This window comes from Alosa alosa, chromosome 11 (genome assembly GCF_017589495.1).
Source record: "Alosa alosa isolate M-15738 ecotype Scorff River chromosome 11, AALO_Geno_1.1, whole genome shotgun sequence".
NCBI lineage: Eukaryota > Metazoa > Chordata > Actinopteri > Clupeiformes > Clupeidae > Alosa > Alosa alosa.
Window position 1 is genome coordinate 10,590,332 of NC_063199.1, and position 144,179 is coordinate 10,734,510.

The window sequence follows — 144,179 nt, forward strand, 5'->3', positions numbered from 1 at the left end:
AACAACAAGGAAGGTGGCTATGGCGAACGAAGAGCGGTTGTTTGAATCGGCGTTGGCGTCAACTTTGGAGGAGTTGGACTTGTGCTTTTCTTTGAAAGTTGAGCAACACAATGCACTTAAGTCATTCCTTTCAAAGAAGGATGTATTTGCCGTTTTGCCGACCGGATACGGATATGGTCGTAGCGCTGGCCTATTGCATGCCTAGGCAGTTTGAAAGACAATTCTCTGCCCGCCCCTCGGATTAAGCGAGGTGAATGGGTCAATTCCAGACTATACATTTCAATGATATAGGATGGCCTGCCAGGCTACTAAATTGGTATGTTTGTCAAAATAATGTTTAAACATTAAAGTCATACGACAGTAGGCCTATACTAAAACTAAAGGTATATTTGTAGCCTTTTAAGCACTTTATAAAGTTGACTAAATTATTAGGCTACTCTTTAGCTATAAGAAACAGCTTCCTTGCACTTGTGTTTTCTGCTCAGGAGAAACATTTGGTAGGCTACAGTTTGGGACGATTTGGCCAGTGTGTGTGAGACTGATGTCATGCGCATAGCATATAGAACTTGGTAGGCTAATGTAAAAATATAGTTACAGAAAACACATTGATGGACTGGGCACCACGTGTAATAAACATAGGAGAAATGTCGGCTCAATCAGCACAAACGATTGGGTATAGGCCTAGGTTTGGACATTGATGGAGGGGCTGGGTGATGAGCCACAATTGCTGGACAAGGCCGCTGTACAATTTACATAGCCTACCCTACAAACGTTTAGGCTATTTAAATCACACAAATCACAAATCAGCACGCACGTAGCACAAATGATCGCGGCTATTTTGAGGAGATTTGGACACTGATGATGGGCTGAATGACGTCACACATGTAACAAAGCGTGTTAACTTAAACATAGCTGCAGAAATGTTATTTTTAACGGCACAAATCAGCACAAACATAGCAAAACTCACCATTTTGGTGAGTTTTGGACATTGATGGGGGGCTGGTGACGTCACGAGTAATAAATAAACCATAATAACTAAGAAAACATAGTAGCACAAATGTTTCTTTTAACGGCACAAATCAGCACAAACCTAGCACAAACATTGAGCTCATTTTGGGAAGATTTGGACATTGATGGGGGGGCTGAGTGACGTCACATGTGTAACAAATAACGTGGAATATCTTAAAAAGCATAGTAGTACAAATGTTACTTTTAACGGCACAAATGAGCACAAACGTATCACAAACGATTGAGACTATTTTAGGGAAATTTGGACAAGTGGGGGGGCTGAGTGATGTCACTGGCCAGAAAATGTAAAGTTTAATTACTTAAAACCCTTAACAGCACAAACGATCATTTTTACGGCACAAACCGGCTCAAACGTAGCACAAACGAATAGCAGTGTTTTTAATCATTTTTGAGTAACATGGGGGGCCAGCTTCACACAGGCCCCTACTCCCTACGGGATTTGGGAAAAGTTTGATTTGTATCGCGCAGTAGCCTTGATATTAAATTACAGCATGTGCGGCAGACCCGGTATGAATGAAGCTGCGTGTTTTTAATGATCACATCTAGCTTTGACAATTGTGATGATATTGTAGCGCCGAGGCTATTTGCCCCCATGTTGGCCTTTCCCGTGTTCCTATTGTCTTCTGTTTTCCCGACGTGTGCGCGTGTGTGCGAGTGTTTTGGTGAATTCATGGCACTTCGGAATGACAAGGACCGCCCCCGTGACTTTGTTTTTCCCACAGCAAGTGTTCATGTGCTTTGCCGTCGGAATGTGTGACAAACACGGATGCCACAACAAAGGTTAAAACATACTCACTAATCCTAAATAAACAACTACAACAAATTCCCAAGTTCACATTAAAACTGTTGGACACAAAAGGCCACATGGACTATAAACGAACTACAACGTGACGACAAAAGTAATGACGAGCCCCTAACTGAGCAACAGCAAAATCTAGCCCCAGTTTCCGACCTCTGACTCATACATTACGTGACGTGATTGATGCGGAATGATGATGTTTTCACTGGGAAAAAGGGTTTTCCGAAGCCCATGAACACTAAGATTGTGTCTCCGTCTCCCTCCTGTGTCATAGATTGTGTCAATGTGTTCTGATGTGTTTTGATTGGGGGAGGTGTCCGGGAGGGAATATTTAGGGGTTCAGATAGGTTAGCGATTGATAAAGGGAGGGAATAGAATAGGGGGTTCTAAGACGTCTAGTAAGTTTAGTCATGGTGCATTCATGGCACTTCGGAATGACAAGGACCGCCCCCGTGGCTACTTTGTTTTTCCCACAGCAAGTGTTCATGTGCTTTGCCATCGGAATGTGTGACAAACACGAATGCCACAACAAAGGTTAAAGCGATGGTTTGGAGTCATTTCACCCTAGGGTCCTTTGCACCATGACCCCGAGCCAAACACCTGCTATCTTCCTCCCTCTATGGCTACGTCTGAGCCCGCTAGCATAGCAACATGCTAACACATTAGCTCCGCGCACCAGAGCGTTTGAGTGCACGTACCGACACGGGAGAGGTATGACTGAACTCGTGAAAGTTAAGGTAAGAACATATATTACTACTGACATTGGGTGGCGTGTTCCTTTAAGGTCGAACTTTTGTATAATCGTTGGAGTAGGTCTGTCATCGTGTCATACGGAACTGATTTTGCCTAACGTGCCTGTGTGGGAGAGAGAGAGACTCGTCGTGGGGGTTGCCTGACAACAATAGTTAGCCTATGTTAGCTCGACCCAAAGGTTCAACCAAAAATAGGCGAGCATTATACTTTTAGCTCTCTGTCTGGTTTGACCATGGATTCAATAAGGCACCGGAGCTGTGCTGATTTGGAAGCGTCTTTCATGTTGAGGTTACAACACTCCATAATTTAGCTTTAGGCCTGTCACGTCCCACTATCTAGGGGTGTTGTGGGACATAGACAAATAATAGGAGACGGACAATAATGAAAGTATAATTCAACAATATTTATTTACAAAAAATTATAAGCCTAAGAAAAATACGGACGAACGAAAAATAAGGCTGCCCAAACGAAAGGCCTCCAAAAGTAGGCCCAGGTAATCCCCAGCCTTCTCCTCGACTCTCACTCGGGGACCAGGCAGGAGTGACAGCGACGGCCAAGAAACAGAGCGCGTGGCTTGCGCAGCGGAGCAGAGCGGTGTAGCGTGGCATTGTAGCGGCCAACCCAAATTCCTAGAACGCGCGCCCTGTGACGTAGGAGGCCCCCTTTTAAAGGGCGGAAACCCAATCACAGTTCACGGCAATTAGTAGTAGTTTGCCCACCGGATCGTCTGAAATTAACAGAACACAAGACACAAAGAGAACAAGCAGACAGAAACACAGAACACATGCAGACGTAACAAAGAGTACAAGCAGACAGAAACACAAAACACATACAGACGTAACAGGCCTTTTAGGCCTATTAGTTCCCAGCATGCATTGAAAGTCAGTTGCCGCATTTATTGTTTTGATTTTAAACTATGGTTGAAACAGTTTAGCCTTCTCTTGCTGGTGTTTTGAACAATAACATGACGGGATATGCCCATTGAAAATGGTTTAGTTAGGCTAGTTTATTGTGAAGAAAGACACCGTAAACGTGAAAGTAATAGGTATAACCTGGTATAAATATCCAGCTGATTCTTTGCCCTAATAACTTGGAGGGGATGCAGTTATCGCTATCGCTGGCATGAGGTAAGCATCTCAAGCACCTGTCACTCATAAATAGCTGGAAAAATAGTAATAATTAATGAGTGACAATTAGATTTCAGATATGCACTTTGTCTCTCTCCTATCCGAGGCTGATGTATCTCTCGAATGAAATCATGCTCAGTAGGCTTTGTTTTTTCTCTGCTCGAGTTTTAAAGATGGCTAAAGGAACGTTCCAGCGCTGTCAAGAAAACTTTCCTGAATGACCTTGAGGGAACGTTAGCAGCGAACGTTGCCGCATCCTTCAGCGAACGTCTGTGGAGCGTTCCCCGAGATGAAAATTGTTTGCTGGGAAGAGCCCATTACATTTTGGGGAAGTTCCACAAATTATTTTTCACTCTTGGCAAGTGCAGTGCAATTTTACATTAACATTGCGAGATGTAGAGGGAGAGCAGCTTCACAGAAGAGAACTTCTGACGGCAAATTTGAGGAAAAGTTGGTAAACCACCCTTCTTACCTAATTTGAGGGTGCTGATTCTGAATATTTTGTTTACCAAGCTCAATTCTGAGTTCTAAGCCGCATAATCAGCATTTTAACATAAATTAGCGATTATTTTTGCTTATTTTTCCCTAAATTGGGTTGAAAGTAATCACTAAAACCAAATAAAAGTGTTCTCTAAATACATGTTTGAGCATTAAAGAAGCCATACTATAGTTTATTAACTTATTTAATGGGAACATGATTACAGTTAACATGTAAAACATTCTAATCAAAACACAACCATATTTTTTATTGCTAACACATAGTGAGTCACTCGTGGTGTTTAATGCATTTCATCACAATAACAAATTGCACAGATAACCTTCAACTCAGAATATATCCTACAGTACATATGAACTTAGATAGCGGGAATAAGCCTAATGCAGAACTGCATCTACCGTCAGCAACAACCGACAAGTAAAAAACATTTTACTTCTAGTAACACTGGATTTGGTATGTGTGTTTGCCTCCATACTAGAGCTTGATAATGTGCTCTTCTAATATGCCATTGAGCAGCATCACTTGTGGTAGAGCCTCCGATTCTCGACATCTAGAAAACAGAGTGGCTCTGTCATAGTGTTGTCACCATACCAAAATTATGACTTCGATACAATACCTGCCATCTTGATACTCGATACTGAAACGATATCCAAATCCTAAAATATCTGGAAAAGAAAGGACGCAGGCCTCCTCCAAGTGTATTGAGTCATTTGTGTTAAATTTGTTGCACTTTTGGTCAATTCTGGGTTTTAAACTTCTAAACTTCCTACATAATTATTATTTTTGTAGTCAGTAAAATAGTAGTTTTGTGTGATTAAGTCCTTTATTGTTTGTTATAGCTCATTTATATTGTGTGATGTTTTGGGCAATAAATTACCTTTAAATAGCCAAAGTAGGCTAGATCAAGGTCAGTGTTCAAATTACTGCTTGCAAATCCTTAATGCTATGCAGAAGAGCCTAATCTTTAGGCCATCTGATGTAGGATACCCTAGGCCTTCCTGTGTTTATGGGATTTCTTTGACAGTTGCAAAGGGAAAAAAGTGAAGATAGTCTTCTTTGCTCCCAGTGTAATTTTATAAGTACGTTTCAGCCACTCTTTGGGTCTTATTCAGATAGGCCTACACCATTATTACATTACATTACATTACACTTGGCTGACACATTTTTAACCAAAGCAGCTAACAACATGGTAACAGGTAAGTTTTAAAGCAATTCTCTCAACAATTTTAGGACAATTTAGAAATGGTAGAGTACAGTAAGAATACTGTAAGTGCATCAGTGAGTGCTGTTTTTAAACAGTTGAGTGTCAGTTTAAGACGGGTGGTAAGTGCTAGGATCAGCAAGACTTGTTGTAAGTGGTGCTATGAAAGGAGATGTTCTCTAAAGAGCTGGGTCTTCAGTAGTTTTTTTAAAATGGAGAGGGATGACCCTGCCCTTGTAGGAACTGGCAGTGTTCCACCAACGAGGAACAACAGATGAGAAAAGTTTGGATTGGCCTGAGCATATCTGTTGCAAATATCTGTGTGCATTCCTACATTAGGTCTATTTCTTTGATAGTCAACATCATTTGCTACCACATAACAAATACCAAATAACAATACAAAAGTTTCTTACAAACTTTCCTGCATACTTCTTAAATGTGCTGCAGTCAGATGGGTGTCCTAAAGACATAACTAGATCTTGAGCATCTATTACCAGTGTTGAATGAGCAGTTTTTTCAGTGATCACTACTGGACATTCCACATTGCTAGACAGCACTTGAGTGAGGATGACTTATTTCCACTTCACAAATAACCATCGCTATCTGCAGTAGCTACAGTACAGGGACATTAATCAGTTCATAGCTGAGGATTTGTCCTAGGTCCACTTCCCTTTCAGCATCATATGCACTAATGATGCACTGGAGAATGTTTCTTTTTGTTGCACTATAAAGGATATCTTGTCTAAATTTTTTGCAAATAATGCAATCTCTATATCACTCTTCAGCAACCCTCAAACATGCACACTCTTACATTTTTTTTTCATGGGTGAAATTTGAATGATAGGAAAGAGCACCAGTGATATGTTTTAACTAGGCAAGCTCAGTCGCCTTTAAAGTAAAAAAAAATACAGTGTAAATCCTCTGTAAAGACTCACAACTGCAATAGTTAGTGACAAAGTACTTTCTACAGAAAAATGAGCAGTCACCTACTATTCTATCAATTTATTATCAAGGAATCTATTTTGCTTCTAAACGTCATACTGAATTTTAGCTATTACTTCAATTTATATTTTAATTTTAGCTTATTTTCATTTGCTACTTGAGGGTCATTTGGGTAATTCCTGTCCTGTCCTACAACATATCTGATACATAAAGAATTTATTAATGCCTTATTGTTTGCAATTCCTATGATATCTGATGGCAAAACCAAAAAGTATGTGAATTATGCTAATTAGCAAAAATTGAGCTTGGTAAACAAATTTTTTGAATTCAGCACCCTCAAATTGTGTGAAATAGCCCCTTTACTGACTTTTCCTCAAATTTGCCAACAGGACTTTTTCTGAACGTTCGTTAGCTATCTGCTCTCCCTCTAATGGGGAATTTGCCCCTTGGAGGTCTGCACTCACCCAGTGTCCTTTTAGCTGCATTTTGTTTTGAGTGCTTTATTACTAATCTATGCTTAGTCCTAGCTTGTTATGTACAGTCATAGTTTGAGAAACATGTAGCCAATTTTGAGCAGTTAATTTGTGAAATTGGGGCAGCTATGGAATAACGTTTCTCCCCCATGGTAACCACACGCAAATTGTCAACATTAAAATAGTCATAGCACATTAGAATGTAGTATTTGTTTTCTCTGCTAGTGTTAACTTTGCTGCTTACTGTGTGCTGATTACTTCCATATATGCCCCATTGGGAAAGTAAAACTAATTTGTCCCCCATGTTTTTGTAACTTTTATCTTTCTCCGAACACTGTCTCTTTCCATCAGGTGACCAGGCAGGATTGGGTATGATCAAGCTGGACACAGGAAAATTGACAGACCTGAGGGGAAGCATCAGTCAGAACATTCCATGAGTAGTCCCAGCACCATCTGAGAAAAGGTACTGTCAGAGAGCTTCCTATTCATCTGTCTGTGAATAGGTCCCTGATTTGAACACACACTGAAACTGAACCCTGGCCATTGTGCTCATGTTCTTAACCAGACAAAAGACAAAAGAAACCCAGATCACTATTTGGCTAAAAACAACTCTTCCATACATAATTAAAGCAGGGAGAGTCCAGTTACTCCGCTGCCGGCCATGCCAAGAATGACCTTGAGCCAGTCGTGAATTGAGGCTTGTGTATACAGTAATCAATGTATATAGTGCAGAGCCATGTAAAGGTACCTTTATATGGCTCTGATATAGTGTAGTTATGGGTTAAGTGCTATAACAACCGCCAAATATTTCAGAGATAAATGATAAAGGGTTAGACTTAATAGACTGGCTCTGTCCTTTTGTCAGTTCATTTTCTCACTGAGATCACAGTCTGGAACACCTATTCATAGTAGATAGATAGATAGATATATACTTTATGGATCCCCAAGGGGAAATTCAAGTCCTTTTTTTGGGCCTGAAACCGCTGATACATACATATGTGTTTACCACCTCCACATTGACCTCCTCAATGGTGACAGGCAGCAGAGCGGGCTTAGACCTCCGGAAATCCACCACCATCTCCTTGGTCTTAGAAGTGTTGAGCTGTAGGTGGTTGAGTTTGCACCATTGCCTCCACCATTGCCTGCACCATTGCCTCCACCAGGCTCCTGTATTCCTCCTCCTCCCCATCCCTGAAACACCCCACAATTGCAGTATTATCCGAAAACTTCTGCATGTGGCATGACTGTGTTGTAGCAGAAGTCTGATGTGTACAGAGTGAACAGGACTGGAGAGAGCACTGTTTCCTGTGGAGTCCATGCCCACTTTCTCCTGGTATGCAAACTGTAGCCGGTCTAGTGCATGGCGTACCTGTGGTCTGAGTATCCCCAAAACCAGTCACCCCATGGTCTTCATCACGTGTGATGTTAGAGCGACCGGCCTGAAGTCATTGAGCTCACTTGGGTGTGGCTTCTAGGGGACGGTGATGAGACATGATGTCTTCCACAGTGTTGGGACTCTTCCGAGACGGAGACACAGGTTAAAGATGTGCTTTAGTGGCTCCCCCAGTTCAGCAGCACAGACCCTAAGCAGCCTTGGACACAGTAGTAGCATACACACCGTCACAGTGACCGTGATTTGTTCAAGTAAGAGTTGTTCCTGGACCAACATTCTAAAGACGGTCCTGGACCAACAACTCTTTAACCAATCACAGCCTTGTGATGTCATCAATGTGAGCCTTCTGCTTCTCCCATTGCCATTTTGAAATTTCCCTCCAGAAACAACCAGTGGGTTACCATAACTTGTATCTCAATACAGGTAGGTCCTTTTTGTGTGTAAAATAATTCTGAGTTGAATCTATATGCACCTTAGATATTTTCGTTTTAGCCGACTTTGTTCCAAGTTTGTCTAATGTTAGCTGCCAGGCTAGGGACCATACATTTACTGTAATTCAGTGGCTATTAACATTGTAAACACGGTGCTGGACCAAAATTCTAAAGACGGTCCCTGACCAACATTGTAAAGACAACATTGTAAAGTCGGTCCTGGACCAACATTGTAATGACGGTCCTGGACAAACATGAAAATGTCGGTCCTGGACAAACATGACAATGTGGGTCCTGGACCAACATTGTAATGACGGTCCTGGACAAACATGACAATGTGGGTCCTGGACCAACATTGTAATGACAGTCCTGGACAAACATGACAATGTGGGTCCTGGACCAACATTGTAAAGATGGTCCTGGACAAACATGACAAAAAGACGGTCCTGGTCAAACATGACAATGTGGGTCCTGGACCAACATTGTAAAGCCGGTCTTGGACCAACATTGTAATGACGGTCCTGGACTAACATGACAATGTGGGTCCTGGACCAACATTGTAAAGACGGTCCTGGACCAACATTCTAAAGTCGGTCCTGGAACAAGGCCAACATGGCAACGTCGCTCCAGGACCACGTACAAACAAAAGCTACTGCTTTACCAAGCTACATTAGTAGTCCAAAAGTGTGCTCCTTAGCAAGTGAACTAACATAACACCGGCTTGGCACTTCACATAAGTGCATGTTGCACTTATTAGCAAGCTAATTTGGTAGCATACATTTATTTTCCCTAGCCTAGCCTCTAACATAATAACAGCTGCACCAAGATTGCTAAATGAGCTTCAAAGCTACTTTAACTACTGTATCCCTTCGAAATACATTAACCCTCTAGGCGCCACGGTCGAGTTTACTCGACAAGATGCGGTACTGAATAAAACGGCCGATTTAGTCAAATAGGGTGTCATATTTCGTTCGACCTCCACTCCACTAGATGGCAGACATGTCATACGTCATCCCCGAGTCCGAAAAAGGTCATGCTTTAAACAAAACTTTTGAGCCACAGCGCATTGAATCAGTGCGTGAATCAGTAATGTCCATGTAGCTGACCGTGTGCCTCTCCGCAATCGCGGCGACAGTAACGTGGTGGAGCCTTTGTCTAATGCCACTGGGTATGTTAGACGATGTCGAAGTGCTCATAGGACAGTTAGGGGGAACGTAGAGGCAGTGTGGGGAGTCGCAATGAGAATGACAGTAGGCCTAGTCCGAGCTGCGCAAATTCTCTCCATTCAGCGCGTGCGAGGCAGATCTGGCCATGCTGCTTGCATGGTGGAGGTGGTGACACGGGGCAGGGGAGCCATTAGGTCATGCATAGTCTATCACAAGATGATGGGAATGCCGGCCCTGTATGGATAGGGATAGGGAGTCATTATCGCTACAGCAAAAGGCCTGCTACATAAAAAAAAAAAAAAATGTCAGCCATTTATTAGTAATGATTTACACTGTTGATTTGCTATCTATTTCCCTGATCATTTAGGACATACACTATGTGTTCCTTTTTGTGTGTTCATGTCCTTGTGATCTGTGTGTCTTTGTCAGCTAAGAAAAAAAACAAAAAAACATCAACAAAAACAACAACAAAAAGAAAAAAAATACTGTAGCGTCGGCGCAAAAAGACAGTGTTAGCGTTCTCCCACGAAAGGCATGCTGGGATACGAGAGCGAACATTTGGGGGGTTTATGTCGTTATTCTCTTAAGTTATAGGTGTAAAGTTAGTGTCTTTAGTGTAACATGTTTCCCTTTTAGTTCTCCCTCGTGTGTGATCCTTTTTGTGTGGGGGGCTGCGTCCTCCCCTGTATGTGTAGTGTGTGTGTCTGCTTGACCTGCCCCGTGTGTATTGTGTTCTGTGTCTTGGTCTGTGTGCCTGCTCTTGTTCTCAGCTAATAAACCTTTTGATTGGACAACTGTGTGTGTCGCTATCAAATCGTTACAATACTAACATTGTCTCTTGTCTTGTCATCTCACTCCTGATCTGTGCCTTGCTGTGGCAAATCAAATGAGCTTTTGAACTAAACAGGTCTTGTCTACTTGTGTTTGTGTGTCATCTGAATAATATATATGTGCCCCATACATGGAATCAGAGTGCCTACTGTATGTAGTAAATGGAAAATCTCTACAGCAAAAGGCCAGTCTACCGCTACATGCATTTGGTTTGTTTCTGCCATTTATTAGTAATGATTTACACAGTTTGTTCACTACTTTCTATTTACCTGAGCATTCAGTATTGTGCAATATAGCATACAGAAGGTGAGGGACATTTTGGGGGGAAAGAAGTGGTGCATTTTATCATTCAAACATGCGACTTTTCATGAAAATTCTATAATCCAAGATGGCCGCCACCATATGACGTCATAATATGCAAATTAGATATAAACATTTAATCTCTACATAAACTTTGGGTCATCCTTAATATTTCTCTAATTTACAGAAAGTCTCTATCTCTTATCACTTTTAAGATATAGCCTTTTGAAATGAAGATGTCAAAATTGATCGTTTCGAGAAAAAAAAACCTCTGGCGCCTAAAGGGTTAAGATGCATAGCCACTGAATTACCTATTAGGAAGCTAATGTATTACAGTAAATGTATGGTCCCTAGCCTGGCAGCTAACATTAGACAAACATAAAACCAAGTCAGCTAAAACGAAAATAAAAAAAAATCTAATCTATATTCAGATTCAACTCAGAATTACTTTATTTTACAACTATTTTACACACAAATATGCAAGGACCTACCTGTATTGAGATACAAGTTGGTGATCCACTGGATGTTTCTGGAGGGAAATTTCAAAATGGCAATGGGAGAAGCATAAGGCTCACATTGATGACATCACAAGGCTGTGATTGGTTAAAGAGTTGTTGGTCCAGGACCGTCATTAGAAAGTTGGTCCAGGAACAACTCTTACTTGAACAAATCACGGTCACCACTCAGTCACCAGGATGGACCAATCAGCGACCAGTGAGGATGCCATTGCAGTGAACAGTTCACACATTCAAATCAGTGGCGGCAGTGTTAGAGCTAGACAGATCAATATAACAGTAATAGAAAGGCCAGCAAACATCAAATAACAAGAATGTGTGTAAATGTATACATTAAAAGTTAAATACATTGTTTCCTTATTGCCAATGTGGGTTATCATCAGCTTGCAAGGTTAAGTAAGAAGGAACATTTGACTGAATCCCAGACTGATCAATTTGTTTGGTTAGGCTGGTCCAATGATTTCAAACACAACTTCTTTTTCTTGCAATAAAGTAAGCAAATCATAAATGTTATTTCTTTACACAGGTTTACCTTAAGACCTCTGGCAGATGACCATAAAACATGTCTGTTATATCAGGTGATTCTACAGGTCTCTTCCCCAGACATATTTGCAGAGTGTGACAGACCCTATAAACTGGACAAAAATGGAGAACAGCCACTTCCCAAGGAACTTTTTGCAGCACAGATAGACAAAGTTGTTAAGTACTGAGTTGATGATCAAGTTTGCCAGCATGGTCTATCTTCAGTGTACATCTCAGTCTTAGTGGTATTTTAGGTAAGTGTGGCAGAGATGGATGTGTGTTGGTATTGCCTTTACCAAGACATAAATCATTAGAGCAGGTAGATTTTATTTAATTTAAAAATTTGGGAAAATACACATTTGTATAATACACAGGACTTGTTTGTTGAGGTATGCAGTAGACTATACTTCATTTTTGTTAGAAAAAACACATAACCATTGCTTTTGAGTTTGTTGGTCTGTTTATTTAACATTATTATTATTTATTTATTGTATTCAACAAATTAATTCATGTATTTTACAATATTGAATTAAGAAATAAAACCTTTGATACTTGCTGGCCACTCAGATATTTACAATATGATTTTCTTTGGAAGCCATTCTGTTCAATTCCACTGAAATTCATTGGCAATATGACCATCTTCACCAAACTAATGTAAAAGCTCTATTCAAATGTTTAATGCATTCTCCATGAATGATTTATGTAAAAATGAAGAGGACACTTAATTAGTGCAGAGTGATCGTTCTGTTAGTAAATCTCCACTGCTGATAGTTCTCAATCATGTTCTCAGCTCCTGGACACCAGCAAACTGCTGAAGATGGAAATGGCTTTCTGTGTGATGTACCATTTCTCGAAGGGCCACAAAACCTGACAGAGCCTGCACAGATAAAGGGCAAAAATAAATCAATTATCTTTTACATAAGAACATAATTATTGTTTTTTTTTCTGCATGAACACCATCAATCAAAAAAGTGAGTGAAATTATAACTTCTGAAAAAACTATCAACTTTTTGAAGAGTGAACTGACAAATCGCCTGTTACCTCTGTAAGAACGAACAAGGACAGCACTATATGGACTCCTCTTTCCAGTGGCTGAACAAGGATGGACTCATTAAAAAGTTGAAACAAAATGAGAGGGAACTGCAAAAGTAGACTCAATAACCAAAAGCCAGCCAGCTCTGATACCTGTAGAGGAAGCACCAGATGTTAAATGATTTGAGTTTTATTTCATTTCACGAACAATGTTTACTCTAGAGAAAGAAATGTACCTTCTCTTGTAGGTTTCCAACATAGCCAAGGTAAAGCCTAATTTCCTCAATAAGGGTCATCAATATTAGGACAGTCACCAGAATAAACTTGTAGTAGTCAGGAAGGGCTGGATACTGCATGGGAGAAACAAAGTTAGATGAAATTCAAGTAGGCCTAACATGAAGATACATTTTGTGCAGCAGGGTTCTCAACATGGGGGTTTGACCCACAGGGGGATCTCAGGTAGCTGCAAGGGAGGCCTTGATTTGAGATTATTAATTGTAGCACCAGATGCAGTCAAGCTGTAACACACGGAAGTAACAAATGAGACCCTTTTAGAAAATTTCAAGCAGGATAATACACATAATCATACAATAGACAATGTCGATGTGGAAATGATGTCGTGATATTTGAAGATTATTGGAACGGAGAAAGTTGGTTTTGAATGTTTAACTAACTATATTGGACTTCAGAGTGTGCACAGATGGAATATTTCGGTGGACACAGCTGGTGGTGGCCTTGGAAACAAAAAGGTTGTGAATCAACAGGACAGGACTAACAAACAGACAACTAGCCTATCAACACCTTTAGGTGGAGCATGATGACTTCACATACCCACCACATAGGGAAAAACCACAGGTTAAAGTAAAGGGACATCTGAAGAGGGAGACTGGAGATAACTTCATCGTCTAAGAAGTTCAGAACATGGGGAGTGCTTATTGTTAGGGATACCAATGAGCAATGTTTATCATGCTAACCAACTAGCACTAGTATAGCTTAGCTTGCCTGGTCCATAGGCATAGCTACTAGCCGGCTGACGCTACCCAACTTAAACGTTAACGTTCAAGAGCCACGACAAATAAATCAGCAAATGTGACCGGTCACTCTCAAGTTTTACACAAATCTGCCAGCTAGCAATTGCTATTTTGCTGCCGAGGCAGCCAATCCCCTCCAAGTACACCTCGCTGCAGCCTGCGGGAAGGCGAGGCTTGACATCAAGCCCCGCCCACATCCAACTCAGCCAGGTTTTCTTTGCTTTGCTTTGATTTCCGGTTTTTAAGCCATAGCCATAGCCTATGCACATTCAAAAAATGTAATTTTAAATATTGATGACAATGTGTTCAAACGGAAAACGAGCCAACATTCATTTAATTTAGCCCTCAAAAGTAGAATGGTGTGTTGTTTCATTATCATGGACTATCAGTTTAACAGCAAGAATTCTCCATTACAGCCAAATGTAGCCTACAAGGGGCGATTTTGCTTTATTAACAGGTGAACCAGAAGCATGCATTGTGTAACGTTAACCGGTTAGACCAAGATAGACATATCCTCATCTCAAATATAGGCTACTGCCCAGATAGCAAGCAGATATCGGACCACCGGTAGATAGGCTACTTGTCGGCCCAGCCCAGCGGACCGCGGTAGAATGTCTTGTCTTCACCGTGGGATAGTGAGAAACGTAATTTCGATCTCTTTGTATGTCTGGAACATGTGAAGAAATTGACAATAAAGCTGACTTTGACTTTGACTAGAACCGATGTGCAAAAACTCAGCGGTCCGCCGGCGGCAGCGAAACCTGTGGGCCGCCGGCAGCCTCTTGCCATCTGACGAACGAGTAGTGTGACAACGGCGTTCTTATGGAAACGTTGGTGCTGTTGCGAGTTATTGCACTGGTTTGAATCCACAGTTTACGTGTTGAATTACACAATAAAACGTGTTTTGCAGTAAGTTGCTGGTTTGTAGAATGTAGCAGCTCGCTCAGTCTCGTTGCGAGTCCTAGCTCTCTGCTGCTGACTGCCTCCCTCTCGCCGCCAGCAATTTTAAACTGCGTGACATAATACAAAAAACATGGCTGACTTGGATGTGGGCTGGGCTTGATGTCAAGCCCCGCCTTCCTGCAGGCTGCAGCAAGATGCTCCTCGCCTATCTGCCTAAGTTAAAGCGATTGTTCGGAGTAATTTCACCCTAGGGTCCTTTGCACCTAACCTGGCAATAGCCAGATGAATTTCGCTCCGCCTAGCTCCACTCATCCATCTGGAACCGATCCATTGAAGTGTTGCTTCAGAAGGCTGGGCCTAATCAAAAAATGCTTGCTACTTCAACCACTCACATCGAAGCCAACCCGTGACGCTAATAACAGACTCACAGTCGCTTCTACGCTATGTCACATCTATGAAACTCCCGCCCTGCGTCCTGATTGGCTAAACCATAAAGTTGGTTGGAGAAATCACTCTCAATGGAAGAGGTCCCAGATGGATGTGAGTGAAGCTAGGCGGAGCTAAGCGGAACGACATTCATCTGGCTTGGGTCAGGTTACTTTGCACCATGACCCCGAGCCAAACACCCTCCCAGAACCTTTTTTCCCTTGGTTAAACCCTGGTCGAGTAGCGCTGTCAGAAACTAATGATTTTCTGCAGTCGTAATGGTACCAACTTTTATCTCGTAAATTACCCCACTAATAATGCCCTGAATGGTACGAAACTTCTACAGTATGTTCTTTACTCATAAAACGAGGCATTGAAAAGTTTGTATATACACCAGGAGTTTATTTAAATAAGACTTGCCTGATGGATGCTACTATCTGCCATAGACGGATTATGAACTTTTGGGCCCCTGGGCCCAGATGTATTAAGGGCCCCCCACTAATTGTTGTATATGTGGGAGGGGGGGTTTGGGGGTCCTCCCCCAGAAAATGTTTAATTTGTTTGATGTGATTTCCTGTAGTCTGGTGCATTTTGGGGATGGCCAATACTAAATTCAATCAGATTCATAGCCTACATCCTGATTTGTTGATATTGATTCCGTGCAAAGGCTTGGACTTCAGGGCCCCCTGACCCCTTGGCCCCCTGGGCCTGGGCCCGGTAGGCCCGTGCAGTAATCCATCCAGGCTATCTGCTACTATACCGCTGCGTCGCCGTTACTTCCGTGATTTGGGAAAAGCCCGTAAAAGTCCTAGCACGGACTTCACGGAAGTAACGTCGACGCAGTGGTATAGTAGCAGATAGTAGCATCCATCAGGCAAGTCTTATTTAAATAAACTCCTTGTGTATTTACAAACTTCTATGAGTAAAGAACATACTGTAGAAGTTTCGTACCATTCAGGGCATTATTAGTGGGGTAATTTACGAGATAAAGGCTGGTACCATTACGACTGCAGAAACGTATTAGTTTCTGACAGCGGTACTCGACCAAGGGACAAAAGGTTCTGGGAGGGTGTTTGGCTCGGGGTCATGGTGCAAAGGACCCTAGGGTGAAATTACTCCGAACCATCGCTTTAACTTGCGCTCATTATGAGTCCCTCTGCTGGTGAGCTGCAGTTGACACTATGCTACTTTCTTTTTATCTTTATATCGAATTGCAGTTACCTTTACTCAGAAAAACACATTGATCTTCTGGCGTTGGTTGCGTACTATTCTGGTCAATAAACACGGTTCTTGTGAGTCCTCCCAGTCGTTGCCTTAACGGCTCAGGTAGATCCATGTTTCCATCCACAGAAACCGTGGAGACAAACTGCAGACAGTTTTGGTCCGTGTAATGCTTTGCAGCGCTTTGTTCTATTTGCTCCATCCATCTGATCCAAATAAAAAATGTGTTCATTTTCATTTTTTTAACTGGTCAGCAAAATAGATAATTCCTGCTATTTTCTACATTTGTCATTAGTCACACAAGATAAAGAAAAAAACAAAAACTGGATTGGAAACAAAAGTAAAATTCAGTTAATATTGGATTTTTGCCTTTTTTACCGTTTTTGTTGGGCTGAACCACAAGCGTGGGTGGGGGGGTGACCTGATAACAGAGCGTGCGGTGTTGGTGATCACATTTTATCAGTGGATGTAGAGATGGAAGGCTATCAAACACAGTTCAGCTTGCATCAAGGTGCCAAGCGATTGATAATGTCAGCTCGAGACCAGAACTTCAGATGCAGAGGGAGACATTGCTGCGTCCTGACACTTATGAGTAGGCTAGCCTACGTGTTCTACTCATGTCTCATATATAGCTGTTCTGGCAGGCTTTGGAGACCTACATGAGCATTACCAAGGACTTGAGCTGTAGTAGCCTACAGGCCAATGTAGGCTATTTGCTGTTGAAATTAATAAATGGATAAATTGATAAATTATTCACTGTTGTGTCTTCGTTTAATGAACCTAGTCTAGTGTAAAGTGTTAAATAAGCAAAAACGCCCCATGTCAAACAGTGCTTGGGGTAGCCTATAGGCCTGTATAGCCTAAACTGATGGATGGCAAAGCATTCTGCTTTGGGGAATTGTTTGCTATGGTAGGCTATGGCATGGCCATGGTATTCAAATATACTGTTCAACATAGGTTGAAAGTTATGTTTAACGTCCCATCTCCCAAAAATCGGCGAAGTTTTATTTATTAATCTCTAAAGTAATGAGTAAAAATCACGAACAACTTCAGGCGGCGCTTTCGTCTTAGATGGTGTTCTCCCCCCGGTGCTCGTGGTTCAGTCCAACCACAAGCGCAAAAAAGGAAAATTAGAAAATTGACGCATTATTTCAATTTTTAACTTTATAACAGATTTTAAAGCCTATTTTTATAATTTTTCATGTGAATTCTGAAAATAGAACACAGCACTGCAAAACGTTACACGGACCGGTTTTCCTTCGAGCGTAGTATGGATGATGATGGGGGCATGTAGGCAACAGACTCCAGTCAGCTAGACAGATTCTCACTTGGAATCAAAGTGCTGTTGCCCTACTGGACTGTAGCCTATCATGTAGGCTAGGCCTACATTTCCAAATGTTTAGAATAGGCCTACTGTAGCAGCTAGGCTATATCAGGGAAATAGGACGCTTAGATCTGTAAGCATTATAACAATTATATATTGTAATAGATTACCTAAGAAAAATACATTCAGAAAAAATATTTAATGGACTAATAATAACTTGTCCGTGTTTGGCTTGATGTCTCTGATTTTGTGAGTGCGTAACGCCAGCGTTACAGGGTCATCAGTCTCGAAACAGGTTTAAATTTCCACAGAGGGCAGAGTTCCAAAGTGCACTGTGTCATAGAACCGGAGGCACGCTTTGTACTGCAGCAGTTTTTCAGCAAGATGACTGCTCCTCACTCCTTTTCCCAACTCCACAGATAGGTCTGAGTACCTTGGTGATGAAGATAAGGCCATTACTGTCATAAAACTGGTGAAGGATATCAAAACAGATATAGGTCATGAGAAGATAGGGAACCTACCTGTGTGACAGTTTCCAAAAGACTACGGTGTTCATTGCCATCAGTATAGACAATAGAAAGAAAAAAACCTCCAGATTTCCATCACTCAGAATATTCGGGTAAAATCCACCTAAAAATAGTTTTTTAAAACCCACAATCAATAGTCTAACTTAACTGCACATTTAAAATAAGTATAGCCTAAAGTTATTAAAGCAACTGGATAAAATTCATAAAATGTAGGCCTACCACTTTTGAGATTTGTTTTTATAGGCAACTTATCATCTTCAAATTTATTTTAATGGTATGTGAAAGACAGATAAATTATGTTCCAACCAGCCACTGAGCCACTTTTTCAGCCACTTTTGCACTACATGGAGTTTTGTGGTCTGGGTTAGAAACACTGTCCAAATGACAGTGTCAGGTATAGCAGCCAGCAAGCATTTACCAGAAGCATTCATGACAAATATTTTAAGGTCTTCCCCAATTTGGCCAATACCCTTAAAATATAGGCTACAGGAAGCTTACCGCCAGATACTGAAAAGACCAGCTGGACAATTAAAGCACCCAAGAAACATCCTCCTCCATAGGATAGAGTCAGAAAGTGCAGAGCAATTCCACGCAAATGACTGGGAGTCAGACAGAAGGAAATGATAGAGCCTGGATGAAGTTTGACAGGGATACAATTGCAAACAGAGTTTCAGTGTTATTTGAGTGTCCATTTGGGCCTGTTTCTAAGATGACCTTTAGGGAAGGAGAGGACTTACATGCTGGAGTCACTAGGGCCTCTGCAACTCCCAGTAGAATATACTGGGGTGTGAGCTGGAAGCAGGCCATGGAGGACACCTGCAACACTTTCCCTGACAAGGTCTGTTCCACCAGGGGATATTCCTTCCTGTAGATCTCTGTGATGCCAGCCACCAGTGTAGAAAGAGTGGCACATGTATGACCCAGAGCTTAAGGCAAATAAACACAGTGACCATTGAAGTAAAACAACATCACTCATAGACACCGTATTTTGATATCCTCAGTCCCCATATTTGAGTCTATTATGACAGTGAATGCCTCTGTATGTTTATTTCACAGAATAACACTGTAAGCCTTACTTATTGCTGTGGCTGGAGAGAGGGGCTTTTTATGCATGGACAGGTGACAGGTGCTCACAAACTCAAGTAGGGGAGCAAGTAACAGTAGTGGTAAGATGCTAATCACTTTCATGGCGGCTACGGGCAGCAGAAAGCCATTCAAATTCAGATTGGAGTGCATGGTCTGGAGATAGTAGCCTGACGGAATCTGTACACACACAGTGCACACATTGGTTAAGATATTTCTTCAAGGGCATCAGCTAAACACCTTACTAACACTGTCTAAATGAATGATAACCTCTACACCTCTCTAGAATCTAGTCTTTGTAGATATTAAATGATGTGAGACGTGACTCATGACCTCTTAAAGGACTTGCCTGTGTTATTCAGGTACTTAAAGGACTTGCCTGTGTTATGCAGGTGCGGTAGAGGAGCTGGAGGACAAAAAGAGGAAACAATTTGGACAGGATCTTGACATTCTCAACATGTGTCTCACTGTATCGGCCACCATTGTTCTCCTTCGCCCGGTCCAACCAACTGGAGACGTCCCCACTCAAGTAACGGTAATGTAAACAACACATCTTTAGTGAGTTCAGGAAGACACCCATTGTGGTCAGTAAGGAGCTTCCTCCTAGAAAGAAGCAACAAATCCATTTGTTCTCTTCTAAATATTCTCTTACAGACCATTAAAACAAATTTAGATTTTAATAATCTTGTTTAAGTGAAGAGTCCAAGAGTAATTTAGCAGAAATATAGGGCTCATAACTACCTTTCTTTGGACGGAAGGTGAGTTTGCTTCGCACCATATGTATGGCAATAAGTGCAAGTAGAACCGATGTAAATGGAATAAGGAATCCTAGATTTTTGCCCACTGACTGCTGGATGTAGGCGATTCCCAAGAACACCACTGTAGAATTCAGATTGACCAGCCAATAGAACCTATAATGCAAGTGATGGTCTTACATTCTTCTATTTTAAATGTTCAGTTTTTGTATCCAGTCACTGGTGATTTTGTTGATCTAGAAGTATTTATTTGCCCTCAAAATCTATTTTCACAGCAACATTTTAAATTAGTTTGCAATGTATAATAATAAGAAAATCATAAACCCCCAGTAACATGCATTGATTGAATGTATACAGATTTTACCATTAAAAACTGCTGTTATGAAAAGCCTTGACCATTTCTACACAGCATATCAGATAGAGTAAAGGTGAAACCCACCAGTTGAAGAAGGATAGGAGCTGATGTTGGTCGTAGCCCTGCAGGTGGTAGGCACCCAGAGGACAGAGGATGGCACGAATGCCGCCTATTCCTAGAGCTGCAGCCAGGAGGCCAATGTAGAATAGAATCTGCTGCTCCCTGGGCTCTAGGTGGTGTATTATATTGTGAGTATCCATATAAAAGTCCTCAAAAGGGAATGCCACCACTGGAAGCATAGCAGTGCCTAAAAGTTTAGTTGAAAAAAAATGACTGATGAGATGTGGTGTTGCAGCAGCAAGTCTGAAATGGAGTCGAGATGTGAGCAATAACTAGAGCTGATCAGTCTTAAGACAGTCTAGGTGCTGGTGAAGCTTAAATTACCTTGCTTTTGTTGATGTTTGTCATTATAATAGTGCAAGAAAAATGTCTGAGAAGAATGCACTGTAGTTTGTAAATTCCTGTGTAAACTCAACCATGGCAAGAATACATTTTATTTAGACATGATACAGAAATGCTACCATCCTTTCTGAGCCTAAGCTCATTTAAAATTCACTGAGGTAAAGTGGAATGGTCATGTCGTTAGACCAATAAAAATGGTCAATTCTTTTTGGAAATTATGGACTCATCTGGGCTAAAGAGGAGAGGGACTATTCAACTATCCTACATATCCAATTTGCTTTAGTGCTCATTTCAAAACCCAGCATCCATGACAGTGTGGAGGTGCATTAGTGCCTGGGCATTTTACACATCTGGCGAAATAGCGACTGCCACTGTCTTACCTTCAGATAAAGACAACTTTGAAAAAAAAAACATTCTTACCAATGAAGTGCATGAGGGCGCACATATAGAGAACCTTGGTCCTTCCTAGGCATGTCTCTGCAAACCAGCCCACCAGGACTGGAGTGAGGGTGCTAGCTCCAACAAAGCACAAGTTGACAATGGCTGCCTGGTGGTTGTCATATCCCAGTTTGATTGTGCAGAAGAGGATCATATTACAGACTATACCAAAGAAGGTGAAGCGCTCGCACAGCTCCACCAAGAGCACACAGATAATGACCTGCAGTTTCTTGCGGGTGTGCCGGGGCTTGCTGCTGTGCGGCAGGGCCATCCCGCTTGGCCTCCGTGTGGTGGAGACCCGGCGGAGGAGGTGAGCCTCCGTGTTCTCAGCCACCATGCTGCTGCTGCAGTGCTCCCCTTCTGACTGCTGAGAAGGAGAGGTCATCCTCCCTTTGTAAAAACTCACAGCATGTGTGGTCATTCCACACTTAGCTGTTACATTTCAGGGACACTGATGACTAAAGGCTTTATCTTTACTTGGGTGTGAACCCATCTGTGACCATGTAATCAATTTCTTGAGGTGCCTCATCGTGATGGCACCAGAAGGCACTGAGATGCTGAAAATACACATGAAAATGATGTATGCATGGTTCAGCCCCCTTCAGACACTATCCAGAAATATTAACCTTTTGTCTGAGGAGACAGCTGTAAAGTCAAGTTTCTTCAGATCTCTTATGATTCTGTAAGTAAACTAGACATCAAAAAAAATCTTAACCAAACATTAGATAAGCACCAATATTAGGCTGGTAAACATTGTCATGTGCACTGGCAAGTTAATACGTTTAGTGTAGCATCTGGCACACACACTACATCCTAATGAGGATGACTCAATTGACAAGCTAGTATTAAAGAAACTCTGGCAATAAGCGCAAATAAAAATTAATTAAGTCTAGTACCAGAGAGTATATAAGAATGTCACACTCATCTGTTAAAGAGGCAGTCGGTGAGGACATAATTGTAGGCTTCTTTTAACCAACCATGTGAGTGTAGTGTGTCTCACAGCTATGACTATAGAGAATTTCAGCTCATTTCCCAGTAATGACACCTGGGAAATTCTGTTCTCACTCCCTTTGATTCAAATGAATTTGAATGTTTCTATATTCCTGAAACTGAATGTCTTATTTTCTTTTCACGGTAAGATACAAAAAGTTTGTCCTACATGTTGGTGTTCATACAGTAGGCTATGTGTTCAACAATTGCTCTCCATGGTCAAAATTAGGAAGACTATGTGTTGATATGTGAATATATGAAGAACATATGTGTCTAAAGTTGAAACGTATTTATCTCCTCTTTCAGGGAGAGATGAACACTGCATGATTGTGTGGTTATTCGCCTTTTACTGGCATCGAATTAAATTACATGGTTCTGTGACTCTGTGATGTCCACTCACTGCTCTGAATGGCTGCAGTGGTCATAGAATAGGCCACACAGGTGGTAGGCTATTGAACCGTCCTGAATGAAAGTCTATACAAGCTAAACTTGAGTGAGCAAAAAGCAAGAGCAAATGTGTTGATGGGAGGCCTGGCAACACCAACAGAAGGCTCAGCCTGTGTGGCATTCGATTTTGCCTTATTTAAGAAAATCGAAATTGCTCCTTTTGTTTCATAAACGAACTACAAAAGAATTCACGTGACTTTACCCTTCAACGTTACTCACGGTAGCATGGTTTGTTTATTAGCCTGGTTAGCATTGACACTTAACACTACAGCTAGCTCTTCATGTGAGTAGAAGCACAACACCAGTTATCCTGACATAAAGGTTATCACCACGCGGTTTACATCACGTTCCGTTATTACAAAACTATGTTAAGCCAGTTAAGCAAATTGTATATTGATCAGTTAGGGATTCAGCGCCCAAACATGTAAGGTCACATGCAGCGTAGTTCCTTATCACCGTTGGGGTATACTACGAAGCACGTTAGACATATCTAGGCTATGTAGACATAGCGAGGCTTGACAAAGCCTTGACTCAGGGGTATACGTTAAGTGATACTACGATAGCAGTTATGTGATATATTTGTCAAACTAGGCTTTCAGCTCAGATCTATGCGCGTTCTCGGTGTTGGGATGACGTTGGCCAATCGTGAAACGTGGAGACGCACAAGACCGCCTCTATTTAAAAATTACTTCCGCATTCATGAGTTGTAGCTTAATCTACACTGCGGTGATTTTTTGTGTCTAACCTATAACATCAAATAAATCAATTGTCATCAGTTGTTGTATGGTATTTGCACGCACCGCCCTATTAAAGCGCATTCGAGATCCAAAATGTTAGTAGAGGCGGAGCTCCACCTGTAAGATATATGACAGAATCCTACATGTGAGATAACTTCGTTTTTAAGACAATTGATTGGTCAGCGGGCGGTAGATTACATGATATGAGCTATAACTTAGCCCATAACCTCCTCCCGACCAGGTTTGGTTGACAGCATAAGATACCATGGTGATATAGTGACATTAAAACAGATCCACTTTCGTGTCACAGCATACCCTGGCTTTGAGCGCAACATACCTCGCTAACCCACTAATCGAGATTCGTAGTACACCCCACGTGTTACGACAAAAACTCAAAACAATTCAGCTGATCCTAAAAATAAGGTATGACCACTTGAAGCAATAGAGGTGACCCCAGTGCCTAACATATGGAAGGCATTACATTAAGATCCCAATGTGCACCGAGATATATTTTTTCTAAAAATAAAATCCCACCACTCCGCTAAACTCTAGGAACGCAACCATTAGATGGCGATGATATTACTTTCCCTCCCTATAGCTTTGTTTACATCCACCTGGGCTGTACTACGACTTTCTTAGAAGCTGTGAAATTTGGCCAGAAAGGAGTCATACATGTCTTCCCTCTGAAAGTTGACACAAAATTAAACAATATTTGATAATTTAACGTTAACTTTAACTGAACAGCGACAGGTTTTGTTAGGCAGTCAGCATTAGACAGCATCAGCAAATTACATTTGCTTCCAGGGCTAGTCTAGCAACTCTCCGTTGGCTTGTGAGCTCGAAAAATTAAACTTCTATCAGGCCAATCAAATCGTGTATAGAGTCGTTAGGCGGGCTTAACATAATGATTGATGGCAGAGTTGCAACGGTTTGGCTTGAATTCCCTGCTACTTGAAAACAAAGAAGATGGATGTTGCTGTTGGCCAACATTGTGACACGATTTTAGCTTGTTATAAGATGGCAAAAGTTTGAACTAGCCAACTAGCTCCGCTGGTGGGAAAACGCATGGGACTCAGCACTGTCCTATTGCGTGCAGAGGGAATTTGAAAGACAACTGATTATCCCGCCCCTCGGACTGAGCACTGTGAACGGTGAGTGCCCAGACCCTACATTTTAATGTGGGTCTGACTCGTCAGGCTATCAGTCAGCATCATGTAGCCTAACATTAACATTAATGGCGTTAAAGCCATGAATCCTGTAACATGTTATAACATATATCAACGATAGCGTATTCGAAGACGATCTGCATGGACCACCCAGAAAAACGCAGATTGTGTGATTGTTAAAGTTAATTAATTGTAGGCCAATTTTTTTCCAACAATGGCAGCTAAGCCTCAAATAGTTCCTGGAAGTTAACTATTAATAATAGTAGCAGTGCAGTTACAGCAGTATAGACTGTTTGTAGCCAACATTTCAGACTCAGATTTACATTCCTTTGCCTCATCCGAATAATAATAATAATAATAATAACAGTAATAATAGTAAAGTAATAGTAGGCTAATAGCCTAATTATAATAATAAACAATTTATGTATCGACTATGACTTTTCTGCTGCTCAGTCTTTGTCAGTTCCTCATCACAAAACAAATTAAAAGAGGCTAAAAGCCCAATAAATGTGCCACACGTAATAGCCGAATATAAGATAACCCTGCCTATCCCATTTCAATTAGGCAGCACTACACCACCACGAACAAGCTGTCAGTAAGATTTTTTTTTTTTTTTTTTTTTTTTGCAAACATCATTGACATTACAGAAAATGCAACACTACGACATGCACATGAATACTACATACGACAAACAGGCGTACATTACATAAACACATACTGTAACTTAACAAGACATCACATTGACTTGGCTTCCACAAACATAACACAACATAACATTAATAACAGAAAGGCTAAGGATGATTTGCGTCCAGGATGATTACAGATATGATTATCAGGGATGAAATTGATGACCGGAATGAAAAGAAGGGGGGATGGGGGGGGATGGTAGCTCTAAGAGTGTGAATGAGGTGGTGTTGGGATGGGGTGGGGATGGGGGTGAGGGGTAGTGAGTATGTGAGGATGTATGTGTGTGTGTGTGTGTGTGTGTGTGCGCATATGTATAAGGCTGGTTTGCTGTTGGGCCAGGAGGAGAGAAGCTGGAACATAGAGAGGGAGGGTTTCAGGAGAGGAGTTGTAATTATTCTATTAATGATAAGTATAATAATAGGAATAACTGATTGCCTGGTTGATTGCCTGACTGATTGCCAACCTGGGCACCCATTAATGGCCACAGTTTCACCCAGCCCCTGCAGTTATACTCGACGAGGCTGACAGAGGGAGGACCTGCGTGCCACCCATCGCCTCAGGCCCCCAGCATATGCACACATCCCCCACTACCACGACCAACCACACCTGCCCCCCAGACCTTCACCCAACACGCCACTCTTGACCTAAATATGTACAGTATATGAATGGCTAGGTTGAGGGGTCTATCTAGAATGTAGCATTAAAAGAAGTGGGCATGCATGGTGAATATCTGTCAGGATTTCCCCATGCACACCACACTTACCCTGTGTAAGATGTATGCCTCAACAATGTGTGCATTAAAATAAGTGAGGCATGCAGATAGACACCTGATGAGGCATCTACCTGCACTCCACTCTTACCCTAGCCTGTTTTGTAGTTTTTGTTTATGTATGTCACCTAACATGTAGTGCGATTAAAAGAGAGTAAAAGCGTGCTGTGTGCTTCCAGGACAAAGGCGTGTGCATGAGCGTATGAGGAGGGTGCACACCGGGGGCCCAGGGCCAATAGATAACCCACAGGACCCAACCAATGCCAAAACCACACAGCGACCCGCCAGGGATTTTGCGTTTAGTAGGCCTACAACTTTTATGACGTGACGTTTCTTGGGTATTTAGCTTCACCATCACGTCAAGTTGTAACGTATGTGCAATGCTCATCTAGGCTATGGATTTAAAGGAACAGTATGTAAGATTGTGGCCAAAACTGGTACTGCAATCACTTTCAAATTACTGTAGAGCGGTGTATCCCCCCTTTATTCCACACTTCATTGGTAGTAGCAGCAACTGGAATCCATGCATTTCCACGGAATTATTTTTGGAATCTGATCCCTTATCATACCTGTTCATTCTTACTCGTCGCTCGACTTATCGTGACTAAATTCAAGATGGCTGCAAACGCTAAACTTCGTGAAGATACTGTCTGGTATCTTTTTCAAAGTTCTCAATGTCTCGTTTTAAATGTCAGGGCCCTCGGAAGTCTACCAATGAAGTGTGGAGATACATTGAGCCTCGTAAATGGTGTAAAACAGTGATTTATTTGCATGGCTAGCCCGATCCCGAAGCACCACCATTGAAAAAGCTGTTGGTAGCATCGGCTAACTAGCGCCAGATTTTGGAGTGCAGGGGACAAGCCGAGATGGGCTATGAGGCATACGTTCACACTCGGTATCATGTTTCAACACACTTTAGGTCAATATCACACCGGAATTCTCCTTTAACTGATGTTGATGTTGTGTTTTGTCATGTCATGTTGTGCTTTGACCTGATGCGCCACCCTCCACCTATCTAATAATCACAAAGTCAGTACTGTTTCGGCATCTGGGTTGGCAACCTCGAGTAAGGGGGGAGGGGGAGGGGATACACCACTACAGTAATTTGAAAGTGATTGCAGTACCAGTTTTGGCCACAATCTTACATGGTTCCTTTAAGTTCAGTTGTGTGTGATCGCGAAACAATTCATAGAGTTAGCCTACTGTAACTGTACAGCACATAGGCTTATTCTGTTTTAATTTATTAGCATTTGTTGTGATTATATAATCAAATGACACTCATGATAACTTTAAATAGGACAGAAGGTAGGAATGTCATGTGATAGATGTCCACAAGCACGAATTTCACGAGACAAATTAGAACAAACTGTTCCGGTAAAAATATTTTTATGTTTAAATGCTGCAATATTTCCCTTAATAGCTATCTCTGGCAATTCATTTTTGGATGACTGTAGATAGTTATTTAGTCTAGCCTACGTCTTCATAGATAGGCTAGGCTAGATTATTAGGCCACAGAATAAAACACTTCACAGCTGCTAACGATCATCCTCCACAACCATGAGGATCTAATGGTAAACGGTTGTTCGTCGCCTTTTTGCTTCTTAACGTTATTGTAAAACCAACTGTTAGGGCCTACACAAGTAGTCAGCATATCTCGGCCAATATTTGATATTAAAATGTCAATTTTAAAGCTATTTGTAAGTATGTGTAGCCTATGCAACCCGACTGTTGTAGGCATGTTTGCCTACCACTCTGCAGTCCCTTGCCTACCATTCTGCCTACCACTCTAGTTGTAAACAAACTGTGACGTAACATTAGAACGGAGGTGCAAAACCTTAATTGTTGCAGTCACAGCCTGCACTTGTATCTGTTGAGTTGTTGTGTACTGTTTATTGTGTCGTGTTCTGATGACGTTCAGTGGTGTATCTTTAAACTGACATGCGAGCTAAGTTTACGGTGATTAAAGTTTCCCCGAGTTCGGGCTTTTAAACATATTCGCTGCGTGTCTCCTCATAGTGTCGACTCCTTTACAGTATACTTTATTGTCCCCAGAGGAAATTTGTCTTGGGCTTCACAATCACTGCATCACAGACATACACAGCTCATGCATAAGGCAATTAAAAAACAACAGTTAGACATACAGTCCCACACCACCACAGTTACAACAAAAGACAACTCAGTCAGAGCTGCACACTGGATAACATATAGACAGCTATCTATCATTGAGCATCTTTATGGCAGTTGGAATAAAGGAGTTTTTGTATTTATTTAATCTGATCTGCAGTTTAGTACTCTAAAGTGTCTACCTGAGGGTAGGAGGGCAAACTCCTCGTGCAGGATGTGTGTGGTGTCTTCTACAATTTTCAGTGCCTCCCTGAGGACTGACTTTTCATAGATGCTGTATGCAGCCCTGGTCTGGATGACCTACAATCTTCAGTGCAGTTTTGACCAAACGCCCTAACTTGGACTTTAACTGAACTGTCAGATTGCCATACTAGTTCTGCATGCCATACTGTATCACACTCTCTAAGATCATCTGTAAAAATAAAAACAAGAGCCCGCTACTGACACCATACAGTCTTAATTTTCTCAGAAAATACATCCTCTGCTGGAGCTTAGAGCAAAGACTTTCTATATGAACATGTATTTATATGAAGAGACCTGACGTATGGGAGTGTTATGGATGCACACTGGACTTGATTCAGAAACTGCTCTGGGGTCAAAGATCATTTCCTCAGTCTTCTTTACATTCACAACTAGATGGTGAGCATCACACCAATCTACAAACTGCTTGATTTCTGAATGGTAAGATGTTGTGTCTTGATCCCTATATAATAGGCTCAAGATGGCAGTGTCATCTGAAAATTTAACAATGAGTGGGTGTTTACTCACACAATCATTTGTGTAGATGGTAAAGAGGACTGGGGAACTCACACACCCCTGGGGGGTCCCTGTGCTTATAGGCTTTAGTTGTGAGACTTCTTTATGGACTCTTACATACTGCATCCATTTGTTAAGAATGAGTGTCGCCGGCCTCAACAAGGAGCCGGCCTAGTACCCAATGACGATCCCAGATACACACACACACACACACAGAGACGAAGTTTACAAAAATACAACTACAAGTTTATTTATCAGTTCTTCTAAAAACACACAAGGCAGCCTGCTGGGGCGAATATGGGCAGTAGATAGGGGCACTGCACTCCGGGTCAGTTACCACTACAAGTCACCCTGGTGAAGATGATAATCCCCCTAACTGGGGCACGTCAAGCCGTAATGCAACACACAAGATACGGATAATGTCTATGACACAGCACTCAATAAAAATCATGAATATCAATCACGTGGATCACACACTAAAACTAGACCCATATTGCACAATCCCCCCTATAACACCATTCCCCCTTCAACCCCATGGTTTTGCCCCTAAGTGCCTCAATACAGAGACTTAAATGCACAACAAATAGGACAATAGAAAAAAAAGAAAGAAAAATAATATTGTCCGTTGGCCGGAGCCCTACCCGGCCAAAAAACAAAAAAAACAAAGAATGGTCCCACTAGAAATGTTGATCGCAGGGCACTGGTGCTTTAAGGGTCAGTCTCAGCCTTCTGGGAAATGGAGTTCAGCCGCAGCGGCCTGGTGCTTGCAGTCGCGTCACAGCAAGGCAGACGGTGCGTGATGACGTCACCTCAGTCCCAGACACGGAAGTGCACGGCCGAGCTCCAGCTGGAAGTGGAGAACAACAACAACTGATCAAGACACAATAGGCTGCGATTTAACTCTCCACCCCTACGAGGATTAGAAGGCTGCTCACCGTCCCTTTGGCGCGATCCCAGGTGATCGTTGGATTGTGTTATGGATATCTTCTGACTTCTCCCCGTCTCCAGATGATCCAACGCGTCGTCGGCGCAGCCACCTGAGAGTCGGACAGCGAACACCACCGTAACTATAAATGAAGAATAGATAGAACGAGCAAACAAATGTCCTTCCCTGCTTAGTCTGGAACGGTTGGCGTGGCTCTTCCTCGGCGATCCCGGCGGCCTGCAGCAGCAGCAGCAGCAGCAGCAGCAGCAGCTCGAATGGCCGATCAGTCAGAGGTCCCGTCTCCCCCAGCTCCCCTCCCGTCGGATAGCTTGGACTTTTTATGCACCCCATTCGCGCTGCCATGGGAAGCATAGCCAACCAGTGGAAAACCAGCCGATTATCCCCAGCTGCCCTAGCTGATAGGCAATCATGCACAGCCCCAGTCCAGGTCTAAGGGCAAAACACTGTCCACTGTGCATGTTTACATACAGAACAATACATGTTAAGCTTCCTTTGGCTTCCACCGTGTCCATAAAATCATGAGTCCACATATTACCATAATGTCAATCACTCCCCCACAGGTAATAGTAATCTCTCTATATTAAGACCCCCCACCTCCAGTTACACAAGCAGTACACAGTCATGCCCACAACAGCACAAACCATAAACCCCCAGCCGACATGAGTAGTACCATATAATAACTAGATGTATCGCATAGCGGTACAAAATATGACCGCCGCTCAGTCCTGTACATCCGTTCCGCGAACATAAATCACACTAATCAATTTGTATCCATCTTCTACTCCATCCCCCACTGTTGAAACTTTTGTGTATGCTTGTTTGGCATGCATGTGTGTGTGCGGGCCGCACAGCAAGTAGCCTACTGGCGCTGCGAAGGTGAATTTGCTTAACAATAGTGTTGTGGAGTGGATGACACTCATTGTTAGCCTAGAAATCTAGACGCATGCAATTACATTTGCTGCCAGGGCTAATCTAGCAACTCTCCGTTGGCCTGTGAGCTCCAGAAATCGAAACTTAATCAGGCCAATGAAATTGTGTATACAGTCATGCAAGGTGGGCTTAACATAATGATTGATGGCAGAGTTGCAACGGTTTGGCTTGAATTCCCTGCTACTTGAAAACAAATAAGATGGATGTTGCTGCTGGCGAACAGTGTGACACGAGTTATTAAGTTGGCAAACGTTTAAACTAGCCAACTAGCTCCGCTGTTTGGAAACGCATGGGACTCATAGCGCTGCCGCTGTCCTATTGCGTGCAGAGGGAATTTGAAAGACAACTGATTATCCCGCCCCTCGGACTGAGCACTGCGAACGGTGAGTGCCCAGACCCTACATTTTAATGTGGGTCTGGCTCGTCAGGCTAACTCATTGTCCAAGATGTTGATCAGTTTGTTCAGGGTCCTTTTGTCAGATATTGAAGTGATGCACTCCAGGTCAGCTCCCACTACAGAGCCAGCTTTCCTTACCAGCCTGTCAAGTCGCCCCGCATCCTTCTTTGTGCTTCCTCCCCAACATACCACTGCATAGAAGAGGATGCTGGCAACAACAGACTGGTAGAACATCCTGAGGAGCTTGCTGCACACATTGAAGGAGCGCAGCCTCCTCAGGAAGTACAGCCTGCTCTGCCCTGCAGTTCATCACAGTTCATCCATTGCAACTGGACTGATGAAAGGTCATGTACACCTTTAGGCTACATTGTATTTGGGGAAAGCAGAAGGTTCAGTCAGTTTTACATTTATTTAGTTATTTATTTATTAACAAACAAATCAATCCCTGTCATTTCCATGCAGTTTTCAACAGTTATCAAGAGAGGTCATGCCATGGATTTTTGTGAATGTTTCTTCTTCTACATATGCAAGATTTTAGTCTTCTTTAGTTCATATGATATTCAACTTTATTGTCAATGCACAAATTAAATACCAATAGTCTAAAACGAAATGCAGTTTTACATCTAACTAGTGGTAGGCTACAAATAACTATGTCCAAAAGGGGCTTCATGAAATGCGTTGCTAGACTGTTCAAATTTTAACGGGCCAAGTTGAGAGCTGCGTCCGTTATTGTTTGTGGGGAAAATACTGATTCCCACATTGCAACTACTGAATCCATGGTCAGGGACCACCAGCAATGTCCTCACAGACCACAAGTGGGCCGCGGACCACTGGTTGAACCCCCTGGCTTACAGTATCAAGCGGACTTAAGCTGCCACCTCTTGGCGAAAAGTTGTAATACATTTCACACAGCTGCGTGAATCACAGAAAGCGCGAATTAAGTGGCCACTTCTAAATGGGACCCACTGTACAGTAGCTGAAGGTCTGTGGCAAAAGCAGCCATAATGAAAGTGTTATCATTGTTTGGATACTTAACACACACATGCTTTTTAATCGCATAGACTACAACTACCAAGCTGGAATCAAAGAACATCGATTCCCCTCTCACACCCTAAACACGCAAAACTGTATCAGACGTAACGTTGGTAAATCATCCATCGCACAGAATGATTTTTGTAGCACGTGCAACAGGTAGGCCTACAGCCCTGCCCTGGATACATCTCTCAAAGTGCGCTCTAAAACATTTGGTGGAGATGTAGATCATCACTGATGCGTTAATAAATCTACATTGTGACGAGTTGACACAAATTATTGACGAATTTATGTAGGCCTAGTCTAGTCAATTATGTCGTCTCAACCCTAGTTACTTTACATTGAGCCATGTTCTTCCTTACTTGAAACACCTGGGGATTGAAGGATTGAAGGAAGAGGATTGAAGTAGCGGTGTTTGGGAATGAACGTTGGCTCAGATGCTTTTTGAGACTTTTGGTCTTAATCAGACCTCTCAAGTCTCACGCATTGAGTGTGAGACACACGCATTTCAATGACTTCACACGCTCACACGCCACACATGGCATTTCTCACTCCGAGAAATTATTAAATTGCCCGCACAGAAATTTCTAAGGGCTATATTTTACAAACGTGTCACACAACGTTGCTGTCTGTGCGCTCATTCAGCTCAGAAAGCTGCTGTTCAGTTACTAACCTATCAGCCAATCAGAAAATAGGATTTCTCAACCAATCAGGAAATAGTTTTGTTTTGATGTGGGTCAGCAACGTGGAGACTGTTGGACCACGGAGTCGTGGAGTGAAATTAGGCCAGGTGCTTCGTCTGATAATTTGCTGCCAGTTGATCAAGATACCGCGGACCGACAAAAAAAGAAAACAAACGTTTCTGCTATCGATGTCATTAAACATGGAGCCATACAATAAAGTGGTGGTATGAGCGTTCATTCAATGCAGGCGTCTGCGCGAGAGAAACTGAAACTAATCGATAACGTTGGTATCAAAGCTCCGCTTCAACCTGTTGAATGCTATTTAATTGTTTAACGACACTTAAAACAACGTTGATTTTTGGAACTTCCATAGAAACAGAGCAGAGACTGTACACTGTATAGCACTTGTATTGTATTGTATAGTGAAATTTGAATATAACGAGACCAAAAGCTATTGTAGCCTTCTTTCTGTTAAAGATCAACAGATCAGTGATTTACGCCTATCTGCTCGCCAAAAAAGCTGGTATTGTGTTTCCTGAATCCTTACATTCAGGCATTCAAATTAAACTTCATTAAAAAACATGTTTTTTTTTTCTCCATTTTCTACCAATGTATGATGCTTGCATGAGGGAAACATCCCAAAACAATAGCACCCATTGTTGCTGTTTTGAGAAGCATCATGCAACCATACCCTGGAAATCCAGAGTTCTCGCGAGAGCACAATTTGAATTGTGCCCGCAAGATACTCTGGCCACGAGCAATGATCCAAATTTCTTCTATCTCTCGAGTGAGAGGGACCAATCAAATCGGTGTAGGCGGGACAAAGGCGAGCTACACTGATGACTGACACTGATGAATTGTTGTGATTGGTCGTAGCGTTATCCAACTGCGTGCAGTGAGAGTTTCAAATGCATGCTTGGTGCCGCCCCTCGAATTGGGCCATTTTCATTACTCGTGGCCAGACCCTTAATCTGAAAGATTCCAGGGTCTGGTTTACCAGGCTAATGCAACCATGCAAAAGCAATGCAACTTTGTTGGGTACGTGTAAATGAGCCCTATGACCCCAAAGTCTGCCATGACTGGGCCTCAGGTCAAAGAAGTTTGCGAAAGGCTGGTCTATATAACCTGCACCCCTGAAGGCACGGGTTGAGGACCCAGTCAGTTACGTCACAATATGCACATTTGTTTAATTTCATACCTACGTAATCACCATGACCAAAATTGTACTTTTTTTTTTTTACTTTGAATCTTGAAAAAAAAATATTGACCTACATGTACCTACCGACCCATTTTTTTTTTTTTTTTTGGCTGTTACTGCAAACAAGAATATTTTTTAAGGATGGCCTCATGACTGTGAAAATGGCTGACCCACTCTGGAGATCTGCTTGAGCCCTGCTTGTACTGCTGCCTGTGATTTGTCTGCCTACCTGTGTACCGAACTCTGCCTGTTTATGCCACTCTGGAGATCTGCTTGAACCCTGCCTGTACTGCTGCCTGTGATTTGTCTGCCTACCTGTGTACCGAACTCTGCCTGTTTATGCCACTCTGGAGATCTGCTTGAGCCCTGCTTGTACTGCTGCCTGTGATTTGTCTGCCTACCTGTGTACCGAACTCTGCCTGTTTTTGCCACTCTGGAGATCTGCTTGAGCCCTGCTTGTACTGCTGCCTGTGATTTGTCTGCCTACCTGTGTACCGAACTCTGCCTGTTTTTGCCACTCTGGAGATCTGCTTGAACCCTGCCTGTACTGCTGCCTGTGATTTGTCTGCCTACCTGTGTACCGAACTCTGCCTGTTTTTGCCACTCTGGAGATCTGCTTGAGCCCTGCTTGTACTGCTGCCTGTGATTTGTCTGCCTACCTGTGTACCGAACTCTGCCTGTTTTTGCCACTCTGGAGATCTGCTTGAGCCCTGCTTGTACTGCTGCCTGTGATTTGTCTGCCTACCTGTGTACCGAACTCTGCCTGTTTTTGCCACTCTGGAGATCTGCTTGAACCCTGCCTGTACTGCTGCCTGTGATTTGTCTGCCTACCTGTGTACCGAACTCTGCCTGTTTATGCCACTCTGGAGATCTGCTTGAACCCTGCCTGTACTGCTGCCTGTGATTTGTCTGCCTACCTGTGTACCGAACTCTGCCTGTTTATGCCACTCTGGAGATCTGCTTGAACCCTGCCTGTACTGCTGCCTGTGATTTGTCTGCCTACCTGTGTACCGAACTCTGCCTGTTTATGCCACTCTGGAGATCTGCTTGAGCCCTGCTTGTACTGCTGCCTGTGATTTGTCTGCCTACCTGTGTACCGAACTCTGCCTGTTTATGCCACTCTGGAGATCTGCTTGAGCCCTGCTTGTACTGCTGCCTGTGATTTGTCTGCCTACCTGTGTACCGAACTCTGCCTGTTTTTGCCACTCTGGAGATCTGCTTGAGCCCTGCTTGTACTGCTGCCTGTGATTTGTCTGCCTACCTGTGTACCGAACTCTGCCTGTTTATGCCACTCTGGAGATCTGCTTGAACCCTGCCTGTACTGCTGCCTGTGATTTGTCTGCCTACCTGTGTACCGAACTCTGCCTGTTTATGCCACTCTGGAGATCTGCTTGAGCCCTGCTTGTACTGCTGCCTGTGATTTGTCTGCCTACCTGTGTACCGAACTCTGCCTGTTTATGCCACTCTGGAGATCTGCTTGAGCCCTGCTTGTACTGCTGCCTGTGATTTGTCTGCCTACCTGTGTACCGAACTCTGCCTGTTTATGCCACTCTGGAGATCTGCTTGAACCCTGCCTGTACTGCTGCCTGTGATTTGTCTGCCTACCTGTGTACCGAACTCTGCCTGTTTATGCCACTCTGGAGATCTGCTTGAACCCTGCCTGTACTGCTGCCTGTGATTTGTCTGCCTACCTGTGTACCGAACTCTGCCTGTTTATGCCACTCTGGAGATCTGCTTGAGCCCTGCTTGTACTGCTGCCTGTGATTTGTCTGCCTACCTGTGTACCGAACTCTGCCTGTTTATGCCACTCTGGAGATCTGCTTGAACCCTGCCTGTACTGCTGCCTGTGATTTGTCTGCCTACCTGTGTACCGAACTCTGCCTGTTTTTGCCACTCTGGAGATCTGCTTGAGCCCTGCTTGTACTGCTGCCTGTGATTTGTCTGCCTACCTGTGTACCGAACTCTGCCTGTTTATGCCACTCTGGAGATCTGCTTGAACCCTGCCTGTACTGCTGCCTGTGATTTGTCTGCCTACCTGTGTACCGAACTCTGCCTGTTTATGCCACTCTGGAGATCTGCTTGAGCCCTGCTTGTACTGCTGCCTGTGATTTGTCTGCCTACCTGTGTACCGAACTCTGCCTGTTTTTGCCACTCTGGAGATCTGCTTGAACCCTGCCTGTACTGCTGCCTGTGATTTGTCTGCCTACCTGTGTACCGAACTCTGCCTGTTTTTGCCACTCTGGAGATCTGCTTGAACCCTGCCTGTACTGCTGCCTGTGATTTGTCTGCCTACCTGTGTACCGAACTCTGCCTGTTTTTGCCACTCTGGAGATCTGCTTGAACCCTGCCTGTACTGCTGCCTGTGATTTGTCTGCCTACCTGTGTACCGAACTCTGCCTGTTTATGCCACTCTGGAGATCTGCTTGAGCCCTGCTTGTACTGCTGCCTGTGATTTGTCTGCCTACCTGTGTACCGAACTCTGCCTGTTTATGCCACTCTGGAGATCTGCTTGAGCCCTGCTTGTACTGCTGCCTGTGATTTGTCTGCCTACCTGTGTACCGAACTCTGCCTGTTTATGCCACTCTGGAGATCTGCTTGAACCCTGCCTGTACTGCTGCCTGTGATTTGTCTGCCTACCTGTGTACCGAACTCTGCCTGTTTTTGCCACTCTACCTGTGTGCCGAACTCTGCCTGTTTTTGCCACTCTGGAGATCTGCTTGAGCCCTGCTTGTACTGCTGCCTGTGATTTGTCTGCCTACCTGTGTACCGAACTCTGCCTGTTTATGCCACTCTGGAGATCTGCTTGAACCCTGCCTGTACTGCTGCCTGTGCTTTTTTCGCCTACTAAGTTGACTCTGCCTACCAAGTGGTTTTGCCTGGCTGCCTATTTTTGTGTTCTTCAACATTAAAACCTAATTAACCTTTAATCAGCTTCTGAGTCTGCTTTTGGTTCCACAGTCCCTTACCTGGCCTCACCGGCCCTGACAGTACGATCTGGCCATCATGGAACCAGCAGAGATGGAACAGCTGAAGGTCGCTGTGGAGAAGTACGTAATTGTAATTGGGCGTTGTAATTGATGACCGACTTAACTTCTCTGAGCATATAGCTTCTATTGCAAAATCATGTCGGTTTATGCTTTACAACATTAGGAAGATCAGACCTTATCTGACACAAGATTCCACACAACTTCTTGTTCAGACCATGGTCATCTCTAAGCTGGACTATTGTAATTCACTATTAGCTGGCTTACCCGCTTGTGTAACAAGATCATTACAGCTGATTCAAAATGCTGGAGCACGCCTGGTCTTCAATCAGCCAAAGAGGACACATGTAACTCCTCTCCTAGTTACTCTCCATTGGCTCCCTATAGTAGCCAGAATTAAATTTAAATCTCTCACTTTGGCCTATAGGACACTAACTAGATCTGCTCCTAGTTATTTTAATTCAATAATCAAGCCTTACATCCCCAACCGCCCACTGCGGTCTTCTGGTGAGCGTATGTTGTGTCGACCAGTCATGAAAACTGGGTCTAATTCCAGACTCTTTTCTTCAGTGGTTCCATGTTGGTGGAATGAACTGCCCAGTGCTCTCCGTTCCTGTGGTAGTTTTGGGTCGTTTAAGAGGGGTCTAAAGACATTCCTATTCAACATATACTTAGTTGTTTAAAAGCTTATGTGTTATGGTTTATATAATGTTGTTTTATTTTAATTGGGCTGTTAATTAATTTGACATTATTGTTTATTATTGATATTCTCCTTAATGTAGTCTTAGCATGTCATTGTTTTTATATTATTGATTGAATTGACATTATTGTTTTATTATTGCCTTTCCCCTTTTTTACATTGCTTTTTATTAGGCTATTGCTTGAATTGATATTATTGTGTACTACAACTATTCTCCTTACTATATTTGACCTACATTTTAATCTGTTCCCTGTTCAATTTTAAATATTATTATGTTGTTTTGTATTTATGTGTCGCTTTGGACAAAGGCGTCTGCTAAATCCATAACCATAACCATAACCAAGAAGCACGGTGCGATGCTAGGCACTGATCAGCAGGAGCTCGTACAGGTGAATCAGAACCTTGTGACATTCCTCAAGAGATTCAACACCCTCTCTGGTCAAGTGCAGCAGCTGCTTAACCCTCCTCAGGCTCCAGTGCCACTTAGTCCTGCACCTCCAGCTCCTGGTCCAGCTCCCTCTCCATCACCTTTCAGAGAACCAAGGCTCCCTGCTGCCCAGCCATATGATGGAGATCCAGGTACCTGCTGTTCTTTCCTCTCACAATGTTCTCTCTCTCTTGAACTGCAGTCCCTAGCTTTTCCCACAGAACGGTCCTGTGTAGCTTACGTCATCACCCTCCTTACTGGAAAGGCTCGAGAGTGGGGGACAGCCCTGTGGGATTCCAAAGCTCCATTTTTTGAGAGTTTTTGACCGCTCTTTTTCCGGAAGAGAAGCAGCGAGAGAGATCATGGGACTCACGGTCAGTTTATGATTATGCCATAGAGTTCCGCACGTTGGCAGCGTCGTGCGGGTGGAATGATAATGCCCTGTTGGATGCTTTTTAAATGGCTTGTCTGATCCTGTCAAGGATGAACTGGTCTCAAGAGAATTGCCCTCAGATCTCTGTAGTCTAATGGATTTGGCTGGTCGAATCGATGCCCGCATCAGGCAGAGAGTGAGGGAAAGGACTCCCGCTCCTCTCCGGTTTCAACCTCCTGCCTCTCCTTCACTCACTGCTCCACCTGTGGAGCCCATGCAGGTTGACCGTGCCCGAATTACAGCAGAGGAGCGTCAACGCCGGCGGGACATGAAGGCATGCTTCTACTGTGGAAAGGTGGGCCATTTTTGTCAGGCATGTCCTTTAAAAGTAAATGCCCACCAGTGAGAGTAAGGGGCCTGGCGGGCACAGTCCAGCATCACTCCCCTATTAAGCGCTCCTATCTTCCAGTCACGCTCATTCATGAGAATCAGTCCCATGTCCTTCACGCCCTCATTGACTCAGATGCCGATAGGAATTTAATTTGTTCAGCTGCGACCTACCGTTTTTGGCATTCCTGTAGTTGCTCTTGATCAGCACCTCACTGTCCAGGCCCTTGATGGTAGCTGTTTTAGTTCGATCACCCACAGAACAGTTCCTGTTTTGTTGAGAATTTCAGGAAACCATTCTGAAATAATATTTTTTGATGTCATTGAGAAACCCCATGTCCCTATTCTTGGATTCCCCTGGCTGTCCTTGCATAATCCCCACATTAACTGGTCAGATAACACCATCTTGGGATGGAGCCCCTTCTGTCTGTCCTCCTGCCTCAAGTCTGCTTTCGCTCCTGTTTCTCCTACCCCAGCTATTGAGGAGTTCCCTGACCTGTCAAAGGTTCCCCACGAGTACTTGGACCTCAAGCCTGTATTCAGTAAATCACAGGCAGTCTCCCTGCCCCCCCATAGGCCATATGACTGTGCTATTGAGCTCCTTCCAGGCACCTCTACACCTAAGGGTAGACTCTACTCCCTTTCTCCCTCAGAAAGGGAGGCCATGAGCAAGTACATTTCAGAGTCACTGGTGGCTGGCATCATTCGTCCGTCATCATCCCCTGCTGGTGCTGGCTTCTTTTTTGTTGGGAAGAAGGATGGTTCCTTGCGCCCCTGCATCGACTACCTTGGACTAAATGACATCACTGTTAAGAACAGATATCCCCTACCTTTCATGTCAACGGCATTTGAGCTGCTCCAGGGGGCCCAGATGTTCACAAAGCTTGACTTAAGAAATGCCTACCACCTTGTGAGGATTAGGGAGGGGGATGAGTGGAAAACAGCCTTCAACACCCCGACAGGCCACTATGAGTATCTTGTGGTCCCTGTCGGATTAACAAACGCTCCAGCTGTTTTTCAGGCTCTGGTAAATGATGTATTGAGAGATTTCTTGAATATTTTTTTTTTGTGTACCTTGACAATATTTACATTTTTTCACGCTCTCTTGCTGACCATAGGATCCATGTTAGGCAGGTTCTCCAGCGGCTTCTGGAGAACAAACTTTTTGTCAAGGCAGAGAAGTGTGAATTCCACAAGGACTCAGTCTCTTTTTTGGGCTACATCATCTCTCCCACCCGGATCCAGATGGATCCCTTGAAACTGAAGGCAGTGGTTGACTGGTCCACTCCTTCCACACGGCGAGAACTCCAGCATTTCCTGGGTTTTGCTAATTTTTACAGGCGGTTTATCAGGAATTATAATTTGGTTGCTGGCCCTCTCACTGCTCTCACTTCCACCAAGACCCCTTTCCACTGGAATGAGAGGGCAGAGAAGGCTTTTCCTGATCTAAAGCGGAGATTTACTACGGCCCCTATTCTCGCTGTTCCCGATCCCACTCTCCAATTCGTGGTTGAGGTCGATGCCTCTGAGTCTGGGGTAGCGGGCATTCTGTCTCAGAGATCATCTAAGGACAACAAGCTTCACCCATGTTCTTTTTTTTCTCGCCGTCTTTCACCAGCAGAGAGAAACTACGACATAGGAGATCGGGAGCTGCTGGCTGTTAAACTGGCTCTAGAGGAATGGAGGCATTGGCTGGAGGGAGCTGACCCTCCTTTCCTGGTGTGGACTGACCACAAGAATCTTGTACCTGCCAACAGCCAAGTGCCTCAATGCGCGACAGGCCAGGTGGTCCTTGTTTTTTTCCCGTTTTAATTTCTCCCTCTCTTATCGTCCAGGATCCAGGAACACCAAGCCAGATGCTCTTTCTCGACAGTTCTCTGTTCAGGACACGCCCTCCTCGGGAACAATCCTTCCTTCCCATTGCCTGGTGGGAGCAGCCTTATTGGACATTGAGACCCTGGTCCAGGAGGCTCAGGATCAGGAACCAGGACCAGGTAAAGGACGAGATAACTGCCTGTTTGTACCTTTCTCTATTTGGTCTCAGGTGTTGGAATGGGGGCATAGCTCCAGAATTGCTTGCCATCCTGGGGCTTCTCGAACCCTGGCACTGGTCAGACAGCACTTCTGGTGGCCATCCATGAAGAGGGATGTCCAGAGTTTTGTGGCAGCCTGTGATGTCTGCACCAGGAACAAGACAGGTAACAGGCCTCTTCCCATCCCTCACCGTCCCTGGTCACATATTGCCATTGACTTTGTAACAGGGCTCCCTAGTTCTCATGGTAATACATGCATCTTGACTGTGGTGGACCGCTTTTCTAAAGCAGCTCACTTTGTCCCTTTGCCTAAGCTACACTCCGCTAAGCAGACAGCTGAGTTGCTGGCCCTTCATGTGTTCCGTCTGCATGGCCTTCCTGCATGGAAGATGGAAGTAGCTCTCAGGTGCATGACCTCAGGACCCTGCCTCTTGGAGCAAGACTCTTCCCTGGGTGGAATATGCACACAACTCTTTGCCCACGTCTGCCACTGGTCTCTCCCCATTCCACTGCTGTTTGGGTTATCAGTCTCCCCTGTTCCCCACCCAAGAGGAGGAAGTGGCAGTCCATTCAGCCCGGGATTTTGTACATTGATGCAAGAAGACTTGGTCTCGGGCCAGGACCCAGCTTTTGCGCTCAGTAGATGCCTTCAAGAAACAGGCAGACAGGCATCGTTCAGCAGCCCCGGTGTACAGAGTGGGTCAGAGGTTAATGCTCTCCACTCGTGATCTGCCTCTCAAGTCCACCTGCCGCAAGCTGAATCCCAGGTTTATTGGACCATTTTCCATCTCAAAGGTAATCAACCCCTACTCTGTTTGACTTACCTTGCCTCTGACTATGCGGCGTATTAACCCAACATTCCATGTCTCCCAAGTAAAACCCCTTGTGTCTAGCCCCCTATCCCCACCCTCCAGATGTCCTCCTCCTCACAGGGTTGTTGATGGTGGTGAGGTGTTCTCGGTGAGAAGGCTCCTGAATGTACGTCGTCGAGGCAGGGGCTTCCAGTACCTCGTTGACTGGGAGGGTTATGGTCCAGAGGAGCGCAGATGGGTTCCTGCCCGGTTCATCATAGACCGTACCCTGATCACCGAGTTCCACCAACAGCATCCAGAGGCTTTGACTGGGACACCTGGTGGCGTCCGTCGGAAGGGGGGTACTGTCACAACCCGTCCAGAAGCCTCGTTTCCTAGCCTGTGACTTGAGATGCCTTTGCTGCTCCAGTCCGGGTTTTCCTTCTGCCTTGGCTTTTGGTTGACTGACAAGGGAGGCGTCCAATCACCTGTGTTTGCTCTGCTACACCTGCTGCCACTTTCCTCGTTAGCCATGGCTTTTAAGCCATGCCATGTGGAACACTCTTTGCCAGATCGTCACGTCTTTCAGTGTGGATTCTTGCGTTGTCTCATGTTCTTGCTGGACTTACTGTTTTTTGACCAAGGATTGTTTTTGGACTTTGTGATTTTGCCTGAACCTTTTTGGAAACCTTTGCTTGGACTTTGCTTGCTCTTTGTTACCGACCTCTGCCTGTTCTGACACGTGAGTCTTGCCTAGCCTAACTGCCTGCGGCCTACCTGTTCTGCCTATTTTTTTTGCCACTAGAGATCTGCTTGAGCCCTTGTACTGCTGCCTGTGTTTTGTCTGCCTACCTGTGTACTGAACTCTGCCTGTTTTTTGCCAGTCTGGAATCTGCTTGTGTTCTTCAACATCATGAATGGCCTTTTGGTTCCACAGTTTTGGCCTCAATACATTGCCATCATGAATGGCCTCCTTTTCAATACCTCATAAAGCTTTTTTCTCGCTAGACATCACAGATCAACATAGAACTGTTCTGCTATGTGATACTAATCAGACACATGTCAATGTGAAATAATATTTTGCATGAACTATTATATTTAATTTTTTAAAGATCAAGATTGGGATCAATACAGAACTGTTCTGCTATGGGGTACTTCTCAGACACACCTCAATATGAAAAATGATTTGGCATCTACTATTATATGGAAGGTATGGAGAAAAAACAGTTTCCATAGGAAACAAATGGGTACTATAAAATAGTATGTGCAAAAATTATATTATTTTGAGGTGTGTCTGATTAGTCCCATAAAGGATATTCTGCACTGGTTTGGTGTCCCTACGTCACTTCCCTTGGGGGTTATAGGAATGGTTATAGGAAGAGGTGTGTCTGATGAGTCCCATATAGGATAACTATTCTGCATTGGTTTGGAGTCCCTAGGTCACATGGCTTGGGAGGTATTGAAAAAAGGAGACCATATGGGAAATAATGTATTTTCTTTAAAATATTCATATACAATACAGCGTGCAAACAGTGACTATAAAAAGAGGTGTGTCTGATGAGTCTCATAAAGGAGAACTATTCTGCATTTGTTTGGAGTCACTAGGTCACATGATGTCAAAGCTATTGACAAAAAAAACTATGAAGGTAATCGAGAAGGTACTTTATAGACGGTCCCTAAGTAGGTCGGCTGGGAGCAAGTAGACAGGTCATCTGTTTGTACATTGTCTGAAACCGGCTGCATTTAAAAAAATTGAATATCTGTCGAATATCCGAATATCAAATATCAAACTAACTTCACCTCGGTTTTTCTTTAAAAAATTCATATAAAATACAGCGTGCATACAGTGGCTATAAAAAAGGTGTGTCTGATGAGTCCCATATAGGATAACTATTTTGCATTGGTTTGGAGTCACTAGGTCATATGGCTTGGGAGGTTTCGAAAAAAGGAGTCTGTTTCTTATATGAAATAATGTATTTTCTTTAAAAAATTCATATGAAATACAGCGTGCATACAGTGGCTATAAAAAGAGGTGTGTCTGATGAGTCCCATATAGGATAACTATGTTGCATTGGTTTGGAGTCACTATGTCATATGGCTTGGGAGGTATTGGAAAAAAAGGAGACCATTCCTTATGGGAAATAATGTATTTTCTTTAACAAATTAATATAAAATAGAGCGTGCATACAGTCCCTATAAAGAGGTGTGTCTGATGAGTCCCATATAGGATAACTATTCTGCATTGTTTTGGAGTCACATGATGTCAAAGCTATTGACAAAAATGACTATGAAGGTAATTCAAAAGGTACTTTATAGACGGTCCCTAAGTAGGTTGGCTTGGAGCAAGTAGACAGGTCATCTGTTTGTACGTTGTCTGCAAACAAGGGGTGAAACCGGCCGCATTAAAAAAAATGTGAATATCTGTCGAATATCAAATATCAAACTAACTTCACCTCGGTATTCAATTTAATCATACATTCTACTGAAGGTTTTGCGTCCATGATCTCCCTACCCATTCATCTCGGTGGAATACTTCACGAACCCGTCTTTTAACACATGACAAACCATATATCAGAATAAACAGCAGACCTTACCGAACACAAAGATGTAAAGCAGTCCTCTTTATAGTTAGCCGTTCCAGATTAATCCGATTTTGAATTTGCAGCAAATTTCGACATGCATGGATGTCTCCAAATTTGGGCTCTAAGCTTTACAATGTGTTTAAATTGTTCTACATGATTTCATAACCGGCCAAATACAAAATAAATGTTACAAATATTGCCTAGATATTGGTAAATCAGAGGACAGCTGACTAAGAGTTTGTGAAAGTAGCCTTAAGGATCACAAAATGCTAAGCATGCATCTAGGATATTTGAGTTTCTTAAAGCTGAGCTGTGCTTAAATTGTTCAATACATGATTTCATAACAGGCCAAATATAAAAAAAATGTTAAATATAGCCTAGATATCTGTAAATATTAAATGATCAGATGAGTTCTATGTAATATGTCATGTTTCATGTTTGTTTGATGCAGGTCTACTGCTGTGAATAGGCTTAATACAACTTTGATCATTTATATAGCCTACTATTGTATAGTTAACTTTGGCCTTGGTGCCCTGACATGTGGCCTTTGTGCCCCCCACCAAATATGCCCAACTGAAGGCCAAGTGGCCTTGCCCCTAAAATTGTGAAATTCTGTGTCTCATTTCACATTGTTATTTGTACACATTGTAAATACAAATCACAGCATGTAAATAGGAAATGTTGGAATTCTTTTGTCACTATTAGGAGGTGTAGACTAATGAAGCCAGCCACTTCGAGGCACTTGTGATAAGCTAGACAAGCGGTGGGTGCGTCAGACCGAGTAGCCTAACTACACGCACAGAGATTTATCGCACGTTCGACTTATCGAACTCTGGGAAACACGGTGAATGAGTCCCAAAAAGTCGGTGTGTTCCTTTAAAGTTGCTTCATTAGCATGAAAGTCGGGACATAATATTACATAGTGAACTCATTAGAATCAAAAATCCTGTATTCACTGGTACTTTTCCTCAGTAAGAGAACAAAGGATACTTTGTCTTTGGGCTTGTACTTATAAGTGTTTTAAAACACTTCAATATGTCAAGTATTATATATTGATAAAAATGATATATATATAGAAAGCATGATTGATGACATATTAATATGCGGTAATATGATAGTGACTTGTTTAGGACTCGAAAAAATAAGGAGTTGGACTTGGACTCGACTTGGCCTTGGTAATACTTGACTTGGACTTGCTTGGGATATCTCTGTCTTGACTTGGGACTTGACTTGGACTTAAGCGTTAAGACTTGAGACTTACTTGTGACTTGCCAAACAGTGACTTAGTCCCACCTCTGGAAAAGACTATATATATATTAAGAAAAGGTATAAGTGTGGCCACAAGTTATGATTATTTAAGAACAATATCTGTTTAATAGCAAGCCTTGTTGACAATAACATACATGTAGAAGAAATGCTATGCTTCTACAACATGATTCATAGGGAGGTAAGTATTAGGGTTGCTAGCATGACTATGAAGTCCCTATCTGTTTTTCTTCTGTTAACATGACATTGAGTTGTGTTTCATCTAAAATATGAAATGTTTATTCATTGGTAGGCTGTAACAGTAATTTAAATCATTTTATTTAACTTCAGGTGGGGGTCTGAGAGGAAAGGAAAACTAAAAATATTCAGTAATCTCCAGATTTGATGTATTTCTGTGAGAAAAAGAAAACAAAATAATCCACAGAATTGACTTACTTTAAGGCAGTGGCTCAGTCTGCCTCATATGCAATAAATGAATAAATAAATTCCAACTTAATTAATCCACATATTTGAGATAAATTGTTTCCTAGACACAATTGTTGGCCAAGTTACCTTGCACTCCCCTGCTGTGTTTGTGTTTCAAATCTTAGAACATGCATCTGCTTGATGTGTGAGGTTGAAATTATGTCACTAGGGGGCACTGTTTGAAAATGAGTGTTAAAATAGCAAGATGGGAAAAAAAAGCACTAAATAGCCTCAGAGCAGTGCAACAGCAGTCTAACTTTGGACTTTGAAATATTTTTGTGATTTATCCATCAGGGATGAAAACTTTAACTGAAGATACTTTATCTCTGCCTGTCCACCTACACCCAGTGTGTATTTCAAGAACCATTTTCTCTCTTGCACAATGGATGTTTCATTGTAATGGCTATTGCTATGTTAATGTATTTAAGCAAGCAGAAAGTTGGATTCGAATCACATGCAATGAATATATCAATTGACTCAGCTGAGCAGGACATGGCATCCCTTTCTGTTCCAATATTGTGACAGTCTTACAGAGTTTTGGACCCCCTTTTGGAGTCAAGGTTCTTCCTTTCCATTGTCATCTCTATGCCTACTCTGTGGGGTTCAGGCCGTGGGCTCTATAAACCACCTTGAGACAACTTTGTTCATTTCCGAGCTATATTAATGAATGATATTGTGTATTATGCTTGCTGTCAATGTCATAAGTTAACTAAGGTTTAAGGTCTTGATTCTCGCCATGATGCCCTAATCAGAATGACTATTGCCATGAAGAGACTGATGCTGCCCCAGATAGATACACAGGAAGCTCTGACCCTCTCAAAATCAACAAACCCTATCAGGTATTGGTAAGACTGGAGGACTGGACTTAGCTACTTCTTCCAAAATCAGACATTATGAAAAGATGTACATTATGAACACAATGATGATCAGTACTAAATGGACAGCTACATTGTCAAATATTTGAAAGGCTGTTGCTATAAATGGAAGATGATTTGATTCAAACAATTCTTAAAGTACATCATGAGGTCCTGCTGGTACAGCCGCCAGATCATCCCACACTGATAAGTTAAGGGTGTTCAGTTGTGATGATGATTATCTTGACTTTGTCCCATAGAGCCCCACACTGCAGTACATTACTGAGTGATTGGACAAAATGTGATCTAGAGCAAAATAATGTCAATAAAAACAATTTTTTAAATATGTTTTATGTTCCCAGGTGGACAAAAGTGGATGGAGAATGGAGACTGATACGGACATGTTCCTCTTCTCAGAGCAGCAGTCTTATTTCTGAGGCAGACCATTGGTGAAAAGACTGGGGGTAATTGGCAAGGAGGCTTTTGATTTGTGGCGTAAAAACGGCCTGTGGAGATGTACAGGGCAAAAGGATTATGCCGTTCCTTCTGTTGCGTACAGCCAGGCGCTTTTTCTCTCATTGGAGCTCTTGCCATTGACGCCAGTTTGCCCCAGGGTGTTAAGCTGCTGGGGTGCCAAAGGCGCCGTTGTAGTTAGTGACAATAGGGCTCCCGCAGATCAGTCTGAGGATGTGATAGGAGAGCTAATGTACCCGGTCCCAAGGGCAGTGGGTGCACTGAGATGTTATTCTGATGATAACCACAAAGCCCTATTGGGACCTTTTTATAAAAGGGGTGTTCATTTGGACTAAGGCAATGCATGCTTTAAATTGCTTCAACTGTAACACCTGGGTGTTTTTGTACAACCACATAGTTTTATTGTTTCAAATGAAATTACACTGCCTTATTGTTCTGGAATAAAGTTTTGTCACTTAGACATGTTACTGCAGACATGGTCATTGGCCTATATGCATACTAAGGCATCTATCCATTAAGGCATCTTATCCATACTATAGCATATGTGTCATACTTCTGCAGTACATGTTTTTCCAAGGTTACCCTAAAATGTTGGTCCAGCTGCCCAGTTGAGTATGTGAGAAGGAAAGAGAGAGTATGCATTCTGGGTGTATTGTGAGCAGGAGGCGGGATAGGAATGCCATTGAATTTGGACTTTTTTATGCACATTCAGGCTCTTTTGTATGAGTGCTGAGGAAGTCCATTGTGAGGTGGGACCCTCAGAGAAAGGCGGGCTCTTAGGCCCATTGTCTCCCTGCGCTTCTTCTCCAGCTAGCCCAATAACTGGAGGCCGTCGGAAACAGTCCCCAAAGGGACACAAATATTAGCAGGCTTTGAAGATTGAGAACGGGACATTTACAAACACAAATGTATTAATTATGCATGCCAAATCTAGGGAATAATATCAGTGACTGAAATAGTTTTTCCACCTAATTATTGAAGTGGATAGCTATCACCACAGAGGTGCTATCAATATTCTTGTAATCCAGAGAAATGGTTGATATTGTGGGAATGTGAGTAAATGAAATTCATTTTGTAGATGGTTATTAAACTAAATGTTCTTGTGTAAACCATCTAATCAACTTTAAGGTATATGTATAGAGTAGCTTGTTAGATACTAAATGCCAACTTTTTGGGAATGAGGAAGGTACTGTAAACATCAGTTTTAATTCTCCATGTAATTCTCATTCAAACCTCACATTATATTTTTGTCAGGGTTAAGTCTGTGAGTTTTCCCAGTCTTAGAAACAGTAAGTGTGTGTGTGTGTGTGTGTGTGTGTGTGTGTGTGTGTGTGTGTGTGTGTGTGTGTGTGTGTGTGTGTGTGTGTGTGTGTGTGAGTCACCTCTTTATGGGCTCACTGGCCATGGCTGACACAGAAGTCTGGGCTGGGTTCTGATGAAAGAGCCTTCAATGCTGCCTCCCATCTTTTCTTCTGACACTCAGGGAACCTGATGTCATTTGTAAGCACTTTGATTTCAACTCCAAGTTTGGGGCTCTGGAGGGGTGTTTTGTTCTGGGACTGGTATGCTGAGAGCTCCACGCTGCAGTGGATACAGCTCTCAGAGCCCAGAAAATGAGTTTGGAGACAGGCTCACAATGCTCACAGAGGAGTGGTACATTGGAAGCCCACAATGACAGTTAATCTTCATAAAACATGAATGGTAACCAAGGCTCACAGACTGTTGGCCTCAACAATAGAGCAGCAGAGCTTTGAATATTGATGGGTCATCAAAAGTATGAGAGCCAAGTGCAGGGACTCTCAATATTGTTCTGAAAGCATTTCTTTTTCATATCTTATTCCATCAGTGATTCACTATGATTTGTAATTGCAATATTTATGAATACTTGGAGAAAGTAAAGGGAAAGAGTACAAATACACTCCTTTATAAGGTAAACAAATAACTTGATTCATATTCTGTTCATGCTGTAAAATAAATATCTATTCAGTTTTATGAAAGTTAGTACTATTAGTAAGGGAGTATTGCTGCCTTGTTTGTGTCCTCATGAAATATTGATGAGAGAACTTCACCTAGCGTTAAAATAGGAAGTGGGCCATTTAATTAATTATGCCGACACAATCTTAATTATGATGCTTTTCTTCAACATTCTAATCTAAAGTATTTTTCCATTAGTATTGCTGTCACATAACTAGTAAGTGATTTGTAGTGAATGACCAGATCTCAAAGCAGGGCATAGCAGGTGCGAGCGGTCACCATTATCACCCACAATGCACTTTGAGCCATTGATTTGGTCTACCACTAAATTGGGATTTGGGTGACATAGGTTGTTGTCAATAAAACTGGTGTAGCAAGCTACTGTAGATTGTAATGTGAAGTAAATAATTGAGCTAAGGCAGTGAACCAAAAACAGAGTTGATGCGGAGGCAGAGGGATCAATGTCATTTGTGAGGAAATGAGGTCATGACACAAATTGTTAGAACACTGAGATCTGACTGGTTGCTAATAACAATCTATATAAAGAACTGTGCATGTAGCCCATGCAGACTTTGAGGGAGAAATTTAAAAATGAAGTCCCTTTGGAACTATCATAAATGCACACTAAAGGATGGGTGGAAATATGTTTACTAATCTTCTATTCTGAGCAGTTCATCTTGAGACTTTGTTTCAGGTGTTCAAATTAATTTATTTGCTTGTCTATTGGCCAAAATGTGTTGCAAATAAGGCCCCCGATAAACCTGCATTTGAAAAGAGAAATTATGAAATTGTTTTACTGAAGGCTAATGATTCTTCTAAAAAAGGGAAAGGGGTTACTCTTAGACTTATTTTCATACTGTTGGCAATCTCTAGAAATGATACAGAGGGGTTGGTTGAAAGTGTTTTGGTTGAAAGCTACACACACACACACACACACACACAGTGTTTTGGTTGAAAGCTAGTAATCTAATAACTGAAAGACATGCACAAACCCTACAAACACAAATAACAGCCCAAGTGGAAGTAAGTTTGCACAGTAACTCATGTTTTGGTGATAAAGTTGGCAATGTAACCTTGTGACAACTTGAGGCAGTTCAGCCCAGACTACAGAGGTGAATGATGCTTATTTGCAGCCATTTGGAACAACAGATGTGTTTATCTGTCCTTCACATGACAATAGATCCATGAATCTAAGTGGTTGATTGAATACCATGTGAATCAATTGATTTGAAGATAGTATCAGAAGTAGCTGCACAACAATAGTCAAAAGAAGAAACAAAACTACAAAAAGTGTTTAAAAAAGTCGAAATAGAATATCTCCTTTCTTAAATGCATCCTGAAAGAACCAAACTATTTAAGTGTTCTCTCTCTCTCTCTCTCTCTCTCTCTCTCATCCACACACACACACACACACACACACAGATACACAATGCCTGTAATAGATGTAGATTCAGTTTTTCAGATTTAGATTCAGATTTTTTTTTCACTGCAGAAACATACAATTCAACAAGTGAGAAGCATGTGCATACATTACAGATAATCCAGTGATCCAGTGTAAAATATGCAAATGTATTCACAGGGGTGCAAACAGGGAGCATGGCAGAACATTATTAAAGTAGAAAAACGACCCCATCAGTGGACTGGCCATAAAGCTGTTTCACTTGTATCTACCTATATATAGGGAACAAATTAAATAAAATATGAAAATACATTTGGAAAATACAAAAAAAAGTTGTTGAATGCCAGAAATACTCTTACTCAACTGCCCGTTAAGAATAATAATCATATAGCCTAATGTACATAAAATCACTGCACTAAATAATTAAGGTATTCACTAGGCACCATTATTGTAATACTCTTATGGTTAGTGTGTTGTATTGTCTGTCAGAATGTATAGATGATCATCATTAAATGCAAGATTATTTATAAAAAAAAACATTTTGTTAAACTGAATGTCTGTGTGGTGCGTCTGCATGCACAAGTAGGATTATTTCTGCCCCTTTCCTGACACACTCACATACTGGCATTATCCCAATTAACCCACATTCCACAGCGACATTATTCTCGTATTGGACATCTCGTTACCTGTTAATGATAGTACTGAGCATGATTTTTTCCCCAGAGAGAAAGGCATTTTACTTTTCTCGTGTGAGCAACTTCACCTCTGTACAGAAAGTAGCGCCCAGATTGATGTGGTCTGTGGGCGGCGCACACCGTAAAGCGCAGCTCTCTGTCTTGTTAAGGCCGTGGGTTGCATTCGCAACGGGGCGAGAGTCGCCAGCGCAGTGTGGAGCGTGGTAACGTCAAAGGTTTATCGGAATGAGACAAATGTAAACTATTTCTCGCAGTGGGAGTGTTACCCCCTATAACTTAATTCAACCCATCACCCATTCTGCGAGTACAAAGTAGAGAGAACATGGAGGTTACCAGCTTAAGGAACGTTCTTTGGTTTGGTCAGCTCTTGCTTCTCTGTCAAATAGGTAAGGACTTTGGAAACCTGCTTCTTTGAGTAGTAGTTCAGCTGCAGTGTAGCAATAGGCTAGAATGTGATTTGTCTTAACTTTTCATTGGCTATACAGCCAATAAAACAAGATTTAAAATACTGAATTGAGGCTGTTGTTTTGCTGTTACGCAGTAACACCGAAGTTCAAGTACAAATAGGTTCGATGGTATCTATGTTGTACATCTTATTGAGGCCAATACACTGAACTGATTTTGAAACCTAGGCTGTTTGTTAAACTGACATGGCACTTGAAATTTAGTGTTCTGCAGGTCGCGCTACAAAGGAATAAACCTATTCCTATTCACTAAATACTACTGACCAGCATCCGTCTCAGGCAAGGACTTTGGTTTGGGCTTTCATTGAATCTCTACGTTCTGCTTGATCACATTTTCTGTTTTTAAATAAAGACAGCAAACACATACTCTCAAGAGACACCATACAATTACGCACTGGTTCAATTAAATCGTTCGCCGGCATCAGGCGTAAGCTATAGCATTTATTTAGTCCATCACCACAAAAAGGGACCTGTCACGCATGAAAAGGGGCTTTCGCTACGGTAGTCGGACTAGGTCTGTGTTATTATCAAGTCAAGCGCTATGTTTGTGCACCCAAACAAGAATTGATTGGTCAAAACTCGCTACTTAAATGAATAGTCTGGCAGCTGAGGTTCGTCTGTTGCTACTGATACCAAGAGGTCTTTTCATACCAACAACTCTTTGTGTGAGGGTGTGTGTTTGAGAAGGGGAGAGTGGGTGTAGGTCTATGTAGTAGATTTAGAGGTGGTGATACTGGGATTTGGCAACATTTTGTTGGTTCTAACATTTTTTGTGATCCTCACTGGTTAATGATGATGACTAGGCTACTTTTATTACTAATAGCATAAAATACCTGAAATTTAACAGCGTTTTTTTCTTTTAAAAGTTGACATCATTATTTGCCTGTGACTGGCCTTGGTATTCCCATTGAGTGAACAATCATTCTTTTTAATGTGGGAAGGCATATTGCAAGGAGAAGAATGAGATGAATGGAGAGAAAGTTTGGAATCTTATGAGAAATTGATTTCTAATAGGCCTAGTGCTAGCCTACCTGCTTCACAACATCATTTCAATTCCAGCAGGGCGTTCAATCGACAAAGGTGGCAGGCATCCCTGAACAGTTGAAAAGAGAGTGGTAAAGGCACACAGGAGTGAAAAAGTGAATGAATGAATGAATGAATCACCTGTGCACTGAAGTGCATCATTGCAAATCACTGTGTGGCTCAGTGTGTGTGCCCACCCTATCACAAATCTCCAGTGTTGTTTTCCTGTGGGCTGTTGCTGACAGATGGCACTTTTAGTGCATCCACCTGTCAGTCAGACGGTCACCCAGTCAACCGACTGCAGTCATTCATACTGACATTGTGTGTATTAATTTACACCTGCCTGACACTGTGGCTTCAGACATGCTATATTATTAAGTCTGATTTAAACAACATCTTGATTCATGAGGAAAGTTGACTACACTAATGTTCTATAGACTTACATTGGAGATTGTTTTTGAATTCCATGTTGATCAGTGTTAATGTGATTGTGTTACTTCTTGTAAAAAGCACATATAGCATATTTTAGTAGGGTTCCAGTTTGAGAATCATTTTAGTAGCTGGTTTGGTGAACTGAAACAGTTTTTAAAGACCTTAGCTAAACCCAGAGGGAGCTAATCACTTTTACGCTCTTTCTGTTTTCCACTGTGCCAGTCTCCCTCTTTTCACTTCCTGTCTTTCAGACTTTTCCTCAGTATTCCTCTCTTTGAGTGTGCTCAGAGTGGCTTGTGGGTGCCGACCCCCTGCTCACCATCCTCAGTACTCTCTGGATGGAGTGGGCTGATGGGGCAGTGGTGGGGAGGAGGGTCTGCTGGCGGGTCAGATTTTCAGTGCATGGCAGCAGGGCTACTTGATGACCAGATTAGTCGGTATTAGGCTCAAGCGCATTCATTCAGGCATAGAGAGGAACACACTGAGCTGGTGGGTCTGCTCCTGCCTCCTCCTGAGGGGAGCGGAGAGGAGACGAGGGGGGGGTGCAGTGGAGGGGGGCCATCCTCAATGGGCCAAGGGGAAGCCTTAAGCGGCGCGCCAGCTAAGGCCCCACTGTGAATTATGCTGTCAGCTGTGTGATTTGTTTTGTGCATTAGCTGGCTAGAGGGGGAGCAGCCAGTGTTGATGGGCTATTTGATGAGGACACATGGAGCTGGGAGTGGTGCTGGAGGATGGAGGTTGGTGGTGCTGGACTTTGGGGTGGTCACCTTTGTGCTGGGCCATGTGAGTTGGACGCACATATTATCTGCAATTTGTTCCTATGGTGCTGTAGCGGCCTGTATCTATAATAGGGGGACCTGCAGAGAAGTGAAAGTGTGTGTGTGTGTGTGTGTGTGAGAGAGAGAGAGAGAGAGAGAGAGAATGGTGTGTGCATTTGTGTGCTTGTTGATGTCTGTTACCATTTGTCAAGGGCCTTCACTTTTGTGTCCGTTCCCACCGGGGTTGGTTCCTTGTACGTAGCCCGTTCTCAGAGCTGACTCGTCCCACTCCCTTCAGTGTTGGTCCATCCTCTTTATTATCTTGCTCTCTTTCCCTCTCTTGCTTTCTCTCACATGCTCACATTTGTCACTCACTTTTTTCCTCCTTCATCACTGTCATGTTTAGTGTGATGGTCTCTGTGGGTGCCCCAGTGGCTCTGTGCCAGGAGGACCTTCGCCTCTGTGCTGCCACTTAATTAATGGCATCAGCTGACAGGAGTGGCATGTCTCATGCCAGAAAGGGCTGTTGCTGGTGAAAAAGAAAAGAGCAAGGTGATGTGTATGCATTACAGAGTTAAGTGCATCACAAAGGCTATATCTATGCGTCAGAAGTTTAGGGAATTGAGTAGGATCTAATGTATAGCCTAAGAATTTTATGTTAGTATTCTGGAATCCAATTTTAATTCACCTCAACAATAAAACATACTTTCAGAGGTTTTAAGCTTTACGAGATGGGCTGTGCTTTATCATCGCTGCCTTTGTCACTTTTGGAATATCATCTCAGTATGACTGTATATTGTATGGGAAGGAAGTTCCACGGCTGATATAGGTGCAATGTCCATTGGAACAGAAAGTATTTGAAAGGATGTTGATGTCCAATAAGTCAGCGAGGAGGGGCAGTGCAGTTGGGGGTGGCACACATATGTCAGTAGCTAAGTGCATAAGTACTATTTTGAATGTATGTATGTAAATAGTATTTTGAACTTTATTCTGGAGGCGCATATTGGATGAGAAAATGTGTAGCCTACTGTGGCTGGTTGATTTGGGACATCAATGATCCATGCTGCAGAGTTCTGGATGATTTCAAGCTAGTGAGGTTCTTTATGTACAGGATGGAATTGCAGTTGTCAGTGTGGACTGATTTCTTTAGAGGAGAATTATCTATACATACACCTCTTATATTAGTATTGACTACCTTCCACCATCTCTTTCTCGCCAGTTACTTTGACTACCATCAGCTGGTCCTGTGAACTCAAACTCAGTAATGAACCTAACTATGCCATCTTTAAATGGCACACTATGTGGGTGCACCTGCCCCCAGCTCTGCCAGTTTTGCCCATTTGCACACTGGCACCATTACACATCTGTGCTCTGGATTGGCAGCTGGCAGATGCCCTACATCTGGAGTGTTAAGACCCAGAGATCCATTTATCAAGCTTATCTATCTTGGTATGATCAGCCTGCACATAGACACACAGCATTGTCTTCTATTCTACTTCATTTTTTGTTTAGAATCTGAATACTACATAATTAACTATTAGTGGCATTATGGGCTTCTTGTGAGTGTGCTTTATGAGTGAAACAGTTATGTATGGCTTTTCCAGCATGGAGATGCACAGTTATGTAACTCTACTAAGTGTCAAATTGAAGTTGGTCAAGCTGTGTAAAGTGTGTTAGTGTAGAACATGCAACACTGGACACTTTAAATGCACTTTAGTTCAGTTTCCCAACTCTCTGACTCACTCTGGAGCGTGTTGGTCCTCTCGGACTAGTAGACAACATTTGGGACTTCATCTGAGGGTGAGTCAAGGACAAGTCGGCCTAAAGAGGTTAACCCACAACCCTATGGCATCCCTCCTGTGAGTATTCCCCCATCTGAAAATCTGTTCCCTTTTCAATTAGGTTATCACTTTAAATAGCTGCTCAAATGGGCCCCTGAGGCCGTCAAGGAAATAAAAGGAGATCTGGTGGGTCTTTAATTAGTCTGATGCAGCTTGTTAATCTCATCCACCCTTCCTGCTCCGTATGGTCCAGAGAAAATGGCTGTAGAGAAGTGGAGGTGAAAAGCAACTGGGATTTATGCAGGCTCTTTCAATTCACATTAACTTTGTCATTTGAGGATGAACACATTTCAGCAATGAATTAAATTCCATTTCTTAAAGAATGCATAAGAATGAGGTTTTAGTTTTTGTATTTATACATGTTTCGTAAAAGCCAGTAGGCCTACTCAATTTCTCTTACACATACATAATATCATATAAATGTAAATTTATTCTGTATTGAGTCTGAGCAGATTTTAAATACTGAGGGTAGGGAAAGGCGCTGGGGTGATGAAGGAAAAAGGTCGTATGGTAAGAGGATAAGGAAACCAGACTGGCTTGGGCTGAAGAGGATGAGTATAGGATAAAGAGGCATAAGGAAGCGTTTTAAATCCAAAGATAAAAAGGTGGCAGAAGGTCTCAATACCTGTTCCTTTCTGTTGTATGTTATTCAAGTCAAGTCAAGTTCATTTATATAGCGCATTTCATACACAGAGGTCATTCAATGTGACTTACAAAAACAAAAGCAAACAGCTATAATGAAAGCACAGAAGGGCAATAGTTAAAGAATAGTTTCAAAAGTAAAGAATAAGAAAGAAAACATAAAACACACAAGGTAGGTACATAAAAAGTAGTACATAATAATAGTACATAAAATTATGGATGCGGGCATACTGATTTCCGGTCGTCTGTCTTTATGTCTGTGCATATGTGTGTGTGTGCATCCGTGCATGTGTCCGTCCGTGCGTGTGTGGCTCTGTCCGGCATAGCACAGTGTTAGTGTGATATCGCCCATGAGGAGAGATGGGTCTTCATCAGTTTTGCACAGTTAATCACAATAAAAGCCACCATCTTGAATTTAGTCACGATAAGTCGAGCGACGAGTACGAATGAACAGGGATCAGATTCCAAAAATAACTCTGTGGAAATGCATGGATTCCAGTTACTGCTACTGGAAGCAACTGGAATCCATGCATTTCCACAGAATTATTTTTGGGATCTGATCCCTTATCATACCTGTTCATTTGTACTCGCCGCTCAACTTATCGTGACTGAATTCAAGATGCCGGTGAACGGTAAACTTCCTAAAGGTACTGTCTGTATAAATCGTCTTGTAAATAAACTACCAGTGCTTTTTCAAAGTTCTCAATGTCTCATTTTAAATGTCAAGGCCCTCAGAAGTCTACCAATGAAGTATAGAGCTACTTTGAGCCTCGTAAATGGTGTAAAACAGTGATTTATTTGCATGGCTAGGCCGATGCCCGAGGCACCCCCATCGAAAAACTGCGCCAGGGGACAAGCCGAGATGAGCTATGAGACATACATTCACACTCGGTATCATGTTTCAACACACTTTAGGTCAAAATCACACCGGAATTCTCCTTTAACCTAAACCCGCCTCAAAACCAACACTGATTAGCCGTTCGTTTGGGGAACGGCTCCAGATTTTCTATATCGCAAGAAGCCAGACTGATCTGCGAGTGGAAAAATGGAGCTGGCGAGATCAGGATGGTCTCACGAGGCTAACTGTGTGTAGATCATCAGTACAAACTCTACATGCACTGATTACTGCAATGGACTTTTCACCGGCCTTCCTAAAAAGACTATCAAACAGCTTCAGGTTCTCACAAAAACTAAAAGAACTGACCACATTACTCCAATTCTTAAGTCCCTGCACTGGCTTAAAGTCACAGAATTGACTTTAAAGCACTACTGCTTGTTTATAAATCACTTAATGGAGCAGGACCTTTTAGGAGCAGTGTCTTTTATTTTGTCTTTTTAATCATTCTCTATTTTTAAATGATTTTACCTTGTGTTTTATGTTTTCTTTTTATTATGATCTTTACCTTTTGAACTATTCTTTGACTATATTGTCCTTCTATGCTTTTATTTGTTATTATTATTTGGTTTTGTTTATGTAAAGCACATTGAATGACCTCTGTGTATGAAATTAAATATATAAATAAACTTGACTTGACTTGATTAGGTACTCATGGTTGTGAGGTCAAAGGTCATGTGATCAGAGGTCAAGGTTTAGTTCATTTTAGGGCACTGGAGGTCACAGCTGCCCGAGATACTCATCCACTTTGCGTTACATATGTTTTCAGACAGCAGAAATGTAGCTTTATTTTATGGTTCTGCTACAGTTAAATAGCCTGGGTGCCAGTCCGAACTTAGTCCCGCCCACAACATTTGAGGTAGGGAAGTTCGGTCTGGCATTGCTCCATTGTGGAGCAAGTATGCTCGCCCCAGATCTGGCGGACCAATCAAATCGGGCTTTACGATGATGGACAGGTGAGCAACAGCGCCTGGTCTATCACGTCATCTGAGCACGCTTAGATTAGGCTTACAAAAACGCTGTTGCTAGAAGGAGACATGGCTTTTAAGACCCCATATGAAAATGCATACTATTTAATGAGGTTTTATCACGATTATTTCTAAAAACTTTGGCCAAAGTTGAGATGTGGGAAAACTCGTGGTTTCACTTTCATCAAGGAAAACAGCGCTGTTGCATTGTGACATGTTGTTCCCTCGTTTGTTTGAAATCTCTGATTGACCACCTGTTCGAGGGATTTGCGACAGCCTTTCCCAGCTGTTTAACATGTTTGTAGCATATCAGTGTTCAACAGAATTATTTTTAAAAATGGAGGGGATATAGGCTATCAGTTTTTTCCTAATAGCCTACCCTACGCATCTCTTAGATTTCGCTAATGAGTGTTGTAGGAGTTATTGACGGCACTAACTTTTACAAAAGACCAGAAAACAATGTTAAGGCATTTGTGAAGAAGGATGGTTCGTGTGTTTTCTTCCTACACCTCATGGTAAGCTATTTCGTTGCTCTGATTGGTTAGGTCTATCCAATTGAGTGCAGAGGCAACTCTAAGTTCTACCATAATTGAAAAAACATCTCCTTGTTGCTATCACTCCCCACAACAGACTAGCAACAATACAGTAAACACACTTTATTCTGAATTTGTGAAGGTTGTCTTGAGAGAGGAATTTGGGTAGTAAAAAATATTAAAAGCATGATTTGTGACCCTGTTGAGATCTCTCCATTACTGTAAAATAAGAGGAGAAATTTGGTCTGCAGGTGGGTCTCAAAAAATTAGAATATTGTGGAAAAGTTTAATATGTTTTACAATCATTATATAGAGTGACATATTTCAAGCCATTTTTTGTTTAAGTGTCGATGATTATGGCGTACAGCTCATGAAGATCAAAAGTTTGTTTCTCAAGATATTAAAATAAAGAGGTTATAATACAGAAATGTTGGTTTCCTGAGCCTTTAATCTCTTAGTCTAGCTCAGTAAACACAACCACAATCATGGGAAAGACTGCAGACATGATAGTTTGTCCAGAAGACACTCATTGACACCCTCTACAAGGAAGGTAAGCCACAGACGGTCATTGCTGAAAGGCCAGGGTGTTTACAGGGTGCAATATCAAAGCATATTCATGGAAAGTTGACTGGAAGAGAGACAGTGTGGTGGGAAAAGGTGTGCAAGGAACAAGGATGACCGCTGCCTTGAGAGAATTATCAAGCAAAGCCGATTCAAGAACTTGGGGGAAGTTCACAAGGAGTGGACTGAGGCTGGAGTCTGCATCAAGAGCCACCATGCACAGATGTGTCCAGGAAATGGGCTACAAGTGGCACATTCCTAGTGTCAAGCCACTCCTGAATCAGAGACCAGGTTAGAGTGTCTTACCAGGGCTAAGGAGAGACAGAACTGGACCGTTGCTCAGGGTATAATCAATGTCCCAAGAGTCTGGAGGAAGGGAGAGGCACAGAATCCTAGTTGCTTGAAGTCCAGTTTGATGTTTCCACAGTCAGTGATGATTTTTGACATGAATTATAGACACCGTTGCTAATCTATCCATTATCGTATACAGCCCATCCAGATGATTTGATTGGTCCAGCCCATCCAGATGATTTGGAACCAGTGGTCCAATTTCACACCTCTAATTCTCCACTTTTCCAAAGATAATTAATGAGTCTGGGTCTCATGTCTATGAGGGCAAAGTGGAACCAGTCCCCGCCTGCACAGGGGCGTGACTGATGATGACCGTTTGAATTTCCCACTCCAGACCTCTAAAAACAAACTTGGTGTACACCTTCATTAATGTTGATTTTCTCCCGACTGGAGGGTATACTGTCAACATTCTCCTGAAATGGGGAGGAGGGTTTGGAGATCATGATACCATGTCCCAAATGTGCATCCACTGCTCAGAAAAATAAGGCTTTGGGGATTCTTGGATTCTGCCATAGACCTCAATGTTAAAAGGAGTCCGATCACTGCATAAATGGGGGATAGTGCCCCCCCTCGTGTGGGGCATGTACTACTGCTACCCTATTTGCATACATGTCTGGGTACAGGAAATGGCCTCTCAGGAAGTATATTCGTAATCAACCATCTTTGCTAGAACATTCTCTGCATTAAGTAAGAATGACTCATTTTTAGAAAATGCTCACGTTCAACACTAAACAAAAATAATTGGTAGTCAGTAAGTAAAAGGAAACATAATTCTGGCAGGTTATACATGTAATGTGATGTGGATTTAGTAATGCCATCAACTGTTAATACTTTGAAAGTTAGTGTGCTATGATTAACTACATGTTAATGTTCCGTGCTTTGAATGACTTGATTTTAAACCTGGTTTGTAGCCTGACGTCGTCTCAATTCTAGTCAGAATTAGAGTCTGATACTGCTCCATTGGGATGTGATCATGGAGCGTGTTTCAACTGATACAGGGGTTCTTCTTCTCCACAAATGCCTTAACATTGTTTTCTGGTTATTGCGCTGTCAATATCTTGTACATCTTACGTGATAGCGAAATCTAAATGTCTACCTTTTAGTCCTCTGTCAAACACAGTTGCATTTTCAGCTCTGAACAAAACCGTTGAGCACTTCTGGTCCGAACCATGACTCTGAACAGCTCTGGTTCAGGCATAGGTGCTCCACAACGGAATAAATCCAGACCGAACTTCCCGACTTCAAATGTTGTGGGCGGGGCTAAGTTCTGCTGGCATCCAGGCTACCAGGTTTGTTGTGTTTTGGTAGAATTGGTGTATGTGAGAAAGGGATTTAGCATTTTGAATGTTGTTTTGAAAACAAAACTAACTCTTTGGCTAGTTGTGTGATGTAGGTATATTGCAGTGTTAAGAGTTTAGAAAAAGTAGAAAGTATTGTTAGTGTTGTATTGTTGATTGTAAAAAACTGTAGTCTGCTAGCTCCACAATAAAAACATGTAGGCCTATATTGATTTAACTTGATAGATAACTTAACCCATGAGTCTATAGTAATTAGAGGCACATGACCTGAAGTTTGGGCTTTAATCGCTGCAGATATAATGCAGCATTTTCGAACAAACTCTAAAACAAGCAAAACCTAAACATTGGACCACAGGGAATTGCACACAGATGCGAGCAGATCTTGGTGACCATGACAGCTCCTCAGATGTGGTTTTGGTCATGAGCTATTTGTGCTGAGTGTTTGCCACATAGTGCTGTTGAGGCTCCATTTGTTAAATTAAATTAGGATCTGTCTAGACCAGCCCATACCAGTGCAGGCGACACGAGTCGCCATGTTTAGAGCAAATGTTGTATGTTAATGCCAGTCTGCTTAAAGCAATTAGCTACAGTTCAGAGAGCCACCTCTTTGTGGAGGACATCATCACATCAACACCTCCTCTCTATTGGTTTGGGTTGGACAAGCCAGACATGTGCTTGGGGCATCTGTCCAGCTACTAAAGCCTTTAGCATTCAATTCCTTTTCTGCATAAATCTAAATATATTTTTTTTTCTGACAACCTTATGGAACTCTGGTATTTTGGTTTTTTGACCTTAATTATAACACTTCCAAAATCATTTTGATGACACATAACCTCATAACATGATGAACGGCACTTCTGCCATTGTCTGAGTGATTAACGACTTAGCAACTTCCTAGATTCGGGTAGGAAAACTGCCTCCGAAATTGAAACACAAAAGAGCTGCTATGCTACAGGAGTTCGGAGATCTTTTTCTACAGACTGCTGTCAGTGCATTCCCTCTATGTTGTATCAGTTATGTTCATACTTTGTTGCAAAAGACACTTATTTAGTTTGTTTATTATTGCGCTTCTCAACTAGAGGGGGACCACGAGAGCCAATCTGGTTAATAAGGGTGCCTTTAAAGCACCAGTGTGCCACTTTTACAGGTATGCTTTTTAGTGTTGTTATCACCTTCAAATTAATTTTGATCGTCGTCTTTCATTCCACCATCTTAGTTCTGGTCCAAGATGGGCCATCCCATTAAAATGTAAGAAAATCTTCCACAGATAGACATGCCCAAATATTTCACCAATATTTCACTTATTCTAAGTAGTGAACAATATGGCTTGCTTACACTGTCTTGTTACCTCTTGATTCTTGACTCAATATGTATCTTAAAAGGAACACATACTTAATGTTCTTTTACCATAAAAATAATGATTTCACACTCATTCTGATGGTACACTGACTTGAAGTCTCTGACATTGCCAATGCACACCCAATGTTTGATATTGCATCATGTAACATGGTTGATTGGCTAGGATTGTGACCCTTTTTTAGTATTTCACTTTCACTTCCATAATAAAGTTTGTGAGAGATAAATTGTAAATGAAAGGCTGCAATATTTTTTTAATGGCTGAAAGATTTCCGTATTGGAAGCTTGGATACTACTGCATTTGTATTACATCTGCGGAAATTTCCTGAGTACAATACAAACACACTGAAGAGGAAAATCAGGACCCCATACTGGTGGTTTAGAAAAGTATAGTAAAATAGGACAGATCTCCTGAAATAGCTTGCTTCATCTAAACACTTGGCTCAAGTGAACTCCATGTTTAAACTCTCCTTTGAGTACACTGTAAATGTTTACTGATGTTTAACTGAGAGGGTCATGACTAAGCAAAAGAGTGGCATTGAAGTTGGACCTCAGTCACTGGCAATGGTGACTGTTGATTCCTTAAAACATTTTGTATTCATTGAAGTGCTGGGTTATGTTTAGCTGTTGCATGGTCAGAAAAAAGATGAAAGTGTGGATGAGAAACTAATGTAAGACTGTAGCAGCACTGTGAGAACAGACGGCCTGTAGCTGTGTCCATGGTAATGGCTGCTAGATGGGGAGAAGTCAGTATGGCTGGAGGCCACAAGGAGAGCTGCCTGTTTTCTGGGCTCTGATGCCTCCTGCATGCTGATTCGCTGTAGCAGGGTTCCTGTCTGGACTAAAGGCATGCCCACTGATGGCTAATTGAGCTGATGGGAGAGATAGGGCCCTCAGGTGTAGACCAGGTTAAGGAGGGGCTTCACTCTGACCACAAAGTCTTGACTGTGATTTCCCAAGCCTGTGTTATGAGGAAAGAACAAGCCTAGACAGCCTAGACTGCCTTTCATTCATGTCTGTTTGGATTTTGGATGAAAATGCATTATGTAATAGAAGAAGATGAATCTGTCTTTTGTACCAAACCAAACATTCATGAACAAAGTCTACCTATCACCTATCAAAATGCAAAGGTGTGTTATTACTGCAGCTCTTTGCTACCAAATGCACACATGCCCATACTCTTTCTCATATACATGTATATGTGTTTTCAACCAAACACTCATCGTCAAAGACAAACAATCTTGAGGCTTGTGTTTACTCAGGCATATTCAGAAACAGTGTCATGTGATGTTAAATAGGCTGCTTGCTGATTGGCCACTGTGGGAAATCCCATACCTACAGCACAATAAATGTAACATCATTCCTGTGTATATCTGAAATATGTTTTTATATGTATTCATTATTAAGACATATTTTATCAGGGTTGGTTTTATGTTCATCATAAGTTCAGCTTTAAGGACTAATTTATCTAATGTAATGCAATTCCCTGAAGCGTCTTTGTGATCCATATCCCAGAGGATTGAAGATCCCAGGCTTCTGGCCATGGGTGTGGTAATCTCTGTTGTGGCTGGCACAAATGATACATTAGTATATTAGTGTTAACAAAGACTCTCAACAAAGAACCTCTCTGGTGACCAATCACTTTCTCCCTCCTCCTCCCTAATTTCTAGGCCACTGGTAATACTTTGTCATAAGTGGATATTAAGAGTGGCAGATCACAATTCAGTGCAAAGAAGTCAAAGAAAGAGTACAAAATATGTCATCACAATAACTTTAACTCAACCTACCCGCCTCAGGACAATGTTCAAATCATATAGGCCATGTAGCTAAACACAGTATCATGAAGTAAAATATAATTTCCAGTTTCAGTGCTCAACAACTGGTGTGAAAGAAGACAATTACTGTGTTCATCTAGTAGAGCATCAAGGTTTTTTTTCCTGACCAGAGGCATACATCAATCAAATAGTTGACATGTGAAACTATGGTAAATTGGGTCACAATATCAGTAGAAAGAGAACAGCATTCCTGATGAGGAATTTTAGCAAGGATCATGAGATGAGGCATTACACTTGCCATTTCAGAGCTTCTCCATCACCCACTAAATCCCAGTTTAACCCTTTGGCTGTAACCCAGTTCCATAATAATAGCTCATCTGACACTTACTGTAGCAACTTGGTTTGAACCGTTGTTTGTTTGTTTGTTTGTTTGTTTGTTTGTTTCTTTCTTTCTTTCTTTTTTTCTTTCCATTTTGTTTCTTGTCATCAATTACAATGGGCTGATTCCTAACCCTTCAGAAGATCACCATTCAAGGTTAACCTGACTGCTCCTCTTCTGTTTGTGTGCTTGCACTGTCAGTGCGCTACCTCTCAGAAAGCCTGAGTAATCCTCTTACTCTGCCTGCAGTCTGTATGCCATACAGATGCAGGCTCCTTATTTATAAGACAAACAGATGTACAGTAAGCCTTATTGTATGTGTATAGACATGTTAACTGTATATCAGAATGTTTTTGACCAGTTCAGACAAAACAGACCCGTGACAGGAGACAATGTAAACAACAAAATAAACAGGAGAAAGTCATTGGAATGTATATTGAGTTTGTATAATTAGATTAGTTTGTAGCATTTTAGTAGTATCAGTTAGTGTAGCAACTGCCTGGTTAAGCCACAGAAAGGTGACAATTATATGTTAAGCTTTACAAACATGTCGGTGCCTTCAATATGTGTGTGTGTGTGTGTGTGTGTGTGTGTGTGTGTGTGTTGGTGCCTCTTTGATCACCTGGCATTACACAGGAAACCAGACCCCTTTCAGCAGCAGCGGTTCTAGCAGCACTGCAGGGCCAGCCTACTGATTGGATGAAACCCAATATCTTAGGTTTACATGAAAGAGGCCCAAGCAGCCTGTTCCTAAGATGGGCTGTGTTCTAGTGTTACCTAGTACTCCTCCTGGGTTAAGATCACTTCAGCTTGGTCCCTGCTACTGCTTAAAGAGGCACTAGAGATTGTTTAAAAACATAGTGAGACCTAATCTTGCATCAAAAACATGACAGTTAGCACTATTTGCGTTTGGTGATAAATTGAACCAAATCTTGTTGTAAATGCTTAGATTTTTTTAAAATCACAAAACAATGGTATAATGAAAGTGTTTAAATCACAGAACTAGGGTGTAATGAAAGTGTTTAAATCACAAAACTAGGGTGTAATGAAAGTGTTTAAATCACAGAACTAGGGTGTAATGAAAGTGTTTAAATCACAAAACTAGGGTGTAATGAAAGTGTTTAAATCACAAAACTAGGGTGTAATGAAAGGGGTTGGGTGGATGGAGCAGAGCCAGTGGCAGGTATGGAGCCCATTTCTCCCTCTCATGACCATATACTACCTTTCAGGTGAATTTGAGGAAGCTATCTTAAAGCATGTCTTTAAAAAACTCTTTAAAGAAAATTAAGGAAATTAAACGATCGGTGTTGCTGAGACTTCTTGAAACTTGAGCAAAATGTTCATCTTTTGGGATTCATCAGCATTTGTAACAGACACAGGGAGTAACAGACTTAGTTACAGCCTCTGCACATCTTTCTCCTAAGACTAGTTATAATCGCTAACTGAACAGTGTCTGCATCATTGTTTACGTGTACAAAAACTTCATGATGTTTGCTCAGGTGGGGTAGTCAATATGAGACTTCAAAGCTGAACTAACATGTTTCCCACCAGGTGCATTTCTGAAGATAATGTCATGTGATGTAGACAAAAGCCAGACAAAGCTATAGTAAGCTGACTCCAAGATGTAGTCCTCCATTGATACTGAATAGTGAAGAGCAGCTTTCTGTGTCCATCTCCCAGCAGGGAAACATATCCTCACCTCTTGAACTGGCATTGCAAATGGAAAAGGTTTTCATGTCATTGCTATTGTGCTTTACATCTTTCTCACTGATCCTAGAAGAGAAGAAACCCCATTTACCAATTGCACGTTAGTGTTGAAGGAAGCCAGATACAGTAGCATGGTACATAAATGAAGAAAAAAAAACAGGGATCCACATGGAAACAAATAAAAGTGAAGTGAACTTGAACTAACACTGATGTGTGTGATCTCTCAAGGAAGTAAGGCACAAAGATGTTTGGGCAGTAATGAATATGAACATTTGCAATCAGATGACTCAGATCATGTTTTTGTTTAATGATTATCATGGAGTAGGACAATAGGCTAGGTGATTCTACTATAATGCCACTTAAGACCTCTAAGAAGGTTATGATCCCCCTCACCCATGAGCCACCCTATCATAAAAGCTTGACAAAAATAGTGGTGTTTTGTTTTTGAAAAGAAGGGTTCAAGTTCATGTCTGAGTTTTCTTGGAACATTGGCCCATTAAAACAAGTGCATGATCAGTGCAGCTCCACACCCAGTTAAGTGGTTCGGTTAACCTCTCCCTGGGGCTATTTATTAAGGCAGTACGGCATTACCTCTATTCCCTATGTCTCCTTTGTCAGCTATTGTTGTACGTCAAGTCAAGTCAAGTTTATTTATATAGCGCATTTCATATACAGAGGTCATTCAATGTGCTTTACATAAACAAAAGCAAACAGTAATAGCAAATAAAAGCATTGAGAGGAAATAGTCATAGAATAGTTTAAAAGGTAAAGATCATGATAAAAAAGAAAACAACATTATTTAAAAATAAAGAATAATTAAAAAGACAAAATAAAAGACACAAGGTAGAATAATTTTAAAGGCATATTCAGAATTTTAACTCAGTGCAGTAGCAGAAAGCATCTGAGAACAGTTTGGTCTAGATTTAAAACTACAATTAGGGCATTTTTGATGTCATCCGAATGTTGGTTCCAGAGCAGAGCTGCATAGCAGCTAAAAGCTGCTTTACCATGTTTAGTTCTAACAGCAGGTTTTACTAACAGGTTTTTCTCCTGAGACCTGAGAGGATGAGAATTTGTGTACTACTGAAGCATGTCTGATAGGCATTTAGGACATGCTCCATTTACTGATTTATAAACAAGCAGTAGGCCTAGTGACAATTTTGTGACTTACTGGAAGCCAGTACAGGGACTAAGAATTGGAGTAATGTGGTCAGTTCTTTTTGAACCCCAGCTGCTGCATTTTGTATCACCTGAAGCTGTTTAATAGTCTTTTGAGGAAGGCCAGTAAAAAGCCCATTGCAGTAGTCAACCCTGCTGGAGATAAATGCATTATGAGTTTTTCTAAATCATGTTTTATGTAAAAAATGAAATTACCCACTTAATAAAACAGTTAAAAGAGTTCTTAATAATATTTATTATGTTTTCCAGCTGACCTGGTGCAAGGATATGGCTTTAGATCACAGAAAAAATTCACAGAGAACATAGACTGGTCTTATGCAGGTGAGTGTTTCATTTATATTCCATGCAAAGTGAAACTCTTTTTTACAGATATTTTGAATGAGCAAATATCTGTAAGTGTTGTGATATTGTAATTAAACCATACTTCAAATCACTCCAGTAAAGGTGGAGTATTATTATTAGAAATATGATCAGGAGTTAAATGCCTATCATTATATAGCACAGGTCCTGAATCCTCCCCTTCCCTGATATTTTATACCAGCATATTATGATAGGTTCTTTTAATGCACACCTCTAGATGATAGAAACAGCTGTAAAATTGTTAGGATAAGTCATTTGTCTTAAATGCCATTATGAACTCACAAATTATACTTTAATAGAAAAAAAGCAATGTATTTTAAAGTGTGCAGAGATACCATAGCATATTGTGTTTGACACAGATGTACAAACATTACAGTAAAAATGTCTTGATTGAGATAAGGGTTTTGAGTTTCAATTTGTTGTGATTATGTATCAAGCTCAGTGTCAGTATTTAAGAGTGAGTGCTAACAGCTTTATCTAGCAAAGGTGCTGAGTGGTGATGTGTTGGTAAAGAGTTATCCACATGCATCCATTCTGCGCTGAGAAGGTCTATCACTGAGGGAGTGTGTGTGTGTGTGTGTGTGTGTGTGTGTGTGTGTGTGTGTGTGTGTGTGTGTGCTGCACTGAGAGGGTCTATCACTGAGGGAGGGTGTGTGTGTGTGTGTGTGTGTGTGTGTGTGCGCTGAGAGGGTCTATCACTGAGGGAGGGTGTGTGGGTGGCGATGGAGGAACTGAAAGGACCTGAAAGTGTCTGTGTGAGCTGCACTCCATTAGTGGGAATATTTTCATCCAGTTGTGTCTCCATGTGCAATGTGTCCAGGGTGGGCTCACAGCAGAACGTTTTGTAGAGGTATGTGAGGTTGCTGGTATGATGTGTGCTTTGCTCAGTGCTACTTAGTTATTATGAGCGTCCTGTTATTGTGAGCATACCCCTCAGCCACTACGTTCCTCCAAAGAACGCCATCTGGCCACCTACACACACTGCAACGTAGGACATCTCAGCATCTCAACATCTCAGCATTTCAGCTCTCCACCAAACCTTCATCATTTAAATTGAGCTAATATCCACTCAGTGCAAAATCCTTGACTTGACTCATCTTGTCCTTGTGTGCCTTTGTGTCAGGTGGGATTGCTACTGTGGTGAATTAATAGCATACAGTACATACATTTAACGGCAATGTCTGTAATATGTGATGAGATAAAAACGGCTGAAGTTTGGATTGTTGTATTTTCTACTATGCCTAGTCATAGTAATCCTTTATAATACCCTAGTTATTTTATACGTCCCTCTGTAAATGAGTTTAAATGAGACGATGTTAGCAGTGCTCAAGAGAGTTGAGAGAGTTTTGAGGCTGGCTTTTCAGAGTGAAGGCTGTTGAGAGAGTTTTGAGGCTGGCTTTTCAGAGTGAAGGCTGTTGAGAGAGTTTTGAGGGGGTGGAGCCATGTCCAGCAGAGTAAAGTGTTTATTTACATTTTTATATACCCCCTCAGGAAATCAAAGTGCTATTATGGTCCAAACGGTGCTTGGTGGTGACATTCAAAAGCATTTTCTAAATATTTGCAGTTGCTAAACATATATCAGTCGCATAATATTAGCGAGATTAAATATTGGATAATTATTTACTGTGTTATGACGGTTTGTGACACACTCAATATGGTCACCACCAACCTCTGTCATTAAATGCAGAATCCATGACAATTATGCATCAGAAAATATCTGACACATTTTTCTTCTGTGTATTTCCCCAAAGTTCTGTAAGTACCATGGAGAATTTCCTGAGTCTTCAGGCAGCTCTTTTCAGAAAGTAGGCCAGATTCGGTGCTCGGCTCTTCGTTTGGCACACTGGTTAGTCACTGGTGTAATGCTTAGGGGTACCTTTTGCCAAGGCTGTTGCAAGAAATGTGCACATTAATAGAGGATGTGTTATTTAGTACTATTATACTAGTACTAGTAATGAAGGTGGAACATTCTAAAAACTACTTGATAAAGAAATAACTAGATGATAGGAGGTGAACTGCCCCTTTCTTTCTTTCTTTCTTTCTTTCTCACAGTCATTCATAAATTCCACTACTCCCTCCCTCCATGCCCCCCTCCTTCCCTCATTCAGTCTAACCTCCCTCAGCTTGCCTGCCCTTGCGTCACAACAAACCAAATCTGGGTGACACATGAGACTGGCAAAACAAAAGGGGCATTATAGGGCCAGGCTGCCTGCAGACGGGCGGGCACAGGGTGGCAGATGGGGCATTGTTCCTAACCTGTGCTTTGAATGCCAATTCCACCCCTGTTCCTCTCTACCCTGGCCCTTCTCAATGATATTGAATGAGTTCTGCAATGAAATATTGACTGGCGTTCCAGTGCTACTGTAACTCTGTTGGCTTTATTAGGATGAGTCATGTGAGGTCAACTCTGCTGTGCGTCTGAAATGGATGTGTGAGTCAAATGAAGCCAATGTAGCACGGAACATGAGTAACACCTCCTGGTCTTTAAGATATGTGAGATTTTTGTGGGGGTGGGGGATGATGGAGTGGCCATCAGAGCTCGGCCAGGGGCTTGAGGTGTTTGTGGGGCTTGTGGCGTGCTGTCAGTTTTCCCTTCTCTAATTGGGGAGGAAATGTGACATCTGGAAAGGGCTTGCTTGTCATATTCTGTTCATTGCTGTGTGTGTGTGTGTGTGTGTGTGTGTGTGTGTGTGTGTGTGTGTGTGTGTGTGTGAGAGAGAGAGAGAGAGAGAGAGAGAGAGAGTGTGTGTGTGTGTGTGTGTGTGTGTGTGTGTGTGTGTGTGTGTAAAAAAGGCAGTGAGGCATGAGTAACTGAATTTCCATGTGAAAGAACACACTTCAGCATGAGAGCTGAGAGCGGCTACTTTAAAAGCAGAGAGGAGGAGCAGGAGGACAGAGTGAGAGGAGAGGAGGAGGAGAGAGACAGATGAAGAGAGGCCTTCTCTACTGACACTACTTCTGCACTTGATGATTTGACCCCTGTTTTGTAGAATGGTCACAGGTTACTTTTTCACCAGGTCAGCCTCAAGCTTATAAGTACTTTTGCTTTTAAGAGATCTTTTAGTTCTTACAGCCTAAATAAAGAGATTTTCACACTGATTCTCTGAAGAGAAATTACACACTGTAAATGTAAATCTTATATATATATTATGAAGAATAAGATATATAATATATATAAATCTTTATTGTTCAATCACCATAATCGATTTATCAAATGGAGGATATCCATAAAGGGACTTTCATCAAATAGAAAATGATTAAATCATCTCATCAAATGGCTAACATCCATCAAGTCAAATCGAAAATGTGCAAAATAATCTCTTATGATGTTAAAAGGCTACGAAACTACTGAAGGTCACATGAGGACAGTCAGTTGGATTTGGTGTTATGCCTCTTATCTTAGCATTCCAGCTCCACCTGCTCTTTTACATAGATGTTATGGCTGTAAGTATGTAATTTCTGTTTTTCCTCAGCCAGAGACACAGTTTTCTTGTTTGCTATCCATTTGAGCACAAGTACAACACTTCCTCTATACTGATACATGGTGCATGGTGACTTAAAATACCTTTTCTCATTCAGTGCCATAATTTCAGTTATATGTGACATCATACATTATGTGTATGTTTAAATTCTACTTTGGTATAAATGCTCTGGACATTTAGCTGTCCCTGTTCACATAAGAGCTTACCTAGATGTTGTTGCTCATGCAGTATTCTAGGGTGGTTATGCCTACAGTGCTTATGCATTTCACTGATCCGGTGCATATCAGAGACAGAAACTAAAGACAGAGTTCTTTTTTTCAGTGAAATGTATTAGAACTTGGAATGCAGAACTTGTATTTGCTTTTAAATATCGTCATTAATATTTTAAATCAACATTTCTTGAGTGTTATGAATATGTGTGTGTCATTTGAAACTAATTAGAGATTTGATTATGTGGTGTACCATTTCATGTAGTATGCTGACAGATGTGTGTGTTGCTTGGTGCAATTGTGGTGCAATGTTGTCTGGTTTTAGATGTATTGCCAACGGTAAAAAATAATTTATGTTGAGTGTCTTTCTCTTTCTCTATCTATTTCCCTTCTACCCTCGTGCGCACGCACACACACACACACACACACACACACACACACACACACACACACACACACACACACACACACACACACACACATACACAGGTGTGCGTGCTCACGCACACTCACACGATACACACACACACACACACACACACACACACACACACACACACACACACACAAACAGTACATAGGCAAGGTCTCTCACATCACCCTGCTCTTCAGAGAGCAGCTGGCACAGTGGCAGATAATGTATGTGTAATATCTATGTAACATTACATCCCAGCCTCCTCTGCTTCACCCAACTGGAACTCTCTGAGGGCAATTGACATGCTAATGGCCTCGACCTAGAACTGAGAATGACCTCATTCATCTCAATTGTCTTTGGCTAAAGAAGCGTCCCTCGAGAGGACCCCCGGATTAAGCGTCCATTGTACCAGTAAATCTATCTAATAATGTACCTGTCATAGTGTGTGCGTTTGTTTGTGGATGTACAAGTGTGTATGTGAGTCTACGACTGTGTGTGGTTTAAGTACTTGAGGAACCAGATCTGTTGCTGCATTCAGTGTGTTGTTTTGTGATTTAAAGTAGTGGTGAGGTGACTCCTGTTACCCAGAACATTTATTTTGTTTGGGTTTTTACTTTTCCACTCTGCACTAACATCGCTTTCAACTTCTCTAAGTAGTTCATCGTGGCTCTCAGAACAAAACAGAAGTTACACTGAAGTTACAATGCAATGCACATTCTTATGTTCCAGGAACTCTGAACCAAAACAACTGGGCAAAGAAGTACCCATCATGCAACAATGCCAAGCAGTCACCCATTAACATCGATGAGAGCTTGGCACAGGTCAAAGTTCAGTTCCAAAAGCTAAACCTTCAGGATTGGGATCAGATGACGTCCAGCAGGACAACCGTTAAGAACGACGGGAAGACTGGTACTAGCTGTTCTCTATTCAGTGCTTCCTAACATCTTCCCACGGGAAGACTGGTACTAGCTGTTCTCTATTCAGTGCTTCCTCACCTCTTCCCACAAATCACTTGACAAAACAGATCCACAGAGGACCACATGGAGCCATTTGTCTAACATGTGAAGAGTGGTGTAGGGAGGGACAGTGTTACATAAGTCCTTGTTTACTAGTTCCAGTAAGATCCATCTACTCCCTTCCCATTCCTCCTTCTCTTAATCTCCTCTCCTCGTCTCTTCTGAATGAGGGCACAGACATGCCTGCTGTTTAGCCAGTCATCTGAAATGTGGCCACTGAAGAAATGTCTCCCCAGTCTCCATATTCCAATTACAGATGGTTTCATTTATTATTGTTCAAGCAGTTTTTCTCTGCTTGCCTTTCATATATTTGCCAAAATAGCTCAGCTGCACCATGCTCTCTCTATCCTTACAGTGGCCATAGAAGTTGATGGAAATTTCCTCATCAGTGGAGGAGGCCTGCGATCCACATTTAAAGTGGGGAGGATCACCTTCCACTGGGGCCGATGCAACGCCACCTCAGACGGCTCAGAGCACAGTCTAAATGGCATCAAGTTTCCCCTGGAGGTACAGTACGCACACCCCCAGCCATGCACTGTATGGCTGTCAGATTAGGTTTCATCAGAGCACAGAGGAGCTTTAATGTGCCAGGTGTGAGAGGTATTATACACTCTGCACTCCATGATTATGACATGAGTGATGTTGACTCAACTCCCTATTCTGCCATGTCATCACTGTTAATAAATAAAGGTGTTAAATCTGTCTGTCACCAACAATGAGCATCACTGACAAGGCAGTAGCCCTGATATGTCTGTCCAGATCCTAACAGCTTTGTGTGGGTGGTGCAGATGCAGATCTACAGCTATGAGGAGGGGAGCTATAAATCCTTGGACCAGGCCCTGAGGGAAGGAGGCAGAATCACCGCCTTGGCCGTCATGTTTGAGGTTAGTGAGGCTGGGCTCCGTCTCCCAAGTGTAGTTGCTCACTACCATGCATTTAACGTGGGAGCGCCACTGCCAAATGTGAGCCGACCGTATTTGAGTCACACCTACATGATGCAGAAATACGGTGTTGATATTCGGTAGTATTCCGGTCATATTTTAGTAAGAGCTAATAAATATGCTCTTATTTTTTAATTTTCCAAAATTACACTAGTGACACTACCAAGGTAGTTGCTATCATAGTTAGCAACTATGCTTTGGGGAAACGGACCCCAGATTAATGTGACTTCATTCATTCATTCATTCATTCATTCATTCATTCATTCATTCATTCATTCATTCATTCATGTCATGACTCATGGCCATGCTGATTTTTTATAGGCTAGTAATGTAAGACAAAAGAAATCCACCAATCCATTCAACAAATGCAAGAATGATAAATCCATCATTCTTCAGTCATTGAAAACAGTGTGTGTGTGTGTGTGTGTGTGTGTCGATGGTAGATGAGCTAATTAATGAAATCACCTGTGTTAAATGCACAGGTAACCAATGCATGGTAGGTCTGTTACTTTCTGAAGCCGTATTTGTACACCTCTGTGTGTGTGTGTGTGTGTGTATTTGTGAGAAAGAGCACAAATAGACTCCAGACCTGTCTGTACTAGCTCAGAGAGGGTGGCACACCCTGCTTTCATGATCAGTATAGTTACCGGAGGCTACTGCTTAGTAATGTGTCACAATCTACAGTTAGCTGACCTATGCTGACCATGCAAACCTCTGCTGATGTCTGTGAATGTCTGCATGTAGCGTTGTCTGCCTGTGTCATTGTACAGTAAATATTTCTTAGGTCACTCATGCCTATTGATTGCTTTACTATACTTTTACACATTTATTTGGAGCTGCCATTTCTGTAGTTTGTGGGTTCCAAGTTATATTGTAAGAACACCATTTGTGGACACAATGGCAAAGCATGTGTGTCCGGCTTTCTGAAACACTAATGATAATCTGAAAATGAAGAATGTGGACAAGAAGGATGACTTTTTAAGGTCAAAACTCAAGCTTAGTTATGTCTGGATTTGGAGGACATTTGGCCTCAGTCCCAGGTCTTTTGGCTGCCTCGGTAAGAAAGTGAGGGACATGCTTCTGCCTGTGACTGGGGGATTTGATGGAGTTAGACATGGATGAAGGCATGACTGCCCATACAAAAGAACTAACTTTACTGAGGTAGTTTCCCATATTTTCTGGGGTAGAATTCCTCTTTCATTGCAATTAAGTAAAACATCCTGCTGCCAGAAGCATTATGAAGCTTGGCATATTAACAACCTAAAATCACCATGCAGCATGCATTATAGTTTTGGACATTTAAAGAAACATTTTCTATTTGCTATGCTAATTACAACTTCGCAGCTGGAACAATAAGACATTCATAGTGTAGTGGCTTAACTTCAACCCAAACTTCAAACACCTCTCTCCTTTCAGTGGCCGGCCACTTGTGTTAACTGAAAAATGATCTGCTTATCCTCACAGACAAGTGTTGAAGACAACGACAACTATGTGGCTATAATAGAAGGTGTCAACAGTGTTAGTCGCTATGGTACGTGAAAATATGTTTGCACTCAGAATGCCTCTGTTTAATAAGAGATTAAAGTTAACTTAAATGTAATTAATTTATTTAATGTATTATGCATCTGTTTGTGGTTGGTGTTGTGATTCTCTTTTGGGTTTGCCTCCCCAGGTAAAAGTAGTGAGCTTAGCCCCTTCTCTCTGCTGGGCCTCCTGCCTAACTCCACAGAGAAGTACTTCATCTACAACGGCTCTCTCACTACACCACCCTGCTCAGAGACAGTGGAGTGGATTGTCTTTAAAAACACCGTCGCCATCTCTGACATACAGGTTCAACAATAACACTTGTTTTCACTCAAGCTGTCTGTCACTCTTCTCCTACTTTTTTCCGTGTGTGTGTTTCGTGTCACGTGTGTGTGTTTGTGTGTTTTTTGTGTGTATGACTACCTGTCTCTGTGTGGATCATTTATTTGTATGTGTGAAAAGGTTGTGATCTGACAGGTCTTACATTGTGTCTGTACAGGAGTCAGTGTTTGCATTATTCTTTGTGCTTGCACTGTCTGTCCTGGTCATGTTTGGGTATGGGATCTGTTTGTGTGAGGGGCCACCTGTGTTTGAGAGTCTTGTCAGGAGTATTTGTAGAATGTAATGACAACCTGTGGAGACTTGTCAGTCATCAGTGGAGAACTGTCCAAGGCCTGACGAATGAGCACACCCACTCACTCACTCATCTCTCCACAAAGCCATTTGCCAGTCACGTCCTATTGATGATAGTAACCGCAAGCTACCAGTCACGATAACATGTGTGCTAATGAGCAGGTGGTATGATACTCTCTCAGCCATTATTGTCAAAAAAGGCAATTCAAAAAGAGCTAGTTTCTGTAAGTGTACAGTATGCCTATATGTTGGGACTTGTTGTTGGGAAGCCAGTTGCACAATTGCTTGCTCTTATTTGAAAGTGCTCAAAGCACTCAGAGATTACGTCACATAACTTTACGTGTCATACTTCAAAGCAGACTAAACTCCTTAATTGTGTGAGTCAGAGGTAAACACACCACGTAACACTATGTCAGGCAGGTGAGGTTAGCCTGGGGTCCTTTTGGCATCTAAGCACTTAGGCAAAGAGTTTCATTAGTCACAGGCCGTCAGAGAGAGACAGGAAGAAGGGAAGGGTGTCAGGAGACACACTTGTCACCCAACCTCTCTCACATATTTGGGTGCATGCTAACGTGTGTTTGTTTCCAGTTCAGTTTGTTTCCTGATGTGTAAATGTTTAAGTAATAATTACAAAACTCTAGAGCAGTTATTAAGTCAGTGATGATAGATACATACTTGGCTAGCTCTGTATTGTTTCTCTGTGGAACTTGTTCCCCCAGTTCTCCCTGTACCAGTTCAGGTGTTCTGTGTTTCAACATGAGTTAGTCCCAGTTTGCATTTAGCCAACTTGTGTGTGTGTGTGTGTGTGTGTGTGTGTGTGTGTGTGTGCAGCTGGAGGCCTTCTGTGAGGTGATGACTATGCAACAGGCGGGGTATGTGATGCTGATGGACTACCTGCAAAACAACTTCAGAGAGCAGCAGGAGCAGTTCATGGGACAGGTGTTCTCTTCTTACACTGGCACAGAGGAGGTGCCCACGCCCAGTATGTACCGCAACTACACCCCCAGACACACACACACACACACACACACACACACACACACACACACACACATACACATGCACCACATCATGACATACAGCTCTGTGGACATGGTCACATTAGAAACTGACCGTATACTGAGTTGAATTGTGCGTGAAATGTGCCTTATTGTCCTCGTTCAACCTCACTCACGACTCTTTACAGTATGGAAGTCACATGAGCAAATCTTACCCATAATTGCCTTTGTCTACACAAATGCCCATGAAACCGTTTTTCTGTCTGTGCATTCATTATTCTGCAGCCCCCCTCTGGGCACTTTTGCAGTTTGTAAATAGCACAGGCTGTTTTGACCCACTTCCAGCATGCCACACGCAGAGTTGGGCTGGCCAGGCTACTCCCGCTGCACACGTCATGTTAAAGCTGCAGTGCAACATTGATAGGTCAATTTCAGTGCAGGTCAATATCATGTCATTACCCATCTGACGTAGCGGATTATGGGCATGTGTATCTATGGAGGGAACTAGTCCCTTGCCCTAAAGCTAGCTGTGTGCGTGCCTTACTAACCCTGCCACCTGATTGACTGTTTGGCTGGTGCTTAGACTGGAAACTGTCACTGTGAACTAGTTTACTTAGAGCTTTTCCACTCCACATCCACTAATTCAGAAGAAGTTCATGCTGTCCTTCCACCAAAAGGCAAATGCTACTTTTTCCTGGGCTCAGGTGTTCCCCTCTTTCAGATTGCCTTGTATTTGTTGCATTTTGTTGTTGTGCATATATTGGCCTACATTTGACAACTGCCTCTGTATTGGAGACTAGAGAAGTAGAGTAGTAGTAGTAAAGCACTTAAAACATGGCATATAAACATGGCATATACGTGTGACTTCTGTGATTCCTCATTGCTCTCCATTAGAGATGGCTGTTGGGAATCTTCAAAAAACGTCTACAGACTTATTATTCTGTTTAATTCTATTTGAACTGTTAATAATGTTGATATTTTTAGGCTGTTAATTTGAATGTTTATTCTATTAATTAAAATGTTATTGATATGAGTTGTGATGTGATGTCTGATTTAGTGCACTACTGTCTACACTTCCATGGCTAATATTTGTACACTTTGATTGCTTTATATCTCTTGAGATGACAACAGTTTATATTGCTGCCAATCGGCTCCTGTCCCATCAGTCATCACCCGGATGGACACGTACAGTATCTCTGACATGCAAGAAAGGGGATTTTCCATGTAGACTTTCTCGCTGCCCTATTTTCTCAGGGGTCATGTTGTTCTGCTCTGAGTTAGTGGAACACGCAAACACAGATCTGTGGAGCATGTATACACAAAGTCTGTTGGCTTTGAGCCTCCTGCATCCTCCTGTAGAATTGAAGTCTGATTTGTCGGAGTGCCTGTGTCAAGGCCACACCCTCTGGTGGCCTGCACTGCCCTCCTGTGTTGAAAGAGGGAGGGTCATGTAATGTGTGTTTTAGGACCATTTATCAAAATCATGACCATGTAATGAAAGGATCCCTCAACAAGTTGACACATTTTCTTTTGCTCTTATTCAAAAAGCACTCCACTTCACTCACGCTTACATTTGCCACTTACTCATTCACAGGGCTTTTGACCAATCGCCCCTGAAATGTAGTTGGTCAGAGACAGCAGACACACACAAAGTGAATTTCCTCTTGGGGATCAATAAAGCTATCTATCTATCTATCTATCTATCTATCTATCTATCTATCTATCTATCTATCTATCTATCTATCTGCTATGGAGCAGGAATTGAAGTGAGCTGATAATGTACCAACCTTTTGCAGTGTGAGTCAGATTTATGTTCCCTGAGTTATTAGTGACTCCCAAGTGTTTTTCTGACTCATAGTGACCAGCCAGAAAAATACAGGTTGTTTGCAGATTATTGATCTTTTACACATGAAAATTATCAATGGGATTTGAACACATTAATCTCTACCTGACATGCCCTGTAGCACAAACTTCATATCATAGAACTAGAGAAAACTCTTCCCCTGGTCTTACTCAAACACAACACCACTGAGTACTCTCCCCCTGGTCTTACTCAAACACAACCCCACTGAGTACTCTCCCCCTGGTCTTACTCAAACACAAGCCCACTGAGTACTCTGAGGTTCTAATGGCTCTTGCTCCTCTCCAGTCTGCAGCTCAGAGCCCGAGAACGTCCAGGCGGAACCGCACAACTACACCAGCCTGCTGGTGATCTGGGAGCGGCCGCGAGCTGTGTATGATGCCAACATTGAGAGGTACTCTGTCACCTACCGCATGACACAGAGGGATGACACACCCGGCATGGAGTACCTGACCGATGGAGACCAGGATGTGGTAAGCATGTTATCTCCGGCTCTCACAACTATTCACACTTATTCCATGGTTTATGTGCTTAGATATTGTAACAACAATTATTGTAACAACATTACAAACAACAACAAACTACAAGCACACTGGGTAGAGCTCTAGTCAGTAACTCAGAAGAGTCCACAAAAGTATATAGTATCACTTCACGTGACTACCAAATTGATAAGTCAATAATTAAAGCAGGCAGTCCATAAATGCAGCATGTACAATGTAGTGTACTTCATGTTCACATGCTGTCATACCTGTGGCATGTACTGTATTCATCAGACAGGAAACTGTAGATGTTTTTGGTGGGGTGCCCTCTGTAATGTAGATGTTTTTGGTGGGGTTTCCTCTCTAAACTTTCTTCCGAATGCCACTAGGGGGCGATTCTCCAGGACCTGATGGCCAACACCAGCTATGTGATACAGGTTGTGGCGGTGTGCACCAATGGTCTATACGGCCGCATGAGCGACCAGCTGATCGTGGACATGCCTGTGGATGACCCTGGTAAGACTGACTGAGCCCACCAATGCTGTCTCAGTGGAGACTGATTTCATAACCCCTGCCTCTTTCCCAAAACCTTTCTTTGTGTTCAACTCTAAAGCAATATCTTGCAGTTAAGCATCATTACTCATAGGATTATCTGTTGCAAACAGTCTCTGTACCTTAGATCATGACTCCTGAAACTGACGAGCCAATGGATTTTTTAAAGCAGTTCAATGAGTGCCTCAAAGTTGAAAGTTTCATAAATACTTTTCATATGATCAGAAAAGGTATATGGCCAGATGGCTTTGATCCTTTGACGCAAATGATATAATTGAAGACTACTAACTAGTTGGGGGGATCAAATTGAATGATGTGGTTCCCCGACTAGCACTAAGCATGTGAGATGTGCCCTGTGATTGCTGTCTCTAATTGAGCACAGACACCTCTTCTTTCACTCTCTTTTCTCCTCTGTTATCGAGTGCCACGTAGACTCACAGGTGCATGTGTACATTGCACTTGTTCTCGTACTGTATTCAGTCCTCCGTACTGTTTGCCTTTCAGTGTTGGTTTGCTCTGTAGTTCTTCCATGCGGGGCAGCACGCTTTCTGTAGCTTCTATGAAGAAAATATTGCATGCCCTTTTGTTAGTATTACTGCTTTTTAAGAAATAAGGTTATTTTGAGCTAATCATGCCAATGGCTGTTTGCTTATTGTTTGCTTATATGTAGCATCTGTTTAAGTTGGGATTTGGTAAAATATTCTGTAATTTCTGTCTATTGCTGATAATAAACTAATATGACTTGGTAAAACTGCTGTGCATCCTATTTCAGTGTCCATGTGCATGGGTGTGGTGTTTCTCACCAGATCTTGTGGAGCATATTTTCTTTCGGTTCTAAGAAAGTTTGGCAGATGGTGGATGGGGTAGGTGTGCCTCTTGTGCACTGATAGGTTCCCCTCAGGCGTTGAGAACGTGGTCGTGTGCCATGGCACCTCCCTCCCTCAGACAGATATCTCCTGGAACTCTCGTCAGTCCATTTTGAGCGTGTCCTCCAACCTGATGCCATTTCACGGTCTCAGTCCCTCTCGCCCCGTGCTTCATAAACTCATCCGTCCGTCCATCATGACCCCCATTCTGTGTAACCTCTGTCACCCGTCCAGCAGGTAAGCGCCGCTGAGTGGCCCTCAGCTCTCTGCGTGGTGTGTGTGGACAGCCGTGGGCTTGCATGAGGGTTTCCACGCTCCTCCTGTACTGCTCTTGTGTGACCTCAATCAAGCCTGCACTGACCCAGTCACACCTCCTTACTGTGTGTTTCACCCACTCACCCCGTGGGACCCCCACTCACAACATGCTGTGCAGAATGCCTCCCTGTCCAGATCTAAAGCTGTCTGTCAGAATATAGATCTCTCTCCCTCTCTCTCTCTCTCTCTCTCTCTCTCTCTCTCTCTCTCTCTCTCTCTCTGTCTCCTTTTTTCTGTTTCTCTTTCTTCCTTTCACCTGATGTTTGAACCAACAACATATTCCATATTCACAAAGACCTTTTCCATTTAAACACAAGTTGGAATATGACCTATATTAAGTCCCTCGAAACAAAAGTAATGTTAAATCATTGACCCTAATGATCAGTCTGTGAATAAAGAGCACTAAAATGACTCTAAGTGCTTTTGCACCTATTTAAATCTGTTCCTGACACAAGTGATTTCTCATAAACACAAAATGGTGGACTCTTCTCGGAGGTTTTGTTTGTATGTGTACGTGTGCAGCTCTGTGTGGATGCATACACACAGTTTTCCATGATCTCTCCCAAAATTCTGTTTCCATAAACTATCCTGCTGTTATAACATATAATTTGTGTTTGTAGTAATACTGTTTCCTTTTGTGTTAGGGTATGGTAATGGATATTAACATTAACATTAACTTTTTAGTTCTTATTAAATATTAATATATATTCATTAAATATTGTGTACTTGTTTTTCATAAAATAGTATGAGTATTTTAACAGTTCTACATTTTCTTTCAGAGACAGACCCTGATCCTGATGAATCATTTGACTTTGAAGAGGTAAACATGAAATTCTAAATTGGTTTGTAATGGTAGGTAGAACAGGTAGAAATTAGCAGAAATCAATTGTTTCATATGCAGCATATTCTGCACTGGTCTCTCTGCAAATCAGTCAAATTAGCATGAGTAACATGAAAGAATGAAGAGCATGAAGATTGATCAGATAGAGTTTAAACTGAAGAAGAAGTATAATAAAATATCAAGCCCATGTGCTTAAATCTCCATTATTCTATGAATACATATGATGTATATCTTCTCCTTTCTCCTCTGTCTATGTGTGTGTGTTCTCAAGGACTACCAGCCCAACCCATTTGGGGTCAAGCCCAGTGATGTGCCTGTCAGAATCATTACAACCTCTCCCTCACTGACCACAACACCCAGTCAGGCCACCACCCCACAGCTCACTGGACAAGGAGAGGGGCGCAGGGGCCAGAGCTCTCCAAAGCGACCCGACCTACAGCCCATCCTCACCACCGCCCCACCAGCAGAGGGCAGTAGCAGCCCTGGAGACCCAGAGGTCCCCGTCGTTGAGATCCTTAGTTCTAGCACGCGTGCTTACTCTCCAGTGACCACATCTACTTCCAACATGTTTGAAGTTACGACTACAACTGCCACTGTGGACGTGAAAGAAGCGGCTGTCCCGGTTACTGCTTCCGGAGGAGGCAGCGGTCAGCACACCACAGTGATTCCACTAGAGATTCCAATGGTGGTCACTCCCATGTCCTCGTACCCTGATGTCTCTCTCCGGCCCACTAGCCGTGGTGCATATCTCCCCACCACCACCACCACCACCACCACTGCTGCCTTCGGCCGCGTCCCCCTGAGGAGCACCCAGCCGGTGTTTAATGGTGAGAGCCCAGCTCCTGCACTGCCCTCTCTGTGTGGCCCCTCGGCCCCCTCCCCCTGTCTGCATGCCAGCCCTGTGTCTGCGCCGCCTCCCCCCAGTACTGTGCCAGTCTTGTCCAAGTCCCCTCCCAGTCAGGAGCTCCTGCATGACCTCTCTGTGCTGCTGTCCCGTGACGCCACTGTCCCCTCCACCTCCACCACTGCCCACCCCCTCCTACCCTCCAACCCCTCCCCCCCTCCTTCCTCCCCCCCCGTGTCTCTTGGGTCAACAGGCCTGATTTCCAGCTTTAGTTGTGGTGATGACAGAGGTGGTGCTGTTAAGGAAGGGGATGATGTTTGTGGTGAGGCCATGTCTCTGGGTTCCTCTACGCTGCTCCTGGGTGTTCCGCCGGTAACGTATCACGAGACTCTCCCACTCCACACGTCACTCGACCCCTCTGCCGTGGGGGCGCAGTGGCCTGACTCAGACAGGCTTTCTCTTCTTCCCTCTTCGCCTCTGGCCACTGCATTCGCACTGAGCTCTCTCACGTCCCTCCAGCCGTCCCTCCCACTGTCCAGTGACTCCCTGGCGGAGGCTGCGTCCCTCTCCGGCAGCCTGGGGGACTCGATGGCGGAGTGGGCGGACTCGTCCGTGCTAGCCCTGCATGCCCCCAGTGGGAGCCCTCTGCATGCATCCTCTCTCTTCCAGCTGCTCTCCAGCCTGCCTGCAGGCGGCGACTCGAGTGGCCCGCCGCTCTACTCCTCCACTAGTCTTCTAGAACCTTCTTCTCTGTCTTTCTCTTCGGCCTCCGGCGCTGAGCCCCAGCTGCTGTCTCTGTCCACTGCTGCTCCTCTCTGTGGCTCCCAGGCCTGTAGTGACCCGCTTGTTTCTGTTGCAGCCACCAGCCCTGTGTACAGCCAGACCCCCCCACCCCTGGGCGCCTCCTCCACACCTCCCACCCCCTCCGCCCCGCTCCCCCCCGCCTCGCCCTCTCAGGCTCTGGGCCCGGGGGCCCCGCTGGCCACGGAGGGGCCGCTGGAGAGCAGCGCTTCTGGCTGGGCCCCCGTGGACCAGGAGTGGGAGCGGGGCCAGGCCTCGGCCTCAGCCTCAGGTGAGGAGAGCACGCTTCCCTACCCCTTCCCCTCCGCACCTCCCTCCCCTGCCAGCGCCCACGAGGAGCCGGATGACAGCGACGACGGCCACTCCTCCTCGTTCTACTTCGAGAACGAGAGCGTGACCGAGAGTGCCATCACCACGGTGATGAGTGGGCAGGCTTGGGCCGCGGGGGTGGGGGACGAGGAGAGTGGCTCGGGGCAGGAGAGCCTGACCGACAGCGAGACGTCCTCGGATTTCAGCATTCCCGAGCGAATCGAGAGGGACTCAGAGGAGGAGGAGGAGCCAGTAGCAGGTAAAAATCATGCAGCTCTGACCAGCACAGGTCCTTATCTCATCAAGAGGGCCCCTGTGTCCGAGGGGCAGCGCAGATGACCAGGTGAAGACGTCAGCATCCTGGTCAGACTGCTTCCCTGTCCAGTGAACCACACAGAAATACTCAGGAGCTTTTGGGTAACAGAAAGCAACTAACCAATCATAAATGCCTATTCAACCAGCTTAATTTCAACTTTCTGCTAAAGCACGGTGGCCGTAGAGGAAGGTCAACTCATCTAAACATGGAGACCTGCAACAGGATCATTTTTGCTTTTTTAGTCCTCATACAAAAAAAGCACAACTTCTGTGAAGAAGCATTTTATCATAATCATCTTTCCTTGGTCTGTTTTTTTTTTTGTATTAACATTTTATATTACCATCAAACGCAATCTAATCCAGCATGTCTGTACCTTTGTCATCATGCAATCCTGGTTGCAAGATCAGGTATTCCGTTTTCCATCGTCCACTCATGCATCAGTGTTGATACAGCATTCTTTATACAGTCACTTTATTCATCTGCATCACTATGGTTTGGAATGCCAGTGATATGAATGAGCACTGACTAAACAAACAGCTTTTTCCATCATACTCATGGGTACATATGGGATAAAACGAGTTCATATTCATATTGTCTCATACTCATAAGGTTTGAGAAATGTGGTTATTACATATTATTTCAAATGACAGCATTGTATTGCAGTTATCAACCTTTCACATGGGCCCAAACAATTCTTTTCCTGCCCTAGTCTGCTAAAATTTTTAAAAGACAAAAAAAAAACATTGAAAATAAGCTCTGATTAAGTGGAACATCATTCAAATGAATGAAGTAGCTTTCTAAGATTTACCCTCATATTGTACTGTATGTTCTGGCATGCTCTGTGATGTGGTGAAACACATTTTTAAGAATGTCCAGCAGGTGGCAGGAGAACTCCATCTGTACACACGGAATAGAGCATTCAGTAACTCAGTGCCTAGATTTAGTTTGGTCATTAAGAGAACTAATGATTCACACTGGGAATAGAGGAACTTGATCAATTAGATGTTATCCTTGTTAGATTGTTTTTGCCTCCGCAATGAAGATTTTTTGAGTTTTGCTATGAGGGCTTAGGTAGACAGATCCTGTGATTTGATGTCAGAACGGGATGACAGCTGGTCGTGCTGTTTGTTGGTTGGTTTATGACAGATACAGTGTCTTAATCTGAGAAATGAAATCGCTGGGATGATTGATGACCTCTGCTCCATCTTATATCAGGCAGGGGCCACTAGCAGATGAGAGGTTAAACAAACAGATTACAATAACCTATTGGCAGCTTTTAACATCCTGTAGATAATGAGAAATGGCCTAAGAGTAGTGGTTTAGATTGATGCTGTATGTTCTATTTACAGTTGTAAACATATTCCCACTGGTGCCTGATGCCAGATTTATTTTTGAACTAAATGTAATTTTTCTAGAAGGAAAATCTTTTAATTGCAACGTCACAATACAGGCCAGTTAGAGTTCAAGTAGTTTTAATGTGCAATATTACTATTGTACAATGACAACATGGAAATGGGAAGGTTCAGCATGTGAAAAGTGCAGTTTGTTCAAATGAGTGCCTTAGTGATGGCAAATGCTCTGTTTTACACCTTCCGAGGAGTTCTCATGTTAAGTTAGTTATGACATAGGGATGGTCTTCCTGTCCCCCTCAAACAGTATCTCTGCACTACTACCAGTGGCGTGTACAGTAGGGGCTTGCATGTCTGATAGTGTGCACTGTCACAGGGGCAGTCAGGTGTAGTCTGTGTCTAAAGGCCCATTGGTAACTCAGGAGAGGATTGTTTCTGTGCTCCTATGTTCCCTCATACCCTCTATACCCCCCAGCATTTCCCCTCAGCCAGCTCGCTCCCTTTCCCCTATTCTCCCACCCCAGCATGTGTGACATGTCCAGCAAGGTCACTGTGGTAGAAACAGGGTCTCTAAAAGTTTCTGAATTTACTATAGCAACAGTTCGCTGAGCTTGTGAGGTGATATCTTGAATTTCCCCTTGGGGATCAATAAAGTATCTATCTATCTATCTATCTATCTATCTATCTATCTATCTATCTATCTATCTATAAGGCAGCATTGGAGACATTCAGATGTTCAAGCACCCTTGTTGTGAGATGTTCAAAAAAAATAGCCACATACTGCATAATTACCAAACTGAGTAGAAAAAACTATGATGAGACAATGATTTATAAAATACCCGGCATGCATTCTTATAGCAGTTATTTGAGTGAGATGCATATACACTGTGTCTGTTCACCAGACTACCATTGTTTTCCTTCTTGTTATACATTTCGTCTGAGTGAATAGCGTTACAAGAAATATAGTGTATAGTGTAATTACACTTTGTGTATTTAGTTACAAGGTGTCTCAGATGTAGTTAAGATGCAGTTATGTTTAAGATTAGTATTTTGAAATATCCTCTGTTCTCTATTGCTCTGAGCAACTGCATATGTGAGCTGTATTTTTGTCATGTCATAAGCTGTTTCAAGCACAACTGGCAATGCACTATGTACATAAGTTAACATAACATATGTGTATACTGGTAACACCAAGGGTAACAACTGATAAGATGAAGGGTGTCTACTTTACTTTTAAGTTGAGGTGGTTAGTGTATTGGCTAAGGGTAGAGGGGTCTAAATCATACTTAGAAATCACAGGGGTTAGAAAGACAAGGAGCTGACGGTAATCTATTTAGGGATGATCAACTTTCATTTGTAAAGAGTTCTCCTGTTTGGTAAATTGATAACATTTATGATTCTGTCTAATATTTTGCTTGCTGTTCTTTCCCTGTTTCAGTGTAGTGGTTAGGTAAACGGTACAGAAAGGGTTTGCATGTACCAACACCGCATATCTTACTGTACCTCCCTCTCTCTCTCCCTCCCTCTCTCTCTTTCTCTCTCTCTCTTTCTCTCTGCCTCTGTCTGTTTTAAGAGGCCAGTAACAGTAGCCATGAGTCTCGGGTGGCTTTGGCAGGCAGTTTGGATCGCCAAAGGAAAGCAGTGGTGCCATTGGCTGTGGTGTCCACCCTCACACTGGTTGGGTTAATTGTACTTGTGGGCATCCTCATCTACTGGAGGTGAGAACACACACACACACACACACACACACACACACACAATCACACTGTGGGTGGGGTGGGGGGTGGTGGTCGTGGTGGTGGTGGTGGTGGTGGTGAGGGGGGTTGAAGGGTCACCCAGCCTCTTAAAACACTGATATTTGTCTGTCTTCCTGGGATTCCTAATCTCTTAAATCCCAGGGCCAATCCACTCCTGTGGCCCCAAGTGAGGACACCAACAAAATCCTTGACAAACAACACCTACTGTACGCCTACCAGTAGAATGATGCTTCAGATCTCACAGTGTGGCAGAATAGCTTATGTCTAACATACAGGCTGTATAGCAGGGGACCACTTTTCAAACATGTACAAAACATTACGAGTAAAATTAATGTAGCAAAATCAACATGTAAACTTTTAGTGGTTAGAATAATAATATTGATGTGGTGTTTTTATCTTAACATTTATAGATGCATTTAAGCTGTTATTGACTGAAGCAGCCATGTTTTCCATGGTTGCTGGGCATATTCTCAAATCCAACTGTGAAATAAGCAACTTTGGAAATCCTATCAAAAGGCTAGTATTTAGAGTGTAAGTGAGCAAGCCCCACGGGATTGTACATTTTCATTCTGTCCTTACACGTTGAGCTTGGAAACATGTCTTGCCCTGTCTCACGTTTGTTGTTGAACTGTGAAGACTGTTAACGTTAAGCTGGTAATCTTGGAGCTGGGAGATTAAGACCCAGCTTGATTTGTTTGTGTCTTGGCGTTGGACTGAGGGAACTGAAGCGTGCGCTGAAAAAGGGGCCGCACTAGATTGCATCCGAGACATGTTGTAGCCATGTAAGATGCTGTGGATTTCAGTAATATGCTTCATGTTCTTGCCTTGTTCCTGACAGTAGACACGGTGCTCATTTGGGGACTCTGCAGCTGTGCTTTTGATGTGAGCTCCAGTTGTGTCTTAAAACGCCTACATTTAATCTGTGGGACAATTTTGTGGTGTTTAATCCTTAAGACGAAGTTGTTCACCAAAATATATTATGGTTGATGCTTTAAAAAAGCTATTGGGGATTTAATAAAAACATCTTTTTTGCATTTGTGTTTTTTCCTGATTAAAGCATACATATTGGGTGTATGCTTTTTAATTTCACAAAACAGTGATGTTTCACCTCAGTTTTCAAGGGCCCTCTGTCATGACTGTAAATAATGTCAAGATACAGTTCCATGCCAGGCTGAGAGAGGGGAAGGGAAAGGCAGAGACTGGATGGACATGTGTGGACACTAGCTCCCTCAGATCTTCTGAATGCTGCCGTTTCTCTTTGCAGGAAGTGTTTTCAGACCGCTCACTTTTACATAGAAGACAGCACATCACCAAGAGTTGTGTCCACACCACCTTCACCCTTAATGACCCCCACAGGTAAAACACAGACAGTGCTTTCAGGCACACAAATGCATCCCCGCGCAATACGAATGCAAACTACAGGAAGTATGTGTTGTATTGATGTCACTGATGTTTGCAGCTTTTAAAAACCTACCTTCTTATCAATCTCAGACATTTTTTGCTAGATGACTAAATGTATTTGTTCCTCAGATGAGCACCAGGCACTCTCAGTGAAGGATTTTGTCAAACATGTAGAAGAGCTTCACAATACAAATTCTTTTTCTCGTGAATTTGAGGTGGGTTCTCATTGTGGTTTATACACACACACACACACACACACACACACACACACTCTCTCTCTCTCTCTCTCTCTCTCTCTCTCTCACTCTCACACACACACACACACACACACACACACACACACACACACACACACACACACACAGTGGTTAATTATGTGTTAGGGCGTACTCACACTGGGCACGGTTCACTTGTACCATGGCAGACTACGGTTCTCTCCCGTTCTTGGTCTGCACTCACACTGCATACTATCAAACTGTACCCAGGAAAACGTACTTGGGTATGGCATAGTGTGAGTACGCCCTTACTGCATTCTCAACTTAAGTAAGAGTGTCTCACAATTATCTCATGTTGTGGGTCATAATGTTTGAGGTTGTATAGCTTCAACCTTTAAAGGACACTGTAACTAATAAGCTTTGAGTACATACAGTAGGGCACAGAGCTGTAGTGCAATATACACTTGAATTACTTTCCAACCATTTGAGGGGAAGCTTTTTGGAAGGAAATATATGTTACAGATCATCACATCAGTGTACCATTTTACTAGCCTGATGTAGCCATACTCAATTCTAGTCAGAGTATGAGTCTGATACTGCTCCATTGGGATGTAATTATGGGGCGTGTTTCAACCAATACAGGGGGGAAATGCCTCTGCACTCAATTGGATATACCTAACCAATCAGAGCAACGAAATAGCTTACCGTGAGATGTAGGAAGAAAACACAAACCATCCTTCTTCTCCACAAATGCCTTAACATTGTTTTCTGGTCTTTTGTAAAAGTTATTGTGTTGTCAATATCTCCTACAACACTCATTAGCGAAATCTAAGAGATACATAGTAGGGTAGGCTATTAGGAAAAAACTGATGGCCTATATCCCCTCCGTAAAAATAATTCTGTTGAACAGTGATATGCTACAAACATGTTATAAACAGCTGGGAAAGGCTGTCGCAAATCCCTCGAACAGGTGGTCAATCAGAGATTTCAAACAAAAGAGGGAACAACATGTCACAATGCAACAGCGCTGTTTTCCCTTGATGAAAGTGAAACCATGTTTAGACGAGGCGCTGTTGCTCACCTGTCCATCATCGTAAAGCCCGATTTGATTGGTCCACCAGATCTAGGGCGAGCATAGTTTCTCCACAACGGAGCAATGCCAGACCAAACTTCCCGACCTCAAATGTTGAGGGCGGGACTAAGTTTAGCTGGCACCCAAGCTACCATTTTACAAGAACTGATCTTTGATAAAAATAAATTAAAAAAAACTCATTGGTGTGAGGTTCATTACCCATTATTGGTCTATTTTTTGTTGACTCAAGCATGTTTAATAAACTACACAGCATGTAACCACACAACTTTCAATGTTAATTTCCTTCAGGTCCGACTTTGTTTTTGCTCATTATGTGTCCCATAAGTTGTATAATTATCAGTCTCTTTGTAAGTAGTGACTTGAACTTAAATTTTCATTCGTTTTAAAATGAACTAAATTGTCTTAAATAAGTCAAGTAACTACTTATGCTTAAGACTGGCCAGTGATATGATAGTTAAACATGTTGCATGAAATGATACAAGTTGCACGCACTGTATATTGCCATGTGGCACCCACTAAATGCATGATGTCATATTTATATGTGCTTGTGTGCTGATGCGTATGTATAATTTTGCACTCTGTTGTTGTGTGCCATGTATGTTCATCACTCTGCTTTCTGCATTCTCAACTCACCTCTTACCGGTAGATACTGAAAGAGTATTTTGAGGTAAGACAAAGTTCCCCCACCCCTTTCTTGTGTGTTTCTGCCTTGCACCCGACACCATGCTTTTATTTCTGAAATTTACTTTGAGGGATTTTCTAGGAAATCACAGCAAAATGACCAACTCAAACATTATATAAGCATGACAAAACCATATGTTATGTCATAAAGGAGGTATAACAGTAAAGAAGATGGTTGAACACCCCCTGTGTTGTGTGTGTCTTATTTGGTTGGTTAAAAGTTCAGTGAAGCGTTCAGAAGTGTGTTTTCTATTTAAGGTGATTTATGACCGACATGCTTTTTTACAGGAAGTCCAGGCATGCTGTGTAGATCTGGGAACAACGGCAGACAGCTCAACCCACCCAGACAACAGGAATAAGAATAGATACATCAACATCATAGCCTGTAAGAGACTAAACATCTTAATACAAGATACAGGAGGCATACACAGGCACGTGAAGATGACTGATCAATTTGTCATTGTTTCAGATGACCACAGCCGTGTCAGATTATCACCTCAACCTGATAAGGATGGGAAGACTGCTGGGGATTATATCAATGCTAATTTTGTGGATGTGAGTTACATTAATGTTTCACACTCTTGCTGACTATCTCGACAAGCTATGATACTTTATTTCTTGTGCCTTTACCCATCACAAAGAAAGCTGCTATATTCTAATGAAGGGCTCTTAACTACTCCGTTTTATAGGGGTTCAACAAGCCAAGAGTCTACATTGCTGCTCAAGGCCCACTAAAGTCCAGTACGGAGGACTTCTGGAGGATGGTATGGGAGCAGAATGTAGGGGTTATTGTCATGATTACCAATCTGGTGGAGAAGGGTCGGGTGAGTTTTCAATAACTATGAACAGTCTTTGAGAATAATTGTTTATTTATTGGTGTCTTTCTGTCTTCTGGATCAAAGCTAGCTCAAAAGAGTGCTATTGAGTGTGTTCTCAGAGTGTGGTATTTTGGTATCATTCATGTCAGTTGTGATATTTAGGTAAACTAAAAAGTAATGTAACTTAAGTAATTTTAAACCTAGGTCTCCATTTTGTTTAAATTGCAATCACTACTTCGGTACAAAGAGATCATAGAACCTTCTACAGTGTAGATAAATTTGGTTGTGTGCTGGACTATGGGTTACAGCAGGTGCATCTAGAGAACTCTTGTGAGGTGTAATAGAGGTCTGTCCATTTCAGAGGAAGTGTGATCAGTACTGGCCAGTGGAGAGTCAGGAGGAATATGGCTGTTTCTTGGTGACTGTGAAGAGCACCAAAGTCCTGGCCTACTACACAGTCAGAACCTTCACACTGAGGAACACAACCGTCAAGAAGGTCAGAACGAAATCATCAGGCAGTCATTGAACTCACTGACATACTGCAGACACTTATTCATTTGCACTAAACTCATCAGCCTTGATTACTGCCCTGTTTTAGATGTGATTCTTAGCTCTTCTTCTCCACAGGGTTCCCAGAGGGGCCGCTCCAATGAGAGGGTGGTAGTACAGTACCATTACACTCAGTGGCCTGACATGGGAGTCCCCGAATACTGCCTGCCTCTCCTCTCTTTTGTCCGAAGGTCTTCCCAGGCGTGGAGAAAGGACATGGGGCCTGTGCTGGTGCACTGTAGGTGGGTGGCATCTTTTTTAAATTATATTTTTGGGTCTTTTTTATGTCTTAAATCAGACAGGACAATGAAGAGAGAGACATGAAGTGAGTTGGAGAGAGAGATGGGGTGTGGAAGTGATGTGGGGGTGCAACAGCACTGAACAGTAGAGATGGCTAATAGCACTAATTCCATGTTTCTCTCGCTCTCTATCTGTGTCCTTTTGTTTGTGTGCAGTGCTGGGGTGGGAAGGACAGGAACGTACATAGTCCTGGACAGCATGCTGAAACAGATCAAAGAGCAGGGGACTGTCAATGTCATGGGATTCCTGAAACACATCCGAACCCAAAGGAACTACTTGGTGCAGACTGAGGTGATTCCTTGGAAAGTAGTCATACCCTTTAACAGCTGTGTGTCATTGATGAGGCACAAGGAGAGGTCCTCATGGCCACAGTTATTATGTTGATGGATGGATGCTTCTTTTACAGTGTGGCATTACTGATGATGGACAATAAGTCTTGAATGCGCTGTATTTTTCCCCACAGGAGCAGTACGTGTTTATTCATGATGCTCTGATGGAGGCCATCTGGAGCAAAGACACTGAGGTGCCCAGCAGCTGCATCCATAACTACGTCAACGAGCTCCTGACGCCCGGGCCCTCAGGCAAGACACAGCTCGAGAGGCAGTTTAAGGTGAAGCCTGATTACGTCTGAGCCAGCAGACAACAGTAGTTTTATATTTTTGTAATGTAATAATGTTGCGTATGCAGTTCCCATTAAGCATTTGTGGTAGTGTAAGACTATACAGATGGGGTGCATTTTTACACAGTATTGCTCTTTTATAGCTGGTGAGCCAGTCATGTGCCAAGCAGTGTGACTACATGACAGCCCTGAACCAGGGGAACAGGGAGAAAAACAGAAGCTCCTCTTTAATCCCCAGTGAGTGTTTGCATGCTCATATCTTTAATTAGAGTAGTACTGGATGAATGAACCTTTTTTGTTTTATGGATGTCCACTGAAAAGCACACTGTTGTCTAATTACACCACAATTGTTCCCTGTAGTTGAAAGATCCAGAGTGTGTCTCAGTACAGCAGCTGGAGAAACTTCAGAGTACATCAATGCCTCGTATATCATGGTAAGAGCAGAGTAGTGTTGCAATACAAACTTTTGATAGGCATGAAGGCTTTCAATTGCAAACACTGCTTCATTGTCTGTGCTATAAGAATTCTTCCAATAGTTACGAAGAGCTATACATTCTCAAATATAAATGGGCATGTAATGTAATGAAATAACAGTATATGTGGAAATGTAAATATCTACTCAGGCTGGACCTCACACCTTTAATTAAATATTTTAGGGGTATCGCCGGAGCAATGAATTCATTGTGACCCAGAATCCCCTGCCTGCTACCGTAAAGGACTTCTGGAAGATGATTTGGGATCATAATGCCCAGGTCATCGTTACACTGCCCAATATGGTGAGCTTTGTAAGTGCTCAGGATCCCCATGTCTCGCAGGGCTTGTCCATCTGCAGGCCACTGTGAGTGGACACCCTCTAACATGCCCCTCCTCTCTCACTTGCAGACACAAGAAGCTGAGCCGTTCATTTACTGGCCCCGCCGAGACCAACCAATCAGTTATGATACCTTCACGGTCACCTTCAGGGGGGAGAACCATGTCTGCTTGTCCAATGAGGAGATGCTTATAGTGCAGGAGTACAGCCTGGAGGCCACGCAGGTGATTCTCACAGTGTTCATATGTGCTCAGCTATCTCAGTTCACACAAACAGAGAGGCTGATGCTTCATATGAACACAAAGGCATGCTACGCACCGAAGAGCTTAGTTTCACAGCTCATATTGGTTTCCATCCCATGCATAGCTGTGAAGCCGTATTCTCTAGCAATCTACAGGCTTAGTCAGTAAAGTGTGCCTTCCCTCATTCCCTGCTTAGCACCTTTGTTGGGAGCCTGTAGTATTAGCATATCACTGACCAATAAACAAGAAATGATAACAGACTACATAGCGTTAAATAAATGGACCTCATCCTCATGCTCATTGTGAGAAACTGTATTTCAAGAAACAAAGAAGTGCTGAAAGCAGTGAAAATAGAACTCGGGAAATGCTTGGCACATTTTGCTGCAACACATCTGTTGGTCTTCACTCAGATGATGTGGTGCCATCTGTGCCAACAAGCAGCGTTAGTGTGGACACACATCCTTTCTTTCAGTCAGTGCATGTGTTGTGTTGTGTTGTGTCGGTAATCGCGGTCGTGGTCGTAATGGAATCGGGTCGTAGGTCGCGGTCGGCCCGCGGTCGGTAATGTCGTGTGTTGTGTGTCGTGTCGTGTGTGTAGGATGATTATGTGGTCGAGGTGAAGCACTACTGTTGTGTTGTGTTGTGTTGTGTTGTGTGTGTAGGATAATTCTGTGGTGGAGGTGAATCACTACTGTTGTGTTGTGTTGTGTTGTGTGTGTAGGATGATTATGTGGTGGAGGTGAAGCACTACAGTTGTCCTCACTGGCCCAACCCAGACAGCCCCATCAGCAACACGTTGGAGCTGATCAGCATCGTGAGAGAGGAGAGCAACTCCAAAGATGGCCCTGTGGTCGTGCATGATGAGTAGGTCTCACATCTGATCCTCTTGACAATGCCAGAGTTTGCCAATATCAGATTGTTCATTGTTCACATGAGATAAAATGCATGATGAACATCAATATACAATAGGTAGGTGTTTTTCACATGGTTCTCAATGTATCCTGCAGGTGTGGTGGTGTGACTGCCGGAACCTTCTGTGCACTGTCTTCTCTGGTGAGACAGCAGGAAGCAGAGGAGTCTGTGGATGTGTACCAGGTGGCCCGGATGACCAACCTCATGAGACCTGGTGTATTCACTGAGATTGTATGACTTCTCCTGTTTTTTTATAGTATATTTTTTTAGAGAATCACAACCTGAATATATTGCACTTTTAATGTTAGCAACATATACTTAAAATTAAAATGTATGTAGGAATTAAACTAGTTGTATAATGAAAAAGAAAAGTTTTGTTTTTAACATTTATGGACATGGATACTACTACAGGGGCATATTGTTGTTGACGGCCATGGTGGCATATGACTGACTGAGTGTTTCTCTGCCGACTGTCTGGTGTTTGGCAGGAGCAGTACCAGTTTCTGTACAAAGCCATCCTGAATCTGGTGAGCACCCAGGACGACGAGAAGATGCTCCAGTCTGCTGACAACAACGGGACAGTCCCAGGAGACTTGGCCTGTGCTGCCGAGAGTCTGGAGTCCCTTGTGTAACCATGGTAACCAGCCTACACTCCTGAGATAGATCTTTTTTTCTCCCCTCCCCCTGAAGCCCCCGTTCCTCAACCAACTTCCATGACTGTGCTCCACAGATGGATGGGAAGCAGTCTTGGAGTGTGTGCCTTGTATATTTACCTTGTGCTTGTAATGGCCGATTCATTTTTTTTTGTTACAAAAGACTAAACCCCCCAAAACGTGATGTTTTTCCTGTTAACTTCTTACTAACTATTTCTAGATTTTCACACTTACTGGCTTTCATCTTAATAAAAAAGGGAAAACAGGATTTTTACAGAGAATTATTTTGTTAGTCTATTTTGTAGTGACCACGGATGAGCCACAGCTTTTTCACACAAAAAATTGTAAATACAAAGTGGTTATGTTGCTTTATGTTTGAAAGTGGATTAAGATAAGGAGGAATAATGTTCTAATATGTAAATAGTACCATAGAAACCAATAAACGGACCAAATTTCTATTTATATGTTAGATTTTTATATTTTACGACTGTAAAACCTCTAGTGATTTGCCATATGGTGAAGTTCTAATACTTTAGTTGAAATCATTTGAACTATGTTGACATGTTTCTGACATTACAAGATTTTGTACTTTGTTTAAGACTTGACATGGTGTACTGACACTTAGTTCTATGTCAATACAATGGCACTGCCTATGAAATGTGGCAGATAGGTAGAATTAAACAAACAAAAAAAGAAAGAAAGAAAAATAAAAACAAAACCAGCTATGGCTTGGCTGTCTTTTTTATATATTTCTAACACACACAACAAATATGAAACATGAACAGCTATGGAAACATCGATGGTGAAAGTAATGAAAAATGTAACATTTTTGTAACGTAACATTTTGCATGTTTCAACCCCCCTCAAAAGAACCCTAAAATCATAATAAACAGACTTCCTTGCTTTGCATTCATCACTTTGTTTAATTGTAACAATTAAATAATGAAGCATGTATTCAATCCGTCTACTATTGTGCAGATGTAGCAGAAAGGGATGAATTTTTCCAATTAAGACCATCTCAATCATTTCTCTCTGTCCCCACCCCTAAGACGCCAAAGGCACGCTTGAGGAGAAAATGACTGACCTCATGTCTGACTGCAGGTCGCACTTGGCTATTGTTACACGGCTGGACTCAAGAAACTGACACAGGATTATGTCTTGGTGACAAAGATGACAGGTCCATGAAGTTGCGGTATAATCCCTCCCAAGACTGGTTATTGTAAATTATTTCCTAGTTTCTAATCCAGTCTAAGAAGCAAAAGGTTATGCTTTTTAGAAGAAAGTAGGTCAAATGTCCAGACACAGTTTGGACAGCAGGCATATCGTTAGCTTCATTTGCATTTTTGACTTTTCATAATTACAGGTCCAATTATCCTTGGCTTGGTGGCCTACTTACATCTTGGATCTTCCCTATGTCTGGAGCTAAAGCTTGTTATTCCAAGAGAGACAAGCAACAGAACTAAGACCAAATTAATATTACAAACTCACTCATGTATTAACGGTGTATATATTAGAAGAGCTCAAAATGCCACTTTGTAATGACTTTAACAAGGTACAACAGTGCTGGGATATATCCAAAACCATATATAAGAAATGCAATCCAAACACAAAGTCTATAATGATTTTCGATATGTAACCAAATATAAATACTTTATTTATACATTTCACTAAACAACACTTATGAGAGAGCAAATGATCGATTGTCAACACCTTGAATAACAGCAGTAGTAGTAGGATGGGGGATTATTGTACTTGTTGCAATAATTAACATAATGCCAGATGGCCACAGTGGCCTTGTGAAGGGAACTTTCAGTGTGATAAAGGAGGGACCCTCTGGTTCATTGTTCTCTTGGTAATGGCTATTTCATCTGTCCCATCACAGTCTAGTGGGACACACTGTATGGTTTACTTTTACAGTTGCATGCTTACTACCAGTCAAGTCTACATCCATTCACCCCCTGACAATACATACAACTCTGGAAAAAAATGAAGAGACCACTGCACATTTTTCTGATGTCATCCTATGGTTGCTGTATGCTGAGTAACATTCAAATGAGTTGATGGTCATATTCAACATTTAGACTACTGCAAATTTAAATATGACCGTCAACTCATTCAAATGTCAGTCAGCAACCGTAGGATGACTTCAGAAAAATGTGCAAATTGTGGCAATTTTTTCCAGCGCTGTAACCAGTAAATCAGTAACCAGTCTGTCATTTCCAGTGTCAAAATTCTGTGATTTTTGATTTCACATGCCTATGCGAACACATGGTTTTTCTGACCACCATTGTTGCATTAAGTGCTCAAAAACATTGAAAAGTTTAACAATGGCAGGATGCCAAGAAGAATGGCTGCTTATGCCACTAATTATCACCATATAACACAATCCAATTATATTTTACATTGTAAAAGGTTTAAAATGCTTGAATTTCATTTTAACTGTAAATTCAAATATGGTGTCAAAAATGCTTATTCTAAACTTACTTCAGATAAATGTAAAGAAGAGCCTTGATTTAAAATCTCTTTGCACAAACATTTTGAGCTTGAGTTTTTGACCTTCAACTTGGAAAATTCCCCCTGACAAAATACAAAGATACAGACATATCTGATCTGTAGAGGTTAAACTATTGGAGAGAAAATTTTAAATTAATGTCAAACTGAAACGCCTGCTCAACAGGGGCTTGGCATCTTACTAGCTTATGTTTAATCAGATCTGCTTGGTTAATAAAACAGGGCCACCAGTGTAAATCCTATTTAATGCAGAATTTAGTCTGTCTGATTAGAGGGATACAACCAGAAAACATTGATTTTGCTTTTCACTACAAGTACTGTATGTTTCCAGTCTAACTATTTTAATTGACAAGTAGTGTCTGGATTTGACTCAAAAGGCTTCAATATTAATTTGATAAATAACGCATGTTCATGACTGGAAACATACAGTACTTGTAGTGAAAAGCAAAATCAATGTTTTCTGGTTGTATCCCTTTAATCAGACAGACTAAATTCTGTAAAGCCATTTTTCAGTCTCCCAGTGTGCTAGCCATTCCTCTGTCTCTACGGCATCGTGTACAGGTCTGTGGTGTCTTTTCTATTTGTCTGTTTGGGTCAAACTCAAAGAAGGCAGCATGGAAATGAATATGTCTGAGTTCCCAAGAGGGACAAGGCTGACATAACGTTTTCTTATGTGGCTGTGTGCTGAAAGGAACAATATACTGGGTGTGTGGTCTGTCTCCCCCTCTGATGCAGACGTGCGTGCTAATGAGAGTGGCTTCACACAGGGCTACTCTATGAGGGTGGTTTTGGTGGTGAACTGGAGGCCCTCTTCCTTCAGTCTGGTGAGAACAGGGCCGTAGATATCCTTGGTCATCGGCACGACAAGCCCTTTTGTTGTGATTTCACCTGTAAACATGAAATACAATACAGTAAGACCACAGAAAATCAACACTGCCCGGCATTTCCATCAGAGCAACCGTGGAAACAAGATCACTGACCATTAAGAACCATCTGAGCAGCGATGGCAGCAGGATAGCCCACGGTTTTAGCCATGGCAGAGAAGCCGTTCGGCTCCCCATAAACCACCAGGCCGATGTGCTTGGTCTCCAGCTCTCCTGAAGAGTGCCTGATACCCACGTCATTCCTCATGATGATCATGTCCCTCTCACCTTGGTCTATGGAGAGAGAGCAGGGAGACATGTTACACTGGATGTGATATTGCTGTTACATGGCCATGAATATAATAGGGATGAGAATGGGGAAAATGAGAAATGATCATAGAAATAGAGATGTGCTTCTCTCACACCAACTTCAACAAAATGTATAATAGGACTTTATTAACTTGCACAATTCCACTTTATTGAGATGGAAACTTGGACTGCACTGTAAACTTGGTTTTCATATACTAAATAAAAGTGTCTGCTGAATTCCCATAACCATGGGAGCAGAAAGTTCAATAAGATCCATGTACAATAAGATTTGCTCAGTTCTAGGCTTTAGGGACAAAGCGCTCACCAAAAGCCAGCCTGGCCTCCAGGTGCTTAGCCACTGCTCCCAGGATGCTGTCAGCATGGGGCACTGCTTCTTCACTTAACATTCCAAACCTGAGCAGACAAATAGTCAGCTAGTCAAGGGCATCAGCTCCTTTGAATGCTAATGCGCGCAAAGACTACACAAAAAAACAGAAGCAGATATTTCTTTACTGTCTCGCAGTTGGGCCCTCACCATTTCAGCATTTCCATGCGGAAGTCGTCCTTGTCGATGCGCTCGTACACAGCCTCCTGAAAGGCATCATCCCCAACAGAGCAGGGCAGCCCAATCTGCTGGCACAGCAGGGCTTTCTGTTGGAGGGACAACAAAGTCAAGATCAAGTAGGGCTCAGTCCAGCAGACCCATCCTGTGATGCACACAGTGCTAATACACATGGTATGGTGTTACAGAACACCTTCAGAGGCAAGCCAGTCAGCAGTAGTAGAACAGAGCAGAGTAGGCCACTTCACCAGGTGATGTCACACAAAGTCAGTGTTATGGTGCCCGAGTCCCTGTCAGCCTGTATTGATAGGTCAGTATCATGGGCTGGCGTTAGACCCAAGACAGTGACAGAGTTTGAGGCAGGCTTACCCATGACACCGGGACAGCAGTGTGGTGCAGCATGGGGCACGGCTCTGTGTTGATCAGGCCCAGCTTCACAAAACCACTCATCGCACGCGAGAAGCCCTGCAGAAACACACACACAAACACACAGACACACACACACAGTTGACTATCACAGCTCATTAAATCACTACCGCTTGGATTATGATTGACACATTACAATGTCCAGTCCACTACACCACTACAATGTCCAGTCCACTACACCACTACAATGTCCAGTCCACTACACCACTACAATGTCCAGTCGGAGCTCCGGAGCCAGAGCAGAGGGGATGGCCTGAGTGGCCCTGAGCTGAGCTGGCTCACCCTGAAGCGCAATGTTCCCCTGACCAGTGTGTGGGCGGACTGGATGCCGTAGGGCTCGGCATACTTGGTGCTGTCGCGGTTGGGGAAGCCCTCCAGGTTGAAGCCTGGCAAGAAGTCCATCGGCACAGTGGACTCCATCAGGGAACCTCCTGCTGGGATATTGATCACCTGAGCAGCACAGAGGGGAGAGAGAGAAAGCGCTGGGACCATCTCAACTCCACAAGAGCTGTGCCATTCATTGTGTGATCCAAGTTTTGAAGTTATCAATGTGTTGGGTTGGTGGAGAGCTGCCCCCAAACCGGCGTATCAAACTTGTACCTCATTGTCCTTGAGAAAGATGGCTGGGCTGATGGTGTTGAGGAGAACGCCGTAGGGACTCCAGCTGAACTTGTAACGCAGCGGGTTGTCTGAGCACTCTGGGGCTGGGAGACCCCCACAGAAAGAGGTGTAGTATTCCACCTGTAATACACACATGCACAAATGGTACACAAACAAAGGACCAGCTGATGTTTGAATGCTTTTCCTTGTGAGTGAGTACAGCTAGGGGAATAAATGCTGTTTAGGAACTGAGCTATAGGACCAGACAGTGTGTGTTTCCCTCACGGGATCAAAAGAGTATATACAGCGGGGAAAATAAGTATTGAACACGTCAACATTTTTTTCAGTAAGGATGAATCCAATGAGGCTATTTGCATGAAATTTTCATCAGACATTAGTATTAACTCAGATAATCCACCCATATAAAAAAATCCAATCATTAAAGTCCATAAATTGAGTTATGTGTAATAAAGTGGAATGACACAGGAAAAAAGTATTGAACACGCTTGCTGAAATTTCTTAAATACTTTGGGGAAGAGCCTTTATTTGAAATGACAGCTTCAAGGCATTTCCTGTATGACGAAACTAATCAGTCGCAGTATTCCGGTGTGATTTTGGCCCATTTTTTTAAACAGATAGTCTTTTAATATTGAAGATTCTAGGGGTCCCTCTTGTGAATCCTGATCTTTAGTTAACTTCCTAAACTATTTAATTGGATTGAAGTCAGGGCCTTGATTTCCTTTCTATGAGTTTCCTTTGCTGAATGCTTTGGATCATTGTCTTGCTGGAAGGTCTAGCCATGTCTCATCCTCATCATCCTGGTGAATGGCAAGGTTCTCCCGGAACAAAAGGGCTCCATTCATCATTTCTTTAACTGTAAGAAGTCCGCCTGTACCATGAGATGAAAAACAGCCCCACACCATGATACCACCACCTCCAAACCTCACTGTTGGTAGGGTATTTTTAGGGTGATGCACAGTGCCATTTCTCCTCCAAATATGGTGTGTAGTATGACATCCGAAAAGTTCAATTTTGCTCTTGCCTGACCAGAATACATTCTCTCAGTATTTCATAGGCTTGTCCAAATGTTGTGTAGCAAACTTTCAACGAGCTTCGACATGTTTTTCTTCAGTAATAGAGTCATGCGGGGTGAGTGTGCATAGAGGCCATGGCGGTGGAGTGCATTACCTATGATTTTCTCTGTAATAATTGTACCTGCTGCATCCAAGTCTTTCTGGAGCTTTCTCCAAGTGGTCCTTAGCTCTTGGCCTACTCTTCTGACAATCCTTCCGACTTCTTGGTTCGAAATCTTGCAAGGACATCCTGTGCATGGCCGGTTAATGATGCAGTGATGTTCCTTCCACTTGCAGATAATGGCTCCAATACTGCTTATTGAAGGATTCTGAAGTTTTGAAATGCATCTGTAACTAGTTCCATTGATATGTTTTGCAACAATAAGGTTGCAAAGGTCTTGCGAGAGCTCTTTGCTTTAACCCATCATGAAATGTTTCTTGTGTGACACCTTGGTAACGAAAAACCTTTTTATAGCCCATCAGTATGTACTAAGCCAGCTTATATTAATTTGCACAGATGGGAGGGATAATTACTCTCTAACTACTTATAGATTCCAGCTTGTTCCTTGCCATTCCTTGCCTTTGTGTACTGCTTTTTCTTAGCGTGTTCAATACTTTTTTCCTGTGCCATTCCACTTTTTTACTCATAACTCTGCTTATGGATATTAATGTTTGGATTTTTTAATATATGTGGATTACCTAAGTTAATACTAATGTCTGGTGAAAATGTCATGCGAATAGCCTCACTGGAAGTATACTTACTGAAAAAAATGTTGACGTGTTCAATACTTATTTTCCCCGCTGTATATACATACTGTTGTGTGCTTGGAACTTCCTGTTAGAGCTATAGGAACAGACAGTGTGTGTTGTGTGGTTGGGACTTCCTGTTAGAGCTATAGGAACAGACAGTGTGTGTTGTGTGGTTGGGACTTCCCGTTAGAGCTATAGGAACAGACAGTGTGTGTTGTGTGGTTGGGACTTCCCGTTAGAGCTATAGGAACAGACAGTGTGTGTTGTGTGCTGTAAGAGCTACAGTATAGGAACAGACAGTGTGTGTTGTGTGCTGTTAGAGCTATAGGAACAGACAGTGTGTGTTGTGTGCCGTTAGAGCTATAGGAACAGACAGTGTGTGTTGTGTGCCGTTAGCGCTATAGGAACAGACAGTGTGTGTTGTGTGCTGTTAGAGCTATAGGAACAGACAGTGTGTGTTGTGTGCTTGTGAAAGCTGTGGGGGGTGAAATGAACATACAGGGGGACACATGGAAAACCAATATGACGAGTCTGCAGTCAATATGCCAACTGCACACAACATGGCAACTGTACACAACATCATTCAGTCATCCAACATATTCCCACACAGCCCACAACTGTGTAGGGTCATGGCTACTGTAGGTGTGAACAAACACAGCACTGTATGGGTCCCCATATGTTCCCCCACAGACGCTCACGCATGCCCACACATGGTACCTACAGTGGCTCCGTCTGCCTTGGCCTGGTCAATGCACTCCATAGCCAACATGTGATCGATGCCAGGGTCCAGTCCCATCTCATTCACTATGGTGATACCAGCCTCCTCAGCACTAGAACACAACATCACCAATCACCAACAGCAGACTCATGCCCCAAACAATCTCCTGGTGAACAGCATGTTTGCACTTAGACAGCACTACTAGCGATGGTGAACGCATGCACAGAAAGGAGGAGTGGCCTGGTGAGATGTGATGAGCACTGCTGCTGAATGGAGGTGTGGGAGGGGGGCGCTGACATACCTCTTCTGCAGCTCCTTCATGGCTGGGCTCAGGTAGCTGGCTGTGACCAGGTTCACCTTCTTATGGATGCAGTGCTTGGCCACCACCGGGTGATACCCATACGGCAGCATGCTGCACACACAAACAGATGAAGGTGCAGCCCATACACATGTGCTGTCTCAGACTCTGCTGCGCACACAAACAGATGAAGGTGCAGCCCATACACATGTGCTGTCTCAGACTCTGCTGCGCACACAAACAGATGAAGGTGCAGCCCATACACATGTGCTGTCTCAGACTCTGACCATTCTTGTCATTTGAATTATTTCAAAGAATACTAGGGGACAGCATTTAATAAGAGAAAAAAAATTATAAGATCACTAACAAAACTTGAACAAAAAAATACACAAAATTAATGCTTAGAGTTCTGTATATTAAACTGAACTCAGATCTCCATTCTTGATTTGATCTTGTTGACTCAAATATTTTATTTTAATTCCATTAGTACTGTTTTTACTATCAGTCAGTGTTTGCATTTTGACATATCTAAGCAAACAGTGAGTTTAAGCAAGTTTGCGTGTGTTAGCAGTACGTGCATTCCCACACAGGGCTGTGATACCTGATCACTAGGTCATGGTCTTTGATGAGGGACTCCATGTGGCCCTCCTGACTGGTCACATCCAGCATGACGGGAATGGTGTTGGGGTATTTACTGGCCAGCTCCTCAGCTTGGCTCAACAGCACCGAGGCTAGCAGCACAACCAGAGAGAGGAGCAACACATATCACACGTAAACCAAAGAGAACAAACTCCTTTTGGGGGCATTACAACACAAGATTACGCTCACGACTGAGCTCCTAGGACAGCAGAGTAACCGACAGGAACCAACTACCTCTCATTCAAATGACAGCAAAACTATTGTGCAGATAAAGAGAGATCTCTTACCTACAGTGACCTGAATGCCAGGGTTCCGGGTCAGGTACTCAATGACCGGTCCAGACACATATCCAGACCCAAGCAACAGAACACGCTTCATTCCACCTTTCTTCAGGATCTGCTCCGATTCCCTGCAAGACATCACACAGCTTACTTATAGTTTATGGCCACTTCAAAACTTCAAAAACACTACACCTTTTGTACCACACACACGCTCATAGGCAATGGATTTGTACCAAGTTATATGAATCATGAATAAGTGATGGAAAACCTAACAAATGCAGTCCATGATCTGATCAAAACCACTTGATTTACAAAAAAGCACAGCTGAATATGGCAATGATGAGATGACTCGGTGAATCCCCAATAAACAGCACCAGTCTCAGAATCAGCATCAGCTCTAGGCTCCCAGCCATTTAGCTCAGCACTGCGGCTAGAGACTGATCACAGATCATTAGCAGCAATGGCATCTAAATCCCCATTATAATGCAGGGGATGCCAGATCAGCAATTCACAGCCAGACTCTGTGCACAGACTCTGAGTCTCCAGCAGCCCATCACGCGTGCCTGGACTTAATTGGATCTGACATGGCACCTGTGCACAAGCGTAGCACTAAGCCCCCAACCACAGACTGGAGGTCTTTCAAAATCTAGTCTGCACTGGAAATATGCGTGCAGATCTAACTGTGCATTACACAGCACCCTCAACATCTACTGGCACCCCTGTAAAGAGGAGAAGAGATAAAAAATCATGTTTTCTCAGTGAAAACATTGAGGGGAAAAACTAATCCTGAAGGGAGGCAAATTCGTTCTGAGGAGAAAAAAATGTCATAATCAACATGTCAAATACAGGCACCCCTGTATCTAATTCTTTGTAAAGCCTCCCTTTGCCAATAAAAGAGCTCTTAGTTTTCTATAAAATCTCATAAAGATAAAGAATACAAAGCAGAGAATATGAGCGCATTTCTCTTTGCAGAATATCTCTGGATCATCAAGATTCCTCTTGTGCATTCTTCTCTTAAGCTAACCCCACTGGTTTCTATAGAGTTCAGATCAGCGAACTGAGAAAAACATGGAATAAACTTGATTTTGTGTTAAGTAACCCTCTTTTGTGTTAGTAAACCTCATTTTACACATCTTTACCAGGAGTGCCAATAACTGTAGAGGGTATGTATGCATGTATACAGTATACACTTAGGTATCCATGATGAAAATATAAATAATGTTAGAATTTGTACCTGATAGCACATGTTGTGAAAATAAAAAATAAAAACAGTTTCCAACTGTTCTTAGTCAACAGTGGCATTTAAGGTTTTTAATAATATTTTTTTTTAGATCAAGTAAATTAGGTCTATGCAACAGACAAAACAACTTGTGTACAGTCAATCATGTCAATGTGACATGTCAACAAGCTATTGATCTACCATAGCAGCCTTAAAAGACAGAGATGGGACCAACGTAGATGCAGATTTAGACTACATAATAACATGCAAATGAATAGATGAACCAAGGTGATAAAAAAGCGTGTATGGATCACTACTGTAGTCACTAATTAGTAGGTCTCAGACTCTGTGATAAGCTGAACCATGAGATATCACTGGGATTGATAATAGCATGTTAATTAGACTTGTGAGTGCAAATATAAGATGCAATCGATTAGGCACAAAAAGCAGTCTGGAGGACATTTCGAGGGCAGAAAATGTGTGTGAAAACAAGTGAAGATTGTTTGATGGGAGGATTGCATGATTGATTGTAGGGGATGAAAAAAGGCGTGAAAAAGGAGTGAATGGAGGAAGGTGATGACGACATTGGGAGAGAGTGAGAGACAGTCTACCCACAAGAGAGCAGATAGACGCAGAGCCTCAGCGATGCCGTGTGCTAGCCATGCAACATGTTAGCCTGGCAGAGGGTGAGGGGAAGGTTGGCACACCACCACACCGTGACTGCACTGTGCAGGGAGACAACAAGGGCAGGGGTTAGTAGTCAGGGCTCCCTACTGCATCGTGACCTGTCTGCTCAAAGGCTACTGTGGAGAGCATCAAACAGCTCCTCCAACAGACATGAGGACACTATTTATTACAAATCACTAGTCTAGATGCAAACTGGCTCAATGGAACCACATTTAGGAAGTGATCCAAGAGTTATTTCAAGCATCATTAGCCATGCAATCTACATATGCCGAAGCGTCTATTAACGGTGTCCATAAATAGATATATAAATAGTTTTATGCTACTTGATAACACATTCTGTATTTTTGTGCTTGACAAGCTAGTGGTCAAAAGCAAAATGCTTTACCTGATAAGCAATCTGTAGCAATATCATCCTTAGAAAAGTCACACCCATCCATGAGGTGACAAGTACCATTTCCAAAGCAATTTTATTACATTTCTTTGTTAACAATGACAAAAGGTAGGGAGAAGAAATCTGCAGCATAAGCTAGTAGTTTAAAGGAACCATATGTAAGAAATGTATTTCAATTAATCATAAAATGGCCCTGATACGTCACTAGACATTAAGAAATCATGTTAATTTCAAATACTTATATCACTGAAAACAGTAGTCCGGCCAGGATATTTGTCATTTAAAAAGTGAAGTTGCAACCCTCAACTGATGTTGATGTTGTGTTTTGTCATGTCATGTCGTGTTGTGTTTTGGCCTGATGCGCCACCCTCCACCTATCTACTAATCACAAAGTCAGTAGTGTTTCGGCATCCGGGTTGGCAACCTCGAGTCAGTCAAGGGGAGGGGAGGGATACACCACTCTACAGTAATTTGAAAGTGATTGTACTACCAGTTTTGGCCACAATCTTACATATGGTTCCTTTAAAATATTGTTTATATCTATTCAAAACTTTAAATACAAAGGAAAACACTTTTTAAATAGTAAAAACAAATAAAATATATATTTTTTATCATGTGTATATTTGAACTACAACATACTGAAACAAGTATGTTTTCATTTCACAATCCAGGGTTACAAAGATGAAACCTTACCTTCTTTCCCTAAGTTTCTCAATGTATTCAAACTTTGGAGCTAGTTTCCCGTTAGATGTTATCACTGCCTGTAACAACAACAAAACATAAATGTCACATATTATAAAAATGGCCTATATGCAGAGTTAAGGTGTCCCAAGCCTGGTCAGGAGACCAGCAAGAATTTAACAATCCCACTGCCATTCCATCAATGAGATTTTAATTGAAGATTGCTAATTTTCTCAGTCACAGAAGTACTGAGAAGGCATAGATGACCAAAATGCATGGTGTGTATGTCTGTGTAAAGTTTGGAAAACTGGAAATGTGAAAAACATCCCATAAATCTGTGAAGACCACATGCCATTTACACCATCAAAGTACAGAAATTCAGAGCAAAAAGTTCAATGATGCAGGTTTCTACCAACAAACTGAACACCAGAAACTCACATCTTTCACTTGTGGGGAAAAGTCCTCTTCATCAAGTGGTCTATTTGCATCTGACGGGAGCTGTTAGAACAAAACCAGGCAAAAGGGATGAAGGAACATCTCATAAAGCACAAAACATGGAGTCGGAGAATACAAAACAAGGTGGCCACAAAGACACAGAAACACTATAGTCTGCTGCTCAAAACAACTCTCTTACCGGGCAACCCAACTGAAGGCTTCTTTAAGTTCACACACATAAAAGCCAATCACGAGGCTCAGACAAATGTTCACACTTCATGGTGTGTCTTACCCGGTGTTTGTCTTACCATCTCCCAAATGTAGGGGAACAATCGGTCTCCAAAGTACTCTGTAGCCTCAATAGGCAGTTGAGCAGGTAAGTTATCAATGGAGCACATAAGGATGCCGCTGCCTTCCACACTGCCAAGAGTAAGGATTAAGCCATAAGAACTATGCCAGTGTCAAGAGGGTACAACAAAGGCATCAGTCAACACGCAACTCTCCCAGAAATGAGTTGTGAGCAAACAGATTTAAGCAAATGTTTGAAATATTGAACCCAGTAGTTGTCAGGAAGTCGAAAAGAAATTGATTACAGTGTTGGTAAATTGGCTGGGTGTGTGTTTTTTACCTGTCACGGTCTATATGTTGGTCTGGGTCATACATACAGAATGGCTTATCAATGGTGGTGCACTCTGTCATGAACTCGATGGAGCCTCCTGTGTCTGCGGAGATGTCACAGATGGCCAGCAGCCTGTGGACCAGAGCAAACACGGCTACTCAGACTGCTACGCCTTTCATTTGCACTCGCATTTTGGCCAAAAATTGGCATCAATTCAGAAATACTCATCTGTTCCTATGGTCAATTAATATGGTGAGACAGACATAGTACTTGCTATAATGAGAACATTCAGATAATTTCAATAAATGGCTATCAAAATTAAAATAATTATTTCAACAAATAATGCAAAAATCTATATCCCAATGGCTTAATGCACAGAGGAATAGAACCAGGACAAAGACAAAGAAAGACAACTGTATGGCTGTTGTGGGACTATGGGTCTATGGTGGGTGGAAATTAATTAGTGGGTATCTATGTTTAGCTAATAACTATAAACTGATCAGACCCACTGATTCAGTATGGTGCTGAGACAGACATCATTAAATGTATATTGATATGATTACATTCTTACATTTAATATGCAATATAAGTTTTGCTCTCTGTGATCTGTTGATTGGAAAAAATTCTAATAATGTATAGTGCAGAGATTTTTTAAAGATACCGAGAAGCTAGAACTCATAATGAGAAGATAGGACTCATATTCATCCAAGGTTGAGGAAAATATCAGCAATTGCGCATGAACCATAACAAACCCAAGCCTGAAGGGAAAGCTGAAGTTCATGGCAGGATTTAAAATGTCCACAAACTAGACGCAATATAGCTCCACTCCACAAGGTAATGTTTGAGCAGGGGTCTAGTTTAAACACTACAGAAGATAAGATTATCCCACTAAGTGGCGGCGCTCTTACCATCTGACCTCTGGACAAACTCAGTAGTGTTGTACTACTACTGTGTCTACATAAACTACCCTGACCTTGCTCAGAACATAGTTACGTCTTCTTAAAGTTATTCTACCGTAAACTGGAAAAATGCCAAAAAAAACCCTGACAAAACAATTCACACTGTTATAAGAGTAACCATAAAAAATATACATAATATCCACAAGGGCAGCCCTCTCTAAGGCAGTTTTACTTCCATGAAGGGGCCATTGTGGGTCACTGATTAGAACCGAGAGCAGAGAGTGTAAATAAGAAAGACTAGAGAGGGGGATCTGACTCACTTGTGGGGCAGACCAGGTGAGCCCTCAGTTGCATGGGCTGAAAGCTTGATGGGTCGCATGAGCCGCTGGGCATCGAGCCGGCGGAGCAACCTGGGGGTATGGGGGTCCCAGTAGATCCCATTTATCAGACAAGTGGCATAAGGGGCCACCTGTGAACACCCACCAGAAGAGAATAATGCGTTTTAGAGGTGCAACAAGTGCCAAGCCTACTGTGTACGAATTGTCTTCCACCTGATCTCAAAGTTAAACACAAAAATAAATTAATAAATAAAAGTCACCAAAGAAAACACTGAAATAGTCATGCAAAGTAATACATCACTAACAAGTGTGTTTAATCTTGAAATGGCAGTATTCCAATCAATAAGGCTTGTAGCATAAAAGTATACACTAAATGTTGTTAAGATACTCTTCACACCTTGTACAATAAATGTCAAAAATAAAATGTCTGATGTGATAAAAAGATTTTTACGGTGAAGTTAAAACACAGGATATTTATGGACAGAATGAGAGTGTTTTCTCACAGCACAAACACTAACAAGATTACATAAGGAAAGACAAAACAAGGGGAAATGGGAAGGAGGACTGGGAAGTCCCCATTTACCCCACATGTGCACTTGGTTTAAAATGGTTGCCTCATATGACTCCACAAAACCATGTGGCTTGACCTTACTGCCACCTTACCCTGTGGACATGCTGCAGAGACTGAGCCAATCAGCTCAAGCCAATAGAGGTCTGAAACTGGCCCGGCCAATAGACTGACAAGAACACATGAGTGGCAGCAGCAGGTGTAACTCTGCCCAGCAGAGATACTCACGCTGACTCTGAAGTGGGAGGTGTAGAGCTCAGGGTGATGTTCATATTCCAGTGGGTCATAAAGTCCATCGCTTTTCCTGATCAGGTGATGGTGTCGACTGAGAACAGTGGCGTACACTTTGGTCATGTCTGAAATCAAACATAATCAACAAACCACAAACTGAGCATTATTCACATGTAATTTCCCACAATTTCCAAAGGCAACAATATTGAGAGGGTTTTGAGCACTTGTTGAACATGGCACATGGAAAACCACTCTATACCTCCTGATAAAGAGACGTCCTTCAGTTCATGGGGCTCCACAAATTCACAGGGAAGCTCGTTTATAATTTCTTGTGCACCCTACAATGACAAACGTTGTGATGAAGAGTGGCTTAAAATTGTCACTGCTGATTCATCATCGCAACATCACTGAAACATTTTTTCAGTAATCCTCAATGTACTTTGCATATAGGCAAATAAATCCCATATACATAACATCTCAACCAGAAATGACCCAATCAAACATAAGAAATGGATGCAGGTGTGTGCTCTATGTGGTTCTTATACCTCACCTTGGAGACATTGCCTGTTCCAGTAAAAACAAATGTAAGAGGGCCAATCGACTTGGGCATGAGACCGAGAGATATCTCGTACCCACAGTCCCTCACAGCTTGTACAGCCTGACTGACATTTCTGTAGTTGTGTGCCATCCCAATGTGCTGTTGAAATTGGACAGAGGATTGAGATAAGACACAATAGTGACAAAACAGTTCTTGATAAATAAATAAATAAATAAATGAAACTCCTTTGATTTCCAATAATGAAAATGACTTCCTTATTAAACTCTTAATTCTCAACTTTTAGGTTTGCTGATGAAAATTCCTCAGAACTCCCCAGACCTTGTGACTGATTTTATTTTGACAAATTTGTACAGCATAGTACATCTGGGTCTTTATAAGCTAAAATGTCTTTGGCAAACTATTCTGTAATAAAAGGAAAGCGCTGAAAACATGTTGGTGCTGGTGAAACATTTTTTTGCAGCAGTTGAAACTATGTGATGACCAGGTCCAAGATAAGAAGAAAGTGACAAAGCCTCTACCATAAACGGTGTGTGATGTCCCAAGGCAAGGAAGCGCAGTCCAAGGCCATGTAGGATGTTAATCATACCTGCCAACAAAGGAGAGAGAACACCATATGCTAGATGTGGAACAGGCTCAAACAAACTTTCTCAGTGAGGATGTGTTTTATGTATGACAACAGGTGCTACCAAAGTCTTACAGATTGAAAAATGCCTGGGTACAATGAGAAAATGTTATGACAAAAATGTGACGTGGTGCCTTTGCACATCTGTCTGGCATACATGAACAAAGATATGGTAAAATCTCTGAACTGATTATTTAGATATTAGCTTCCTGAATTTACAATTCACTTCAAACTCCATGACCTATGTTTGCGATTTCGTCAGCCTGGAATCATAAAAGTTTGCAATAATAAAGGTTTAGCTAGCTTGGTGGTATATTTCTGACACAGATTTCGAACAAATACCACAGCAACTACTGTACATCTACAAATTAACTATTTAACTACACACAAACAAAAACGCCAATACTGTAAAAACCTGCATATTGTGCATATTTTTCTCAAAAATGGCAAAGTTAACACTACCTACCTGCTACACCTGCCCACTGACCAAAGGCAACAATGCGGAAGCCGTTGGGATCCACCATCTTCTCATAGTCAATCAGGCGGACTTCCTAGAGAGGCATACGAGTCGAAGAGCAGTGCGTGCCACATCAAAATAGATTCAAAATAGATTTTGACTTGAAATCCAAAATCTGTTATCTTTAACACTCCCTAAACTCTACTAACAACAATATCTTCTTACAATAATCGCTTACAGAAACTCTGATTTCTATGAACATCAACAGTACTGTTTAATTAAATGGCACATTAATATTGGTGTTATTCTGTCACAAAGTACGCAAACACTATTTCTGTACTTTGCATTTAAAACATAAATGAAAACATAAATAAGACATTCAAAAACTGAATTTCTTCACACACCCTCTATAAATGAGTATCAATCATGATTTAACATGATGATCATGATTGGAAAGGTTTAACTGAATCTTATTGCACTCATGCATCTTGGTTCTATGTTTAAAGTTATTCCCATAACACTCACCAAACGTCTGGGCAAATATTCTGCAGCATACCTTTTTGAGAAGGTCATCAAGAAGGCCCATGTTTGCCTCTTGTGCTTTGATGGTATGAGAGAAGAAAGCATACGTCTTATGAGGGTACACCTTCTCCTCAGGTGGTCTCTTGACCCCGATGATAAGGGATGCCTCAGAGATGTCCTCCTGAATGACGGCTCCAGCTCTTTCGTAGTACTATGAAAACCCCACAAAAGGTCAGTAGGCACCTATAACACCTCACCACTGTACTCAAGCAACAGCTTCTCTCACTTCTTCACCAAGCCTCTGACAATCTTATTAAACTGTATTATGTATAAATGCAGTCTGTCTAATCAAATTCCAAGTCCATATGGACTCTGAGAGATGGACTCATCATATAGCCTATTCTTTATCAAACTATTAGCAAATATTACACTTTCAGATGCTAGTTCCAAGGAATAATGCTTTATAGGGGATTCTGGTGAACACAAATAATCCATATAGTCACCAAGTGCTCCAGCCTTGATCAACTCACTTTCTCATGGATGGCCCGTCTATTGGAGGGCTGTACAAGCACTTTGTGTCCTGCGGCAGTAATCTCCTTCACATGCCGTGGGGCAAAGGGTGCCCGCCGCTCCCATACATTGATGTCCTCACGGCGGATGGCCATCACATATTTGCGGTGATGGTAACGTTTCTGACTACAAGACCAGCCCCTCAAGCTCTGGTTCTGGGGTCTAATGAGCCGTAACATGGTATCCCCAGATTACAGCAAACTATGTAATGATTATCAGTGTACCTGTGAGCTGGTGAGAGATAACCAGGTGACAGATGACAATTTTCATAGTTGAGCAAAAGTTTAAGACAAACAAGCAAAACAGGTCATTCATGCACAAAGAGTTGCCCGGAAAGAGGATTTAAGGTAAGGATTTAATATGCAGACCTCTCCGAATTTATGCAGTTGTGCATGTCAAGTGGGAACATATTAGGTTATTCACATTCATATGTTTACGTTGCATTATTGAAGTTGTTAAAGGCAACAATGACTATTGATGTTTTGTCTCATTAGACAAGTATTTGAAATATTGCATGTGGTAGCCTACGTCAAAAGAAGTGTCACCAGAATGTCTTTAAAACAACCTTGAACCTGAAGTATTCCTCGTTCAACTCAAGGCAAGATCATTCGAAAATGAAACAACAGTCATGGATGATATTCTGCAGAAATAAAGTTAGGTGCCACGAAAAAGTTTCTACGCATGGCAAGTGCACATCGATGGGAATGAAGCAGTCACAAATCAGAGGCATTGCACAAGGCTGAAGCAAATAAGTTAGCGAACAAAACACAGTCGTCTGAGGAACTGTTCCCACGAAACTGTGGACAATGCATGCAAAGGGATCAACAGGTGGAAACAACAAAAATCGAATTCTGCAAACAAGAGGGAACATTTTCTTACCTTTGTGGTAAACTTAATTCAGTTTCCCAGTTGATGTGGCCTGAACTCCGCCAACTTGCTAACGTTAGCTTGTTTGCAGTGTTTGTATGAGTGTGTGACAGACAGATATTGCAACTCTAACGTTAACGTTAGAACTTCTGTGACATGACAGGGGAAATGCGAACAGTTAACACCGCGTTAGTTTCTTCAAATTAGGATTCCGCGACCATATGAAATCAAACCGTAATTACAGAATATGTGATTGAGTGAAACAACGAGGTAGCTGCTTGCAGTCGGCTGTACAAGTAAAGTATCTTGCGTCAGAGCAGACGGAACTGAAGCCCTCCGACAAGCCTCTCAAGCTTCCACCAATCCCACTACGAGGAGAAAATCGGCCTCTTTCTTTTCCTGTCCTTGACGTAGAAGCTAGCCGTCGCAATGTTATGACGACCTGTCGTGGTGTGTCTGGTTACAGGTGTTATGGTATATAGACATAATATACATATTATGTTATGGTAGGCCTATCTGTAAAATGTCTATGGTCTTGTAGTTCCATTGTTTTGTCTATGTTAATCACTTGATAGTCTTTGTGTGCCATAGATCTTTCCTCACTTAACTTATTCTGTAGGCCAGAGGCTTTAGGGCTCTGCTGTAGGAAATGTTAAAGGTTGAAAAACCTACAAATTAAATATTGATGAGTTTGGGCACTGTGGTAGGGTAGCCTAAGCCAGGATATCTCACTCAACTCTCTCACTCAACTCTGGCTTCAGTAAACATGTCATCCAGGCTAAGCCTAGAACTTTTTCATAATTTTAGGATTTCCTAGTTCATAGGCAGGAGATACAGTATATCATAAAAGTGAGTACACCCCTCACATTTTTGTAAATATTATATATTTTTCATGGGACAACACTGTGAAGAAATGACACTTTGCTATAATGTAAAGTTTATTTGGACACTGGATACAAAGAGTCCACACTCTGTTCACGCCATGAGAACTCGTTGGCCGTTGGTTAGGCCTATAGAAAGAGGGGTTGAGCTTAACTGAGCTTAATTCTTGCACAGGGTTAGATTAAGCAATAACTTCAGATGCTTAATGCTAAATAAAGGCAGAGCCTAATTAAAATGGCCTGCCTCCACCGTGACAACGGCAATAATAAACTATGTGTTCTATCCGTATAGCCAACATAAAGATGTGCCTTGTGCACAGAGATCCATCTGGAAAGGAACCCATTGACGCCCATTTACAAATCACCAAAAATTCAGGATCTGCTCCATGCCAGATAGCTATGGATCCTGGATTTTATATGATGACAGATAGAGTGGTGCATTCATCACAACGGCTGAATTCCAATCTCTCCCCTCCCGGACTCACAGAATTGATGCGCGTCCCGGCAAACTTCGTGAGGACTTAGGGCTGTCCCACTGCAAAATTGTGAAGTGCTTGAGGGCCCACTCACACCCTTTTTTGTGCCCTTTCTGTAAGTTGCCATCTATGCAGACTTCACGCAATTGAATTACCAAAAATTCATAGCGTTGTGACGCTTGAAAAAACATCAGTAAACAACTGCCACGAAATGGAAAGGGCAACATGTTTGCAACACATTTTTGGTGTTGTCAATTTAGGTCACAGGTGCTGTCCCATTTCTTTATTAGCGTTTTGAACTCTTACACCCTCGCAAACTTGATCACATATCAACAGATGTCAGTTAAGTGTTTGAAGGTTCAGGGCTTAGACCTTAGGGATGAGATCTGGATTCAGCCAACCAATGGCTGCGCTGATGGCGACAGAGTTAAACAGACGTGTATTTTCTTTGGAATTGAGTAAACTGCATTTGAAACCTTTGTTTACAAGAAACATTTGATCGTTGCACATCTGATATTATTTGTTTAGAGTTTAATGATAACTGATCAACATTTTGGAAAATGAGTGTCATCCACTCCACAGCACTATTACAAAGCAGAAGAGTTTGATCAGCTGGACACTTCGCTCACTGCCTTGCACAACAGACAGACTGAAGAAGTCATTTGTCCCCAGGGCCATTGAACTGTTTAGTGCTTCACTTAAGGGAAGAGGAGAGATAGACTTCTCCGCATAGTCTGTCTGCCTCTCCACCCTCTCCATGTTTGTGTACTGTTTGTCCACTAGCCACTTTTTACCACTGTCTTACTGCTTCACTGTTTGCATGCTATATTAGCACATAACCCCTCCCTCCATCCCACAGCCAGATTGTGGCCACACTTATACCTATACTTAATACTTTATATATAAAATGCTTTATAATCAATACTTGTATAATGGCTCTAACCCTATTACGTCAACCCATTCTTGCACTGATATAGTTTTTCTATAGCTTTTTTACATGTGCGTGCGACAGAGGGAAAGTTCTTTGGTGTTGCTTTAAGCTTTTTTGAAGATGTCTGAAAGTTTGGAATCCAGACTTACAGTATAAGAATCCTAATAAGAATAATTATTCTCTTAGGTATTTGTATAACTTAATTATTTTAGTATTTAAAATATACAAACATTTGCGGTAAAATTGAACTTAAACTGATACTCTAAACCCTTACCCAGTATTTTTGGAGTGTACAGCAAACACATCTTTCTTGTAAACAAAAGTTTTGAATGCAGTTCTTTACTCAATTCTAAAGAAAACACATGTCCCTGTAGGCCTATAACACTGACACCATCTTCGCAGCTATTGGCTGTGTTGAAAAGTGCTGTACTCTGTACTCTGTCATCAGATTTGTAATCAGGTTCATCTGGGTTCAATCAGGCTATTTTCCATGTGTAGGCTATTTACACATTTACTCTCCCTGTACACATCTGACTTCAGGTATAATCCTGAGTCATGCCACCTCCAGAAGTTTTCTGATGACTCATCCATCGACCGACAATAGGAGACAGAATCTGATAGATAAGTGTGTTGAGTGGTGCAGCCTGAATCATCTGCAGCTGAATGTTAACAAGATGAAAGAGCTGGTAGTGGACTTCCGGAGGAAAAAGCCCTTTCTGACCCCTATCTCAACAGAGTAGATGTGGAGGTAGTAGCCTACACTCTTACAAATATCTTGGAGTAGGGGTCGACCAATTATCGGCCTGGCCGATTATTAGGGCCGATATTTAGCATTTTTAAAATAATCTGTATCGGTCATTTTTTCCACCGATAAGCCGATATTGAAATTGATAAATAATGAAACGCGCTACTTTGTCTGTAAAGTGTCTCTCAATCCCTGCATTTGCTACCATGGAGGTATTATATATAACTGGAGAGAGTGACTAAGTCCCGCCCTCCATACAAATGAATGGTGGAGGCTAGGCTAGTAAATCCGGCCAATTCATAGTCAACGCCATCTTGAACACTGGGGTTCGGATCCAGCGCCAGTCGGCTCTGACCATGCGCCAAGTTACAAAGCTGGAAATGACGCATGGACCAACGTCGATTTTTATTGGATATTCTGTAAAAAGAGAGTCGTCCTCCAGTAAGAGGGTGGCGATAATGCACATAAAGTCCTTGCCTCATAAACAAGAAGAAGAAAAGTTGCTCGAACGCCAGCGATGGAGTCCGAGTGAAGTCGCCTGAAGCGCAACTTAATTTCATTGGATAACAGCGGCTCTGACTAAGAGCGGTCTGCCTGCTGTCCTGCTGCAAATATGCATTCGAACATGACGTGAAATATCCGTAGTCGAACTATAAATAAACTATTCGGTTTTTAGTGCCAAGTGTAGCGCATTTTTACAGTCTATGATTGGTTTGTTTTTTATTTTATTGTTTGCCATCTCAGCGGGTGCTCTAAACGTATTCTAGCGTTGGCCCATGACCAAATCAAGCCAATAATAGCCAGTAGCCACAATAATGACTGGAGCCAGAGCCCTCAATAGCCACCCTGTTTGGAAAATAATATTGAAGATATTCAATATTATTGAAGATAGTATTGAAGATAACGCACAGAACGGTCAGCCTGAGCGGACAATTCGTCCCAACTCATCTAAAATGTGGTGTCTTTACTTAGAGTTGTACACCGCAGATGGTGAAGTAACCGTTAAAGAGAATGTTGTCTGCGGACTCAGCAAAAACAGTTTACTTCTGCATCCACGACATCCAATCTTCGCTCACCTGTGGAGTTACCATCCAAATGAGGCAGCGGTGTCAGAGGCACAGTAGACAGCCAGAGCATCGCCAGGCGTCCAACATCGTGATGATGGCATACTTTCCGTAAATCCTAAATTATGTCCGGCGTCTGCTATTTACTTAGGCTGCGCCAAAGCACAGGTATTTATTTGAGGTAGGCTTATTCGAGACAGACCTTTTCACGTTATTGTGAGACATGCGTTTTGTTTGGAGTGGCATACCAGGCTATCAAAGCGCAGAGCGATTTTCGGTTTTGGTATGACATTTACTTTTGACTTTTATTATATAGTTAAATGTTGGGACTGATGGGCATATAGATCTAGAGGGTATTTGATGATCACTGTAAAGTTTCGTGTAGTTGAAAAGTGTTTTTCCAGCTGTTTATTGGCGAGACAAGGCCTTTCCTTCATTCATTGAACGTCGCTGTGCTCTAATGGAAACCTTATTGCACAGCGAAGTAGCCTAAATTGAGTTTTTTTTTTAATTATGCATGGTTTACTTTTTATTAAATTCGTAGGCAAACAACAACGAAACAAGATCAATACAATTTTCTTTATTTGTCATATGATGGATAAACAACCACAATATGCACGTCTTCTCATAGGCTCCTCAAGAAATACGCACTGAATAACTTTTGGCTGTAGCCGGATAGGTACCCGCCCACCAACATGTGCGCGCATGAGAGCTCGTGGCTAACACGGATTTTCGTGCATGGAGCTGGTTCCAAATGCTCCATGCGGTATATATTTGAAAATGGCGTATGCTAACATGCCGAAGCTAATCTGCACGCTCTTGACCCCCTGTTTGCTACGAGGGGGTCAGGATTTGAAGGGTTAGCGTCAGCCAGTTAGCATGGCATTTGGCCGCTGACATTTTTGAAAACATGGCGTTACATGGTTGCAACTTCCGGCACCAGTTTGCACATGCTGATTGGTAGATGACAGCTCATGCACGAGTTTAGTGTTGGGCACGAGCGTCCTCGCACGTCCATGTTGGTTTGGATTTCTGGAAGACGACAAATAAAACAACTAACTACTTGGATTTAGCTACTGATATTTGACTTAATGCCTACATGGTTTAGTCTGTATTATACCGGACTTTGTCGTTAATAAAAGAAAAATGTAAATGTTGTCATATTAGGCTATTATTTGCCTTATGTGTGGGTTGATAAGGTAACTGACTATGACCATACATTTTAGCAGATGCAATGACCTATATCCAATTATTAGCCTACTCATTGCGTTGTGCATGAAAACTATTTTAAAATGCACAGGCTGTAGTTCCTACCTGTAGTCCATGACAAAGCAACATCTGGATGTAACCTATGTCTCCCCAAGTGTTTTAAAACGAAACAAATGTCAATGACTTATTTAGTTTGCTTTCTTGCAACATTGACATGATTAGGCTATGCATTTGATTTAAATGACCAGGCTGCCAGTCGAGGCAAAAGCCAAATATCCAACAACAGTTGCAGACTCTTTGCCTGCTCGAACCACAATACCCGAGGGATGTGCACTTATCGGTAAGTCCAACTTGCGTTGGCTTCATTTTGTCTGCCTGCAAATGTAGCCTAGGTTTAACCGGGTTTAACAAGCTGCAAATGCACACTGGGTGCAGCAAATATTTCAACTATCCACAAGTTCCTTACAATCACATATGTCTACTTAATTTTAGTAATTTTCGTTGGCTAGCCTATTGCGTAATACAACCTGTCCAAATATAGCATTTAGGGTTCATTATTGGTTGGTGGGCTCAATATTGATTCGCATTGTTTATTATCACATATGAACATCACATTAAATAACCTAGGACTTCAGAGACAGGGCAAACTTCTACCACCATTCCCAAAATGTTATCCCAACCAATTTAATAAATTTGCGCTTATAACGAGGTGAAGCGCGTTCCCGAACAACTTCTTCTCCTCTGAGGGAATGTCCAATCTTCATCAACGACATACCGTTGTACCTTACGTTGTCTCCGTCTGTAACGTGGAATCTAATAGGCTAATTCTAGCTGGTGCCGGAAACGAACACCCATGAAACGCCATTTTTGTAAAGATGGCTGCGGTCAATGCTGGGTCAATGTCAAACTTTTTTGGCTGAAGTAGCTAGCCTAGCATGGTCCATTGAAATGAATGGGGGCGGGACTTAGTCACTCTCTCCAGTTATATAGACCCATTTACATCCGACGTCAGCAAATATTTGCGCGCGCATTTTGGCAACAGAAGTCGTGTCATTTTCCAGCAGTTCTGATTGAGGAAGAGGAGGTAGCAACCAGTTAGTAGGTATTCACGAACTGTATAAGGCATCAACATGTCAGGTTGTTGCGTAACGGTTGTACTAACCGCTATTCAACCAGTGGACTTAAGTTTTATAGGATTCCGACAGGACCACGACCATTTCAGAGCAACCGGCGCCTGTGGCTGCAAGCTATTAAACGTGTGGACTGGAATGAGGACATCATCAAAAATGCTCGTGTTCGCGGCCCACTTTATATCAGGTAAGGTTATCTATCTAGATAGGCTACTCTTTAATATTACAGGAAAGCCTTGTTTACATTTATGATTGTATGATGTAGAATAATAATAAAATGCAGCTTAAATTGGATAGACTGGAGTTAGATTTAGCTAGTAGTAGTTGCTAGCTTGCTATGCAGCTTAAAAGTTTGATAGCTTGCTAGCTAAACAGACGTGTTTGTGTTTTATTTTTGCAGGCGAGATGTCATTGGACTCTAGTAGTCCTGATTTTGTGCCATCTGTGTTTACATACACAAAACAAAGCCAGAACCCAGGTGCAAAGATGGACAGGTAGGATTAGAGTTGCCCTCCTCGGTCGTTTTTTGTATTGTTTGTTTTCCCCTAAGCCATACCTGTCAACCCTGTGACTTAACCTTGAATTCCCTTCAGTTAACTGATGTGTCCAAAGTAGAAACGCTAGATAATCTTCCAATCTTTTGCTTTGTTCATGGTGCATTCACCGACTGATTTGGCGACTTCTGGATTAGCGAAAACATTTGACACGTAACGTTAGATCTAGCTTTGCTGCTCCACCTCGTTTAGGTGCTGCATTTTGTTTTTAATAAGCCTGCAGCTGCTGTTTTGAGACATGTGGCTGAGTCTACCTGTATATTTCTGCTGTTACTGTAGGTACACATAGGAAAAGGAGGAAAGAAGACGGACCTAGTACTGCAGCAAACCAACATGCTCCTTCTGAAACTCCAGAACCTCCAGAACAAGAATGCAGCATGGATCATTGTCCTGGTATGAATATATTAATTATCATCTTACAATTAACTGATTGATTGTCACAGTTCCCACCCTCACTGAAAGAGTCAGTTTGCTCGTAGTGTGTGTGTGTGTGTGTGTGTGTGTGTGTGTGTGTGTGTGTGTGTGTGAGCGTGCGCGTGCTCCTGCAAGGCCCACTGTCCCCTGGATGGGTTAAATGCAGAGGAGAAATCTCTCCCTGGGATCAATAATGTATCTTCTTTTTTCCACCGACCAATTACTCTTTCTACATGGATCCTCACACGGGAAAGTTGTCTAGTTCTGTCCACTTCCTGTGCAGAAAGCTGCTTCTTTCCTTTTTGTGAAATGAGGGATAATGAGGGTTGCACCATAGGCCGCAAGCTCGTCTCTGATGAGAAATCAATAATGTATCTTCTTTTCTGTCATGTTTGGAAAATTCATTGTGTGGAACTGTGAAATACCCTGGATTGTGAACTTGTTTTCATTGGTTACCGTACATGTTAATTTTTCATTTTTCTGTATTAAAGCTGAAGAGGACATCCCAGTTCCAAGGAGAGAAAATGATGATCTGAACCTGAAATACTGTCAACTTCAGGAGGACTATGTCAACCTGCGACAGGAATTGGAGACACTACGAGCAGAAAATGTAAAGCTGAAAGAGGATCTACACAAATCTACATTCTCCTACACGCTCTGACAGGACTGAGGAATCTGGAAAATCGAAAGGTGGCGGTGTTTGCATCATGACGAACAGCAAGTGGTGTGATCCTAGAAATGTCACCGTTCTCTCAAAGTCCTGCTCGCCTCATCTAGAACATCTAGCGATCGTCTGTCGACCCTTCTACCTGCCCCGTGAGTTTACTTCGGTAATATTCAACGCTGTCTACATTCCTCCACAAGCCAACACAGATGCTGCGGTTTCAGAATTGCAAGAAGTGTTAAATAGACAACAACACACGCACCCTGAAGCTGCGCTTATTGTGGCCGGTGATTTCAATCAAGTACATCTGAACAGGTCCATGCCTGAATTTATTCAACACATTCACTTCCCTACACGTGGTGACAACACACTGGATCACTGCTACACACAGTTCAAGAACAGTTACAAAGCCAAGTCTCTACCAGCTTTGGAAAATCAGATCATGCCGCTGTTTTCCTACTGCCTATGTACAAACAGAGAAGTCGGACGGACCCCAGTGACGAAGGAGGTCAAGCTGGACTGACCAATCGAAGCCAGGCTACAGGACGCCTGCTTAGCAACGTTGACTGGGAGATGTTCAAGACGAACTCTGCTGACATCAATGAGTTTACGGAAGTATCATTGAGTTACATCAATATGCTAACTGATTCCATCATCCCAACTGTAAAGATCCGAAGCTTCCCTAACCAGAAACCATGGGTGGATAGAGAAGTGAGAACGGCATTAAAGACACGCACCATGACTTATAATGCTGGGCTTATTTCAGGGATATGACGGATTACAAAGCAGCATCTTATAGTTTACGAGTGCAATTAAAGATGCTAAGCGGCTTATAGAGACAGAGTTGAAGCTGATTTCTTGGAGGGTGATCCAGCACGAGTGTGGAAAGGACTCGAACCATCACTGGCTTTGAAAGAAAGTCCCCTCCTATGATGAATGTGAGTAAAGCCCTCCCTGATGAACTTAATGCTTTTATGCTCGCTTTGACATGAAAAAAACACAGACTATATTGGACTAGCTGCAGCATGTGAAGCAAATGAGGATGCACCTTTCTGTGTCTCTGAGGTCGATGTGAGCAATGCCTTTAGGAGGGTAAATTGTAGAAAAGCTACTGGACCGGATGGAATTTCTAACAGGGTTTTGAAATCCTGCGCTGCTCAGTTAGCTCCTGTGTTCACTTATATCTTTAACACATCATTGGCTCAAGAGACAGTTCCTACTTGCCTCAAGCAGTCTGTTATTGTTCCAGTACCAAAAACAAAAGTCCATCATGTCTGAATGACTACCAGTAGCCCTGACGCCTACAGTGATGAAGTGTTTTGAGAAGCTTGTGAAAAACATTATCTGCTCATCCCTCCCTGCCTCCTTCGACCCCTCCAATTTGCTTACAGAGCCAACAGGTCTACAGAGGATGCCATCTCAAACCTCATGCACACCACCTTAACTCACCTGGAGGAGGGGAATGGGAATTATGTGAGGATGCTGTTCATTGACTTTAGTTCAGCATTCAACACGATAGTACCTCTCACCTTGGTCACAAAGATGAAGGCCTTAGGACTGAACACCACCCTGTGTCACTGGATATTTGACTTCCTCACCAACCGTTCACAAGTGGTTAGAGTGGGGGTCTGACATCTGACTCATTAACCATCAGCACTGGTGCTCCCCAAGGCTGTGTTTTGAGTCCACTGCTGTACAACATCTACACACATGACTGCAAAGCCAACAGTAGTCATACCTCCATCATCAAGTTTGCAGATGACACAGTGATCTTGGGCCTGATTAGTAACAACAATGAACAGTTCTACTTGGATGAGGTTGATGAGGTGGAGTACAGTGGTGTCAATCTAACAGCTTGACACTGAATATCAATAAAACCAAGGAAATGGTAGTGGATTACAGAAGGCAGCAGCAGAACTACAGTTACACCCCACTAATGATCAGCGGGCAACCTGTAGAGAGAGTCACAAGTTTTAAATACCTTGGTGTCCACATTACTGAAGACTTAACATGGACTGTTAACACTCAATATGTTCTGAAGAAGTCCAGACAACGACTCTACTTCCTTCGTCAGCTAAGGAAATTCAAAGTTTCTACATCCATCATGAAGGCCTTCTACACTTCAGCGGTTGAGAGTGTTCTAACTGGTAGCATCATCACCTGGTATGGGAACTCCAGTTAGAGATTGTAGTACTCTGCAGAGAGTAGTGCCTCAGCTGAACGTACTATAAGAACTCAACTCCCTGCTCTACAAGATATCTATTCCAGAAGAGTACTCCTAAGAGCCCAAAAGATTCTGAAGGACTCTTCTCATCCTAACAATGGATTATTCCTACCGCTGAAATCAAGAAGACGCCTATGTAGTCACAAAGCCAGAACTGAGAGACTCAGGAGAAGTTTTATCCCCAGGCCATCCGAACTCTGAACTCACACTATACTGACTTTGCACACATTCACTCCTCAGCACTCTCAAACATTTCCCAACTCTGAACTCACACTATACTGACTTTGCACTCATTCACCTCCTCAGCACTCATGACCCCCCACACACACACACCCACACACACCTACAAGACTTTTTAGCACTTTTACATCCCTCTCCCTATGCTACAGACCTTTTATTTATTTTTCTTATTTCATCACACGCCAAAACACACACACACACACACACACACACACACACACATATCTGACTTTCTCCAACTTTTGCACACTTTTTTATTTATTTTTTGATTTCTCCTCCATCTACCCATGTCCTTGATTGCCTAGCCTTTCTGCCCCCCCACCCCCACCCCACCCCACCCCCATCCCCAACACACACACTTACATCATCACTGTCATCACTTCACATACATACAGCACTCCTCTACATACTTGCTGCACACTGCCCCCCACACATACACAGCATTGTCTTCAGGATCTTCTCCAACACACATCCTCTACATACTTACAGCACACTGCCCCACCTATCCACACACACACACTACACACATACACACACAGTCACTGCTCCACTCCCTTACACACACATCTTCACTGTCATCTTCACTACATACATACATTACATACAGTACTCTGCTTGCAATAGTAAGTCCCTGATCCCCCAACACACACACTTACATCATCACTGTCATCACTTCACATACATACAGCACACTGCTTGCTACAGTAAGCCTCCTCTACATACTTGCTGCACACTGCCCCCCACACACACAGCACATTGTCTTCAGGATTTTCTCCAACACACATCCTCTACATACTTACAGCACACTGCCCCCACCTACCCACCTACACACTACACACACACACACACACACAGTCACTGCTCCACTCCCTCCTCCCACACACACACATCTTCACTGTCATCACTCACATACATTACATACAGTACTCTGCTTGCAATAGTAAGTCCCTGCCCCCTACATACACAGCACATTATTTCATCAGGAAGCTTCTCCAACACATCCCCAACATACTTACAGCACACTGTCCCCCCCCTCCCCATACACAGCACATTGTCTCATGAGGGAAGCTTCTCCAACACACATATTGCACACTGCCCTCTCCCCACATACACAGCACACTATCCCATCTCCCCCGTCATCTCCCCAACACACACACCAAGACCCTGGCAGTTGGGTTAGCCCCTTGAGCCGTGGGATCTGCCCAAGGTTTCTTCCTTGGTAAGGGAGTTTTTCCTTGCCCCTGTTGCTCTTGGTGCTCCTTGTTGGTGCCCCCACCCAATCCCAATCCTCCCCCCCCTTTTTATGCAGCCCTTGCCACTTAATCTACTAAACCCCTCTTCTACTGCACTTTTTGCCCCATTAATGCACAAATAGGCTGACACCAGACATAATTTCACTGCATTTCTTACTTCCAGTAACTATATGCATGTGACAATAAACTTCCTTGTATCCTTGTATCCTTGTACCACTGTTAAATGCAACATTACACAATTGCTTTTTCTCACAGGACTGACCTCTGTGGTCTTTGAGTGGCTGATTACCAAAATAATGGGCAGCGTAGAGAGAATTCACAACAAACTTACAGTAGAGGACCACCTATTGATTATATTGATGAAATTAAGGTTGGGCCTATGCAATACTGACTTGGCTTATAGATTTCAGGTATCAAAAACCACCATATCAAATATTTTGCGGAGCTGGGTCCCTGCTATGGCCTTCATCCTCAAGCCACTCATTAAATGGCCAAGTAAGGGTGCAATACTGAAAAATATGCCAAATATATTCAAGCGCAACTTTAAAAGATGCAGGTGCATAATAGATTGCACCGAAATTTTCATAGCTAGACCTAGTAGTCTGACTGCCAGGGCCCAGACATGGTCAAACTATAAACACAACAACACCATTAAATATTTGATCGCCATCAGTCCAGCTGGTGCAATTTCATTTCTGTCTCCTGGGTGGGGAGGAAGGGTCTCAGACAAGCAGATCACTAATGAGTCAGGTTTCCTAAAACTTTTGGAGCCTAGGGATGAGGTTTTAGCTGACAGATGATTTCTCATCAGAGACGAAGCTTATGCCTATGGTGCAACCCTACGTATCCCTCATTTCACAAAAAAAGGAAAGAAGCAGCTTTCTGCACAGGAAGTGGACACAGCTAGACAACTTTCCCGTGTAAGGATCCATGTAGAAAGAGTAATTGGTCGGTGGAAAAACTTTTAAGATTTTGCAGACAGTTATTCCAGTGTCGCAGGTTAACATACTAGATGATGTTGTTATTGTATGTGGTGCCCTCACAAACCTCTGTAAGAGTGTTGTTCCCAAATGAGTTACACATAAACATGTATGACATGTAAAGGGATTTTACTTTTTGTAAAACATGTATTTAGGCTTACTGTTACAGTTCTTCTCTGTTACTTAATGAATTTTAATAAACCTCCCCACATTGGCTGATACTGGTGTGTGTAATGGTCCTTCCCCTCCACCCAGATTATCTCAACAATTCCGAGTGTAGTTTAACTTTTTTATTTGTAATGTTGTTACTAATGAGTTTCATTCCATTTTCATTTCATTAAACAATAACAACATGGATAGTAGGAGTATGTACAATATATTATAATCAAACTGGTTTTGTATGTTGTAAACAATAATACTTTTAGGTCTAAATTATATCTATTGATACATACATTGAATTAAAGAGTACAACTTTTAAATATCTTGTTGCACTGAAGTGCATAGACACAGCAGTCAATAACACAAACATTTACACAATGGGATCTTTAACCTATATATATGATCTGGAATAGTTATTACTGTAGATAGTCAGTACATCATTTAACTTTTATCTAACTTCAAAAACAAAGGAAAAACATTCCATAACCAACATCTAACACCATATATGGTCTTTTATCACAATACATCATATTGCCCACTCCTACATGAAGGCATTCAAGCCTCTACCCTCACACATTTCCTACATAACCATGTTGCCCGCTTCCTTTTTATTTGTGCACAACTGTAGTGAATGTGGTTGGCACAGATTATCATTTTACCAAAATCTGGTCTTTCACAGTATTCACAGGCTCTCTGTGACACCAAGACAGGATCATGTCTTCTTGTTAGTAATTCAGGCAACACATTTGAGATAAAGAAGTCATGTGCTTTTGGCAAAGCCTCCTGGAGAAACTCTTCATTTCTTATGATGCGTTGCACAATGAACTTCTCCTTCGTCCACAACACAAAGTCACAATAGCTTACATCACAGACAAAGATGTGAAGTTGAGTTTGATAATAGTATGTGTGCGAATGTTTCAATGAAAATGACTTGTCCAGACAAAACTGCTTGTCTTCTGTACATCCTTGAAGGCTATTCCTATATTTGTAGGGACACTTTATCTCTACCACCCCTTTGCCACAGCAGGAACATCTTACAATCCCATCTGGCGATGATCCAAGGTGTGGCTCAGAAGGTTGTACTACTAAGCCACATGAGCTGATGCTGAAATCTGGATGGCTTTGGGACATAAATGCAGTGTAGGCTTGTCTTGCTGTTTCCTCCATGTTTTGACCCCAGAGCACAGATGGGACATTTAACTCTGTTTTGTTGTACTGCATTATATCATTTAGGTATGTTTTGCTTATCTTGTCAGTTGTGGTTGCATGGTGAAGTTTGGTGCTTGTGATCCGACCAGCCCTATAGGTGTGCCACTCATTTGACTTTGACTGTTGCCGTGTCACAAATTCCAGTTTCTCACATTGCTGAGGTTGTAGTGTAGTTTTTAGTTTATGAAATGTATCTTCACATTTCACCTGCATGTCCTGTGGTGAGAGCTCCCTTAGTGTTGCATCCCATAAAGCTGTCAAGGGCTCAGGTAAGTCTGGATGTTCCTCTAAATCAGTGTCAGATGATGCTGTGTCCGTGTCACTGTTTTCAAGGCTTGTCAGCACTGCAGCACCTGGGTCCACATCCCGCAGTTCCCGAATGTCATCATCTGTCAACACTGACAATAGAGCAACAAAAAGACACAATCAGTGTGCTTCATAAGAATATTTCTAAAAACCAGACCAGTTAAGCTGTAGATAACAATCTAATTTCTAGAATCAGTAATCTGAAGACATTCAAACTAACATAATAGTGAAACTATTCAAACTGAGTGTGTTAATGAAAAATCAGCCATGTTGGTCTGTCAGCCTGTTCATTTTTGCATTATCAACACCTTTCTCAGGCTATTATTGTGTCAAAACACTGAAAAGAAATCCCGAGAATTAATTAAACGCACAATGGCAAAAGGAAACTTATCTAGGCTCTGTCAACTATTATACACTACATGCCTCTGAGTGTGATACTATTCTTCCTAGTAGATGTTGAAGCTGCTGAAAGTTGCCTGCCTAGCCTTTTTTTGGTTTCTGGAAGCAGATATCCTCAATGGAGCCGTGTGACTTCTTTCCTGCTGACATCTTTCCACATGCACACTCCAGAAGTAACCGCTTCTTTCTCTGTCCTTCCCATCCTACCATATAACTCAACTTTGAATAATATTGCAGCTGCATGGCTGCAGCATGACCCAAGCCTGAAATTTCACAAAAACATACAGTAGGCTAATAAACATACATTCTGATCCATAATGTTATGACCAGGGCTTGAAAGTAACACTCAAACAGATCTCAACTCTGGCTATGAGGTAGGTACACATCTAACTTACTAGATGGTAATAAACATCTAACTTACTAGACATATGACTACCGGTAAGTATCCTAAACGTAATCAGGTTATAACTGAATGATATTGGTTGCTGACATGTTGAACCCTGTTGTCTGTGTTCATGAAAATGTTAGTTTCAAACCCTGGTTATTTCATAGCAAAAATAAGATAGCTCTACCGCACACTGTAGACGTTTACTCGAGTCGTTAAATCGAGTAAACGTCAACAGTGTGCGGTAGAGCTATCTTATTTTTGCTATTTAAGTATGTTCCTGCAATCTACCTGCACCTAACCAGCTTCGCGTGGATCTTGGTATCACCTGGTTATTTCATCTTTGCATAACAACTAGATCAAAGAGCTCTCGATGCTTTCCCAAAACCATAGCAACAGCAACTTATATGCTGTTATGTTACCTGTTAGCAACTTTTTTGCATTAACCAACAACGTTGGATTAATTGCATTAACCAACAACGTTGCTGACTTAAGTTTGTTAATATAGGCTAGTTCATCTATGTTTTTTGGGAAACGCACCTCTGAACTGTTATCTAAAAGTCTACAACACCAAATAATAATACTACTTACCCTGCCATACAGGTGCAATTAGCTGAGGATGTAGGTTTCTCGTTTGTTGATTATAACCCAAGCATCGTACATCATTGTCTTGTGTCCTTGTCGTTGACTAGGGAGAACTTCTGCTCTTAAAACACAAAACTCTGAGCCTATGTCATGGTATTTGACATCCTGTGCATGTCCACAGACAACGTATTCATAAGCATCCAGTGACTTATAGGCTCGTAATTTCTCTCTGGTGTACACACTTGGTTTCTCAATTAAATAGGTATATATATCCGGCCACTGTATATTTGGCCACTTTCTAACATCTTCAACCCATGTATTAATAGAAGACGGATCTGTAAGTCGGACACCATTTGTTAAAGTTAACTTGTTAAAGTAACATTCGCGATCTTTAGCTGATAATCCCCTTGCATAGCTTGACAAGCTGTGTATCTCCTCCATACTTCTGTTGCCAAAATGCGCGCGCAAACGTTCTACTTCATCATTGTGTACAAACAGAAAACGGGTCTATATAATACCTCCATGTTTGCTACTCTGTGGTCAAGAGCGTTGTCCCGCCTACTACACCGTCTGATTTGTTAGTTAGCACGAATGCAGCCAATCAGGATCGAAGACTGAACACAGAGAAAGTTTAGGATTCTCACTGAGGCAGACTGTTGTAGACTGGGCTTCAGCTGTACGGAGCTATTTTTCAAAAGTAAGGAAGGTAGCCTACATTGCTGAAGTTGCAATGAATCACAATCATCTACACTGAAGTTACAAAAACACCACTTTGTAAGCTATTGTCTCTTTGATCCGGATCAATAAGTAAAGCACCCACTTCCTTCATTTAGCGAATTCCCGATTGATGCACGTTAGTGATATGCTGTTTAGGCTACTAGTTAGCAAAACCGGGTGCTGCGCGTCGGGAGTTCTCTGCCTCCGCCTTGCCCGTTAATTGTGAATAACGGGACACCTCGGCGGACATAGTAGGCCTACAGACAAGTCCTAAATTATGCGATAGCGAACGTCAAAATGTCTAACTGCTCCTTTTTGAAACGGACTGTCAGAAAAGACTACATGCACCCAGGGCCAGCCGTAATTTAATCCGACCTGAACTAAATCGCGTTATGAGCTGGCTGTAAACGTGCCTTTTAGGCTCACAAAAGTGTAGCTTATAGCATATGGACACAAATTGCATGCTTAAATAGCCTACGAACTATTTTAAAACTGTTTTGTTAAACTATTCAACCCTAACACTTGCCATCACGCATGCACCTCTTCCTCTCCCTCTCTCGTGCACTCACACACACGATGGCAAAGCATCCTTTGTAACAGGTCCTATACTTTATACTTTATGTCCTATACAGTCTATACTTCCCTGCGTTCACCTGCGCACCCATTACTCTCGTTTGAATTACTCGCGAACCCGTGATCGCTTAGATATGGCAAGCATATCAGATGAAAGAGGAGAAACAGGGCTATCCATTGGTACCATGGATATCGATCTTTTCATGTACACAAACCAACGCTGCACACCCATTACTCTCGGAGTAATTACTCGCGGACCCGTGAAAGGATATATATGCCACGCATGTTAGATGAAAGAGGAGACACAGAGCTATCATTTGATACCAAATACATCCTGATGGGTTATAAAACAGACGAAGTGACAGCAAAATAATAACTTCATATAGCTGGACTTACCCCCCCCCGTTTTTGTCTGTTTTGTGGCAAAGCATGTTTATAATCCAACGCTATCGTGTGTTTCTCTATGGCAAAACATGTTCATAATCCGGTTTTGAGATCCTAGCAAATTCCTGCATGGCATCCAATTCAAGGCTCACATTGCATCCCAATTTGTTCAACAAAGAAACACCTTTTTTTGCCTTTACTTTGTTCATGGCAATGCAGTAAAAAGTTGAGAATCATCATGAGTGCATACACCATAGTCACACATGCTAACAGGCAAACTTGGGTCAAGTCAGGTCAGATCAGTTCGTGTCACAGATATGGAGCGCAGAATGGTCATTTTTCATCGCTATATAAAAAATGGCATTTATTTCCGTAAATCACACACCACATATTTCTGTAAATTGCTCAGCCCCAGAGTATCCCTCCAACATGGCAATTATATTGCCCGTTTCAGGACAGTCAGCCCTACACACACATGAAATGCATGTAGAGCTATGAGCTTGCTGTGGTGAGATACAGGTCAAAATATAAGAATTTTTATAATATGATTTTTATATTTGAATTCTTTAAAAATCAAAATAAAATCAATGCTAGTACTAATACATGAGATGATGGCAGATCTGGATAGCCTAAACTCTGCTGAAAAAAACAATATATAATATGTGTGTGTGGCACTCACAATGACCAGAATAAATCCTTATGAATAAAGGTAGTGAAAATGCCCTAAAAACAGCTTAGGGTTCTAAGGGTTAACAAGCACATAGCCCATTGTGTAGGCCTACTCTATGAAAATAATTGCTCAGCTCTTGGATTAGCATGATACACAGGATATACACTTGCAAGTGATGCAAGTTGATAGACAAATGTGTATCAAAAGAAGAAAGAAAAGTTTGCATAATTAAATGCTTTTTTTAATGACATTTTTGCAGCATATCGCCTTCTCCCCCTCTTTTTGACAACTGACATATCGGTTTTACAAATCGGTTATCGGCCTCCTGTTTAATAATTAATAATAATTGATATCGGTATCGGCCTTGAAAAAACCATATCGGTCGATCTCTACCTTGGAGATGACAGACTGGGCTGGTCTAAGAAAATTGAGGCTCTTTACAAGAAAGGACAAAGCTGGTTTCACTTCCGACGGTGACTAAGATCCTTTAATATCTGTAACAAGATGCTGCAGATGTTCTACCAGTCTGTAGTGCCATCTTTTTTATGTGATGAGCTGATGTGGCTTATGTGCTGGGGATGTGGCATGAAAGTGTGTGATGCTAACAGACTGAACAGGCTTATTAAGAAAGCCTGACTTGGCATAGGGGGTGGAATTCAGTTGGACATATTGGAGGTGGAGGAGAGGAGGATGCATCACAAGATGATGAGCAACCTGAGCAACACCTTATGCCCTAAAATCCCCCAATAAATAATAGGCTTGTTGAGCTTAAGAGTACCTTCAGTGCCAGGCCAATCTCCCCCAAATGTTCCTCTGAGACACAGAAGATCATTCCCACAAATGGTCATCAAACTACATAACTCTTCCCCTCTTTGCCACAGTCATATGGCTGATGATTGATGTTCTATGATGATATATTTTACTTTTATGTGTGTGTTTGTTTACATGTGCTGTTTTCACAGTCAAATTTCCTTTGGGATGAATTAAGTATTCCTCATGTTATTTCCTGAAATTATGACATTAGTCTGAGCAAATTAGGATGGAGAGATTAGAACCATCTTTTAAGGAGAGTAAGAATACCAGGTAGCTACAACACAATTTTTCGCAGAAAATAGTTAAAGAGCTTTCAATGAACCACGATAAAAATCAATATTGGGCCACTATCATCATTATTCAATATTTCCAGAGCTGGTTGAACTTGACATATTACGAGCGCGATGGTGTTTTAAGCCTCCACCGTCGACTTTAAGGCAGGGCTGCTACGACCGTCGACTTCAAGGAACCTAACCCTAACTCTTGCCTAACTCTAGTGCCTTATATGCAGCACTGCCGGGAAGACAACATTGGGGGTGTCGTGGAAAATTAACCACTTTCTCGAACCTCCAATCTCAATAAGCACTCTGATGTCAAAGGACCCGAAGGAGAACACCAAGACGAGAGATGCTGAAGACTGTTGATTCTTTATTTGCCGTCTTGCAGTGAAGATACAATTCTAACAGCGTCAGGACTGGACCATCAGGCAAGAGAGCGATGGGTAACAGCTGCTTCCCCGATGAGATCTGATCTGAATGTGCCTGCGCTCTGCCTTTTATGCTTCTAGGGGCCTGGGAGATGTCTCTTTCTCCTAAGAACCCAGGCCCCCTTTTAGCCAATCAAAACGTTTCTCGAACTTGGGATATTGGTGGAAACTCCTCCTCATTTAGACATTAAAAATATGTATTGGCCAGGTTCTATGTGTAATTACTTGTTGCTAGGTAGGACATGTATTTGTTTTTGGCTCTGTGTGTCACTGTCACCTAATTTTACTTCCCATTTACCTGCCTTGCCATTTCAATCTTATGACTTCCAGACAGTCCAGTCTTATGACTTAGTCTCAATAATTTTCAGCAAATGTTGCATGACATTGTACAAACAGTACTACATCAATTCTCTGGTAAAGCAATCAGCATACACACACATGTATATGATCAAATAAGGTCACCACACATTGCACAGACAGTATTACATCAATTTTCTGGTGAATCAATCAGCATACACACACATGTATTTATGATCAAATAAAATCAGCAGAATGCACTTAGCCAGGTTCTATTGTGTAATTACTTGTTGCTAGGTAGGGCCTGTATTCGTTTTGGCTCTGTGGGTCACTGTCACCTAATTTTACTTCCTCTTTTTACCTGCCTTGACATTTCAATCTTATGACTTCCAGACAGTCCAGTCTTATGACTTAGTCTCATAATTTTCAGCAAATGTTGCATGACATTGCACAAACAGTATTACATACATTTTCTGGTAAATCAATCAGCATACACACACATGTATATGATCAAATAAAATCACCACAGGGGCTTAAAACACCAAGTAACTACTTACACACTATAAGGGCCAGATGATCTGATTAGGTACTCAATGTTGGGAGGTCAAAGGTCAAGGTCGCATGAAGGTCACACTTCAAAGGCAGGGTGAGAGATCGTCATCAAAACGAAGCGCAGTTAATCACTATAAAGGCTACATGAACTGATTAGATGTGATATAAAATGAACTGAGACATGTCCCACCTTCCTCCATACTTTGTGGCACCATGACCTGTACATTGTCCTGTATTAGATATTGTTACTCCTGTTGGGTGTTCCCGGTCTGCAGAAGTCAGTACCTATCAAAAGTGGCCCAAGGAAGGAAAGGCGCTGAACCCGCGACAGGATCATGGGTGACCAAGGCTTATTGGTGCACGTGGGGAGTGAAGGCTGGTTCGTGTGGTCCGATCCAACAGACGAGCTACTGTAGCTCAGATTGCTGAAAAAGTGAATGCTGGTTTTGATAGAAAGGTGTCAGAACACACAGTGCATCACAGTTTGTTGCATATGGGGCAGCTGCACAGCTGCAGCCCAGTCAAGATGATCCCTGTCCACTGCCCAAAGTGCCAACAATGCATGAGCATCAGAACTGGACCAGGGGGTCAGAACTGGAAGAATGGGGCCTGATCTGATGAATCACATTTTCTTTTACATGTGGATGGCCGGATAACATATGGCACCAGGATGCACTACGGAAAGCAGACAAGCCAGCAAGAGGCAGTGTGATGCTTTGGCCAATGTTCTGCTAGGGTCCTGCTATTCATGTGGATGTCACTTTGACACATACCACCTCCATAAGCATTGTTACAGACTGCTATCTGCTGCTAACGTCTTGGTGCAGATACCACCTTCAGAGGTCTAGGGAGTCCATGCCTTGATGGGTTAGGGCTAGCCTGACGTACTGTAGCCATACTCAACTTCTGGTCAGAATATGAGTCTGATACTGCTCCATTGGGACGTAATTATGGGGCGTGTTTCAACCGATACAGGGGGGAAATGCCTCTGCACTTAATTGGATAGACCTAACCAATCAGAGCAACAAAATAGCTTACCGTGAGGTGTAGGAAGAAAACACACAAACCATCCTTCTTCTCCACAAATGCCTTAACATTGTTTTCTGGTCTTTTGTAAAAGTTAGTCCCGTCAATAACTCCTACAACACTCATTAGCGAAATCTAAGAGATACGTAGTAGGGTAGGCTATTAGGAAAAAACTGATAGCCTATATCCCCTCTGTTAAAAAATGTAACACTGATTTGCTACAAACATGTTAAACAGCTGGGAAAGGCTGTCGCAAATCCCTCGAACAGGTGGTCAATCAGAGATTTCAAACAAACGAGAGAACAACATGTCACAATGCAACACACCGTTTTCCCTTGATGAAAGTGAAACCACGAGTTTTCCCACATCTCAACTTTGGCCAAAGTTTTTAGAAATAATCGTTTTCAGTCATAAAACCTCATAAAATAATATACATTTTCCATATGGGGTCTTAAAAGCCATGTCTCCTTCTAGCCACAGCGTTTTTGTTTCAAACATAGGCCTAATCTAAGCGTGCTCAGATGACGTTATAGACCATGTGCTGTTGCTCACCTGTCCATCATTGTAAATCCCGATTTGATTGGTCCACCCGATCTAGGGCGAGCATAGTTGTTCCACAATGGAGCAATGCCAGCCCGAACTTCCCGACCTCAAATGTTGTGGGCGGGACTAAGTTTGGACTGGCACCCAGGCTAGGTTAGGGCTGTTTTGGTGGAAAAAGGGGGAACTACACAATATTAAGCAGGTGGTCATGTTATGGCTGATCATTGTATGTTCATGATCATTGTATGTCATCAGCACACAATTTATCACTCATAATGAGCATAGCTCTAGTTCAGGCAGGCCACATTACTCTAGAGCTCATCAACTTGTTGTACTCCATGTCCCTAATATATACAGTTGTGTGCAGAATAATAGCAGTGTGTTTTAAAAATTGAAATAAAGCTCAAAATCCTTAGAATAGCTGTTAATTCCATAATATCAATGCATTGGGAACACTGCACATTCAATTTCAAATCAAAACATGACCAAAATGTATCAAGTTTGTGTTACCTTTACAGAAAGTGAAGAAAAAGGGATGTTAGGCAGTTAAAAAAATAGAAGTGTTTGCATTTTCTTTACAAACTCAAACATTTACTGTATAAACTAAAACATGTCTCAAGATTTTGATTTACTTTGAATCACTGCATTAATATCTAGTTGCATTATTTCTGAGAATTGCTTCACATCTGTGTTGCATGGAGTCAACCAACTACTGGCACCTGTGAACAGGTATTCCAGCCCAGGACGATTGAACTACATTCCACAATTCCTCTGCATTTCTGGGTTTTGCCTCAGAAACAGCATTTTTGATGTCACCCCACAAGTTTTCTATAGGATTGAGGTCTGGGGATCGGGCTGGCCCCTCCATAACATCAATCTTGTAGATAGATAGATAGATAGATAGATAGATAGATAGATACTTTATTGATCCTCAAGGGGAATTCAAGAGATTGTTAGTCTGGAACCAAGACCTTGCTCGTTTACTGGTGTGTTTTGGGTCATTGTCAAGTTCGAACACCCATTTCAAAGGCATTTCCTCTTCAGCATAAGACAACATGATCTCTTCAAAAATTTTGATGTATTGAAACTGATCCATGATCTCTGGTGTGCCATAAATAGGTCCAACACCACAGTATGAGAAACATATAACAAATAACATGAATTGTGCACCACCATGCTTTACTGCCTTCACAGTGTACTGTGGCTTGAATTCAGTGCATGGGGGCCGCAGACAGTTTGTCCAACGACCCAAATGCACCTAATTCAAGCCACACTGAATCTAAGGATTTTGAGCTTTATTCAATTTTTTAAAACACACTGCTATTATTCTGCACATAGCTGTATATTGTATTACATATACATGGTATACATCTAAATTGAGTAATACCAAACAGAGGGTAATGTATTATAGTAAGTAATTCTTTAAGGCTGAATTACAAATTTACTTATGGCTTCACTATTAAATGTTGATCATCGCCTCCAGTCTGTCTCCCAAAAGTGTTGCCAATTTCAATTCAAAGATTCAACCAATATTCAACCTTTTATAGACTTAAATGTACCATTCTCCTTTACATTTTATGAAGAACAACTTGAAATATCAGGAATCCAGCATAACATTGTTATTGTTCAATATCCAATCTTGGCCTCTAGCATTAGATCTTCTTGAACAGAACAGTGTATTCTGTGTCTGTTGTTTGAAAACACAAAAATATTTGTTAGAGAGCGGTAAAATTGAATACACATGTGACATGGCAGAAAGCAGAAAGACTTATTTCTAAAAAATGAATAGGCCACATCATGGGATTGTATATCATTTTCATGTCTTAAAAAAACTTTTACATATTGGCTTTTTTTCACCTGTTTACAATGACTTAAATAACCACCGCTGAATTTTGTTTAGGCCTATAGATTAATATCCAGTTTGGGAAATGTAGGTGCAATTGGCCTATAACAACAGTGGTTTCCAAACACAGACTTAACCACGGGACTGCTTTTGGAACCATTCAGGCTACCTCTGATTTATACCCCTCTAACACTGCACAATATGGTCTAAGGAAATATAACAATATTCTTCCTTACAAAGATGCAACTCAGACTCAGACATATTGCAGGAACAATCAGGAACATGAACAATTTCTTCTATATATCTATCTATCTTATCTATCTATCTATCTATCTATCTATCTATATAATCCACGCGTAATTTCACGATTGGCATAAGTCATCATCGTCGTTTTAAATTATTACGGCTAATTCCGGCGGCTGCATTTTAGATAGGCTAAACTCGATGAACACTTTTGTGTAGGCCTATTAAAGATTCTGTCCACACATGCAGTTGTGTTAAGTTTCCGCAGGAGGGGGGTATTTCTCATTACCGGGCAGTGGGCACATAGAATTGTCTGCGGCGGGTATACCAAAATACCGAGATTGTAGACTAATTATTTCTCTGTTTGACGAGACAGCAAAAGTTGATTGTTTGTTTTAAAATGCTACAACAATTCGATTGCCTATTTTATCACTGATTGTATGCTGTTGACTAATAACCCTTACCCTACCACATCCTTTGCGGGAATTAAGAAATGTTCAGAGTTGCCCTACGCTATATTCGAAATCTGAACAAAATACAGACACAAAATGACATATATAAGCTTTTATTCATTTTCTTGCAACTGGTGTAATTAGGCTATTTAAAATCATTTGTTATTAAATTGCGGTATGTCACTGACATAGATTTTTTTTAATACAGCAATAATCTTGCATATAATTACACACTTTAAATCAGAGGTTGCCAATGCCATGGAATCAAAGGTATAAATAATAAAGGCCATATAAAATTGGGAGACATAACACAAATACCACAGGAACGAATCTTCTCGGTATAGCCACAGTTTAAATTGTTTAAAATATTATTTTAGAATTACAGTCACAGTTTTAAATAAATAGTTTCAGACCTTTAAAATAATATCATCCTGAGGGGAGGTCAGAATGCCAGTCATGAGCTGCGCGTATGCGTAATGTCCACAGGTGAGTTCTACCAGAACATGTAAACCACAAAAGTCTACACCTTACCCTATTATACAGTGGAAAGACGTTGCACTTCTTAAAGAGGCGTATTGTTCATGCGAAAATCAAGGTGAAGTCTCAGTGACTCTCTGCACTGATGCTTGGGAGTGCACAAGGCGATTGTGGGCCGGGGGACATGTCGTGAAGTTTCCTAATATGTTTTTTCAGGTCAAAGTTCCTGCAGAAGCCTTTGCCGCATGTGGGGCAGGTGAAGGGCTTCTTGTCGTTGTGTGTGTGCATATGGAATGTCAGGTTGTACACTTGATGGAAAGCTTTGTTGCAGATATTGCACTTGAACTGTTTCTCACCGCTGTGCGTCAACTTGTGGTTCTTGTAGTTACCTTCAGAATAAAAAAGCGTGTGTCATTCTCCACAGTAAAAAGTTAATGCGATAGCCACTTTAATTAAAACATTTGCTAAAATATGTGTTGCGTTGATTTTAAACAGTGAGCCTTGAGCTGTCTAAAGATTAATGATATAAAGATGGCTGTCGCCAGAAAAAATGGTCTGGTGTAGTTTGTAATTTTAAAATAAACTGTACCCCACCTTTTTGATGGAAGCCTTTACCACAGAATTCGCAGACGAAAGGCTTGTAACCTGCGTGAATCCGTGCGTGTGTGTTGAGCGTTGAACTTCGGTTGAAGGCTTTCCCGCACTGGTTACACTTATGTGGTTTTTCCTGAAATGTACATATGAAGTTGACAATATGCAAGTAATACATAGCCTAAGTTAATATTATAATATAATTAATACAGGTTATATGTCGCCTGGTAGGCCTAAATTGTAGATACAAACAGTCGATTAAGACGAAGACCCATAAAATGCTTAATAAATAGGCTACATAAACCGAAAACAAAGTAGTTGTGAAGAGGTTGTCTCTGATAACTATTGAAATAATAAAACAACTAATGGCACCAACAACAATTAACAATTGTGACTATTTAGTCTTACCTGAGTATGTATGATTTTGTGGCGACAGAGCGTGCTGGCTTGACGAAATCCTTTGCCACACACCTTGCATACAAAAGGTCTGGCACCCGTGTGCACAGGCATGTGGCGCGTCAGATTATAGTGAGCATTGAACACCTGCAACAAACAAAAAAGTGGTACATATTTTCTATGGCCAATGCCTTTATATTGGGTAGGGAAAAGAACAAAAAGAACATGGAAAAATAAGCCTTACCTTTCCGCATACTTCACATGTAAACACTTTAGGCTTGCTCTGTGGAGCGCCGTTGAGTTTTGAGGATGTTTTAAATAGTTTCTCCGTAAGAATCTGTGCACTTTCTTTCATGTATTGGTGCAGCTGAGTTTGAGACAGGTCTTTGAAAGACATTCCAGACTGGTACCCATCGGCACCGTGACTCGTCTTGGTCTTCTCCGAAAGGCAAGCCTTCTGACGACCTTGCAGAGGAGAGTTGAAAAAATAAGAGGCCATTGGGTGGATATTTACTATGCCCGTTGGAGGTGGGCACGAACTCTCGCCACAGTTCAGGTAACATATAGCCCCCATCGCGTGGAAAGAAGCCTGATTCACCACGCGCGGCCGGAAAAGTTTATATTGTCCTACTGTTTGGGTCGCGTCCGAATGCTCATTCTTATAATTCAAACCTATGCTCACCAAATCGTTTGAGTTACATGAGGAAGCATCGAAGTGGTTTACATCTAGTCCGTTGATATGAAGTTTGTGCGCCGGTTCGTAGGCAAGTGGCACGAATGGAATCATACAGTGCAGTGAGGATGGATTCACGCTGAGCGTTTGCTTTGGGTCCGCTTTCCCCCCGGGAGCATGGAACACGTTGGGGAGCTGCATTGACTTCGGTTCAGGTGTCCTGGCCATAATCCGTTCGATTGAGAAAGCGAGTGGCTTGGCCGTGGCGATCATGTTTCCTCCCGCAGTTAAGCTTCCAGAAGCCGATGGTGAGCCGAATAATCCCGCTGAGTGGTACAGCGCACTGTTCATGACTCTTCTGCAACACCTATGTTGTATGGCGTGATACGGCGTTGTTGCGCACGGATAAATCTGATTCCCCTCACTGACCTGCGAGAGAGGTCATCATCGGCCGCTGGCTGCCTGGCTTGAAGCGAAAGTCCTTCCGCCGCTACGTTGCACGCTGAGGACGTGACAAGTGGAACTTATCAGTCGGGTGCTCAATAAACCCTTTACGGTCAATAACTCTGTCTGCACCAAACGAATCGTTAGTTTCCAAGCGGGTTGAGTAAAGTGGATTATTCTCTACTTAGATCAATCAACGGAGACAACTTTCCCATCGGTCTTGGTTCTCAGCCGCTATGGGTGACTGCAATTCACCCACGTCTTGAAGGAGGTGCTTCTTAGAAGCATGCGTCTTGTTGAAATGGCAAGTCGTTTGGCAAATCTCAGGTCCCCTCTCGGCTTTGTGTGACATCATTTTAAGTCGCTTAAGATGACAGGCGCTCAATTGGGTCAGCGGACTGTCGATGTTTGTCAACATTTGACATGTCAGGATTCGACGAATTATTTCGCGCAATGCGCTATGTCTTTCTGCCGAGGTTAAAAACATCAAGAATGTGCTCCCTTGTTTTTTCTTGAAAAATGATTGATATTCAACACGGACGCAGAACATGCAGCAGTAGGCCAAGGCACTTTTGTGGTAGGACTGTGTTTGACAGAACAAACAACAACTAAACTATAGCCTAAATGTTATTTTTTAAAATCTATTTATTTAATTAATTGTATGTGCAGATTAGACGAAAACAGTTTAATCTGTCGTGGGTTATGTTTTGCTGAGAATTATTTTACTGGAAGCTTACAGTGATATTGAATGACTATTAATCTTGCGCTTTCACGCAATGGACATGGGACTGAAGCTTTAAGACTAGCCTATTTGATATTTAATATGTTGGATGCGATAGGCTACCTTAATAAATTAACAACTTTTCTTCTTTTTTTTAACAAATCCACGGGGAAATCTTATCTGAGCTCTCTCAGCTAGAGATCTCAGCAGATAAACAGCTGAATCCTCAAGGACCGAATCCTACCAGAAGGCATCGCCTCTTTGCGCGTAAACGCCAGTAAGTGTTTGGTGTGTGTGAGATGACATTGACAGTGATGCGATGTGTTGCATTCTGCCGCAATCACGAGAGGGAGAAAGTGAAATATAATAGCCCTATAACCATCGAAGGTAGAATTTGCTCTGAAAAATGCATGTTGCACGCAAATAACACTTTGTTAAGATCTGTCTCAAAATAGACACAACATTCTTAGCCTTCTTAGCCTAATATTATTAGCCTAGTATTATTATTATTAGTAGTAGTAGTAGCCTAATATTATTAGCCGTTTAGGCTATCACCCTCATCATTAGGCCTACTAGCCTACTCTTAACCTTTTAATATTCCTGGTAGGTTAGTAGCCTAGTAGTAATTTTGTTGTTGCTGTAGTATTGTTGCTTATGTTTGTAATTTTTGTATTAGTCTATATTATTATTTTGTTTAATTTATATATTTCTATATAGTTTCATATATTTTTTCCACGCTTCTGACAATTTAAGAATTTAACAACACACATTAAGTTATGCAGGCCTATGTCTATTTATTTTTCAAACATGTAGGCTTAAGCCTAGCCTAAATGTAAAAGCCAATGCCTCTAGAAAATACGTTAACTTAGCTCAATTAATTTCTGTACACGACTAACTTCCTGATGATCATTTAAAAAAAAAAAAAAACCTTAAACAATTATTGATGTAAGCCTAATTGTTGGGCTAATTAAATACAATGTTACATGGAGCCAATTTCAGGGTCCTTACATGAAAAATAACCGTTTACAGAAGTGGGAAAACATAACTTAATAGGCTATTTTATGTCTCGGACTGGGTTGCCTGATCCTATAATACCAATGGAAAATTTCTATTTCATCATTTAATGTAGGCTTGTGTTATTTTAAATGCATTGCTCTAATTTTGTCAATCTCTCCCAACCGGTGACAAATAATTTCTCGTTGTAGGCTAGGCTAGGCTATAGGCTTTTGTTTTAGACTATTTTAGGGTGAGAACGTAATGGGACAGGTTATTGTGAAGTACCGTGCGTAATTTAATTTCATTTAATTTCAAATTACATTATTTTAGAAATTGTGAATGTATAGACTATGTTAAGTTTAACTAATAGGCAATTGGGCTAGACCAGAGCAGCTTTGCGTATATCATCGTGTCTGTATATGATTTAAGTGGCC

The 144,179-nt window shown here is 42.1% G+C and overlaps 4 protein-coding genes and 1 long non-coding RNA gene across 10 annotated transcripts; 1 reads left to right on the plus strand and 4 right to left on the minus strand.

Moving 5' to 3' along the window:
* Positions 1-13,283: 13,283 nt before the first annotated feature.
* slc15a5 (solute carrier family 15 member 5) lies at positions 13,284-21,881 on the minus strand. Its single transcript, XM_048257034.1, has 10 exons — positions 21,518-21,881; positions 20,720-20,942; positions 20,267-20,436; positions 19,905-20,128; positions 19,519-19,705; positions 19,180-19,368; positions 18,941-19,072; positions 18,437-18,545; positions 18,133-18,348; positions 13,284-13,360 (listed from the first exon to the last, which is right to left on the minus strand). Exons 1-9 carry the CDS (start codon positions 21,870-21,872, stop codon positions 18,213-18,215), a joined length of 1,725 nt encoding a protein of 574 aa, XP_048112991.1. The 5' UTR covers positions 21,873-21,881; the 3' UTR covers positions 13,284-13,360; positions 18,133-18,212.
* Positions 21,882-51,912: 30,031 nt separating this feature from the next.
* Positions 51,913-97,038, plus strand: ptprz1a (protein tyrosine phosphatase receptor type Z1a). Of its 5 annotated transcripts, none has more exons than XM_048257020.1 (31): positions 51,913-52,187; positions 68,213-68,284; positions 73,159-73,338; positions 73,801-73,952; positions 74,234-74,329; positions 75,851-75,917; positions 76,059-76,216; positions 77,375-77,525; positions 79,691-79,875; positions 80,271-80,397; positions 82,394-82,434; positions 82,727-83,282; positions 84,159-84,668; positions 87,648-87,792; positions 89,096-89,187; positions 89,362-89,447; positions 91,187-91,207; positions 91,510-91,606; positions 91,691-91,776; positions 91,911-92,045; positions 92,401-92,535; positions 92,667-92,830; positions 93,044-93,179; positions 93,352-93,498; positions 93,651-93,744; positions 93,868-93,941; positions 94,164-94,292; positions 94,390-94,542; positions 95,282-95,424; positions 95,568-95,703; positions 95,961-97,038. In XM_048257020.1, the coding sequence occupies exons 1-31, from the start codon at positions 52,124-52,126 to the stop codon at positions 96,102-96,104; spliced, it is 4,476 nt and encodes a 1,491-aa protein (XP_048112977.1). In that variant the 5' UTR covers positions 51,913-52,123; the 3' UTR covers positions 96,105-97,038. The 5 variants fall into 5 exon arrangements, with proteins under 5 accessions (XP_048112977.1, XP_048112978.1, XP_048112979.1 ...); XM_048257021.1 differs by having other exon boundaries at positions 94,164-94,283; XM_048257022.1 differs by lacking the exon at positions 91,187-91,207.
* Positions 97,039-98,942: 1,904 nt separating this feature from the next.
* aass (aminoadipate-semialdehyde synthase) lies at positions 98,943-115,179 on the minus strand. 2 transcript variants are annotated; one of them, XM_048257026.1, is made up of 24 exons: positions 114,833-115,179; positions 113,914-114,184; positions 113,418-113,594; positions 112,871-112,955; positions 112,301-112,368; positions 111,774-111,920; positions 111,483-111,561; positions 111,221-111,348; positions 110,407-110,555; positions 109,197-109,319; positions 108,877-108,988; positions 108,572-108,631; positions 108,146-108,213; positions 105,162-105,283; positions 104,837-104,966; positions 104,239-104,349; positions 103,941-104,049; positions 101,397-101,537; positions 101,079-101,246; positions 100,740-100,835; positions 100,344-100,459; positions 100,134-100,222; positions 99,617-99,793; positions 98,943-99,524 (listed from the first exon to the last, which is right to left on the minus strand). In XM_048257026.1, exons 2-24 carry the CDS (start codon positions 114,130-114,132, stop codon positions 99,406-99,408), a joined length of 2,793 nt encoding a protein of 930 aa, XP_048112983.1. In that variant the 5' UTR covers positions 114,133-114,184; positions 114,833-115,179; the 3' UTR covers positions 98,943-99,405. The 2 variants fall into 2 exon arrangements, with proteins under 2 accessions (XP_048112983.1, XP_048112984.1); XM_048257027.1 differs by lacking the exon at positions 114,833-115,179 and having other exon boundaries at positions 113,914-114,821.
* A 12,681-nt stretch (positions 115,180-127,860) lies between these two features.
* Positions 127,861-131,126, minus strand: LOC125303355. The gene is made up of 2 exons (XR_007195050.1): positions 130,635-131,126; positions 127,861-129,351 (listed from the first exon to the last, which is right to left on the minus strand). It is a non-coding gene; the product is annotated as an uncharacterized LOC125303355 (long non-coding RNA).
* An 8,418-nt stretch (positions 131,127-139,544) lies between these two features.
* fezf1 (FEZ family zinc finger 1) lies at positions 139,545-142,323 on the minus strand. The gene is made up of 4 exons (XM_048257543.1): positions 141,156-142,323; positions 140,924-141,058; positions 140,519-140,651; positions 139,545-140,313 (listed from the first exon to the last, which is right to left on the minus strand). Exons 1-4 carry the CDS (start codon positions 141,933-141,935, stop codon positions 140,051-140,053), a joined length of 1,311 nt encoding a protein of 436 aa, XP_048113500.1. The 5' UTR covers positions 141,936-142,323; the 3' UTR covers positions 139,545-140,050.
* Positions 142,324-144,179: the final 1,856 nt, after the last annotated feature.

Bases quoted from the DNA above. Each gene is read 5' to 3' on its own strand.
- fezf1 (XM_048257543.1), bottom strand. From the start codon at position 141,935: ATGAACAGTGCGCTGTACCACTCAGCGGGATTATTCGGCTCACCATCG. The intron at 140,652-140,923 runs GTAAGACTAAAT...TGTACATTTCAG, and splicing joins ACAAAATCATACATACTCAG to GAAAAACCACATAAGTGTAA. The intron at 140,314-140,518 runs GTGGGGTACAGT...TTTATTCTGAAG, and splicing joins TAAAGGCTTCCATCAAAAAG to GTAACTACAAGAACCACAAG.
- slc15a5 (XM_048257034.1), bottom strand. From the start codon at position 21,872: ATGGTGGCTGAGAACACGGAGGCTCACCTCCTCCGCCGGGTCTCCACC. The intron at 20,437-20,719 runs GTGGGTTTCACC...CTTGCATTATAG, and splicing joins CTCCTATCCTTCTTCAACTG to GTTCTATTGGCTGGTCAATC. The intron at 19,073-19,179 runs GTAAGTCCTCTC...AACTTCATCCAG, and splicing joins GGCCCTAGTGACTCCAGCAT to GCTCTATCATTTCCTTCTGT.
- ptprz1a (XM_048257020.1), top strand. From the start codon at position 52,124: ATGGAGGTTACCAGCTTAAGGAACGTTCTTTGGTTTGGTCAGCTCTTG. The intron at 80,398-82,393 runs GTAAGACTGACT...ATTTTCTTTCAG, and splicing joins CATGCCTGTGGATGACCCTG to AGACAGACCCTGATCCTGAT. The intron at 91,777-91,910 runs GTGAGTTACATT...TCCGTTTTATAG, and splicing joins TCAATGCTAATTTTGTGGAT to GGGTTCAACAAGCCAAGAGT.
- aass (XM_048257026.1), bottom strand. From the start codon at position 114,132: ATGTTACGGCTCATTAGACCCCAGAACCAGAGCTTGAGGGGCTGGTCT. The intron at 111,562-111,773 runs GTGAGGTATAAG...TTGTCATTGTAG, and splicing joins GAACAGGCAATGTCTCCAAG to GGTGCACAAGAAATTATAAA. The intron at 104,967-105,161 runs GTAAGAGATCTC...TTGTGCTGCTAG, and splicing joins TGGCATTCAGGTCACTGTAG to CCTCGGTGCTGTTGAGCCAA.